This window comes from Meles meles, chromosome 5, assembly GCF_922984935.1.
Source record: "Meles meles chromosome 5, mMelMel3.1 paternal haplotype, whole genome shotgun sequence".
Taxonomy (NCBI): domain Eukaryota; kingdom Metazoa; phylum Chordata; class Mammalia; order Carnivora; family Mustelidae; genus Meles; species Meles meles.
Genome location: NC_060070.1, coordinates 125413028 through 125551706, shown reverse-complemented (window position 1 = coordinate 125551706; position 138679 = coordinate 125413028). Strand labels below are relative to the sequence as shown.

The window sequence follows — 138679 nt, the reverse complement described above, 5'->3', positions numbered from 1 at the left end:
CCAGATGGACACCACAGATATATTCAGAACATTTCATCCCAAAGCAACAGAATACACATTCTTCTCTAGTGCACATGGAACCTTCTCCAGAATAGATCACATCCTGGGTCACAAATCAGGTCTCAACCGGTATCAAAAGATTAGGATTATTCCCTGCATATTTTCAGACCACAATGCTCTGAAGCTAGAACTCAATCACAAGAAGAAAGCTGGAAACAACCCAAATACATGGAGACTAAACAGCATCCTTCTAAAGAATGAATGGGTTAACCAGGAAATTAAAGAAGAATTGAAAAAATTCATGGAAACAAATGATAATGAAAACACAACAGTTCAAAATCTGTGGGACACAGCAAAGGCAGTCCTGAGAGGAAAATATATAGCGGTACAAGCCTTTCTCAAGAAACAAGAAAGGTCTCAAGTACACAACCTAACCCTACGCGTAAAGGAGCTGGAGAAAGAACAAGAAAGAAACCCTAAACCCAGCAGGAGAAGAGAAATCATAAAGATCAGAGCAGAAATCAACGAAATAGAAACCAAAAAAACAACAGAAAAAATCAATGAAACTAGGAGCTGGTTCTTTGAAAGAATCAATAAGATTGATAAACCCCTGGCCAGACTCATCAAAAAGAAAAGAGAAAGGACCCAAATCAATAAAATCATGAATGAAAGAGGAGAGATCACAACTAACACCAAAGAAATACAGACAATTATAAGAACATACTATGAGCAACTCTACGCCAACAAATTGGACAATCTGGAAGAAATGGATGCATTCCTAGAGACATATAAACTACCACAACTGAACCAGGAAGAAATAGAAAACCTGAACAGGCCCATAACCAGTAAGGAGATTGAAACAGTCATCAAAAATCTCCAAACAAACAAAAGCCCAGGGCCAGATGGCTTCCCAGGGGAATTCTACCAAACATTTAAAGAAGAACTAATTCCTATTCTCCTGAAACTGTTCCAAAAAATAGAAATGGAAGGAAAACTTCCAAACTCATTTTATGAGGCCAGCATCACCTTGATCCCAAAACCAGACAAGGATCCCACCAAAAAAGAGAACTACAGACCAATATCCTTGATGAACACAGACGCAAAAATTCTCGCCAAAATACTAGCCAATAGGATTCAACAGTACATTAAAAGGATTATTCACCACGATCAAGTGGGATTTATTCCAGGGCTGCAGGGTTGGTTCAACATCCGCAAATCAATCAATGTGATAGAACACATTAATAAAAGAAAGAACAAGAACCATATGATTCTCTCAATAGATGCTGAAAAAGCATTTGACAAAGTACAGCATCCCTTCCTGATCAAAACTCTTCAAAGTGTGGGGATAGAGGGCACATACCTCAATATTATCAAAGCCATCTATGAAAAACCCACCGCAAATATCATTCTCAATGGAGAAAAACTGAAAGCTTTTCCGTTAAGGTCAGGAACACGGCAGGGATGTCCATTATCACCACTGCTATTTAACATAGTACTAGAAGTCCTAGCCTCAGCAATCAGACAACAAAAAGAAATTAAAGGCATCCAAATTGGTAAAGAAGAAGTCAAACTATCACTCTTCGCAGATGATATGATACTATATGTGGAAAACCCAAAAGACTCCACTCCAAAACTGCTAGAACTTGTACAGGAATTCAGTAAAGTGTCAGGATATAAAATCAATGCACAGAAATCAGTTGCATTTCTGTACACCAACAACAAGACTGAAGAAAGAGAAATTAAGGAGTCAATCCCATTTACAATTGTACCCAAAACTATAAGATATCTAGGAATAAACCTAACCAAAGAGACTAAGAATCTATACACAGAAAATTATAAAGTACTCATGAAAGAAATTGAGGAAGACACAAAAAAATGGAAAAATGTTCCATGCTCCTGGATTGGAAGAATAAATATTGTGAAAATGTCTATGCTACCTAAAGCAATCTACACATTTAATGCAATCCCTATCAAAATACCATCCATTTTTTTCAAAGAAATGGAACAAATAATCCTAAAATTTATATGGAACCAGAAAAGACCTCGAATAGCCAAAGGAATATTGAAGAACAAAGCCAAAGTTGGTGGCATCACAATTCCGGACTTCAAGCTCTATTACAAAGCTGTCATCATCAAGACAGCATGGTACTGGCACAAAAACAGACACATAGATCAGTGGAACAGAATAGAGAGCCCAGAAATCGACCCTCAACTCTATGGTCAACTAATCTTCGACAAAGCAGGAAAGAATGTCCAATGGAAAAAAGACAGCCTCTTCAATAAATGGTGCTGGGAAAATTGGACAGCCACATGCAGAAAAATGAAATTGGACCACTTCCTTACACCACACACGAAAATAGACTCCAAATGGATGAAGGACCTCAATGTGAGAAAGGAATCCATCTAAATCCTTGAGGAGAATGCAGGCAGCAACCTCTTCGACCTCAGCTGTAGCAACATCTTCCTAGGAACAACGGCAAAGGCAAGGGAAGCAAGGGCAAAAATGAACTATTGGGATTTCATCAAGATCAAAAGCTTTTGCACAGCAAAGGAAACAGTTAACAAAACCAAAAGACAACTGACAGAATGGGAGAAGATATTTGCAAACGACATATCAGATAAAGGGCTAGTATCCAAAATCTATAAGGAACTTAGCAAACTCAACACCCAAAGAACAAACAATCCAATCAAGAAATGGGCAGAGGACATGAACAGACATTTCTGCAAAGAAGACATCCAGATGGCCAACAGACACATGAAAAAGTGCTCCACGTCACTCGGCATCAGGGAAATACAAATCAAAACCACAATGAGATATCACCTCACACCAGTCAGAATGGCTAAAATTAACAAGTCAGGAAATGACAGATGCTGGAGAGGATGTGGAGAAAGGGGAACCCTCCTCCACTGTTGGTGGGAATGCAAGCTGGTGCAACCACTCTGGAAAACAGCATGGAGGTTCCTCAAAATGTTGAAAATAGAACTACCCTATGACCCAGCAATTGCACTACTGGGTATTTACCCTAAAGATACAAACATAGTGATCCGAAGGGGCACGTGTACCCGAATGTTTATAGCAACAATGTCTACAATAGCCAGACTATGGAAAGAACCTAGATGTCCATCAACAGATGAATGGATAAAGAAGATGTGGTATATATACACAATGGAATACTATGCAGCCATCAAAAGAAATGAAATCTTGCCATTTGCGACGACGTGGATGGAACTAGAGCGTATCATGCTTAGTGAAATAAGTCAATCGGAGAAAGACAACTATCATATGATCTCCCTGATATGAGGACATGGAGAAGCAACATGGGGGGGTAGGGGGATAGGAGAAGAATAAATGAAACAAGATGGGATTGGGAGGGAGACAAACCATAAATGACTCTTAATCTCACAAAACAAACTGGGGTTTGCTGGGGGGAGGTGGGATTGGGAGAGGGGGAGCAGGCTATGGACATTGGGGAGGGGAGGCGAACCATAAGAGACTATGGACTCTGAAAAACAACCTGAGGGTTTTGAAGGGTCAGGGGTGGGAGGTTGGGGGAACAGGTGGTGGGTAATGGGGAGGGCACGTTTTGCATGGAGCACTGGGTGTTGTGCAAAAAGAATGAATACTGTTACGCTGAAAAAATAAATAAAATTGGAAAAAAAATAATAAAAAAAAAACCACAATGAGATATCACCTCACACCAGTCAGAATGGCTAAAATTAACAAGTCAGGAAAGGACAGATGCTGGCGAGGATGCGGAGAAAGGGGAACCCTCTTACACTGTTGGTGGGAATGCAAGCTGGTGCAACCACTCTGGGAAACAGCATGGAGGTTCCTCAAAATGTTGAAAATAGAACTATCCTATGACCCAGCAATTGCACTACTGGGTATTTACCATAAAGATACAAATGTAGTGATCTGAAGGGGCATGTGCACCCGAATGTTTATAGCAGCAATGTCTACAATAGCCATACTATGGAAAGAACCTAGATGTCCATCAACAGATGAATGGATAAAGAAGATGTGGTATATATACACAATAGAATACTATGCAGCCATCAAAAGAAATGAAATCTTGCCATTTGCGATGACGTGGATGGAACTAGAGCGTATCATACTTAGTGAAATAAGTGAATCGGAGAAAGACAACTATCATATGATCTCCCTGATATGAGGACGTGGAGATGCAACATGGGGGGTTAGGGGGATAGGAGAAGAATAAATGAAACGAGATGGGATTGGAAGGGAGACAAACTATAAGTGACTCTTAATCTCACAAAACTAACTGGGGGTTGCTGGGGGGAGGTGGGGTTGGGAGAGGGGGAGGGGGTTATGGACATTGGGGAGGGTATGTGCTATGGTGAGTACTGTGAAGTGTGTAAACCTGGCGATTCACAGACCTGTACCCCTGGGGATAAAAATACATTATATGTTTATAAAAAAAAAAAAAAGAAAAGAAAGGATGAATACCCAACTTTTGTAGCAACATCGACGGGACTGGAAGTGATTATGCTGAGTGAAATAAGTACAGAGAGTCAAGTATCATATGGTTTCACTTATTTGTGGAGCATAACAAATGACATGGAGGACATTGGGAGATGGAGAAGAGAAGGAAGTTGAGGGAAATTGGAAGGGGAGGCAAACCATAAGAGACTATGGACTCTGAAAGACAGGTTTTGAGGGGGCGGGGGGTGGGAGGTTGGGGGAACCAGATGGTGGGGAATAGGGAGGGCAGGTATTGCATGGAGTACTGGGTGTTTTGCAAAAACAATGAATACTGTTACGCTGGAAAAATAAATAAATAAATAAATTTTTAAATGAATAAAAAAGATTTTATATATTTATTTGAGAGAAAGAGTGTGCTAGTGGGGAAGAGGGACAAGCAGACTCTGTGCTGAATGTGGAGACTGTTGGGGGGCTTGATCTCAGGACCCTGAGATCATAACCCCAAATGAGATCAAGAGTTGGATGCCCCAGGGAAATACAAATCAAAACCATAATGAGATACCCCCTCACACCAGTCAGAATGGCTAAATTAACAAGTGAGGAAACAACAGGTGTTGGCAAGGATGCGGAGAAAGGGGAACCCTCCTACACTGTTGGTGGGAATGCAAGCTGGTGCAGCCACTCTGGAAAACAATATGAAGGTTCCTCAAAAAGTCGGAAATAGTGGGGCAGTGGGTGGCTCAGTTAAGCATCTGCCTTTGGCTCAGGCCATGATCCCAGAGTCTGGGATTGGGCCCCACATCAGGCTCCCTGGCTCAGTGGGAAACCTGCTTCTCCCTCTCCCACTCCCCCTGCTGTGTTCCCTCTCTTGCTGTGTCTCTCTGTGTCAAATAAATAAATATAATCTTTAAAAAAAAAAGTTGAAAATAGAGCTACCCTATATCCCAGCAATTGCACTACTGGGTATTTACCCCAAAGATACAAATGTAGTAACCTGAAGGGCCACGTGCACCCCAGTGTTTATAGCAACAATGTCCGTAATAGCCAACTAAGGAAAGTCTTTCTCTGCCTGCCTCTCTGCCTACTTGTGTGTGATCTCTCTGTCAAATAAATAAATAAATAAATAATCTTTTTTTTTTTTTTAATTGAAATCTTGCCATTTACAATGATGTGGATGGAACTAGAGGGTATTATGGTAAGTGAAATAAGCCAATCAGAGAAAAATGATTACATATGATCCCACTGTTTGGTATTTGAGAAACAAAGCAGAGGATCATCAGGGAAGAGAGGAAAAAATGAAACAAGACAAACCCAAAGAGGGAGACAAACCGTAAGAGACTCTTAATCTCAGGAAACAAACTGAAGCTTGCTAGAGTGGAGGGGAGTGGGAGGCATGGGGTAGCTAGGTGGTGGGTATGTGTTGTGGGGAGCCCTCTGTATTGTATATGACTAATGAATCACAGACCTGTACCCCTGAAACAAATTACATTATATGTTAGTTGTTGGGTCGCTGGGCTCCGGGAGTGCAGGAAGAACAATAGAAAGGACCGCAGGGGGGCGCCTGGGTGGCTCAGTGGGTTAAAGCCTCTGCCTTCGGCTCAGGTCATGATCCCAGTGTCCTGGGATCGAGCCCCGCATCGGGCTCTCTGCTCAGCAGGGAGCCTGCTTCCTCCTCTCTCTCTGCCTACTTGTAATTTCTGTCTTTCAAATAAATGAATAAAATCTTAAAAAAAAAAAAAAAAAAAGAACGGACCGCAAGGTCCTGCCATCTTCCAGCCTCCTCCTCCACCCCCTTTCCTCTCCATAGGTAACCCAATACCTATGCAGGAAACAGATAAAGACCCCCCCCCAACTCCCTCCCGGTCCGACTTCCCCCACTCTGCTTTCCAGAGTCGTGGAACCGGGAACCTCAGAACCTTGGAACCTCACCTAGGGTGCCCACCTCCTCCCAGGCACAACTTTCCTGGCTCCCCTTCTCCTGAGCCCTGAAACTTCACCTGAGAGTGCCGTTAATAAATATTGCCTTGCGCCCACTTCGCCTGGTTTCGGTGTTTATCTCGCCTATAAAACTTCTTTATATTTGGTGCCCGAAGCCCGGGAGGAGATTGAGCCCCCACCCTGGTGGGGAGGCTCTCTCCTCTCCCTAGCCGGACCTGGACCTGCCTTTCTGAATGCCACTTCCAAAGCCGTGGTGAGTTTCCCCCAATTCCGAGCCCCCCTCCGGAAAGCCCTGCCCTAATCGCAGCCGCGTCAGGGCGGGCCCGCCGGTCACCAGGTGACCTCCGTGACTCCGAGAGGCTGGGAGACATCCTAACCTCTATGGCAGTCGACACAGTTTTTCCGCAACCCAGTGGTGGACGAGGGGACGCCTTCCTCCAGCCCTCGGGTTGCCCGGCAACGAATCGTGGGGACCTCCCAATCCAAATTCGACCCTAAAACATCTCGGGGGTGTTTTAGGCCTATTGACCAATCTTAAAACCCTGGAACTGGACCAGGACCTGCAAAAACGATGTTACTGTACTGTCGCTTGGCCACAATACCAATTAGACAATCAGTCCCAGTGGCCTCCGGAAGGCACGTTTAATTATCATATTTTCATGGACCTAAATAATCTCAGCAGGCACCAAGGCAGATGGGCCAAGGTCCTTATGTTCCCATATCCCGGCACCTTGTAGGCCCTTTGAGCGTATGAAAGCTCCGTTGAAACACCCCTTTCCTTCACCTTCCCCCAACCGCAGGGTGCATAACCTGCCATCCCTCACAACCCCAGGCAGCAGCTCTTCCTGCCCATGGGTCCTTTCCCAGTGCTTTAATAAACCACCAAAGATTTTGCACCAAAGATGTCTCAAGAATTCTTTCTTGGTCATCGGCTCTGGACCTCACCCCAGTGAACCTCATCTAGGTTCTAGAACTTCATCACAAGCACCTCAAAAATGAAATTAATTTTTTTGAAATTAATTTTGAAAGAAAAGTCAGTCTAATATTGGAAACTAAAGCAAATAAAACCTATTTATTTAGCAAATTTTAAGGTAACTATTAGAGAAAATAATTATTTCTGGTGACTTTTGAATATAGAACTCTGTACATTCTTTATGGTAAATAAGGAGTAAGAGAACAACAAATTAATATTAAATTTCATTTAGCAATTTTATTTTTAGGAGCAGTAATTGTTGCAGTTTTAAAGCTATTTTATGTATATTTTATGTATATATGTTTTATGTATATTTTAAGATAAAGCTAATAGGTAAATATGTCCAGGTTATTAGGAACCAAGATCTTCAATTTCCCTGGTAAAAGATATAGAATACAGAATTGAGTCCAAGATGGTGGAGGAGGAAGAGAACTTAATTTCGTCTGATCCCAGGAATTCAGCTAGATAGCTATGAAACCACACTGAATACCTGCAAACTCAGCCTGAGATCTAAGAAAAGAACAGCTGCAACTCTACGAATAGAAAAGCCACCACTTCCTGCAAGGTAGGAGGTTTGTAGGAGAGAATCAGAGGCAATGCTGTGGTTTTGGAATATAGGTGAGGTTCAGATGGGATCCAGAGCTGACAACCAAGAAAGAACTCTTGAGATGTCTTTGGTGCAAAAAGATGGTTTTATTAAAGCACAGGACTGGTTGGCTGAAAGAGCTGCACTGGGGTTATGAGCAGCAATTGATCATATACAATGGGGTTGGGGGAAGTAAGGAAAAAGGGAGGTTTCAAAAGGATTTTCACATGTTGAAGAAGACCCCCAGGATACTGGAAGTCTAGCCCATTCTCAAGCTAAGGTTGTTTTTCCCTCTGGTAAAATATTAACATTAAGATAGTTGGGAGGGGCACTGAGAGGCTCAGTTGTTAAGCATCTGCCTTCTGCTCAGGTCCTGGGATGGAGCCCCACATCAGACTCCCTTCTAGGCAAGAAGCCTGCTTCTCCCTCTCCCACTCCCCCTGCTTATGTTGCCACTCTCACTGTCTCTCTCTCTCTCTCTCTCTGTCAAATAAGTAAAATCTTAAAAAAAATAATAAGATAGTTGGGAGCTTCCTGGAAGAAGGTCCCACATTTGGGTGGGTGGTGTCACAGGACATCAGCTTGTGCTTTGTTTCAGCTAGGCTTCTGCTCCCTCATCAGCAATATATGAGTGGGGGGAGGGGCGGCAGGGGTTCCATCAACCAGCTATCAGCAAGTGATAGAGCAGTGGGGAATAAAATCAGAACTTTTAGAAGTCTGCCCTGCTGGAGTGGAACCCTCCCTGGGATAGTGTGGTCACAGAACCCTCAGGGTCACAGAAAGAAGGAGGGGGTGACTGAGCATGGCAGAGCTCCCAGATATCAGAGTGGGGAAGCCAGCTACAAAGATGGAGCCCAGGAGTGGGCTCTCAGCTCGGTGTTGCCATAAACTGTGCTCCATAGCACAGTCTGGCCCCTGCTCTGCAGGGACCCAACAAGCAGGAGAACTGGGGAGACTCCCCTTCCTTCCCCAGGAGAAGCATCACAGGAGCATGCCATAGGAATCTGCTGGGTTTGAAGACTCATAACAGGGCCATGTTCTGGGAAGAGAAATGCCCTGTCGCAGGCCAGGTGAGCACCAAGTGCGGCCAGAGACCAGGGAGACAGGAGTGACTGACTGCTTTTCTCCAAGTGTGCACTTGATGTGGGAAACAGAGGCAGAAGAAAAGTTATTAAATTTCCTTACCCACTGACAAACCCCCGAAACAGGCAGAGTGACATTCCTCTAGGGAGTCAACTGCCTCCACCTTAATAGTTTGCTAAGGGGCAAAAGGCAATCCTAGCCTGACCAACCCACCCCAACCAGGATCCTGTGGGTCTACTTTAACATATAAAAATTCCTTTGGAAACTTCTTTTATCTCTAAACCTTCCAAGATATGGGTTGGCAATCATCCCCAAGCGTGTGGCTCACCAATATTGTTCTGAAGGGTCTCATGACTAAGGTTTTATTAAATAGTAATGATGAAGGAGCAGAAGGCTGGCCGAGGACAAAGCAAAAGCTGGCACCTTACACCCCCTCTCCCTCCCAACCTCGGTGACATGTGTGACATTCATCAGGCACTCCTGGCTGCCCTAAAAAGAAAACAAATAGTTAACTTGTAGAGATCACAATCCTACAAGACAGGAGTCTAACTCAGTTTACAAATGTCCTAGTGATTTACAACAAAGAAGATATCTTATCAATAGCCTAACTTCCAGAGACAAGTAACTCAGTTCCTAAAGCCCTAACATTGCCCTCCCCTCCATAAAACTGAAGGAGGCTGAGGCAGAAGGAAATGTAAATAAAGTTAAATTTCTTCTAAACCTAAAGCTCATTGACAAGGATGTGTGATAGGAGGAATGTGACATTCCACCAGGAAACTCCCAACTGTCTTCATGTTAGTGCCTCATTAGAGGGAAAAACAGCCTTGGCTTGACAATAACCAGGCCTCCAGTATCGTGACAGTCTTCTTTACTGTGACAGCCCTTCTGAACACCCACTTTGTCCTCACCTACCCAACTCCTGTGTATATAATCAGCCACTCTGTGTATATAATCATTCACTCCTTGAATAGAGCCCCACATCGGGCTCTCTGCTCAGAGGGGAGCCTGCTTCCCTCTCTCTCTCTGCCTGCCTCTCTGCCTACTTGTAATCTCTGTCAAATAAATAAATAAAATCTTTTAAAAAACAAAACTCTAGCTCTAGGGGGAATACAGCACATAAAATTCATGGCTTTTTTACCCCAAGATTCTTTAGTCTCTCAACTTTACTTTTTTAATTTCCTTTTTCAAACAATTTCTTATTTTATCAACTCTTTTTAAATTTTTTAAAGATTTTATTTATTTATTTGAGAGTGAAAGAATGAGTGAGAAAGAGAACAAGCAAGGGGAATGGCAGAGGGAGAGGGAGAAGCTGGTTCCCCCAGAGCAAGGGAGCCTGATGCAGGGCTCAATCCCAGGACCCTGGGATCATGACCTGAGCCAAAGGCAGACACTGAACCAACTGAGCCACCCAGATGCTCCTTATCAACTCCTTTTTTAAATCATCTTTAATTTTCACTTTTACATTATGTTCTATCCCTTCATTGTATATAATCTTATTTTTGTGTGTGTGTGTATATATATATATATATTTTCTTTCTTTCTTTACAATTTTGGGATGCAGTTTCTTCTAGCAGACCAAAATACCTCCAAAATCTAGTGTATGGTTCTGTTCTATCAACCTGTCTGATCATATTCAATTTTTTTTCTTCTTTTTGTTTTTCTTCTTGCTTTATTTTGTTAAAGTCTTTTAAAATTTTCATGTTTACAATTACATTCCATCCTTTCATTGTTTTTAATTTTATTTTTGTATATGTAACTTTTTCTTTATTTTTTATTTTTTAACTTTTCTTTATTTACAATTTTAAGATGTAGTTTCTTCTAACAAACTGACCAAAATACACTTGGGAAATAGTGTATTGTTAGTTTTTTTCACCTGTTTGTATCCTTTCCTTTCTTGTTGTTGTGGCTTTTCTCTCATTCATTTTTTCTTTCTTTTAATTTACATTTTATTTTATACATTTAATTAATTAATTAATACATTTAATTTTATAGTTACATTCTATCCTTTCATTGTATTTAATTTTATTTTTGTACATATATAAGTTTTTCTTTCTTTATAATTTGGAATCTAATTTTCTAAAAAACAGAACAAAATACAAAGAGAATCCAGTATTTTGCTCTATTCTGCTCACCTGTCTGATTATATTCTCTTTTTCTTTCTCTCTCTCTCTTTTTTTACCCTGGTGTCAGGTCTCTACTGATTTGTTTAGTGTATATTAATCTGGAGTCATTGTTGCCATTTTAGTATTTTGTTCTTTCATTCATCTATTCTTCCCTGGACAGAATGACAAGACAGAGTACTCACCTCAAAAAAGAGAACAAGAAGAAGTACTGACTGCCAGGGACCTAATCAGTATGGGCATAAGTAAGACTTCAGAACTAGACTTCAAAATAATGATTATAAATATATTAGCTGGGCTTGAAAAAACCAAAGATGCCAGAAAATCCCTTTCCAGAGAAATAAAAGAACTAAAATGTAACCAAGTTGAAATAAAAAAGGCTATTAATGAGATGCAATAAAAAATGGAGGCTCTAACTGCTAGGATAAATGAGGCAGAAGAAAGAATTAGTAATATAGAAGATCAAATGATAGAAAATAAAGAAGCTGAGAAAAAGAGAGATAAACAACTACTGGATCACAAGGGGAGAATTCAAGAGATAAGTGATACCATAAAATGAAACAATATTAGAATAACTGTATCCCAGAAGAAAAGGAGAGAAAAGAAGGGCAGTAAGGTATATTGGAGCAAATTATAGCAGAGAACTTCCATAATCTGGGAAATGAAGCAGGCATCAAAATCTAGGCGGCACAGAGAACCCCCCTCAAAATCAATAAAAATAGGTCAACACCCTGACATATAATAATGAAATTTATGAATCTTAGAGGCACAGAGAAAATCCTGAAAGCAGCTCAGGACAAGAGGTCTGTAACCTACAATACAAGGCTAGAAACATTAGATTAGCAAGAGACCTATCCACAGAGACCCAGCAGGCCAGAAAGGACTGGTAGAATATATTCAGGGTGCTAAACAAGAAAAATATGCAGCCAAGAATATTTTACCCAGCTAGGATGTCATTCAAAATAGAAGGAGTGATAAAAAGTGACCAGGACCAAAAAAAAGTAAAAGAATTTGTGATTACCAAACAAGCCCTACAATAAATATTAAAAGGGGTCCTCTAAACAAAGAGAGAGCCAAAATAACACAGACCAGAAAGGAACAGAAACAATATACAGAAAGTCACTGTAATTTGCAGGCAATACGATGGCACTGAATTCATATCTTTCAATAGTTACTCAGAATGTATGGGATAAATGCCCGAATCAAAAGACACAGGGTATCAGATTGGATAAAAAAGCAAGACCCATCCAAATGCTGTCTGCAAGAGACTCATTTTAGACCCAAAAACACCTCCAGATTTAAAGTGAGGGGGTAGACCAATGTTCATAGCAGCAATGTCCACAAGCCAAGCTGTGGTAGGTCCAAGATACCTTCAACAAATGAATGGATAAAGATGTGGTTCATATATACGATGGAATATTACTCAGCCATCAGAAAGGATTACCATCTACCATTTATTTGCATTGACATGGATGGAAGTGGAGGGGATTACACTAAGGGGAATAAGTCAAGCAGAGAAAGACAATTATCATACAGTTTCACTCATATGTGGAATATAAGGAATAGCACAGAGGACCACAGGGGAAGGGAGGGAAAACTGAATGGGAAGAAATCAGAGAAGGAGACACACCATGAGAGACTCAGAACTCTGAGAAACAATCTATGGGTTGCAGAAGGGAGGAGGTAGGGGATGGTATCACTGGGTAATGGGCATTAAGGAGGGCACATGATCTGATGAGCCCTGGGTGTTTGTTTGTTTTTCATTTAATTTTATTTTTTCAGGGGAACCTGGGTGGCTCAGTGGGTTAAAGCCTATGCTTTCAGCTTGGGTCATCCCAGGGTCCTGGGACCGAGCCCCACATTGGGCTCTCTGCTCAGCAGGGAGCCTACTTCCTCCTCTCTCTCTCTCTCTGCCTGCCTCTCTGCCTACTTGTGATCACTATTTGTCAAATAAATAAAGTCTTTTTAAAAAATTTTATTTTGGGGGCGCCTGGGTGGCTCAGTGGTTTAAAGCCTCTGCCTTTCGCTCGGGTCATGATCCCAGGGTCCTGGGATCGAGCCCCGCATCGGGCTCTCTGCTTGGCAGGGAGCCTGCTTCCTCCTCTCTCTCTCTCTCTCTCTGCCTGCCTCTCTGCCTACTTGTGATCTCTCTCTGTCAAATAGATGAATAAAATCTTTAAAAAAAAAATTTATTTTGGGGCGCCTGGGTGGCTCAGTGGGTTAAAGCCTCTGCCTTCGGCCCAGGTCATGGTCTCAGGTTCCTGGGATCGAGCCCCACATTGGGCTCTCTGCTTAGCAGAGAACCTGCTTCCTCCTCTCTCTCTGCCTGCCTCTCTGACTACTTGTAATCTCTGTCTATCAAATAAATAAATAAAATCTTTAAAGAAATAAAATAAAATGGCTTCTGCTTTAAAAAAAAAAAATTATTTTTTCAGTGTTCCGAGATTCATTGTTTATGCACCACACAAGCCCTGGGTGTTATATGCAACTAATGAATCACTGAACACTACATTAAAAACTAATGATGTAATCACTAGCCATTAGGGAGATTCAAATTAAAACCACATTGAGATACCACCTGACACCAGTTAGAATGGCCAAAATTAGCAAGACAGGAAACAACATGTGTTGGAGAGGTTGTGGAGAAAGGGGAACCCTCTTACACTGTTGGTGGGAATGCAAATTGGTGCAGCCATTCTGGAGAAAGGTGTGGAGATTCCTCAAGAAATTAAAAATAGAGCTTCCCTATGACCCTGCAATTGCACTGCTGGGTATTTACCCCAAAGATACAGATGGAGTGAAAAGAAGAGCCATCTGTACCCCAATGTTTATTGCAGCAATGGCCACGGTCGCCAAACTGTGGAAAGAACCAAGATGCCCTTCAACGGACGAATGGATAAGGAAGATGTGGTCCATATACATGATGGAGTATTATGCCTCCATCAAAAAGGATGAATACCCAACTTTTGTAGCAACATGGATGGGACTGGAAGAGATTATGCTGAGTGAAATAAGTCAAGCAGAGACAGTCAAGTATCACATGGTTTTACTTATTTGTGGAGCATAACAAAGAACATGGAGGATATGGGGAGATGGAGAGGAGAAGGGAGTTGTGGGAAATTGGAAGGGGAGATGAACCATGAGAGACTATGGACTCTGAAAAACAACCTGAGGGTTTTGAAGGGGTGGGGGGCGGGAGGTTGGGGAACCAGGTGGAGGGTAATAGAGAGGGCACGTATTGCATGGAGCACTGGGTGTGGTGCAAAAACAATGAGTACTGTTATGCTGAAAATAAATAAATTAATTTAAAAAAACGATGTAGCATATGTTGGCTAATTGAATTTAAATTTAAAAATTAAAAACAAAATAAAGAGGGGATGGAAAACTATTTATCATACTAATGGACATCAAAAGAAAGCTGGGGTAGAAATCCGTATAGCAGACAAACTAGATTCTAAACCAAAGACTGTAATAGGAAATAAGGAAAGACATTACATCATAATTAAAGGATCTATCCAACAAGAAGATCTAACAATTGTAAATATTTATGCCCTCAACATGGAAGCAGCCAATTATATTGACCAATTAATAACAAAATCAAAGAAACACATCAACAATAATACAATAATAGTAGGAGACATTAACACCCCCCTCACAGCAATGGACAGGTCATCTAAGCAGAAGATCAACAAGGAAAAAAGGGCTTTGAATGAAACACTGGACCAGATGGACTTCACAGATATATTCGGAACATTCCATCCTAAAGCAACAGAATACACATTCTTCTCGAGTGCACATAGAACAGTCTCCAGAATAGATCATATCCTGGGTCACAAATCAGGTCTCAACCAGTACCAAAAGATTGGGATCATTCCCTGCATATTTTCAAACCACAATGCTCTGAAGCTAGAACTCAATCACAAGAGGAAATTTGGAAGGAACTCAAATACATGGAGGCTAACGAGCATTCTATAAAGAATGAGTTTGTTAACCAGGAAATTAAAGACAAATTTAAAAAACAAATTCATGGAAACAAATGAAAGTGAAAACACAACTGTTCAAAATCTTTGGGACACAACAAAGGTGGTATTAAGAGGGAAGTATATAGCAATACAAGCCTTTCTCAAGGAACAAGAAAGGTCTCAAATATACCTAACCCTACACATAAAGCAGCTGGAGAAAGAACACAAAGAAAGCCTGAGCCCAGCAGGAGAAGAGAAGTAATAAATATCAGAGCAGAAATCAAGGAAATAGAAACCAAAGAATAGTAGAACAGATCAATGAAACTAGGAGCTGGTTCTTTGAAGGAATTAATAAAATTGATTAACCCCTAGCCAGACCTATCAGAAAGAAAAGAGAAAGGACCCAAATAAATAAAATCATGAATGAAAGAGGAGAGATCACAACCAACACTGAAGAAATACAAACTAGTATAAAAACATATTATGAACAACTATATGCCAACAAATTAGGCAATCTGGAAGGAATGGATGCATTCTTAGAGATGTATAAACTACCAAAATGAATCACAAAGAAATAGAAAACCCAAACACACCCATAACCAGCAAGGAAATCGAATCAGTGATCAAAAAATCTCCCAACAAAAAGAGCCTAGGGCCAGATGACTTCCCAGGGGAATTCTACCAAACATTTTTTTAAAGATTTTATTTATTTATTTGACAGACAGAGATCACAAGTAGGCAGAGAGTCAGGCAGAGAGAGAGGAGGAAGCAGGCTTCCCATTGAGCAGAAAGCCCAATGCAGGGCTCAATCCAGGACCCTGGGATCATGACCTGAGCTGAAGGCAGAGGCTTTAACCCACTGAGCCACCAGGCACCCCAATACCAAACATTTAAAGAAGAATTAATACATATTCTTCTGAAGCTCTTTCAAAAAATAGAAATGGGGGCAACTGGGTGGCTCAGTCATTAAGTGCCTTCATTCAGCTCAGGTCATGATCCCAGGGTCCTGGGATCAAGCCCTGCATTACGCTCGCTCCCTGCTCAGTGGGAAGCCTGCTTCTCCCTCTCCCACTCCCCCTGCTTCTGTTCCCTCTCGCTGTATCTCTCTGTCAAATAAATAAATAAAATCTTTTTTTAAAAAATAGAAATAGAAGGGAAATTTCCAAACTCTTTCCAGGAGGCCAGCATTACATTTATCCCCAAAACAAAGACCCCACAAAAAGAAGAATTACAGACCAATATCCCTGTTGAACTTGGACGCAAAAATTCTCACCAAGATACTAGTTAATAGGATCCAACAGCACATTAAAAGCATTATTCACCAGGACTAAGTGGGATTTATTCCTGGGCTGCAAGGTGGATTAAACATCTGCAAATCAATCAGTGTGATACAATACATAAATAAAAGAAAGGACAAGTCATATGATCCTCTCAATAGATGCAGAAAAAGCGTATGACTAAGTACAGCATCCTGTCTTGATTAAACACAGTGTAGGGATAGAGGCTACAAGTATGGAACCTGACTGGATCTTTTTTTTTTTTTTCTTAATTAATGCTATGAAAGATACTTAACAGGGGAAAGTTTGAATATGGATTAATATTAGATGACATTAGGAATTTGAATATGGATTCATGTTAGATGATAGTGGGAATTATTAATTCATCATATAATTCCACTGTGGTTATGTAAGATACATACCAAAGATTTAGGGATGAATGATTATGGTGTCTGTAACTTGCTTTCAGATAGGTTTAGGAAAAGAAAGATAAGTATACAAACAGATGAAAAGATACAGTTACGGTAAGTATGGCCAAATATTAAGATTGTTGTATCCTTGTATGTATGTGTGTATGTATTTTTGGTGCAAAAAAAGGTGATTCTGTTAAAGCACAGGGACAGGACCTGTGGGTAGAAGAGCTGTTGCTGAACCCTTGCAGTTGGTTTTTGGGTGTTTATCATCCCTTTTTACTCAGTTTTTCTGTATGTTAAACAGTTTTCAAAATAAAACTGGGTGGCTCAGTCAGTTAAGTATTGCCTTCAGCTCAGATCATGACTGGGGTCCTGGGATCAAGCCCAGAGACTAACACCCCGCTCAGCAGGGAGTCTGTTTCTCCCTCTCCCTCCAGCTCTCCCCTCTGCTTGTGCTCTGTCAAATGAATAATTTAAAAATCTTTTTAAAAATTTAAAAGAGGGGAGGCAAAGAAGAAGTCAAACTATCACTCTTTGCAGATGATATGATACATTATGTGGAAAACCCAAAAGACTCCACTCCAAATCTGCTAGAACTTGTACAGGAATTCAGTAAAGTGTCAGGATATAAAATCAGTGCACAGAAATCAGTTGCATTTCTATACACCAACAAGAAGACAGAAGAAAGAGAAATTAAGGAGTCGATCCCATTTACAATTGCACCCAAAACCATAAGATACCTAGGAATAAACCTAACCAAAGAGGCAAAGAATCTGTACTCAGAAAACTATAAAGTACTCATGAAAGAAATTGAGGAAGTCACAAAGAAATGGAAAAATGTTCCATGCTCATGGATTGGAAGAATAAATATTGTGAAAATGCCTATGCTACCTAAAGCAATCTACACATTTAATGCAGTCCCTATCAAAATACCATCCATTTTTTTTCAAAGAAATGGAACAAATAATCCTAAAATTTATATGGAACCAGAAAAGACCTCGAATAGCCAGAGGAATGTTGAAAAAGAAAGCTAACGTTGGTGGGATCACAATCCAGACTTCAAGCTCTATTACAAAGCTGTCATCATCAAGACAGTATGGTATTGGCAAAAAAACAGACATGTAGATCAATGGAACAGAATAGAAAGCCCAGAAATAGACCATCAACCCTATGGTCAACTAATCTTCGACAAAGCAGGAAAAAATTTTCAATGGAAAAAAGACAGTCTCTTCAACAAATGGTGTTGGGAAAATTAGAGAGCCACATGCAGAAAAATGAAACTGGACCATTTCCTTACACCACACATGAAAATAGACTCAAAATGGATGAAGGACCTCAATGTGAGAAAGGAATCCATCAAAATCCTTAAGAAGAATACAGGCAGCAACCTCTTCGACCTCAGCCTCAGCAACTTCTTCCTAGGAACATTGCCAAAGGCAAGGGAAGCAAGGGCAAAAATGAACTTATTGGGACTTCATCAAAATCAAAAGCTTCTGCACAGCAAAGGAAACAGTTAACAAAACCAAAAGACAACTGACAGAATGGGAAAAGATATTTGCAAAAGACATATCAGATAAAGGGCTAGTATCCAAAATCTATAAAGAATTTCTCAAACTCAACACCCAAAGAACAAATAACCCAATCAAGAAATAGGCTGAGGACATGAACAGACATTTCTGCAAAGAAGACATCCAGATGGCCAACAGACACATGAAAAAGTGCTCCACGTCACTCAGCATCAGGGAAATACAAATCAAAACCACAATGAGATACCTCCTCACACCAGTCAGAATGGCTAAAATTAACAAGTCAGGAAAGGACAGATGCTGGCGAGGATGCAGAGAAAGGGGAACCCTCCTACACTGTTGGTGGGAATGCAAACTGGTGCAACCACTCTGGAAAACAGCATGGAGGTTCCTCAAATGTTGAAAATAGAGCTATCCTATGACCCAGCAATCGCACTACTGGGTATTTACCATAAAGATACAAATGTAGTGATCTGAAGGGGCATGTGCACCCGAATGTTTATGGCAGCAATGTCCACAATAGCCAAACTATGGAAAGAACCTAGATGTCCATCAACAGATGAGTGGATAAAGAAGATATGGTATATATATACAATGGAATACTATGCAACCATCAAAAGAAATGAAATCTTGCCATTTGCGACGACATAGATGGAACTATAAGTCAATCAGAGAAAGACAATTATCATATGATCTCCCTGATATGAGGAAGTTGAGAGGCAATGTGGGGAGGTTGGGGGGTAGGAAGGGACTAAATGAAACAAGACGGGATCGGGAGGGAGACAAACCATAATAGACTCTCTTTTTTTTTTTTTTTTCTCATTTTATTATTTTTTCAGCGTAACAGTATTCATTCTTTTTGCACAACACCCAGTGCTCCATGCAAAACGTGCCTTCTCCATTACCCACCACCTGTTCCCCCAACCTCCCACCCCTGACCCTTCAAAACCCTCAGGTTGTTTTTCAGAGTCCATAGTCTCTTATGGTTCGCTTCCCCTCCCCAATGTCCATAGCCCGCTCCCCCTCCCCCAATCCCACCTCCTCGCAGCAACCCCCAGTTTGTTTTGTGAGATTAAGAGTCATTTATGGTTTGTCTCCCTCCCAATCCCATCTTGTTTCATTTATTCTTCTCCTATCTCCTACCCCCCCATGTTGCTTCTCCATGTCCTCATATCAGGGAGATCATATGATAGTTGTCTTTCTCCGATTGACTTATTTCACTAAGCATGATACGCTCTAGTTCCATCCACGTTGTCGCAAATGGCAAGATTTCATTTCTTTTGATGGCTGCATAGTATTCCATTGTGTATATATACCACATCTTCTTTATCCATTCATCTGTTGATGGACATCTAGGTTCTTTCCATAGTCTGGCTATTGTAGACATTGCTGCTATAAACATTCGGGTACACGTGCCCCTTCGGATCACTATGTTTGTATCTTTAGGGTAAATACCCAGTAGTGCAATTGCTGGGTCATAGGGTAGTTCTATTTTCAACATTTTGAGGAACCTCCATGCTGTTTTCCAGAGTGGTTGCACCAGCTTGCATTCCCACCAACAGTGGAGGAGGGTTCCCCTTTCTCCACATCCTCGCCAGCATCTGTCATTTCCTGACTTGTTCATTTTAGCCATTCTGACTGGTGTGAGGTGATATCTCATTGTGGTTTTGATTTGTATTTCCCTGATGCCGAGTGACGTGGAGCACTTTTTCATGTGTCTGTTGGCCATCTGGATGTCTTCTTTGCAGAGATGTCTGTTCATGTCCTCTGCCCATTTCTTGATTGGATTGTTTGTTCTTTGGGTGTTGAGTTTGCTAAGTTCCTTATAGATTTTGGATACTAGCCCTTTATCTGATATGTCGTTTGCAAATATCTTCTCCCATTCTGTCAGTTGTCTTTTGGTTTTGTTAACTGTTTCCTTTGCTGTGCAAAAGCTTTTGATCTTGATGAAATCCCAACAGTTCATTTTTGCCCTTGCTTCCCTTGCCTTTGCTGTTGTTCCTAGGAAGATGTTGCTACGGCTGAGGTCGAAGAGGTTGCTGCCTGCATTCTCCTCAAGGATTTTGATGGATTCCTTTCTCACATTGAGGTCCTTCATCCATTTGGAGTCTATTTTCGTGTGTGGTGTAAGAAAGTGGTCCAATTTCATTTTTCTGCATGTGGCTGTCCAATTTTCCCAGCACCATTTATTGAAGAGGCTGTCTTTTTTCCATTGGACATTCTTTCCTGCTTTGTCGAAGATTAGTTGACCATAGAGTTGAGGGTCGATTTCTGGGCTCTCTATTCTGTTCCACTGATCTATGTGTCTGTTTTTGTGCCAGTACCATGCTGTCTTGATGATGACAGCTTTGTAATAGAGCTTAAAGTCCGGAATTGTAATGCCACCAACTTTGGCTTTGTTCTTCAATATTCCTTTGGCTATTTGAGGTCTTTTCTGGTTCCATATAAATTTTAGGATTATTTGTTCCATTTCTTTGAAAAAAATGGATGGTATTTTGATAGGGATTGCATTAAATGTGTAGATTGCTTTAGGTAGCATAGACATTTTCACAATATTTATTCTTCCAATCCAGGAGCATGGAACATTTTTCCATTTTTTGGTGTCTTCCTCAATTTCTTTCATGAGTACTTTATAATTTTCTGTGTATAGATTCTTAGTCTCTTTGGTTAGGTTTATTCCTAGGTATCTTATAGTTTTGGGTACAATTGTAAATGGGATTGACTCCTTAATTTCTCTTTCTTCAGTCTTGTTGTTGGTGTACAGAAATGCACCTGATTTCTGTGCATTGATTTTATATCCTGACACTTTACTGAATTCCTGAACAAGTTCTAGCAGTTTTGGAGTGGAGTCTTTTGGGTTTTCCACATATAGTATCATATCATCTGCGAAGAGTGATAGTTTGACTTCTTCTTTACCAATTTGGATGCCTTTAATTTCTTTTTGTTGTCTGATTGCTGAGGCTAGGACTTCTAGTACTATGTTGAATAGCAGTGGTGATAATGGACATCCCTGCCGTGTTCCTGACCTTAACGGAAAAGCTTTCAGTTTTTCTCCATTGAGAATGATATTTGCGGTGGGTTTTTCATAGATGGCTTTGATAATATTGAGGTATGTGCCCTCTATCCCTACACTTTGAAGAGTTTTGATCAGGAAGGGATGCTGTACTTTGTCAAATGCTTTTTCAGCATCTATTGAGAGTATCATATGGTTCTTGTTCTTTCTTTTATTAATGTGTTCTATCACATTGATTGATTTGCGGATGTTGAACCAACCCTGCAGCCCTGGAATAAATCCCACTTGATCGTGGTGAATAATCCTTTTAATGTACTGTTGAATCCTATTGGCTAGTATTTTGGCGAGAATTTTTGCGTCTGTGTTCATCAAGGATATTGGTCTGTAGTTCTCTTTTTTGGTGGGATCCTTGTCTGGTTTTGGGATCAAGGTGATGCTGGCCTCATAAAATGAGTTTGGAAGTTTTCCTTCCATTTCTATTTTTTGGAACAGTTTCAGGAGAATAGGAATGAGTTCTTCTTTAAATGTTTGGTAGAATTCCCCTGGGAAGCCGTCTGGCCCTGGGCTTTTGTTTGTTTGGAGATTTTTTTTTTTTTTTTTTTTTTTTTTTTATTTACTTATTTGACAGAGAGAGATCACAAGTAGGCAGAGAGGCAGGCAGAGAGAGAGGGAAGCAGGCCTGCTGCTGAGCAGAGAGCCCGATGCGGGACTCGATCCCAGGACCCTGAGATCATGACCCGAGCCGAAGGCAGCGGCCTTAACCACTGAGCCACCCAGGCGCCCCTGTTTGGAGATTTTTGATGACTGTTTCAATCTCCTTACTGGTTATGGGCCTGTTCAGGTTTTCTATTTCTTCCTGGTTCAGTTGTGGTAGTTTATATGTCTCTAGGAATGCATCCATTTCTTCCAGATTGTCCAATTTGTTGGCGTAGAGTTGCTCATAGTATGTTCTTATAATTGTCTGTATTTCTTTGGTGTTAGTTGTGATCTCTCCTCTTTCATTCATGATTTTATTGATTTGGGTCCTTTCTCTTTTCTTTTTGATGAGTCTGGCCAGGGGTTTATCAATCTTATTGATTCTTTCAAAGAACCAGCTCCTAGTTTCATTGATTTTTTTCTATTGTTTTTTTGGTTTCTATTTCATTGATTTCTGCTCTGATCTTTATGATTTCTCTTCTCCTGCTGGGTTTAGGGTTTCTTTCTTGTTCTTTCTCCAGCTCCTTTACGTGTAGGGTTAGGTTGTGTACTTGAGACCTTTCTTGTTTCTTGAGAAAGGCTTGTACCGCTATATATTTTCCTTTCAGGACTGCCTTTGCTGTGTCCCACAGATTTTGAACTGTTGTGTTTTCATTATCATTTGTTTCCATGAATTTTTTCAATTCTTCTTTAATTTCCTGGTTAACCCATTCATTCTTTAGAAGGATGCTGTTTAGTCTCCATGTATTTGGGTTCTTTCCAGCTTTCCTCTTGTGATTGAGTTCTAGCTTCAGAGCATTGTGGTCTGAAAATATGCAGGGAATGATCCTAATCTTTTGATACCGGTTGAGACCTGATTTGTGACCCAGGATGTGATCTATTCTGGAGAAGGTTCCATGTGCACTAGAGAAGAATGTGTATTCTGTTGCTTTGGGATGAAATGTTCTGAATATATCTGTGATGTCCATCTGGTCCAGTGTGTCATTTAAGGCCTTTATTTCCTTGTTGATCTTTTGCTTGGATGATCTGTCCATTTCAGTGAGGGGAGTGTTCAAGTCCCCTACTATTATTGTATTATTATTGATGTGTTTCTTTGATTTTGTTATTAATTGGTTGATATAGTTGGCTGCTCCCACGTTAGGGGCATAGATATTTAAAATGGTTAGATCTTCTTGTTGGACAGACCCTTTGAGTAGGATATAGTGTCCTTCCTCATCTCTTATTATAGTCTTTGGCTTAAAATCTAATTGATCTGATATAAGGATTGCCACTCCAGCTTTCTTCTGATGCCCATTAGCATGGTAAATTGTTTTCCACCCCCTCACTTTAAATCTGGAGGTGTCTTCACGTCTAAAATGAGTTTCTTGTAGGCAACATACTGATGGGTTTTGTTTTTTTATCCATTCTGATACCCTGTGTCTTTTGATTGGGGCATTTAGCCCATTATCATTCAGGGTAACTATTGAGAGATATGAATTTAGTGCCATTATTAGCCTGTAAGGTGACTGTTACTGTATATTGTCTCTGTACCTTTCTGATCTACTACTTTTAGGCTCTCTCTTTGCTTAGAGGACCCCTTTCAATATTTCCTGTAGAGCTGGTTTGGTGTTTGCAAATTCTTTCAGTTTTTGTTTGTCCTGGAAGCTTTTGATCTCTCCTTCTATTTTCAATGATAGCCTAGCTGGATAGAGTATTCTTGGCTGCATGTTTTTCTCGTTGAGTGCTCTGAATATATCATGCCAGCTCTTTCTGGCCTGCCAGGTCTCTGTGGATAAGTCTGCCGCCAATCTAATATTTTTACCATTGTATGTTACAGACTTCTTTTCTCGGGCTGCTTTCAGGATTTTCTCTTTGTCACTAAGACTTCTAAATTTTACTATTAGGTGACGGGGTGTGGACCTATTCTTGTTGACTTTGAGGGGGGTTCTCTGCATCTCCTGGATTTTGATGCTTGTTCCCTTTGCCATATTAGGGAAATTCTCTCCAATGATTCTCTCCAATAGACCTTCTGCTCCCCTCTCTGTTTCTTCTTCTTCTGGAATCCCAATTATTCTAATGTTGTTTCGTCTTATGGTGTCACTTATCTCTCGAATCCTCCCCTCATGGTCCAGTAGCTGTTTGTCCCTCTTTTGCTCGGCTTCCTTATTCTCTGTCATTTGGTCTTCTATATCACTAATTCTTTCTTCTGCCTCATTTATCCTAGCAGTGAGAGCCTCCATTTTTGATTGCACCTCATTAATAGCTTTTTTGATTTCAACTTGGTTAGATTTTAGTTCTTTAATTTCTCCAGAAAGGGCTTTAATATCTCCAGAGAGGGTTTCTCTAATATCTTCCATGCCTTTTTCGAGCCCGGCTAGAATGTTCAGAATCGTCATTCTGAACTCTTGATCTGACATATTACCCATGTCTGTGTTGATTAGGTCCCTAGCCTTCGGTACTGTCTCTTGTTCTTTTGTTTGTGGTGATTTTTTCCGCCTTGTCATTTTGTCCAGATAAGAGGATATGAAGGAGCAAATAAACTACTAAAAGGGTGGCAAAGACCCCGGAAAAATGCGCTGTAACCAAATGAGAAGAGACCCCAAATTGTGGGGGGGAGAAAGGGGATAAAACAGCTTCTGAAAAAAAAAGGGGAAAAAAAAAAAGAAAGAAAAAAATTTAAAAAATAAAACAAATAAAAAAATACAAAAAAGAAAGAAAAAATATATATATTTAGATGAACTAGTCAAAAAATGTTAAAAAAGAAAAGGGTAAAAGTTTTAAAAAATTTAGCAGAAGAAGAAAAAAGAAAAAAGAAAAAAAAATTGAAAAAAGAAAAAAAAATTGAAAAAAGAAAAAAAAATTGAAGTAGCCGCAAGACTAAAGAATCATGGGGAGAAAGCCATGAGTTCCGTGCTTTGCTTTCTCCTCCTCTGGAATTGCTCTGCTGTCTTAGGAATTGAATCTGCTTTCTCCTTGATAGATGAACTTTGTCCTGGCTGGATATTTTGTTGATCTTCTGGGGGAGGGGCCTGTTGTAGTGACTCTCAAGTGTCTTTGCCCGAGGCGGGATTGCACCGCCCTTACCGGCGGCCGGACTAAGTAATAGGCTCGGGTTCGCTTTTGGGAGCTTCTGTTCCCTGAACGCTTTCCGTAGAGTTCCGGAGGACGGGAATGAAAATGGCGGCCTCCCAGTCTCCGGCCCGGAGGAGCCGAGAGCCTGGGGCCCCACTCCTCAGTGCGCCCCCAGAGGACAGCACCCAATCACTCCCGTATCCCCAGCCTCTAGCCGCGCTCGGAGCTCACCCAGCCCGCGACCAGTTCAAGGTAACCCCGAGCTGAGAGTTCAGTCCTCGGCTCTGTCTTGGCAGCCGGCTTCTCCGTTCTAATAGCTGCGAGCTCTCCGACACTCCGACACCCCCGATCCTTCTGTGACCCTGCGGGGCCTGGGGCCACGCTGGCCCCGCGTGGGCTTCACCCCGGTTTAGCCCCTGGAGCAATGTCCCTCAGTGGAACAGACTTTTAAAAGTCCTGATTTTGTGCTCCATTCCTCCGCCGCTTGCCGGGAGCCGGCCCCTCCCCCCGCGGTCTATCTTCCCGTCATTTTAGATTCACTTCTCCGCCAGTCCTACCTTTCAGAAAGTGGTTGATTTTCTGTTTCTAGAGTTGCTGTTCTTCTTCTCTTCGCTCTCCCGTTGGATTTGTAGGTGTTTGCAATGTTTAGATAAGCTATCGAGCTGATCTCCTGCTACCTGATGTAGTCTCAGGCTGCTACTTCTCCGCCATCTTGACTCCTCCCCCCATAATAGACTCTTAATCTCACAAAACAAACTGAGGGTTGTGAGGGGGTGGGGGTAGGGAGAGGGTGGTGGGGTTATGGACATTGGAGAAGCTATGTGCTATGGAGTGCTGTGAAGTGTGTAAACCTGGCAATTCACAGACCTGTACCCCTGAGGATAATAATACATTATATGTTAATGTAAAAAATAAAAAAAAAAAATTAAAAGAGGGGAGCCTGGGTAGCACAGTTGTTAAGTGCCTCAGGTCATGGTCCTGGGGTCCTGAGATCAAGCCCTGCATCGGGCTCCCTGCTCAGTGGGAAGCCTGCTTCTCCCTCTCCCACTTCCCCTGCTTGTGTTTCCTCTCTCACTGTCTCTGTCTTTCAAATTAATTGATTAATTAATTAAAAGAAATTAAAAGTTGGAAATAATTTTCATATTAACTTTGTAAAAGTAATAATGGAAAAATAAAATTATATATATATACATATAGAGAGAGAGAAAAAAATAATGGAAGATATTCCAGGATATATCCCATTAATATTGCTTATTTTTTTGTTCTCCTCAGCAATCAAGCGATTCTCACTTTGATCATTCAAAAGACACATTAAGAAACATATCCAAGGGACGCCTGGGTGGCTCAGTGGGTTAAAGCCTCTGCCTTCGGCTCAGGTCATGATCCCAGGGTCCTGGGATCGAGTCCCGCATGGAGCCCCGCATGGAGCCCCGCATTGAGCCCCGCATCGAGCCCCGCATCGGGCTCTCTGCTCCGCAGGGAGCCTGCTTCCTCCTCTCTCTCTGCCTGCCTCTCTGCCTAGTTGTGATTTCTCTCTGTCAAATAAATAAAATATTAAAAAAAAAGAAACATATCCAAACTTTGCTGTCTCTTTACCCAAGTTTGATTTTAGTATTTTATTAAAAATTCTTGAATTTGTAAATATTAAAACACTGCAACTTAATTACACAAGAATGACAATGTACTAGCAATAAAATCAAAATAGAAGCTAAACTATTTAGAAGCAGTAGCAACTCCTTACTTCAAAGATAATTTTAAAAGGCAATTTTAAAGAATGCTTCATATGTATTCAAAGCAGCTCTCAGCCTGCAGTGATGCCACCGCACCAACAGAGGACACTGCTAAGCATCTTAGGTGCAGCTGGAAAACCTTTAATCAGTGCTGTTGCAATCTCTTAATTAGCTTGAATTGATGAGTTCATAGAATTTATTTTGCTAATTATGTTTACTGCTTACTGTACTTACTCTTATACTACACACTAACTGGTACAGAAGTGTTCTAACAACTGGTTGAGCCATACCAGTGCAGACCAGCTGATAGTGCTTTCTTCTATTAAGACAGAAGCCATTGGGCTCCTGCAGGAGGGTATTCTGCACGAGGACTCTCAGTACCACCATCTTCCACTCTCCGGGGCTTGTTCCATTCTAATCCCTACTTTCCTGCATTTCCTCCTCACTTGATCCTCCTCCTCCTCCGCCACCCCACCTCCTCCTCCCCCTCCTCCTCCTCCTTCTTTTTGATCCTTCTTAACAGCATATGAAAACACTCAAAACTTTACAAAAAAGAAAAAAAGTTTCCTCAATTCTATATACTCTGCTCCCTCAATTTTTCTTTCCTTGCAAATATGGCCAAATTTATTTAAAATTGTATCCTTTCCTCCACTGCCTCCATTTCTTTCCTCCAAATTATTCCTCCATGGCCTGATATCTGGGGCTTCTGATCTCAGATCAAAACTGCTCACACCAAGATCACCAAAGCTCCTTGTTGCCAAATCCAGTGGCCACTCCTCATTCTTGGTGTCATCACTCCTCAAGAGCATCCTACACTTTACCCTTCCTTCTTACCTGGGCTTTTACCACAACACTTTCCAGATTTCATTTTGTCTGCTGGCTTCTCTTCCCCTGCTGTCCCTTTGGTGTATGTTCTTCACTTTTTTCCTTAGCTCTCTTCTCTCCTCATGCTACACATTTTCTGAGGCCTATCTCCATTACTCTCCTCCCCCTGTGTGTTGATGCCACCCATTAAATCCATCTGCAGCCATGACCCCCCTTCCTCCAAGTTCCACTGGAATAAACCTTGTTGCAGAAAATGGTGTCACCCACCCAGTTGTCAAGGAAGAAACAAGGTACGCAATCTTGACTTGTCCCTTTCCCTCCCCCACACTGCAAAATGATTCCCCAGACATTAACTTTACCTCCTAAGCACCCCATAAAACTATTCCTCTTCTTTCCATCAGCCATTACCTTAATTCTAGTTTCCATTCTCTTCCCCTGGGATCACTGCAGAAGCTCCTTGCTCAGCAGGAGCCTGCTTCTCCCTCTGCCTTCCACTCTCCCTGTTTGTGATCTCTCTCTGACAAATAAGTCTCCACGCTGCAGTGATCTAAGTCACAAATCTCTCCCTGTTCTCAGGCTTAAAGCTCTTCACTATTCCTCTGGATAAAGCCTCCATCTTGTCATGGCTGACAAGGCCCAGTAAGAGCTGGCCCAAGCCTCCCTCTCCAGCCTCACCTTTCCCCACCTCTCCCTTGCACCATAAGCCCCTAAGTCATGGGGAACATATTGGTCTTCCCAGTTTGTTTTGTGCTTGTTCCTTGACCTTTGATGTCCCCTCTAGAATACTCTTGTCTTCTCAATGCCTGGCTAACTCCTCTAATCAGTCTTCAGTCTTCAGGCCTCAGCTTGGACCTCTGTTCCTATAGGCTTCCTCTGAGTCACCATGACTGGCTTAGCTGCCCCTGTTGACTATTGTCACAGCAACTGTTTACCATAGACTACTGATTTTTTCAATCTTACATAACCTGCTATACAAACACGGCTTCCAGACCTGTCCACCGCTCCTTCCTGATTAGCATCCCAAGACCCCCTCCTGAGCTGCCACTAACCTAGGCAATCCTGTATGACCCTTCTCACAGCATTTATTACACTTTTTTTGTAACTGTATATTTGTTTCCACTCTCCAATAAATCATGAGTCCCACAAAGGACCACTTCTCTATCAGTTACCACTTAGCAATTGCCAGTTATTGCTCAACAAATGTTCAGTGGGTGAATGAATCCTTCTGTGATTATAGTTCAAGCCACCTTAGTTATGAAGTTCAAGGGATACATGTAATTAATTTACATAGTGCTATAGAATTATTGTATTAGTATCTAGCTGTTTTACTCCCTGAGGGTACAGTCTATGCCTTATTCAATGTCTTTGCTCCAGAAAACTCAGCATGCCTGGCATATACTCTTTTCAACCAACTTTTGTTGATTGTATCAGTGATCCAAAAAATTAAGAAACAGAGGCCCAGGTGATTGAACCCTAGACTGCACATAGCTACCTTGTCCCAGAAGCAGTATTAGAACTCAGTCTGATGGGGCGCTTGGGTGACTCAGTTAACATGTCTGCCTTTGGCTCAGATCATGATCCCAGGATCCTGGAATCAAGCCCCTTCTCAGGCTCCCTGCTCAGTGAGGAGTCTGTTTCTCCCTCTCCCTCTGTCTGGCCCCTACCATCCCCATTCCACTGGTGCTGTCTCAAATAAATAAAATCTTAAAAAACAAACAAACACAAAAACCCTCAGTCTGAAAAAAGGGATGCTGGGAAGGAAGCTCCTTGATGTCTAAATAGAATGTCAGCACAAATGAGAGAAGTACTGAGTTCTCTCCATCAAGAGACTGACCAGAGAGGTGCCTAGCTGGCTTAGTTGGGAGAACACGTGGCTCTTAATCTCAGGGTCATGAGTTTGAGTCCCACATTGGGTGCAGAGATAGCATAAGTAAACTCTGAGAGAGAAAGACACTGGCCAGTAGCAATGGGAACTGCTACAGTCAAATATCCTCATAGTAGATATGACTTAGGCCAAGAGGTGTGAGGACAGGAGTTTTGGGTATTTCAGCATGGAAGAGAGATTGGACCCCTGGTTTCTCTTGACCCTTTTAGTCAGTTTCAACCCTCAACCCCACGTACTGGTATTGGGGTATTATTTGTTCTTCTCTGGAATCTGTTTGCTCCTAAGATAGTTCTTTTCCCAGTCTTTCTTTGCTACAGTGAGTCACTGACAGGGGCCTGGGAGAATCATTTATAGTATAGCCCATGGTGGATGTTACCTCTTTCTAGGTGTTTAACATACCCCTCCCCCAGCACCCACCTTGGGTGCCTGGGTGGTTCAGTCAGTAAAGCCTCTGCCTTCTGCTCAGGTCATGACCCCAGGGTCCTGGGATCAAGTCCCGCATTGGGCTCCTTGCTCAGCAGAAGCCTCCTTCTCCCTCTGCCTGCCACTCCCCCTGCTTGTGATCTCTCTCTCTCTGAAACAAATACACACATACATACGTACATACATACATACATACATACATACATACATAAATGTTAAAAATAAGTAAGTAAAATCTTTAAAAAAAAAAATCTCTCCTCTTCAGCTTCCTCTCCAGCTCCAGGTCTCACTTTTCATCCCCACACCGACTCTCCCAAAAACTCTGGTGAAATTCATGAGACAGCCAAGAGATAAAAGTGAAGAGAGGCAGCACTGCCGAAGAGGTGGGGAGGGAACAGGAAGAAATCTGATTTTCTCCCTTTCCTCCATTTCTTGAGAACACTCCCATGTCCCTACCTCTAGAAGCAGATAAATCCCCTGCTTTCCTAAACATCATGAACCTTTAGAGGAAGCTGAGCCTGAGCTCCTTTCTTCCATCATAAGAGTCAGTCTTGAGGCTAAAGAGCCCAAGATGGGAGATAGGTGGGCTTTTCTCTAATTGGGACTTTTTCTCTTTTACCGCACATTTTGAGTAACCTTCAAGCACATTCACACACTGACAGTATTTTACCTTTGCACTGGACTTGAAATTCCAGGACTTACCTCTTTACTGGCACCAATACACTGTGAGCTTGGTGGAATGTTGACCAGGACTCAAAAGCCAAACATATCAGCCTCTCGTAAATATACTTCATTTCCTTCACTCCTGGACTGACTGGGTTTCTACTGGCATAACAGAAAACTGCCCAGTGACCCAGATTCTGCAGGGGATGCTTTAAGAGTGAAGAGAAGGAATCTGTTACTCCATCTTCTCCTCATCCTTGCACCTAACAGTATATGTTTGTCAGCCCATTAAAAATACTTTTTGCTAATACTTAACTCAGACAACACTGTGGCAGTCAACAAATCCCATTCTCCCTTTTTCCAATAATTAAGTCTAGGAGTCTGGCTGCTTGCTTAACAAAGGAGTACAAGAAGTCTTCAGATGCCCTGACACACAGGATGGCTGACTACTGCTGAGATGCACAGGACTCTGTAAGACAGCTCTGGCTACCTGCTGAGTTCTAGCACAGACCCTGCAGTGATCATCTTTTCTCTAGCCCCAGACCAGGCTAAATAGGATTCAAAACACTGTCTCTGTGCCCTCTATCAATCTCATAGACCTTTAGCGCATATGGGCCTTAAAATAATAAAGCTTAACACGGTACTTAAAGGGCTGGTCTGCTTAAATCATGAATGTGCACATTACTTTTTTGCAGTAATTAAGACGCTACTTGTTCACATTTAATCACCATCTTCACAAACATTGTCTTAACTAAAAACTTCTATCAACAGGAAGTCCTAGAATGATAGCGTATGAGCCGCAAAGATTTGGAAAACATCACACACCCTTTTTCATCTAAAAACTTGGGTGCCTGAGAATGGGGTCTTAATCATGGCCAGGCTGCACATTTAGGTCAGGCCCTATCTACACATTTTTATATGCTCAGTGCTTAGCAGAGATCCAGACACACAGCTGGCCCTTGATAAGTATTTGTTGAATTTCAATAAATCCTATAAAAAGCTCACATGGCGACATCAGCTTGTCACATCTCTTACCACTTCTGTTCCCAAAAGTAGTACTACTAGTAGAACCTAATAGACCCAGGTCTAGCAGCAGGGGGCACACACAGCCGCTGCTCAAATCTGAGAAGGAATGGCACAAACTCCAAAAGAGGGTTGGATTTAGACCTGGCCTCAAAACCTGAAGTGACTTCCCCTTCCCATGTTGATACTGGGATTCATAAGGTGCAGAGTGGAAGAGTGAGCAAAGACAGTGGATTTCAGGACCTTACAACCCAGTGAATTAACCCCTAAGAGAACTCTTCCTTCCCAAAGAGGGGATAGAAAGGAGAATAGGAGAGAGACTTCCCACAGCTGTTGGCTAAAACAGCCGCTCTCACCTCAGTCCATTCGGGGAAGGGGTTACAAAGCAGACAATCTTTATTCACAATTGCGGCAGCAGAGGGAAGGTACCCCCAGGTCAGTTCAAAAGCAGAGATACTGGGTGGAGCAGATGGTGCAGGGTAGGGACTCAGCACTCGTCCTCTCCCAGTAGGGCATAAGGGTTTCGGGCAGCCAGGCTGGACCCTGGAGCTGAAGTTGGGGTGTCCTCATCCCCTTCCCCCTCCTCATCTGCATCCCGGTCCTCCTCTCCCTCCTCCTCACAGGAGCTGCTCAGCTCTTCTTCTTCCTCCTCCTCCTCGTCACCTGCTGGCCCCACCCTGCCCTGCAAAACCACCAGCTCTGTGGTCTCCGGATGGGACTCCCAGGTGCCTGGGGAACCAAAACAAGAAGAGAACAGAGGAAAGTTTTAAGCGAGGAACTAAAGCCAAAGAAAGATGGGGAAAAGGCAAAGACTAAGAGTAACAATCGGTTTTGTAGCTGCTGGCATTCATTCATTCAAATTCCCATATGCTGGGCACTGAACAGAAGCTCTGCATATATTAACTCTACTCTCTACCACCACCTTGCCAGAGGACAACTATCATCCAGGTTTTGCAGATCAGGAAACTGTCTCAAAGACACTTAGTAACATAGAGCTGACCGACAGGTAGAGAATCCAGGTCTAACCCTCACTCTGTGTAGCCACAGACCCCCCACCTTTTTGCCTACATTATAGCACAAGAACAGTGGCTGTCTGACCTTTCTGTTCATTGTAGCCGGGGGGATGAAAACACAGGCTGAGGCGGCCGTCCAGTGCCAGCCGTAGGAGGCTATTGGCTGCTCTGTACACATCGTTCCGGGCTGCCTTAGCTGTCTTATAACCACGCTTCTCTGCCCAGGCTGGAGAGAGAAAAGAAGAGTAGGGAGGGAAGCCATTAACTGGGCCCAGTTACCATCACCCCATTCTTATAACACAGTCCTTCCAGTTTTCTCCAGATCATCCCAGACCACTGATCTTGCTGGCCCCACAACAGAAATCCAGGCATGCGCAGCCAGGTGCTTCATCAATGGCAGAACCTCTAAGGACAGGTGAGGAGATAGGACAGGGTTCAGGGTAAGGGGAGAAGAAACCAGGAACATGGAGCCCACCTTCACAGATGTCCCAGGCACACCAGGGGTGTTCCGCTGAGGGATCCTTGGCCTCTGGGTGGCGCAGGTGGAGCAGGACCTGCACAGGAATTCGAGAGGCCAGGTAGCCCACGGCGGTGTATGGCTCCTGGATTTGGGCAATGGGGTAGATCCCTGCCAGAACCTGAGGGCAAACAAGAATGCTCAGTCTGTTCCTGACCCCCTGCCTCCTCTCCTTTCCTGCCACCCTGCCCTCGTACCTGTAACTGCCTGGGCAGAAGGGATGGGAATATGAGGCCGGGGCAGTCACAGAGCTTCACAGAGGGGGTGAGGAAGTAGGTCTGAAAGTATCGGGTGTGGCCAGGGGTTCTGGAGACACTCACAACCTTCCTGCCTACCAGACCGTTGATCAGCGAGGACTTGCCCACATTGGGGAAACCTAAGAAAGGCAAGAAAAATTAACATTAGACAGTTCCCTACTCTGCAATAGGCAGGATGTAGTGCTATAACTATAAATAAGAAAGAAAGTAAGGCACAGAAATTAAAGAAGTGGGGGTGCCTGGGTGGTTCAGCCACTAAACATATGCCATGGGCTCAACTCATGGTCCCAGCATGCTGGGATCAAGCCCCATATAGGGCTTCCTGTTCAGCGAGAAGCCTGCTTCTCCCTCTCCCACTCCCCTTACTTGTGTTTCCTCTCCCACTAACTTCCTGTCAAATAAATAAATAAAATCTTATGAAGGAAGGAAGGATGGAAAGAAATTAAAGAAGTGGTACAACCTTGCAAGTTTCGAAGCAGACTCTGGGCTGCTAGGGTTGAATCCTGGCCTCTCCACTTATCAGCTTTATAACCTCAAGGCAATTTACTTCATTTTCTGAGCCTGTTTCCTCATCTTACAAGTACAGATACCTTCAAGCTCAAAGTGGTCAGGATTAAATACAACTGTGTGGTTCAGTGCCTGCAGTACACTAAATGCCCAACACAAGTAAGACATGCAGCTCATAATCATCGCAACTTCTCCAGGGAGAAGACGGGAAAACCTCGAGGCTCACTGCTCCTCTCTTCAGGACTACCTCTAACATTTTGGGTGACCTTTGTATCTGCACAGGTGGCCTGTTTAACACTCTGGCCTCTCAGTGCCAGCATCTATCTTCCAAAGGTCATTTCCTCAACTACCCACTGGCATAGTCATACTCTGGATCTGGTCAATTCACACTTCTAAAATCTCAACTGCAAGCACCACTCTCCCTGCCCCGATACCCTGTCATTCTAGCTCACTTACTCTGTTCCTCATTTCTAATAAAATTTTGACCCACTATTCCATACTGAACTCATGTCCTCGCTTCCCTTCTAACCCAACTGAGATACCATGACCCAGCTCTATACCCAGCCCCTTTTACAGACCGTGAACTCCCAAGTCCTGCCCCTCTCCTCCATCTTACTCATTCCCATGGCTCCCATCTCCCAGTGCTCCAACACTGGCTTGTCCCATAATCACCAAGCTTGCTCCCACATCTAGATCTTTTCATTTACTAATCCCTTGGTCTAGAAGACCCTTTTCCCGTGTCTCCAAATGGTTACTTCCTCTCAACATGCTGGGCTCTTCTCAAAGGGGACTTTCCATGAGAGCCCTTCTTTCTGGATCACTCTCTATCCCCTTTCATTGTCCCTAAATAATATGGTTTTAAGTCATGAATCTATTTATTTCCAAGGCAATAAGCTCTGTGAGAGTAGGGACCTTTCTGGTTCATGGCAGCATTATCTGCTCCTGGAACAGCACGCGGCACTTAGCAAAACATCTGTCGACAACTAGAAGTAAATCCAAGCTCAGGACTGCCTGTGCCACAGAAAATGCTCTCTCTTACATCACTCTGATATAAGCTACTGCACATAAGGTATTGCAGAGTCTTGAAGAGTGGACACCCCAACCCCCCTACCCTTGCCAGGGAGAAGCAGGGGGAAATGACTGAAGAGAGTGTCATCTGTCAGCAATCAGATAGGTTGTTCCCAGGACAAAAAGGAGACTAACTCAGCAATGTTTCCAAGGAGCCCAACTAACTACTCTGCTTTCCTTAATTTGATTCCCCTATCACCTCAATGCCACAACTTTGCCCAAGTCACTTCTTACTGCTCCCATCAACAAAGGGAAGGGGCCCTGGGTCCTAATCATACATTCCTTTCTTCCCCACCAAGAGTGGAGACAAAGCTCTTAATTCACGGAAATTCTCCTTGACAACAGACTTAAAGGGATAAGACTTAGAAAGATATGACTGCTAACTAACCTCCTACTAGGACTTAGTGATTTCCCTACTACAGATTGATTATGACTATGGCAACAGTTAAGATATATATCATTTAGAACAATGCTTGGTACCTGGTAAGCACTACGTAAAGGTTAAAGTTTAACAATCGTGACTATTGGGGTGCCTGGGTGGCTCAGTAGGTTAAAGCCTCTGCCTTCAGCTCGGGTCATGATCCCAGGGTCCTGGGATCGAGCCCTGCATTGGGCTCTCTGCGCAGCAGGGAGCCTGCTTTCTCCTCTCTCTCTGCCTGTCTCTCTGCCTACTTGTGATCTCTGTCTGTCAAATAAATAAATAAAATCTTTAAAAAAACAAACAAACAAAAAAAACAATCGTGATTATTACTAATAACACTATTTGTCAGTCATCCTTAGGCTCTGCCTATGCTATTCTCTTCATTCCTCACATCCGTTCTTCTAATTGGGTATCAGCATCTTCATTCTAAAAACCAAAATAGGGGCGCCTGGGTGGCTCAGTGGGTTAAAGCCTCTGCCTTCAGCTCAGGTCATGATCCCAGGGTCCTGGGATGGAGCCCTAAACCTTGGATTTACATAGGGCTCTCTGCTCGGTGGGGAGCCTGCTTCCTTCTCTCTCTCTTCCCGCCTCTCTGCCTACTTGTGATCTGTCAGATAAATAAATAAAAAATATTAAAAATAATAATAATAAATAAATAAAAACCAAAATAACTAAGACTCGTAAAGGGTAAATACCTTGCTCAAGATTAGTAAGAGCTAAGCCTGAATTTAACTCAAAGGCACCAGGACCTTTCCACTATTGCTGACACCTTCCTTTTCTGAAACTCTGTACCTCGGGGTAGGCCGCCATGCATGGGCCACCACTTCCTTACCCACACAGCCAATGGTCACCACCCCATCTTTGTAGCGCTCCCGGGTTGGGCCAGTTGGCTCCATCGCTGAGTCAGTCTGCTGCTCCACCAGGACTGCAGGTCCATCCTCTTCTTCCTCCTCCTCTCCAGAGCCATTTCCCCAGGTGGCCCCAGTCACATCTCGGGCAATCTTCTCCCGCCAGCTGCTCAAGTCCACTGTTCAGGGAAGAAGATGATAAAGGTTCTCCCCAGGGCCACCAGAGATGATTGCACAGACTATGTACTGCACAACTCCCTCTGGAGTTGGAGAGTGCCAACCCACGTGACAGATTCTTCCTGGCCTGTGTTGAGTTTCAGAAAAATACGGGGAAGACTGAAGGCAACAGAGCACTGGGGTTCCTGCCTACCTGCTACCTTTGTTGCCACCTTGTGTGCTCCCTCTTCCATCCTTCCCTGGCTGCTCAACTACATCCATAATAGAAGGGACTAACTTCAGGGAAGGGAAGCAAAATGACTTTAGGTCTTGGGTTTCCCCCATATCCTTCCACAGCTCCCCTCTAAGAGCTATATACCTTTTCCTGCAGTGATGGCTTCACAGGCTCTCAGCAACTGCTCTGGCCCCAGGGCCCGAGTCCATCCTCTCCCCCGCCTCCGACTCTTCTTCAAAACTGAGATCAAAGGGCACAAGTGTTAAAACATGGGCTTATACACCCCAACTCGCCCACCACCCTTAGGCCCAAGATCAGGTACTCCGTCAACAAACTTCTCTATTCTCCCTGTTGTCCCCTGCCACCCCATCTCTCTCATGCTGCCTTTCTCATTGTCCACTCACCACTACTAGGATCCTGTGGGGTACAGGGGTCCCGAGGGAAAGAGGTAAAAAGGACTATGTGGAGCTGGGGATAGTGTTGGTGAAAATAATGCTTCCAGGCAACCACGAGAGCCGGTGGGGCTAGATCCACCTTGTTCAGGACCAAGACCAAGGCCAACCCAAGTTCTCCAGTCACGTACTCGTAAAGTGCTGGTGGGAAATTCACAACCTGGAACAGGGTTGGCGAGAGGAGAGAGCAATGAGAAGTCAACCCAGAGTTCTCTGCCTCTAGTTCCCCACTCACCAGGCACCACTCAGAGACAAGACTCGGGGGGTAGCAGATTCTAGGGGCAAAAGGGTAAATTAGCAAAACTGAACTAGAAAAATAAAGTAGCAGTAAGCAATACCTGTGCATTTGTCTCTGGGGGACTTCTTACAGGTCCCTATTAGGGATGGAAATGAGCCAAAAACAAGACAAGGAAATAGTGATACCTAGCACACTGGTGTAAAGACTGGGGTCAGGAATAAGAGTAGGGTTGGGATAAAACTCATAATACCTGTTTTTGTGTGCACACAACTATCTACATGTATTTAGATGCATGTATGCACATGCACATGTCTGTAGATTTGTGATGAGCATGTGTGGCTGTGTGAGTGCATGTGAGTACACACATTTGTATGTGTAGGAGTGTGTGTATACGTGCCATTAAGGACTTCCAAGCTAAATGTCCCCACAGACCTCCCTTTCTCCCACTAGAGGACAGCAATGGAGTGGCAGAGCTGGGTTAACACAAAGGTTTTCCAGCAGCCAAGTTTAGAGCCTTAACTACTATCCTAGTCTTCCACGTAAGGCTGAGTTCTATAGTGACTGATGTGGTGGGGCAGGGAGGAGCCCCAGGCTGCCTTCACAGAATCCCCCGGAGCTCCACACTAAAACATCCTATTGGTCTAGCTATGGTGGAATGAAAACAGGATACATAGTTTTTCATCAAAGGAATAAAGAGAGTCAGTTAACCAGAGGAGGAGTGATAAGCTGTGACACTGATGAACAAAGGACTGAGTTCTTGACTGCAGACATCACTATGAGGTAGGAAAGACCTCTCCATCTCCCAACTCCTGCCTCTGCCCTTTACCCCACAAGAATATTCCTCCCCATCCTCCTTGTCACCCTCACCCCCAGTACTCACTGGGTGTCGGATATCAGTGATAAGTAGGACAATGTCAGACATCTCTAACACACGCCACAGCTGCCTCCATGTCTGAAAAAACAAGATCACTGGAAGAGTACCTAAGCCCAGAATTCCTCTCCTGCCTGACCCCAGACCAATCTGACCAACAGTCACTATGCCCCACTCCTGTCCCCACTCCATTCTCACCTCCAGATTATGCTCAAAGTAGCTGAGTTTCTCAGAGGTGTAAGCCCCATGAATCTTCCCAAGGTACTCCTGGAAGCTCCGTTCCTCCTGGCTCATTAGCTGCTCTTTGGACATCTCATAGCTCCAAGGAGGACGTCGGGGAAAGTCCAGAACTGGGAAGTTAAGAAAAAGTCCAAGTAAGTCAGAATAGTTTCAGGGCTCAAGAATGGATCCCAGACCTCTCATCCCTCACAGTCAAATCTTCCTCTTCCAAGTTCCTTCCCCCAGTCCACTGCCTCTTCCAAACACCCAGATGTTGAGCTCTCACCTGAGCCAGGCTGATAGACCTCCCGAATGTCCAGCTCCAGCAGCTCAGCACTGACAGGCTGTAGCACTTGCTCGCGGGCTGCCCTCTTTCTCCTTTCCACCTCCTCCCGGCTGTCTCGCTCAAAATGCAGCCGGTATCTAATGGGACAGGGACCGCAGCATCTCTTGCAATCCCGTGGCCACAAACTCCCCTCCTGGGCAGACATCTTCATAGAGCTTTCTCTCCAAAGTTGTCCAAGTCCTTCTCCCGCAATATTCCACCTTCCTCTAAACCTCGCCCTTTTAAAAGCCAAGAACTCTCTCCAGCCGCCCCCGCCCCGTTAGGAGGATTGTGGCCCGCTCCCGTGAGCCCAGCTGCCTGCGAAGAGACGGACAGCATCCCAGACCCACCTCCACACCAGCAGCGGGCTTACCCCACCAGCAACACTCTCACTTCCGGGTAGGCGGGGATGCCCTGCCCAGCGCCCCCCGCCTGCTCTCACCGATTTGGGTCATAGCCTCGAGGACCTAGCCCCTGGGAAGGCTGCTGATTGAGCCTGCGAATATGATGGGTCACAGATTCCCCGTCCGAGGTGTCGGTCTGCTCCTCCCGCCGCTCCCGGCTCCCGCTGCGGCTGTTGGAACTGGATCGCAGCCCATCTTGGAGCCCTGCGGGGAGGAGGCGGTGACGCTAATACTGGACGGCTCTAAGGGGCGGTAAGACCCCCCTCCCCGGTCTGTGTGGCTTCCCCTCACACCACTCCACTTCTTTTGAGGCCCGATCCTCCCAGCATCCTGCCCAAGACCCTACCGGATGTGCGTGGGGGGAGTCATTCCTCCTCCAGGGACCTGCGGGGATGGCGCCCCGTTCGAGCTGGAGGGATTCCCCTCCCCCAATTCCCCATCCTTTCCCACTCATTCCAGGGAGACTGGGGTGAGAGAATCCCAATCGTCTGCGCGTGGCCACCACCCACTCCCACGCCCCGCAGGGGTGCGGCGGGCACACCCCTCCTTCCAGAGGTGCGGGAGCCCGAGCCCCGCCCCCTCCCCTCGCTCCCGCACTGACCTCGCTTCCGCTCCCGCTTGTCCTGCAACTGCTTCTTCTTTTGCTTCACGCTGAAGGGCTTCTTTCTCGGCATGGCCTGGACCAGTCCCCTGGCCCACCCTCCGCCGAGCTCCCGCCGCCTCAACTGACTCCCCCCCACCCCCCCGGGCAACCCCCGCCGCAAGGGCCTGGGACCCTAGAGGGGGCGGGGCTATGAGGTGACGTCAGCGGGCGGGCCTGGCCGATTTGCCCCCACCCCCCTAACCGTGGCCTGGGTGGAAAGCGAAATACAGCCACTTCTTTATGGGAGCGAGGCGAGAGGAGGATGCGGGGTGCGCTACTGCACGTGAGAGTCAGTGGCACCGAGAGGGCGCAGCGGCGGCGAGGAAGGAGGCGCGCGTGGGAGGATCAGGCTAACTTCGTCACGGACGCTACCAACTCGCGTTCGGAGGAGGGGGGACGTGTGTCATCACTACCTTGCGCTCTGGGGGGAAGCTACCACTCACCTGGAGGGGGCGGTGGAGCGGAGGGCGGGTCCTACCACCTGGGAGAAAGAGGAGCGTGGATGCGCTGAAGCTACTTCTCAGCCTCCCACCCCCCGGGCTTGACCTTAGTGGAAAGACTGGACTGCGCGTCCCAGGAATGGAGTGGAGTTGCTCTTCTACACTGGGGGCGGGGCCAGACGTCTTGAGGGGCGGGTAGCGGTCTCAAGAGCCCTGGGACCCAAATTCCTTGTCAAGGGAGCGATAAATAGCAGGTTTACAGATCATAAGGGCAAGCGCAGGCTAGGAAGGAAACCCAGGTGGGACAAGGATTTTTGGAGAGAGGTCAGAGGGCACGAAGTTGTGCCTGCAGCTGTTACCATAGTAACCGGGTCCGGATGTGGCGATCTCAAGGTGCGACAGCTCTCTCAGGCCTTCTGGCCCGAGAGCCTGTCGACTCTATGGCACACAGTGAGCAGCCAGTCGTGGGTTCTTTGCGAGGGGAGAAGAGAGAGATTTTTAAAAGCATATAGAGGAACGCAATAAAAAGTAGCCTTGAGACTGCTTCTGTGCCTGGCAGAGGCCGAGGGAGGCGTTTTATGATAGAATTTGACGCACAAAAGCTCCTCGGAGCTTCCCGGAAGTTAAATGGCGGGAGCATCAGCCTCTCCATGCACTCACCGGAAACGGAAATAGGATCCCCGCGTGCCCCTTCCTCACTGCCCTCCAAATCCCGCTGCAGCCATTGCCGCAATCACGATGCCCAAACGAAAGAAGCAGAATCAGCAGCAGCCGCCGCCACTGCAGCAGCCCCCTCTGCCAGAGCGGGAGGAGGCTGGAGAGGAGGAGGATGGGAGTCCCATCGGTGAGGAGCCCGGGAGGGGTGTGCACATGCCTGTCAGCTGGTCGAGGCGAGGGGTTAGGGTCTGAAAAGATGCGGGGGAGGGGGCTCTTAACGTTAGGAGGAAGGGCGCAAGCACTGGGGCGCGGATAGGATCCTGTCCAGTGTGGAGTCCTGAGTGAGTTCTCTTCCTTGACCCCTCAACTTCGATCCGGCCTCTAACCTTTCTGAAGAGGGCAGGGGAGAAGATAAAGAGCTCGTGTGCGCAGTCGCAGAACAGCAAGGGAGAGGGGGCCCTAGAGAGGTTGCAGATTGCGTAGACTAGGATAACAGTTTACCATCAGACTTGCATAGGGAAGCAAGATAGAAGTGCTGCCTTCTCTGAACTACTCCGGGGGCGGGGAGGGGGGGGATCGTTCTGATTGGCCAACAGTTGAAGGGAGGATTGGATTACATCTGGAATCACCCGGGATGTTTTGGGTAGCAACTAGGTTAAGGGAAAGAGAAAGCTGTAAGATAGCCTTCCTGCATTATACTCCTTGACTGAGTCTCCACTTTTTTTTTTTTTTTCTTCAAACTGGAAACTCTTTTTTGAGGAAAGGGCAGGTGGATTTACCTGAGAACATGTAACACTACTGAGAATGTATCTGGCTTTACAGATTGAATTAAGAAATAAGTAGTAGAAAAACATGAGACAGGATCATTATAACTTTAGTCCATTCTGATAACTATTTTTCATGTCTGCTCTTAGGACCACCCAGCCTTCTAGGCCCTCCTCCCATGGCCAATGGAAAGCCTGGTGACCCCAAGTCAGGTGAGGATGAGGGGACTCAGATTCTTTGATTAGTCCTGGAGAAGGGGGCAAGGGAGGGACTAAAACCCAGAAGAACTTAAAACTGAAAGATCAGGGATTCTGTTCAAAAATGAATGGAGAGATGTATATTCACAGATTGGAAAACTCAGTGTTGTAAAAATGTCGCTTATTCCCAAATTGATCTGTAGATTCAGTGGATTCCTGGTTACAATCCCTATCAATCCCTAACATGGAAATAAGCATTCTGTGTTATTACATGGAAATGCAAAAGCTGCAAATACAATCTTGAAGTTGGAGGACTTACCTGAATGTCACAATTTACTGTAAAGCTGTAGTAGTTATGGTGTGGTGTTGGCACAACAACAGACCTAAAAGTCAATAGCCTGGTACAAAAAGCACAGTAACAGGCCTGCACATATGTAGACACCTCATTTATGATGAAGTTGGAGCTGAAATAGTGGTCATTTCATAAATGATGCTGGATTAATTGGGTATTCTTGAGGGGGATGAAATCTGACCTATTCATATGGTATGTAAACGCCAACTGAAGTGTAGATCTAAGTATTAAAAGTAAAGAAAAATATTTTCATGGCCGTGGAGGAGATAACAGTTCTTAAACAGATAATAAACATTATAAAGATTGATAAACTGAACTACATTAAACTTTTATTAATCAAATCATACCATTAAGAAATTAATAGGAAGTCATAGATAGAGGATACTTGCAACAAATACAACCAATGAAGAGTTTGAATCTAGAATATACACAGGCCTCTTTTAGACAACCTGTTAGAAAAAATGGGCAATGTACCAGAACAGCTCTCTCTGAAAAACAGATCTAAATGACCAAGAACATGTGAACAAGAGCTCAATATCATTAGTTGTTAAATAATTGCAAGATGAAAACATAACACTTCAAGTTAAGACCCTTGTGCACTGTTGGTGAGATTGTAAAATGGTGCAGTTCTATGGAAAACACTATGGAGTTTCCTCAGAAAAAGTTAGAAATAGAAATACCACATGATCCAGCATTCCCACTTCTGGGTATATATCCAAAAGAATGGAAAGCAGGATCTTGAAGAGAGATTTGCACACTCCTATTCATAGCAGCATTATTTACAACAGCCAAGAGCTGGAGGAACTCTAAATGCCCATTGACAGAAGAATAAACAAAATATGGTATCTTCTTACAGTGGAATATTATTCAGCCCCAGAGAGGAAGGGAACACTGTTGCATGCTACAGCATGGAAGACTCTTCAGGCCATCTTGCTAAATAAAACAAGCCAGTCAAAAAAAGACAAATGTATAATTCCACTTATGAGGTATTTAAAGTAGTCAAATTCATAGAAGCAAAGTAGAATGGTGGTTAGTAGGAGCTGATTGGAGGAGGAAAAGGAGAGTTGTTCAGTACCTATAGAGTTTCAGTTTTGCAAGATGGAAAATTTCTAAAGAGATCTGTTTCACAACAATGAGAATTTACTTAACACTACTAAAACATGCACTTGAAAATAGTTAAATGGCAAATCTTAGGCACCTGGCTGGCTCAGTCAAATAGAGCATGTGACTCTTGATCTCAGAGTTGTGAGATCGAGCCCCACGTTGGGCAGAGTTTAAAAAAAAAGACAGCAAATTTTATGTTACATATTCCACCACAATTAAAAAGCAAAACAAAACAAAAACACTCCCCAGAATGGCAAAGTGAAAAAAATTGACAATACCAAGTATTGTCCAAGACTATGGAACAGTTGCCAGTGGGAGTGTAAATTGGTACAGTCACTTTAAAAAAGAAAGTTTGACTTCATTAAACTTTAGCATACATATACCCTAGGACCCAACAATACCTCTACTACGTTTATACTCAACAGAAATGCATACATATGTGTAACAAAGACATGTATAAAAATGTTCATAGCAGCATTTTTCGTTATAGCCCCAAACTGGAATCCACCCACATGTCCACCATCAGTAGAATGGATAAATAAGTTGTTGTGTGTGCATGCAATGGGATACTACACTGCAATGAAAATGAACGAACTCCTGCTACAGGCAACCTGGATGAATCTCACAAACACGATGTTGAGCGAAAGGAGCCAGACAGAAAAGAATGCAGACTGTATGATTCCATTTATGCGAAGTTCAAAAACAGGCAAAAACTAACCTATGGTGCTAGAAGTCAGGATAGTGGTTACCTTTGGGGAGGAGGGTGGAATCTGGGGGGGAGGGGCACAAAGGGGGGAGGATTTGCGAGTGCTAAGAAGGCTCTATCCCTTCACCTGGGTGGTAAAATCACAGGTGTGTTTACTTTGATGGCAGTTGAGTTGTCTACTTAAAATTGGTGTATTTTTCTGTATGTATATTATACTTCAATAAAAAGTAAAACAACAAAAACACAGGGCTGCTTTATCAGAATTAAGCTGGCCACTGATCACCTTTCCATGTCTTTCTCTCTTATTCTTCAGCTCTTCACAGAGGTCCTCCAGGATCAAGAGGACCAATGATTCCACCACTCCTGAGTCTCCCACCTCCTCCCCGGGGTAGAGGCCCAATTCGGGGAGGCCTAGGCCCCAGATGTGGCCCATATGGTCGTGGTTGGTGGGGGGCCAATACTGAACCTCCTTTTCCTGGACCAGGCCATGGGGGTCCTTCCAGGGGAGGCTTTCACAAAGAGCAGAGAAATCCTCGAAGGCTCAAAAGTTGGTCTCTTATCAAAAATACCTGCCCGCCCAAGGATGGCCCTCAAGTTATGGAAGGTAAGGTCCATTTTTCTTATGCCTATAACATTTAATGCCCATCACTCCCCAAATGCCTGTGACTCTTCTTTTGGGTTGTCCTTTGTCCTTCTGAAGTAAAAGTAGCCCTGAATGTGTTTTTCTCCCAGGAAAATGACTACCATTCTAAAATGTCTGGAAGTGGTAGGGAGTAGAAAATCTGACTGCCCTCTCTTTCTCTGCTTTTTGTTACATTTTTCCTTTCTTTTATTTTAAACTGCTCAATTTTGACTTGTTTACAGACAAATCCAACCGCCCCGTTTGCCGACACTTTGCCAAAAAGGGTCACTGTCGATATGAAGACCTCTGTGCCTTCTACCACCCAGGCGTCAATGGACCTCCTCTGTGAGACTGTGCCTTCCTATCCAGGCTGGAAGGAGCCCTCTGACCTAGCGGCCATATATTTCCCTGTGGCCCTGTGATGGCTACTGTGAGGCTGTTCCACCCACCACCCTCAGTCAGTGACACCCACCCCTCTCCACAGCCTTCCAGTTTGGGGTCCAGAGCTGTGTTTCATCACTGGTGCCCAGTGTGTGGGCTTTCTTCTGATCCAGCCTCCAGAGACTCGCCTTCAGGACCCCATCTTTGCTCCCTTCAACTGCCTCCTGGATCCTCTTCCCCGTTGCCAACTGACTGCTGAACAGGAAACTTCTTTGGTGCTGTTTCTTGTGCATCTGTCCACCCATCCCCCGGTACTGCCTTCGATTCCTGAGAGCCCTGGAGCAGTTTCCTACCATTCCCTTCTTCTAGCTGCTTGTTTTAAGTCCTTTTTATGTGACAGCCCCTACCCCCAAAGTTGCCAGTTGCTCTGTGAAACTCACCAGGTTGACCTGGGGTCAAATATGGATGACTGGTACAGAGTTACTCCCTGAAAGGCCACTCTCCCTGCTTTTGGATTTTGTAGTTTCTTCGTCAGTAGCATGATCCCCACCGCTCTGGTCTGTGATCACTGTGCTTTGTGAAATTGTGCATCCCCTCGTACGTAGCCTTTCTCAGTGTCCGTGGCATCTTTGTGACTTCCCAACACTAGAGTAAGTTTTTCTGCCAAAATGAGTGAGGCTCTTGGTGCCCTCTAGACTTTCCACACCTCCCAACATGGGAGAATTTGAAACTTTCCACAAGACTGCCTCTCTGGTCTCCCCATTCTCCTGGTGTTGGTTTTTCTGGGTTTAACATAAGCCCATGAGATGTCCTCTGAAGCCTCTGATGGGCCACCCTATTTCCTCTCCAGCCCACTTTAGTTAGAGTACGTCATTGTGAGGCCACCAGCCCTTTTGTCTGAATTCTGTGAATCTCCACCTGGCCTACCTTTGGGTGGAACCTGGACAGTACTGTCGCCCTCATCTAACCTTCTTCCCTATATCCCTGGTACTGGTTGTTTTCTGTGAAAACGGCAGTGAACAGGTTTGGTTTTGAACTGGCCCAGAGGAAATGGGTCAGGAGTTGTGTGGGCAAGAAGGAAGGATGAGAGCCGTTGGAGACCTGAGAATGATTTTTTTTTTCTTTTTAACATTTTTTATATTAGTAATAAATGCAGTGGAAACAAGCGTTTTCTTCAATCCCTGTGTTCCAGTCATCTCTGGAGGTGCAGATAAGGGTGTTCTTTTTGGAGTCACTTTATTCTTCCATTTGTTCATATGCAGTGGTGTTGGAGAAGGAAAAAGCTTGAGTTTTTTTTTTCAGTCTGAAGGAACTAGTGAGGTCCCATAACCTATAAGCATCAGACACACCAGGCTGCATTACGTTCAAGAGTAAGGCCTTAGAGGGGAAAGGAGAGGCCAAGTATCCACAGAGTAATTTTTTAATGTTCTACCCATGTTTGTAGGTTTGATGATTATGGAGTTGTGATGACAAAACAGTCTTTAAACAAATATTTATGGAGTAACTATGGGACTGACAGTATACTAGGCACTAGAAATAACTAAAACCAATGTTTAAATCTACAGGGGAGACACGTTTATCAAACAATCATGAATATGTGTAAGGCCACACCTGTCAAAAGTGAGACATAATGCAAAGAGTATGTAATAAAGGGAGACTGGGAAGGTGACATCTGAGACAAGCTCTGAAGGACAAGTTGTGGAAGAGCAAAGTCTAAGCAAAGGTGTTCACCAAGAGATGGGAAGAGTAGGAGATGAGGCAGAAGGAAGAAGAACTAGACCACTAAGGACCTTGCAGAACACACAGCCTTGGGTCTTTTCATTAATCCTTTGAACAGTTTTTAGGCAGGTTGGCATGGATTAGATTCATTTTTCAACCAGATCATATGGGTGTATGGATGTTTGGAGCCGACCAGGCTTGGAAATGCCTTCAAAAGTAACTTCAGTAGTCCAGGTGAGTTATACAGACTTGGGTAGTAGACCAGAGAAAAGCAGACATTTTATTTTATTTTTTTAAAGATTTTATTTATTCATTTGACAGAGTAGGCAGAGGCAGGCAGAGAGAGAGGAGCTCCCTGCTGAGCAGAGAGCCCAATGTGGGGCTTGATCCCAGGACCCTGAGATACGACTTGAGCCGAGGGCAGAGGCTTCAACCCACTGAGCCACCAAGACGCCCTGAAAAGTAGACATTTTAAAATAAGAGATCGAAATGAAAGTATCAGTTTTCTCCGGGTAGTTCTGGGTTGCATAACTACCATTTAAAAAGAAAGATACAGGGATAATGCTAGGAATTCAAAATGAGTCTGAGCTGTCTTTTTAAGACATATGAGAAGAGAGAAAATAAGTGAGTATACAGGTTTGTATTCATATTAAAACTAGTGACATCTTTTGCATATCTAAGTTTTATAGTATAAGTGGTAGTTAAACCATAAGCATGGAAACATTCACTAAATATTAAGTACCTACTATGGCCCAGTTTATTAGCTTTTAAGCACAGTTTTAACAGAAACCAAAGTTAGTCCTAAAGTAAAATAGAAGTTAATTTCTCAAAATTCAAGAGGTAGACAGCCAAAGGCAGGCCACCACCTCAGGTACTCAGAACCCCTTCCCCCAGGTTTCAGCTCCACAACTACCAGGGTCAGATACTCCTATTTGTGGTTTGGGAAACAAAGCTAGCTTATCCATGTTCCAATTCTCAAGATGGACCATGAAGGGCAGAGGACACCAGCTTTCTTGAAGGAAATTTCCTTAAAGCTAACACAGCTCTTCAACTTTCTGCCACTGACCATAATAACTAGTCTTCCTAGCTGTCACCGAAGCTTTGAAAAATTATTTTTATTCAAGCAGCTATGTGCTAAGCAAAATACTGGATTTTCAGAATGAATATCCTCTATTAGCCCCTCTGCTAAAATTTTGGGATGCAGTAGAGAATAAGACGAAGTGTTAATGCCCTCCAGCCAAAGACCACCAGGAACACACCCATCAAAGAACGGGATTTATTAATTCTGCAGAGGTTATCTCACTAATGGAGGTTTAGGAATGACAGGACTAGCACCTGTACCAGGGATGTGAAATTGTTCTGGGTTGGATACTATCAGGAAGTGAGGGCAATTATGATTGCGCATTTTTTTAAGATTTTATTTATTCATTTGAGAGAACAAGCAGGGGGAACAGCAGAGGGAGAGGAAGAAGCAGAATTCCTTCTGAGCAGGAAGCCCAACACAGGACTCCATCCCAGAAAGCTGACCTCAGCCGAAAGCAGATGCTTAAGTGATTGAGCCACCCAGGAACCCCATACAATTGTACGTCTTAATAAATCTCATCTAGAAGGAAGGAGGAATGAAACATGGCTAAAAGTAGCTGGTCAAATGGCCATCATTTTAGCCTAGAGGGGGCTGTTTAATATTTATGGTGTTTGCACAATGACCTTGTCTTTGTGCTTAGAGAAGATTATGAACTTTGTCTTAAATTCATGACAGTCACAGTAACCTTTTCTGACATTGGTGTTCTGTGAGGTTATGTTCAACCTCAGCACCATGGCCTATCTCTTAGGATCAGGCCAATTCCCAGTTGTCAGGAGCTCTTTTTCTTGAACGTGAACACATGAATAATTACAGATTGTGATTAATGATATAAAGGAAATAATAAATAAGGTACTGTGTAGAAAATAATGGTTGGGGGCTACTCAAGATGTGGTGGTTGGGATAGAACTCTGAGGAATCTGTTGCTGAAGTCACCTGAGAGGAGAATGTCAAGTGGGAAGAAGAGAGTGCACAGGACAGCCTTGAGGAGGGCTGACATTTGGTGGCCAAGTAAGAATGAGGATGAAACCAACAAGGAGATGGAGGAGGGTTGGCTAGAGGGGGTTGTGGAGATATCTTGGAGTGTAGTGTCTTCTCTTTGTTTAATAAATATATATATATTTAAATATTTTATTTATTTATTTGACATCAGAGATCACAAGTAGGCAGAGAGGCAGGCAGAGAGAGAGGGGGAAGCAGGCTCTCTGCTGAGCAGAGAGCCCGATGTGGGACTCGATCCCAGGACCCTGAGATCATGACCTGAGCCGAAGGCAGAAGCTTAACCTCCTGAGCCACCCAGGTGCTCTAATAAATATATTTTTTGAATAAATGAAGTAGACATGGCTTGCTGCTGAGGGGGAAATGGAAGAGAATTGCCTTTCAGTTTGGGCCCGGGTAACTGAGAGGTGGTGTGATTTCTTTTTTTTTTTTAATAAATATGTTATTCTTTTTTTTTTAAGATTACTTATTTATTTATTTGACTGACAGAGATCACAAGTAGGCAGTGAGGCAGGCAGAGAGAGAGAGGAGGAAGCAGGTTCCTGGCTGAGCAGAGAGCCCGACGTGGGGCTCGATCCCAGAAACCTGGGATCATGACCTGAGCCGAAGGCAGAGGCTTTAACCCACTGAGCCACCCAGGCGCCCCGGTGGTGTGATTTCTTGATGGGAAACGTGGCAGAGACACGGGGTTAAGGAGTAAAAACAAGAGCTCAGTTTTGCACGTAATAATTGATATTTATTAGAGATCTCAGAGAGGAAGTCCAAAAAGCAGTTGGATTTGTGAGCCTCGTGCTTACGGCAGAAGTTGGGGTCAAAAAGAGATATTTGGGAGATGTTCATCAGTTATGGATGGCATTTAAAGTCATGAGACATAGGTGATAAGTCTAGATAAGAACGTCAAAGAATGTGCCTCAATACATTTAGACTTAAAGAAGAGAAAGAGAGCAGCCACTGAAATGGAAGGGAAACCTGCAGAGAGCACAGTCCCTGAAAAAAGCAAAGGAAGTGGGAGCTATCCTGTGTCAAATGCTGCTGGGAGAGTAAGATAAGGACAGAGAATTGGCCCCCAGTCTGTTGGCCTTGGCAAGAATAGACTCAGATAATGGTATAGAGACAAGAGCATGATTATAATTGTTTAAGAGAAGAACAGGAGCTGAAAGAGTTATGGGAGCATCTTACTCCCACCGTCTATTGAGTGGTACAGTTAGAAGCAAGCCCAAATCTTGACTGTGGTGGTGGTTTAAATGGTTGTATATATGCCAAAACTTTGATCCAAGTGTACATTTTGCAGTTTATTCCCTGTCAATTTATTGTATGTGCAGTTTATGTGTATCAATGGTACCTCAGAAAAAATGTTGGTCCCCCCCGAATCCCAACAAAAATGAACCCAAGCTTCACCACTCTGTTAGGCGCCGATTCGTCGTTTACAACTCTACATTTGAGATCTTTGTACCACGCCTCTTTCTAAGTAGACGGACTGAGTCTTTCTGCTCCTAACCACTTAAAGAACAAAAACAAAGAAAAAAAGGATGCCTCTGTTCCTCCGTACTAGTCCGAAATTACTATGTTCAGTACGTAATCACGCAGCGTTGTGGAGTCACTAGCTCAGGATTCCCGCACAGCCATCAGTGCTTTGTTGACGTTATGGGACGTCTGCCCCGCCCCGTCGCCGCAGGCTCGCCCCCCGAGATGACAGCGAGGCGCGCACGTGCACTGCCGAAGTACAGGGTGGCAGCGGAGAGCCCGCCCCCTTCCGGGCCCCACGCGCCGGAAGCGGAAATAGCACCCGGCGTCTCCAGAGTAGCTGTAACTGCCACCGCGATGCCGAAGGGACCCAAGCAGCAGCCGCTGGAACCCGAGTGGATCGGGGACGGAGAGAGTACGAGCCCCACAGGTGAGGCTGATGGGCAGAGAACCAGCGAGAGAGGAAAGGGGAGAAGAGAGTGCGCGTGTTTTAGGAAGGGGTCACGGGGTGTAAGCCTGATGGGCCGTGAGGGAGGCCACTGCGCATGCGTTTAATGGGGCTAGAAAGCTTTTACCCAGGCCTGAGCGAATTGGGTGGGAGCGAAAGAAAAAGTGCTGGGCTGTCGCACACGAGTTTCAGTGGAACTGGGCAAAAGACAAGGAAAAGCATATGGTGCCGCGGGAGAGATGGGGAGAAATAAGAAACTCCTCCTTTCCTTTTGAACACTTTCCCCACCATACTGTATTCTGCATTCTGCAGGAATCTGTAAGCAGTGCCCCGATACCCCTGCCGTAGCGCGATCGTGCATGCACGCACACAGATCACGCCAAGCACCCATACCCCCTCGGGAGCGAGAGGATGACTCCCTCTTGAGCTCTTGCGTAATACACAACAGGCTCATCTGGAGCAAGAGCGTGGTGTAGCTACTGGGTGTTGGAATGAGAGTTAAGGTTTACTTAAAAACCCAGACTGTTTGTTGAGCAGCTGCTTTTTATCACCGTATACACTGTGCTGAGGGGAGGGAGAAAAAAATATGAAGACATCCTCTCAAATTTGAAGGCACTTCAAGGAGAGAGAAAATGGATAAAAATAATTACATTTGGTACACAGTGTGACTAATTTTACAAGCATTCACTGGTTGCTTCTTGTATACCTAGTACTGAGGCGAGAACTGGAAATGTAGAGATAAAAGATAAGAGTTGCCCCAGAGGGGCACCCAGTTTAATAGAAGGGAAAGCATTAATCAGAAAATAGTTGACAGAGTGATGAATGTGCTTGAGAATGCTAAGAGACTAGAATGCTAAGAGACTAGAGCAGAGAGGAGAAGCATCTATTCAGACAGATAGGGTAGGAATGTCAGCAAAGCCTCTCAGGATTATGTGGTAGCTGAGTTGATTCTGGAAGGATGAGTATGAGTTAGCCAGAGGAGGAGAATTTCAAGCAGAGAAAGAAATTTGTGCAAAGGTAAAGACAGGTGAGGATGCCTGGTTCCCAGTATTGGGTGACTAATGTGATGGGGCTGGAAAGATGTTCAGGAGACAAATAATGGAAGATTTCATACACTATTCCAAAGACTTCAATCCTGAGGACATTAGGGATGACTCATGGAAGTGCTTAAGGAGTAATCTGATCAGCTTATCCTGACAACACTGAGCAGTGGAGAATGGGTTGAATAGGTCAAGATTGGAGAAAGGATGACCATGTAAGAGGCTCTAGCAGTGATCTAGGTGAGAAGCAATAAGAAAGTGAGCCAAGGCAGTGAAGACTAAAGAGTTACTGAGGAGATGGCGTGGAGCAGGTCTGAGAACTGACTGAAGGAAGAAGGATTAAGAATGACACTCAGGTAACTCAGTGGGTAGACTATTGCTTGAAATCAGGAATGCGCTGTAGGATTGGGAGTGGGAAGAGGTAAGGTCAACTTTTGAATGCCAAGTTGGGGATTTCTGGGAATCTCCCCCCCCCCCCCCCCGCACCCCCCCCGGGAATCTTTTAAGAGCAGATGGCAGGAAGAGAGATCTTGGGCTAGAAATAAAGACACAGGCATGTTGTTGAAAGGCTGGATGCAGAAAAGTCTGCTAGGGAGAGTATGCAGATTAAAGCCAAAAGAGGACAGAAGGTAGGAGCCCAAGAGAACCTCAGCAGTTAAGGGAAGTAAGGGAAGGAGGCAGAAGAGATGAGACTGAAAAAGGTGAGCCATCAGAGAAACTGAAGGCAAACCAGAAGCAACAAGCCCTGAAATTAAGTAATGACAGGAGGGAAGTAAAAGGTTGAGGAGATGGTAGCATGGAATGTTGCAGAGAAATCATTGCAAAATCAGGACTAAAAATACACTTTTTGGGTTGAGCACCTAAGGGGACAGTGGCAACTTTGGCAAAGGGTAGTATTCCTTAGGAGATGATATCCAAACTGGATTTGAAGTATGTTAAAAAAGGAGTGGGAAATGAGGAAGCAGAGCTAGTGTGGACTACACTTTGGAGACTCAGTAAGGACAAGGGTAGCAAATGGTAATTGGGTGCGGAGATGTTGAGGTTAAGGAAAGTGTTGTATTAGGCTTTGGAGTTAGGAGCAGCTGAAGTGGTGTACTGAAGCTGTTAAGAGGAGGAGAGATGGAAGATACAGCATCATTTTAGCCATACTTAGCTCTGTTCTGTTCCTTGGCGATCATGCTTTTTCAGGAGGTTCAAAGTGAAGTTCTAAATTCAAAGGATTTTTTTTTAAAGATTTTATTTATTTATTTGACAGAGAGAGAGATCACAAGTAAGCAGAGAGAGAGAGAGAGAGAGAGAGAGAGAGGAGGAAGCAGGCTCCCTGCTGAGCAGAGCCCCATGCGGGGCTCGATCCCAGGATCCTGGGATCATGACCTGAGCTGAAGGCAGAGGCTTTAACCCACTGAGCCACCCAGGAGCCCCTCAAAGGATTTTTCTAAAAAGATTTTATGTATTTATTTGACAGACAGAGATCACAAGTAGGCAGAGAGGCAGGCGGGGAGTGGGGGGAAGCAGGCTTCCTGCTGAGCAGAGAGCCCGATGTGGGGCTCAATCCCAGGACCCTGAGATCATGACCAGAGCCAAAGGCAGAGGCTTAACCTACTGAGCCAGACACCCCTAAAATTCAAAAGAGATTTAAAGGAAGGAGAAATGATGTGGTTGTATTAGTCCTTGGGGAGAAATTAGTATTTGGGACAAGACTCCTTAGTGTTATCAAGGTGAGCTGATCCTGCCATTCCCTCTTCTGTACTGCAGTGGGTCCTCAGTCTTAATATTTTTAGGATTGGGGCGCCTGGGTGGAGCAGTTGGTTAGGTGTCAGACTCTTGGTTTTGGCTCAAGTCATGATCTTAGGGTCCTAGGACTTTGGCTCAAGTCAGGGCGTCTGGGTGGTTCACTTGGGTAAGCATCTGCCTTTAGCTCAGGTCATGATCTTAGGGTCCTGAGATTGAGCCCCGTATAGGGCTCCCTGATCAGCAGGAGTCTGCTTCTCCCTCTCCCTCTGCCTGCTGCTCCCCCTACTTGTGCTGTCTCTCTCTCAAATCAATAAATAAAATCTTTAAAAAAAAAAAAAAAGACTTTTCCTCTTTTTCCCTTTCTCTGTGCCCCTCGCCCTGCACTCTCTTTTTCTCAGATGAGTAAATAAAATCTTTAAAAGTAACAACAGAAAAATGTCTTAAGAGATTAAATTCTTTGGAATAGCATATAAAACCTTTCATTATTTCTTCTGCATATCTTTTCAACTCAGTCACATTACTCACCTGATGTGGGGATCAAATTTTAAAATATGTTTTGGATGGAAAACACAGATTAAGCAAAGTCAGACTACGTATGCCTGGGGCTTAATCAGGGAGCAAGGAGAAGTTAATGTCCAGAACCTAGATGTGGGTAGGGAAACGGATATAACAGAAAAGATAGGATAGGACCCTTTTAGTTTGCCAAGCCTTAAATTACTGAGATTATCCTTGGATAATTCCAGTTTTAAGCATATAGATATTCAGTAAAACTTCCCTGAATAATTGATTACTATGGACTATGTGGAATTTTAGCCTAAAAATATCTAATGTGGGAACCCCTGGTTGTCTCAGTTAGTAGAGAATGTGACTGTTGACCTCAGGATCATGAGGTCAAGCCCCACATTGGGCATGGAATCTACCTTTAAAAAAAAAAAAGAGAGAGAGAGGGGCACCTGGGTGGCTCAGTCGTTAAGTGTTTGCCTTCAGCTCAGGGCATGATTCCAGATCCTGGGATTGAGCCCCGCATCTGGCTCCCTGTTCAGCAGGAAGCCTGCTTCTCCCTCTCTCACTCCCCCTGCTTGTGTTCCCACTCTTGTTATGCTTCTCTCTGTCAAATAAATAAAATCTTTAAAAAAAGAAAGAAAAATACTTAATGTGGTAGGTAGCAGAAAGCCATTTATTTATTTGTTTGTTTGTTTGTTTATTTTAAGCTAACAATCCAGGAGTGCTTCTGGATAGAATTGGATAGCAGTGGATGGATGAATTGATTTAGAGGGGAACACATGATGGTGGGTAGGCCTGGACAGGAAGAGAAATTCTAAGGCTGCTGGATGCATCCCAGTCTGATAGGGCAGGGAGAGGAAGTTCGTTAGCCTTCAGGGAATCAGGATTGGATAGAAAGCAGGAGCTGGAATTTGTTCAGTCAGTCAGGTTTTATATAGGACATCCCACTTTGTTCTGGGGGAACTCAAGCCAAACAGTCTGTCACGTGCTCTCTGGGATGAAAGACTGATGTACAAACAGTTAAATATAACGCAGTGTGATTTGAGCTAGAATGTTATGTGAGCAGAGCAGGTGGGGCATAGACCCAGATACTCGTTTACTTACCAGAGAGCTCTGTTTACACAGTCTGTGCTTTTCCTTTCTTTCTTTTTCCTTTTTTTAAAGATTTTATTTATTTATTTGACAGACAGAGATCACAAGCAGGCAGAGAGGCAGGCAGAGAGAGAGGAAGGGAAGGCTGAGCACAAAGCCCCATGTGGGGCTCGATCCCAGGATCCTGGGATCATGACCTGAGCCGAAGGCAGAGGCTTTAACCCACTGAGCCACCCATGCGCCCCCAGCCTGAGCTTTTCACAAATGATATATGGGAAACTGAATTTATCATATTTTTGTCCTACTTTCCCCCTCATGGGTGACAAGGGTAGGGAGAAGGGACTTTCTCTTCCAGTATATCCTGAGGTAATAAATGGTACCACTAGTGCAACTAATTTTCCAAGTAACAATACAGGAGTCATTGGGGTACCTGGCTGGCTCAGTTGGTATAGGACTCTTGATCTCGGGGTTGTGTCTTTTTTTTTTTTTTTTTTTTTTTTAAAGATTTTATTTATTTATTTGACAGAGAGAGATCACAAGCAGGCAGAGAGGCAGGCATAGAGAGAGAGAGGGAAGCAGGCTCCCCGCTGAGCAGAGAGCCCGATGCGGGACTCGATCCCAGGACCCTGAGATCATGACCTGAGCCGAAGGCAGCGGCTTAACCCACTGAGCCACTCAGGCGCCCCTCGGGGTTGTGTCTTAAGCCCCATGTTGGGTATAGAGATTAAAGAAAATCTTTAAAAAACAAAAAATACAGGGGCGCCTGGGTGGCTCAGTGGGTTAAAGCCTCTGCCTTCGGCTCAGGTCATGATCTCAGGGTCCTGGGATCGAGCCCCTCATCGGGCTCTCTGCTAACCAGGGAGCCTGCTTCTTCCTCTCTCTATGCCTGCCTCTCTGACTGCTCGTGATCTCTGTCTGTCAAATAAATAAAATCTTTAAAAACAAAAACAAAAATAAAAAAAAATATAGTCATCTCTGAATATTGTAACTACTTACACAGCTGGGAGCTCTGTCGTTACTATATGAATTCTACTTCTCCCTTCCACTGCCACTATGGCACCATTGTCTTTTGTGGGACAGTGCAAATGCCTAGGGAATGATAGAAAATAGTAAAATAGGGTGGAGCCAATGAGAGCTTTGCAGGGAAGGTCATGCTGCTTTGGAATTTGTAGATAAGAATTCACAATGTCTGCTTAACCTTCTAGACAAAGTGGTGAAGAAGGGGAAGAAGGACAAAAAGACCAAAAAGACGGTGAGGAAATGAGGGTTGTTGGTGAGAAATGACCATGGGTGTTTCCAATCAAAATACAGCCACGTGGGCCACCTGGGTGGCTGAGTCAGTTAAGTGTCTGCTTTCCGCTTGGGTTACGATCTCAGGGTCCTGGGGTCAAGCTCCACATCGGGATCCCTGCTCAACGGCGAATCTGCTTCTCCCTCTCCTTCTGTGATCTCTCTCACTTCCATTCTCTCAAATAAATAAAATCTTTTAAAAAAGAAAAATATGGCCATGTGTAGGAGGTGGGGGGTTCAAGGGAGGAGGAAAGATGTTGTCAAGAGAGGAAGGAAGGTAAGGGTGGATTGGAGGGTCATTGGGCCTGTGTGTGGCGGAGAAGGGCTTGCTTGGTTGGTCTCTGAGACACATTAACCTATATCTTAACTACCTTTACAGTTCTTTGAGGAACTGGCTGTAGAAGATAAACAGGCTGGGGAAGAAGAGAAAGTGCTCAAGGAGAAGGAGCAGCAGCAACAGCAGCAGCAGCAGGTTCAAGTATCGGGGGTCCATCCACCAACCCTTGTCCAGCCCATATTGGTTCACTCAGCTCATGGAAGATGCAGCAGGGGCCAGGGCTTCATTGTCTTACACCCGTTTTCCTTTCAGCAGCCGAAAAAGAAACGAGACACCCGAAAAGGCCGGCGAAAGAAGAATGTGGATGATGATGGAGAAGAGAAAGAGCTCATGGAGCGTCTTAAGAAGCTCTCAGTGCCAGCCAGTGATGAGGAAGATGAAGGTAAATGACCTGAGGGGAAATGGGTACCCCAGAATCCCTTAGTTATGAATACTAAATGATAATAGTAAAGTGCCTCATTCCTTGATCTTTGAGTTGGATTAGACTGGGGAACCAGACATTGTAATTGTTTCCTACCTCATCCTCTCCCCTTGTCATTTCAGTCCCTGCCCCCATACCCCGAGGAGGGAAGAAAACTAAGGTAAGCCATCTGTGTGGTAAGCCATCGGTGTCCCAGGGGTACCTTGACCATCCCATTGACTTCTCCCGCCCTTTCGTTCTCTAGGCTGGTAATGTTTTTGCAGCCCTGATTCAAGATCAGAGTGAGGATGAGGAGGAAGAAGAAAAACATCCTCCTAAGCCTGCCAAGCTGGAAAAGAATCGGATCAATAAGGTGAAAGTGGCAGCTCTGTTGGTCACTCCCACCCCATGGAGCGCCTTCTGGCCATGGTGTGGTAATTCCCTTGCTTTTTTCCCTGTTTTTATTTATTTAAATTTTTTTTTTTTTAAGATTTTATTTTTTTAGGGACGCCTGCGTGGCTCAGTGGGTTAAGCCTCTGCCTTCGGCTCAGGTCATGATCTCAGGGTCCTGGGATCAAGCCCCACATCGGGCTCTCTGCTCAGCAGGGAGTCTGCTTCCCTTCCTCTCTCTGCCTGCCTCTCCGCCTACCTGTGATATCTGTCAAATAAATAAATAAAATCTTAAAAAAAATTTATTTTAATTTTTATTTATTTTTTTAATAGTTTTTTTTTATTAAGATTTTATTTATTTGATCTTTACATCCAATTTGGGGCTCAGACTTAGACCACAAGATCAAGAGTTGCATGCTCTACTGACTGAGCCAGCCAGGTGCCCTTGAAGCCTTTCTTAGTTTTTTATGCTTTGTCTTCCCTTTTCTTTAGAATGCCTTTTCCAAACTCACATCCATTATCTCCTCTTAAGACTTGCCCTCTTAGGGGCACCTGGGTGGCTCAGTGGGTTAAGCCTCTACCTTCAGCTGAGATCAAGATCTCAGGGTTCTGGGATTGAGCCGCACATCGGGCTCTCAGCTCAGCTGGGAGCCTGCTTCCCCCTCTATCTGCCTGCCTCTGTGCCTACTTGTGATCTCTTTCTGTCAAATAAATAAATATAATCTTAAAAAAAAAAAAAAAAAATTTGCCGTCTCAGAGCCCTCCAGTATTAGTGCCACCCCATCCACATTGCTCACTTTCCTGATTCCCAGTCCCTTAGCTTTACTAGCGTCATCTAGTTAGCCTTCCACTTTCATCTCATGAGGGAAGCTAGTGTTTTCCTTGATCTCATTTTCTCTTCAGCAGCAATAGTTAATTCCCAGTTCTAGACTCCTTAGAAATGCTTAGTAAACAACAAGGTAGTAAATTAATTTTCTGTGTGCATGTTCTCCAGGCTGTATCTGAGGAACAACAGCCTGGGTTGAAGGGCAGAAAGGGAAAGGAAGAGAAGTCAAAGGGAAAGGCCAAGGTGAGGAGGTATTGGCAGGAGGAGGGTCCCCTGCTGTTTGTCAGGCATTAGAACATTTCATCAGACCTATTGTCTTCACTGTTAGTCTCACAATAAGTCTGCTACTCCGGACAATGAAGAAGAGGAGGATGAAGAAGAAGAAATAACAAAAGAAAAGGAACCACCCAGACAAGGGAAGGAGAAGGCCAAGAAGGCAGAGCCGGTATGTATTTTGGTGTTGGGAGAAGATGGGCTGAGGTACTAGCACTCTGTGGCCCTTGGTTTGGGGAGGGGAGCAGAATCTGGGGGTGGTGTTAACTACTACAGTTGACAAGCTTCTGTAAAGGGCCACAAAGTAAATATTTTTGACTTTACGGACTACATACAATCTCTGGTGCACATTCTTTTTTTTTTTTTTAATGATTTTAATTATTTATTTGACAGAGATCACAAGTAGGCAGAGAGGCAGGAGGCAGAGAGAGAGGAGGAAGCAGGCTCCCTGCAGAGCAGAGAGCCCGATGTCGGGCTCGATCCCAGGACTCTGGGATCATGACCTGAGCTGAAGGCAGAGGCTTTAACCCACTGAGGCACCCAGGTGCCCTGCATATTCTTTTTTAAAAAATAACTTTTTGAAAATGTAAAACCATTCTTAGCTTGTGGGCCATATTAATATAGGTATCAGGCAGGATTTGGCCTGTGGCCCATTCAGCTCCTGATTGAGAGAGGAAAGGACCCTGGTGTTACCTTCAGATGATCTGGTTTTCTGGCTCTGGCAGTCACCAGCTGTGTGACTTTTCCACCTCAAGGGGGCTCGGTTATCTGTGTGATCTAGTGATTTCCGAGGTCCCTACACTTGTAGGACTTTCTGATTCTGGATCCACTTAAAATATCTCAGTGCTGGGGCACTTGGATGGCTCAGTCATTAGGCGTTAGGCGTTTGCCTTCGGCTCAGGTAATGATCCTAGGGTTCTGGGATCAAGCCCCACGTCGGGCTCTCTGCTCGGCGGGAAGCCTGCTTCTCCCTCTTCCGCTTGTGTTTCCTTTCTTGCTGTGTCTGTCTCAGTCAAATAAATAAAATCTTTAAAAAAAAAAAAAAAAGATTTCTCAGTGCTGTATGTTAGGGTTTCTGGGCTTTTTTTTTTTTTTTTGCTTGTTAGCCTGTAAGACAGAACAGCTCATTTGACAGGTGAAGAAAAGAACCTGTTTCGTTTATTCCTCTCCCACCCCGCAGTGGTATGTGTAGTTATATCTGTGGGTTTGTAGAATTGTTATATTTGGGTCCCTGGGTGGCTCAGTCATTAAGTTTCTGTCTTTGGCTCAGGTCATGATCCCGGGATCCTGGGGTCGAGCCCCATATCAGGCTGCCTGCTCGGCAGGAAGCGTGATTCTTCCTCTCCCTCTGCTGCTCCCCTGCTTGTGTTCCCTTTCTCGCTGTGTCTCTGTTAAGTAAATAAAATCTTAAAAAAGAAAAGGAATTGTTATATTTTATACATTCATGTTCATACCACTTGTCTTATACAATTCCTGGAAGCAGAAGTGGCTAAAGGACTCCAGGTAGCCCAGGGGTGTGTATGAGAGAGTGATAGGACTCACCAAGATATTTCAGGACTCTGGGTGAAGAAGGAATGAATTGACTGTGGGACTGGGTAAATGACAGGAAATCTGAGTTCAGGAAGGAGTCTCTTGTTTTTTCATCACCCCCTGGTTCTCACAGGGTTCAGAGGAAGAAGGAGAGGAAGAAGAGGAAGGGGAATCTAAGGCTGATGATCCTTATGTGCACCTTAGCAAAAAGGAGAAGAAAAAGCTAAAGAAACAGGTAAGACCTTGGTCGAAGTTAGGAGCATTTGATTTTTTTTAATATTTCAGTGAGCGGGGCCGTGCACCTGGCTGGCTCAGTTTTTAGAGCATGTGACTCTTGATCTTGGGGTTGTAACTTCAACTCCCACACTGGGCACAGAGATTACTTGAAACCTTTAAAAAACTATTTTCAAATAGGGGACATCTGAATTAGGAGGGCAGGAAAAGAGAGCTTTGGGGGTTATTGCAGGAAAAATGGAGTCAGGAACAAAGTGGATACTGTTAGCTTTTTTTTTTTTTTTTTTTTTGGTGTCTGATGACGTGGCTGTGTTGTGACAGGTAACTGGCATTCAGTGGCCTCATACCTGGTTTTTCCTTCCTTCTCAGATGGATTATGAGCGCCAGGTGGCTTCATTAAAAGCAGCCAATGCTGCTGAAAATGATTTCTCCGTGTCCCAAGCAGAGGTGTCCTCCCGCCAAGCCATGTTAGAAAATGCATCTGACATTAAGGTATGGTCTGAGGGGACCCTCAGACCATTTTGCTCAGGGAAGTGCCACCTTTCCCTGAGCAGTCATGGCAGCCAAGGAAGTAAGGTATGAGTGGCTTAGTCCACTGGAAGAAAACTTGGAGGCGTGTTATATCCCTTGAGTTCTGCTAACTTCAGCAAGAAAATAGGAAAACCAACAGAAGCAGAGGAGTCCACCCTTGGGGGCGAAGTAAGGTGGGGTGGGGTAGACTGGCTTAGAATTTGGGAGACTCCTGTTCAAAGTAGTGGGCAGTTCAGCTCAGGTCATGATCCCAGGGTCCTGGGATCCAGCCCCGCATCGGGCTCCATGCTTGGCGGGGAGCCTGCTTCCCCCTCTCTCTCTGCCTGCCTCTCTGCCTGCTCGTCATCTCTGTCTGTCAAATAAATAAATTAAAAAAAAAAACTTTCTCAAAGTAGTGGGCAGGAAGGAGACCAGTGTGAGAAGAGGGTCATGCTGGAGTTGTCTGTCAGAGACTTCCTAGCAGGGAGAAGGTTGCAGCTGCTGTGGGAGAGGGGGGACTCTCATATACCTATTATTTCTTCTGCCACTGTTTTCCTGATAACTGCAGCTGGAGAAGTTCAGCATCTCGGCCCATGGCAAGGAGTTATTTGTCAACGCAGACCTATACATTGTAGCTGGTCGCCGCTACGGGCTAGTAGGACCGAATGGGTGAGGAGAGGGGCTGAAGTTGTAAAGGGGAAGGGGCTGGAAGGAAAAAGATTTTTCAGGGGTGGCCTGGTTCCAATAGTTCTCATTTCCCAGCAAGGGCAAGACCACTCTCCTTAAGCACATCGCCAACCGGGCCTTGAGCATCCCTCCCAACATCGACGTGCTGCTGTGTGAGCAGGGTGAGGCCAGTGGTGGAATGGGCTTGTGGGGAGATGAAACAGGTCTAAGGTGGGGTGGGCAGTTAGGGTAGAAGAGTCAACCACAAATAGAAGAAATTATAGTTATGGAGTGGGAAATATTGTGGGGGAGAGTGGGGACAGGGAGATGGATGCTAAGGAGAGGAGAGACTAGAGAATATTTTATTTGAAACAAGTATAAAGTGTTGAGCAAGGTCAGGCCAACCAGAAATAGAGCTGATGGGAAAAAGGAATGGGAGTCTTGGCTCTCCTGGCGACCTGTCTGTTCTCGCCCCTGCCCAGAGGTGGTAGCAGATGAGACACCAGCCGTGCAGGCTGTTCTTCGAGCTGACACCAAGCGATTGAAGCTGCTGGAAGAGGAGCGACGGCTCCAGGGACAGCTGGAGCAGGGAGACGACACAGCTGCTGAGAGGCTAGAGAAGGTAGAGGAGATGGCGCAAGGGACACGGGCTAAGCCTTGGAGGATTCTGGAACCTTCGGACATGTGTCCTCTTCTCCGTCCAGGTTTATGAGGAATTACGGGCGACCGGGGCGGCAGCTGCAGAGGCCAAAGCCCGGCGGATCCTGGCTGGTCTGGGCTTCGACCCTGAAATGCAGAATCGGCCCACACAGAAATTCTCAGGGGGCTGGCGCATGCGTGTCTCCCTGGCCAGGTGGGCCACCCAGATCACTACCCTCCCTCTTCCAGCCTCCATCCATCTTGTTCTATGGCCAGTAGGGAGTTTAAGGCTTCCTGCTTCCTCCCATATCGTCTGTATTGTCAGACTGAAGATTCTTTTCTCCCTACCTGGTGGTACATTTTCATTGACATCTCCTGCACAGGAGCTTCTCTGACAAGAGATTGGAAAGTAGTATTCACCTATCAGAGGCTTCTGTGGGGTTTTCTGAGCAAAGATCTACTCCTGATCCTACATTCTGCCACCCTACCCTCTAGGGCGCTGTTCATGGAGCCTACACTGCTGATGTTGGATGAGCCCACTAACCACCTGGACCTCAATGCTGTCATCTGGCTCAATAAGTGCGTCACCCACCATTACAGTCTTTGCATCATTGATTCCCATTATGTCCTTATTTCTAGCTGTTCACACACTGTCTTTACAGCCTAGCACTTCCTCTTTTCCTCCCTTTTTTCATGGTCTGTCTGCTTCCCCTGACTTAACCCTAGCCTGATCATTGTGACATGTCCATACTCTTTTCTAAAACTCAGCTACCTCCAGGGCTGGCGGAAGACATTGCTCATCGTCTCCCATGACCAGGGCTTCCTGGATGATGTCTGCACTGATATTATCCATCTCGATGCCCAGCGGCTCCATTACTATCGGGGCAATTACAGTAAGTAGGATCATTTGTAAGGGGAGGAAAGAGATGAGGCCTCAAGAAAAGGCCTCAGAGCAAGGACCCAGTAGCTAAATCTTCAGAGTGCAGACAGTGATGCCCACTAACTGGTCCTGCTTGTCCCTCTGCTGGGGAAAAAGACAACCATTAATGCCCGTCCTCCTGTTCTGCTGCAGTGACCTTCAAGAAGATGTATCAGCAGAAGCAGAAAGAACTACTGAAGCAGTATGAGAAGCAGGAGAAAAAGCTGAAGGAGCTAAAGGCAGGTGGCAAGTCCACCAAGCAGGCGGTGAGCACCTGGGGATCTCCCTGGCCTGGGAGGCGCTTCTCTCCGTACAGAGAAAGAGGGGGCTCTAGGACACTGCCCTTCATTTCAGGGACTGCTATGAAGGGTGTGGCTTTCTCCTTTTCCCTTTCTCTGCAGGAGAAGCAAACAAAGGAAGCCCTGACTCGAAAGCAGCAGAAATGCCGGAGGAAAAACCAGGATGAGGAATCCCAAGAGGCTCCAGAGCTCCTGAAGCGCCCCAAAGAGTACACCGTGCGCTTCACTTTCCCTAACCCCCCGCCTCTCAGCCCTCCTGTGCTGGGTCTGCACGGTGAGCGGTGGCAGACCCCGGCAGCACAGGGCAGAAGCATGTGCACCCCACGTCCTCCACCCGGCATGGGATCCATTGGCCAGGACAGGACCTTTAGGGTGACTCTGAAAAGGAAGTAAATCACTTCTTTTCCTGGTTCTCAGGTGTCACGTTTGGTTATGAGGGGCAGAAACCACTCTTCAAGAATCTGGATTTTGGCATTGACATGGACTCAAGGAGTGAGTTGGTGTCAAGTGCTTGGGGATGGGGAGCTGGACTGTGAGGGAAAGTTCCTGGGGACCTCTTTAACTACCTGTCTTTGTCCTTACAGTCTGCATTGTGGGCCCTAACGGAGTGGGGAAGAGCACCCTGCTCCTGCTGCTGACGGGCAAGCTCACACCAGTAAGTCCTGGAGCCAGGACAGGGGAACATGACAAGGGTGGCAAGACAGCTCTTCACCAGATGCTAGAATCAAGGAGTCCTTTTCTGTGCTGGCAATTTTAATATGGAACTCGTCATAGATGACTCATTGTCATAAGAGGTGCTCAAGAAAGTAGAAGTAGAGGAGAACACTGTAGACAAGTTTGGGGAGGAGAGCCAGGAGAAGAGGGGTTAGACTGGGGGTACTGTTCCCCTCTCTGTGTTTTGGTTATACAAGAAATGTAAGTTCATTGTATAAATTGCATAAGTCAGAGAAAAATCTAGAGATTCCTGGTATTAATTTTGATGGATTGCTTTTTCTTTTTTCTCTGCAAATGTGCGTATGTTTTTTTTTTTTTTTTTTTTTTAATTTGACAGAGAGAAATCACAACTAGGCAGAGAGGCAGGCAGAGAGGAGGAAGCAGGCTCCCCGCGGAGCGGAGAGCCTGATGTGGGGCTCGATCCCAGGACCCTGAGATCATGACCTGAGCCGAAGGCAGAGGCTTTAACCCACTGAGCCACCCAGGCGCCCCTGATTTTTTTTTTTTTTTTTTTTTTTTTGACAAAAATGGCTCTCGGATTAAGTGTTTTTACAGCTAGTTCTTTCAGATAATGTACATCAAGCATTTTTTCCATGCCAGTAATCTGTGTCTTTTATGGGTTTACTATGATTTATTTGATGCCCGTCACTTTGATCATTTCTGGTTTTTCACTGGAGGTCAGCTGTATAGTAAACATTCTTACTGTACGTGTTCCTGAATGCAGCGTTTTTTTAGGATGTGTTCCTAAGAATTGCTTTTAGGACTTTTACAACACTGCCATACAGTGCTATAGATTGGTTGTAGCCCTCTTTACTCCCTCCAGGAAAGTGTTGAGAAGGGCCCTTTTCTTCACACCACCACAAGGTGTTTTTATTTTTTATTTTCTTCTTAAAGATTTTATTTATTTATTTGACAAAGAGAGATCACAAGTAGGCAGAGAGGCAGGCGGGGGGTGGGGGGGAGCAGGGTCCCTGCCGAGCAGGAGCCTGATGTGGGACTCAATCCCAGAACCCTGAGATCATGACCCAAGCCAAAGGCAGAGGCCCAACCCACTGAGCCACCCAGGCATCCGGTGTTTTTAGATCCTCTCACAAACTGTCTCTTAACCCCCATCTGAGGCTGAAAAAGGTGCCATTGGTGGGTATTGCTGGGTGGGAAGGGGGTGTTCTTTGGTTGTGGTCAGTCCCCTCCTGGTTCTGAATCTGTGCTTTGTGTCTCCCTTTATTCTCCTTTCACTCCCCTTTGACTCTGTACTCTTTACTTTCCCAGGTGTGCTGTTGTCACATTAGGGAGAACATTCAGGTTCCCTTTCCTGCATGGACTTATTCCTAGCCCAATTCTGGTATCTGTCTCCCCTACAGAAAAGTTGAAATATGGAGTGGCAGCACCTCTCCCTTTTCCCTTATCTTCCCACTTGTGTTTTCCTTGCAGACTCGTGGAGAAATGAGAAAGAACCATCGGCTGGTAAGTTGACTTTGGGAATTTGGATATGAAGAGTCTGATAGAGGAAGCATGATTTTCACAGACCACCTCTTTCTCTTGGGCAGAAAATTGGCTTCTTCAACCAGCAGTATGCAGAGCAGCTGCGCATGGAGGAGACGCCCACTGAATACCTACAGCGGGGCTTCAACCTGCCTTACCAGGATGCCCGGAAGTGCCTGGGCCGCTTTGGCCTTGAGAGTCACGCCCACACCATCCAGATCTGCAAACTCTCTGGTACCACTGTGGGGGGTTGGGAAGGTGTCCTCTTCCATTTTCACACTTCCTGACTGTATTTTGAGTCAGAAGAGAAGAGGGGCTAGGACTTCAGGAATCTGTGCATGCACACATTCAGCTTACATTCAGAGACATAAAGCAGTGAAGTGTCATGGTTCTCCTCTTTCCTTTGCTATAGGTGGGCAAAAAGCCCGAGTTGTGTTTGCTGAGCTGGCTTGTCGGGAGCCTGATGTCCTCATCCTGGTGAGTGGAAGTGGACTGTGGGAGGGGCCAAAGGTGGCAGTAATGAAAGGAATTGTAACGCTTGGTCATGGAACGTCTCCTCCATAGGACGAACCGACCAATAACTTGGACATCGAGTCTATTGATGCTCTTGGGGAAGCCATCAATGAATACAAAGGCGGTAAGTTGGCTCAGGGTGCGCCCTCCTCCTTTCCTTGGGGACCAGGCTATAGTGTCCCTTGGCCAGGGCTCTTTTTTCAGGTTCTAAGTCTGCTCTGCCCCCTTCCTCCCTGCCTTCCACTCCCTCATCTTTTTTCAAAGCTGTGATTGTCGTCAGCCACGATGCCCGACTCATCACGGAAACCAACTGCCAGCTGTGGGTGGTGGAGGAGCAGAGTGTTAGCCAGATCGATGGTGACTTCGAGGACTATAAACGGGAAGTGTTGGAGGCCCTGGGTGAAGTCATGGTCAACAGACCTCGAGAGTGAGTTTTCCTTCCTGGAAGTCTCCTGAAAGACAAGCTTGCGTGGCCTAGAAGTCTCCTGTTGTCCTCCTCTCTCCACTTGGGCACCTCCCTCTGGTCTGCAGCTGACCCAGCAGCTACTCAAGCATGGGAAGGCAGACCATGACCTTGACGTGACCAGGGTACCACTTTGATTGGCTTCTTTTCTCTGAAAGACCAGTCTGTTTCAGTTTTCTTCAGAGAACTAAGCTGGCCTTATCCTTGACATCCCTCCATATACACAGAGGTGACCGTCATTGTTGTGGGCTCCATCCAGCCAAGCTTAAGTGGCCAGACTCTTATCATTAAGAACCCGGCCTCTGGTCTATCTGAAAGCTTCAGGCCCAGCTGGTCTCCTGGTCTTTGAGTGGTGCTGCTAATTTCTGGTGGATTTAATGATGACTTACTGATATAAGCAGCTGTTGCAACTCAGTGCTAGAGGCAAGTTCTAAGGCCTATACTATTACCCAGCCCGGGGTCCGGTACCTGCAGTCACTTGTTGAGTTGGGGACTTGAGGGCAGGAAAGAATTGACACTCAACTTGAATCTCCCTTTACAAGGGGAAGAAATAAAGGAAAGGAGTTGTTGCCACCAAATCACTGTTTGGAGATGTTTGGGAGTTGGGACCGTTCTCAGTTTTTATTTGCTTTTTTCCATTTGCTAGCAGTAATAAGTATCCACTCTTCTTCACTAATACCGATGGCTGTAACTTGCAGTCTTAATGCATTTTAGATGGTACTTGCTGTTTGAAGGGCCTCCCTGCCTTCCTCCAGCCCTTCAGACAGGAAGGAAAAGGTTCATCCCTTCCATCTGGGACTCTTGGTTGGGCCTGTCACTGTCCAAGCTCTGCCCTATGGCAGAGTAACGATCCTCTCAAAAGTTCCTAAGTCAGCCATCATGTGCAGCACTGTGGGGTATAAAAAAGGAAAAGACAGGGTCTACCTCCATCAATAGTCTAGCTGCAGAAGACTTAGAAATGAGATTTGAGCATAAACGTGATTTGGTTAATTGCCAAATGTATGGTACTCTAGATTCTGTGCTTTGCCATATGCTCATAGAAGGGGAAGATTATCCAGAGCTTGATGATTTGACTGAGAGATCACTTCAGGGTGGGCCTTTTAAAAAAGAAGAATTGAATAATGAGAGAATAGGGAGCCATGTTTGGACTCTATAAAGAGCACACCGGAGGCCTACAAAGACGAAAAAACTATTTTGGGAGTTAATGAGAAAGCATGGCTTGTGTGGCCATTTTTCTTACTAGAGTTATATTGGGGAGGTAGATTTGGGAAGCAACCAGTGGCGAGTGGTTGGTGGTTCAGGTGGTGGTATGACTGTAGAAGCATGTGGAGTGGAGCCCATAACTTGTTGCAAGTGTGGTAACTAAGTGCTTAAGTAGGGTATGGGAGGGATGGGTTGGGAAGGAAAAGGAAGGAAAAGGAAGAGGTGTGGGAGTTGGGGAGAATTCTAGAAGAGAATGATCTGATGTGTCCAGTTCCAGAGGGAACATAAGGAGCTGTTTGGTTAAGACTTACCAGTGTGGGGACGCCTGGGTGGCTCAGTTGGTTAAGCGACTGCCTTCAGCTCAGGTCATGATCCTGGAGTCCCGTGATCGAGTCCCATATCGGGCTCCCTGCCGGGCAGGGAGTCTGCTTCTCCCTCTGACCTCCCACTTCTCATGCTCGTTCTCTCTCTCACACTCTCTCTCTCAAATAAATAAAATCTTAAAAAAAAAAAAAACTAGATTAAGACTTACCAGTGTGGACACCTATTTTTGGGAAACTTTTTTTTTTTTAAAGATTTATTTATTTATTTGACAGATCACATGCAGGCAGAGAGGCAGGCAGAGAGAGAGAGGGGGAAGCCGGCTCCCCGCTGAGCAGAGAACCCGATGCAGGGCTCGATCCCAGGACCCTGAGACCATGACCCGAGCTGAAAGCAGAGGCTTTAACCCACTGAACCACCCAGGCGCCCCGGGAAACTATTCTTTGACCAAGTGAATAAATAACAGTTGGTGTGAAGTACAGATTTTATACTGGAGGTACAGATTTGGTGTGGAGATAGTGTTGTTAGGAAATATCTCAAATTAGGAAACCATCCCCCATATGGAATTTGAGGGGAAAAAGATCAGGGTCTTCAACCAAGCACCTGAGTAAGATGTTTCATGTAAAGTAAATTTCCACAATTCTGTGAAGTAAATATGTCACAGAAAGTGGGAGTGAGGGTTCAAACTAATGGCATGATGTTGGGACAGGATACTTCACCTCTGGGTACCTGTTTCCTCATCTATAAAATGAAGATGATAAAAAATACCTACCTCATAGGTTGTGAAGGGAGTAGATACATAATTATTTTGTAAAGTGCTTTAAATTTTTGCTTTTGTTACATGTGTTTCATGCTACACTCTACCTTAATATTTTCAGTTCTCTAGATGGTATGTAAAATATGTGGGAATGTTATTTATAAAGTGAATGCCAAAATTTTGCATTTCAATTTTTTTTAAAAGATTTTATTTATTTATTTGACAGAGATCACAAGTAGGCAGAGAGGCAGGCAGCGAGGGGAAAGCAGGGTCCCTGCTGAACAGACAGCCTGATGCGGGCCTCGATCCCAGGACCCAAAATCATGACCTGAGCCTAAGGCTGAGGCTTAACCCACTGAGCCACCCAGGCGCCCCTCAAGTTTTTTACCTAATTTCACTACAAGCACTTCACATGCTCCAAAACAGCTTCTGTCCGTGGACACAAATAGTACCTTTTCCTTCAATATACATACTTAATGGAATTATTAATAATGCACTTAAATATGGGTAAAAGGTTGCCCCTTCTCCAAAAGAAAAACAGCATAGAAATTAAATGCAAAAAGAAGGGGTGCCTGGGTGGCTCAGTTGTTAGGCGGCTGCCTTTGGCTCAGGTCATGATCCCAGGGTCCTGGGATCAAGCTCGCATCAGGCTCCCTGCTTGGTGGAAAGCCTGCTTCTCCCCCTCCCACCCCCCTACCCCGCTTGTGTTCCCTCTCTCGCTGTGTGTGTCTCTCTCAAGTAAATAAATGCAAAAAGAACAAAAAAGGGGTGCCTAGATGGCTTAGTCAGTTGAGTGTCCAGCTCTTGATTTTAGCTCAGGTTGTGATCTTAGGGTTGTGAGATTGAGCCCAGCATTGGGCTCCATGCTTAGCACAGTCGGCTTAGGATTCTTTCTTTCCCTCTTCCCATCCTCCTGCTTGTGTGTGCACACAAGAGTGTGCCTTCTCGTTCTCTCTTTCTCAAATCTTTTAAAAACACACAGTTTGGGGCGCCTGGGTGGCTCAGTGGGTTAAAGCTTCTGCCTTCGGCCCAGGTTATGATCTCAGGGTCTTGGGATTGAGTCCTGCATCGGGCTCTCTGCTCAGCGGGGAGCCTGCTTCCCTTTCTCTTTTCTCTGCCTGCCTCTCTGCCTTCTTGTGGTCTCTGTCAAATAAATAAATAAAATCTTTTAAAAAATAAAAAATAAAAACACACAGTTTACATGGTACAGTATATATGGGTAACCCAAAGCCTGGAAAATGGAATTTCATTAACAGAATTAAATTTTTTATTCTTAAGCAACTTTTGCTATCTTTAAATCATGGACTAAGGTACATAATAACCATAGAAATGTTTTTGAGGGGCACCTGGGTGGCTCAGTGGGTTAAAGCCTCTGCCTGGGTCCTGGGATTGAGCCCCGCATTGGGCTCTCTGCTCAGCGGGGATCCTGCTTTCCCCTCTCTCTCTGTCTGCCTCTCTGCCTACTTGTGATCTAAAAAAAAAGAAAAGAAATGTTTTTGAAAAGCAGAGACTCTTCTGCACACCTTTCTAATGAAGACTCAGGACAGTGACCTGCCCACAGTGACCCACCCTCAACAGAGAGGGTGTTGCTGATATGATGGCCCTTGTTTTGTTTTGTTTTTATGATGGTCCTTGTTTATCTGTCTCCAGTGTGCTGGAACTTTTCCCTTTGTGTAAAATGTGGACAGGGTGACCAAAGCATGAGTCCTGGAGGGGCTTGAGAGCCACAATAGCACTTTGTTTTAGGAACACACAGGGTTCTAGGAAATAGTACTACAACTGGAAAAGTGAAAACTAGTAGAGAGTCCTATAACCATACAGCACTCAAAGGAGGCCTGAGAGTGTCTGAAATTGCCATTGTGCAGCCAGTACTAAATGCAACAACAGAGACGCTTGAACTAGCTGTTCTGGGATAGTGGCTTTCAAAGTGTCCCAGGCTAGCAGCATGAGCATCACCTGGGAGTCTGTTAGTGCAGATAGGAACTATGGTGCCTTTAGAGCATGCCAAAGGAAACATGGCGCTAGGAAAGTAGGGGGTCATCTTTAAATCACGTGAATAAGGAAGATGTTTCAGGGAGTAACACTATAAAGCCAAGCCTTGAAGGTGGTGAAGGAACTAAGTGAGTGGGGAAAGAAGAGCCCTAGGGAAGAAACCATAGTGTGCAGAGCCCCTGAACCTGGGAAGAGCTTGACATAGGCAAGATACGTGGCTCGAACTTAAGTAGGGACCAGGACACTCTTGGCCTGTAAACCTTGATGGGGATGGGATACAGTTTGAAGAGCAATGCGAGGCCATTTCTCACAGTGGTGAGAATTGATCTGTTTTCATTTTTACAGAGTTGTTCTGGTTGCTGGGTGGAGGATACAGGAGATGAGAGAAGGCTTGGGCCTTGGAAAAGGACTACTCTTCTCTAAGAAAGATAATGTAGACTCAGATATTTTTAGGTGAAGGGGAAGTGGTGTTTACATTGATGGGGCTCACTCAGGAGTTTGGGTGCCAGTCAAGATTTAGGAATTGCCAAGCAGCAGTAAGTGTTGAGTTGGTACTAGCAATTTGTACTGAGCCAAGATGGTAGGATTTCATATTTTTGCAACATTAGGTTTACTGCCCAAGATAGGAATGTGAAAACTAGAACAATGGTGATCTGGAATTGGAGATGGAACTGGTGTGTCTGGAGAGGAATTGACAGAATGTTTATAGCAGAAAGGGTATTTGGGGGGCAAGGAGGATGGGAGCAGAACAGACCAGCTGAAATGGAGAGAAGTGCCTATGGGGACTTGGTGAAGGTGTGGAAGTGGGTCAGTGGCTGAAATGTAGATGATCAGCCTTGTCCAAAAAAAAGGTAACTGGTTACTTTGGATTTTCATGGAGAATTTGAAAAAAAGTGGCTGAACTCATTTTTAAATTAAAATAGAAAAAACTTCGAGTTGTCTTTAAAGGTCTTGTGGCCTGATGCCAGAGATAGAAACTAAGTCAGAAAATGACCCAGGGGTGCCTGGGTGGCTCAGTGGGTTAAAGCCTCTGCCTTTGGCTTGGTCATGATCCCAGGGTTCTGGGATTGAGCCCCGCATTGGGCTCTCTGCTCTGTGGACAGCCTGCTTCCTCCTCTCTCTCTCTGCCTGCCTCTCTGCCTACTTGTGATCTCTGTCTGTCAAATAAATAAAATCTTTAAAAAAAAAAAAAAGAAAACAAAATGACCCATTAGGTCGTGACATGTTCATTTTTTCTCCTTGAACTGGGTACTACCTATTTTTTAAAAACTTTTCTTAAACTTTAAGTAATCTCTACCCCTACAGTGGGGCTCCAGCTCACAACCCCAAGCTCCAGAGACACACCTTCCACTGACAGAGCCAGACACTACTTCATTCATACTTTACCTCTTAGTTTGGCCCATATGTTAGGGGCTCTTCTCAGGTCCTAAGTGCACAGAGCTGCTATAGGCAGACTGAGCATAGTCTGGGTGGACTGGGCAAAGGGAACATAAAAATAGCTCCATTGTCCTTGCTAAATGTAAATGAGACCTATGAAATTTAGGAGGTTATGGCCCTCCTGTGGCCGCTCCTGGAAAGAGCAGCCAAGAAACTTGGGTTCTAGGGTAATATGTTTTCAGTGTTTTCCAGATCAGCAGCAACACGTGGGAACTTCTTAGAAATGCCGAATCTCAGGATCCATCCCAACTACTGAATCAGAAAATTTGCTGGACGCCATTCCTTATGTCTTTTAAGAAGCCCCTCAGATGATTCTGATGTTAGGTTGAAAACTTTTTAAATTTTTTTTGATTTTCTTTGAGAGAGTGCGAAAAAGCATGAGAGGGGAGGTCAGAGGGAGCAACAGACTCCTTGTGGAGCTGGGAACCCAATGCGGGACTCAGTCCCAGGACTCTAGGATCATGATCTGAACCAAAGACAGTTGCTTAACCAAACTGAGCCACCCAGGCACCCTAATGTTTTTAAGTAGGCCCAACATAGGGCTCCAACTCATGACCCTGAGATCAGGAGTCTCACATGCTCTACCAAGACTGCCAGGTGTCCCAAAATGAGCTGTTTGTAGTTTTTTTTTCCTAGTCTCTACACCCAACATGGGGCTCAAAACTCTGAGCTAGCCAAGTGCCCCTGAAGACCACTTTTTTTTTTTTTTAATTTATTTATCTGACAGAGATGACAAGCAGGCAGAGAGGCAGGCAGAGAGAGGGGGAAGCAGGCTCCCCGCTGAGCACGGAGCCTGATGTGGGGCTCGATCCCAGGACCCTGGGACCATGACCTGAGCTGAAGGCAGAGGCTTCACTGAGCTTCCACTGAGCCACTCAGGCGCCCCAAGACCACTCTTCTTAATCCATGCCCCTATAGCCCCATCTTCCCAAAAATGCACTATCCTAATTTCTAGTTTCAAGAATAGCAGAAATTCCTATTTGAAGTTAATCCTATCCATGTCCTGATTTCCAAAACCTGTCCCCAAGACCTTACTCCATCAACGAAACCCTCAATACCTGTTCTTAAGAATTTAACATCACCAGGCGGTAGGCCTACTGACATCTGCTTTGCAGAGCCACTTTTGGGGGGAAGAGCAGCTTACACTATTCTGCTGCTTTATCCACTGAAACTGCCCTTTTTTTTTTTTAATATTTTATTTATTTGACAGAAATCACAACTAGGCAGAGAGAGAGGAGGAAGCAGGCTCCCTGCGGAGCAGAGAGCCTGATGTGGGGCTCGATCCCAGGACCCTGGGATCACGACCCGAGCCGAAGGCAGAGGCTTTAACCCACTGAGCCACCCAGGTGCCCCCCACTGAAACTGCTCTTAAAGGGAGCCACCAGTTTTTCCTTCTCCCAGAAACTGCTCTTGGGAGTTTTCCTCCTCCCATTCTCCCTGCTGCTTCCACCCACCCACACTTAACTCCTTCCCTAGGCAACTCCATAGGATGGTAGGTTCAATTAGAGGTGAAGTGAATGTCCACGCACACCGTCAGCAGCTCCAGCAATGTGAAAAGCTGTTTGCCTAGGTCCCAAGGCTTGCTCAAAGAATGTTGACCCATGAGATTTACTTTGTACCTGTGGTCTTTTATGTTCACAATATTCTTTCAGGGGCGCCTGGGTGACTCAGTGGGTTAAAGCCTCTGCCTTCGGCTCGGGTCATGACCCCAGGGTTCTGGGATCGAGCCCCACATCGGGCTCTCTGCTCAGCAGGGAGCCTGCTTCCTCCTCTCTCTCTGCCTACTTGTGATCTGTCAAATAAAAGTAAAATCTTTAAAAAAAAATTATTTCACCAGTATTTCACTCAGTACCCACACCGACCTCACAGCAGAACCAGTGTTAGCTCCTCAAAGGGACAGAAGCCACAGAGCTTTGTACTAATGTACTTAAGACAGCAGGCAGTGGTGGGTGTTGTTTTTTTTAACAGAGAGCCAAACACACTACGGGTTAAATAAGCTGCTTCTCTTTCCACTGTTTATTATTAATGTACAAAATATACAAAACCAAAAGAAAAAAAATACTCATCCCTCAAATCCATTGTGGCTCTAACCCAAGACCCTGCACAAAAGCCAACCAATCCACTGTTTTCATAGAAAACAACTGATGCCGAGACCTGGGAAGGAGAGGGCTGGGGAAAGGTGCGTCAGCTTTGCGGCACCCACCCAGGAAGGCACCTGGTGGGACTCAGAGGTGGCTGACAGGGCAAGGGAGCCAGAGGCTTCACACCAACAAGGTTCCAGGTGGGGGCAGAGTGCGCCAACTCCTGAAGGCAGTGCATGTAGTGTAACTGTCAGGCCCAGAGTGCTGGGCAAGTTGATGAAAAGCTGGTCTCACTGAAGTGTCAAGTTTCCAGAATGAACTACAGGCAAGGGTGAGCCAACACCACCAGCCTTGCCTATGCCAGCTACAACTTCCACTGGATGCAGACGTGAATTGACCATCACTGAACCTAGCAGACCCATGATGCAGACTTGGGTGTTCACAGAAAGTTGCGAAGTCTTACTTGAGAAAGGACTCAATGGAAAGCTTGTGTCAAGGTGGAAGTGGGGATAATGTATTCCAGAACTCAAATCCAGCCTGATTGAGCCCCTCTCAGTGCAGTGGGGTATATAATACCCCTTTTATCATCTCCCCACCCCATGAGAAGAATGAACTTGGCTGGGATGATTTCGTAAGTGCAGCTGATCCCGTGTCAGTTCTGTGTGCATGTGGAGGACCCACAATAGGAGAGTAGAGGTGTTCTCCAGGATAACCAGCTTTAGGTTCTCAGGCATAAAGGGTAATACTGGAAAGGGGTTTGGGGTTTGGGCAAATCTCAAAAAGTGAAGCCAACTGGGTGTTCTCTTCAGCAGTCCAGGGTACAGAATGTATCCAGTCTCTCTCCTCCCCAGACTGGAGGAAAATATGTACATCAATGCGCACCAGTGATCAGAAAACCCCCAGAAACCCAAGCAGGTGGGAACTGAGGGGGCCGGCTCCTCATCAGCTGGGGACAGGGGAATGTGGGCCTCACAGAAGCCATAAGAGGGTGGAAGGAGCAAGGCTGCAGTCCACAGGGGTGTGTGTGGGTGGGGCAGAGGAGGTGGTCCCTAGGGCAGGGGGGGCCCATTGACACCCGGGTGGTAGAAGGCACAGTTGTTCTCATAGCGGCAGTTGCCCTTCATCATGAAATGTCGGCAAACAGGGCGGTTGGACATGTCTGTGGGAATGATGGTGGAATCATTAGATAGAACATGGCTAAGAGGTCAAAGCCACCCTCGCACCCCATCCCCACCTTGTCCATAGCATCCCGAAAACTATCGTTCAGGGAGACATGGAATCTTATGGATTTGAGGGAAGACCAAAAGGTAACAACTACCAGACATACAGAAAATAGGGTGATTTCATGTCTGGCCTAGCATATCCAGCATACTGATGCTCCCCCAAAACTTGCATGGGACACCAAAAGCCATATAGTGAGCAGGAACCATTCTCACCTCCTCCATGGCTGTGGCCTCCATCGTGCCCTCGGTGGCCCCCTCCTCCATGGCCAGGGCCATCATGGCCACGGTGCTCATGAGGTGGTGGCCCTCGATGGTCATGGCCTCGGTGACCAGGGACATCATGAGGCCGGTGGCCATGGGGCCCACCATGTCCAGGACCTTCATGGGGGCGATGTCCACCACTTCCACCCATGCTCCCACCAGGGCCTTCATGGGGGCGATGTCCACTTCCAGCACCCATTCCTCCACCAGGGCCTTCATGGGGGCGATGTGCACTGCCTCCACCCATGCCACTGCCAGGGCCTTCATGAGGACGATGGCCGGTGCCACTGCCCATGCCACCACCAGGACCTTCATGGGGACGATGCCCCCCACCTCCACCCATGCTACCGCCAGGGCCTTCGTGGGGACGGTGCCCACCACCCATGCCACTGCCAGGGCCTTCATGGGGACGATGTCCACTGCTGCTGCTCATGCCCCCACCAGGGCCTTCATGTGGACGATGCCCACCACCTCCAACCATGCCCCCACCAGGGCCCCCTCGTCCATTTGGGGGTCCTCCTCCAGAGCGACCTCCTCTGGCCCCCCGGAAGGGAGGAGGAGGAGGAGGTTCATTTCCTCCTCGGCCACCACGGCCTCTATGGTATGGTCCAGGACCTGGTCCCGGCCCACCCCGCATTGGGCCTCCCCGCATGGGGTCACCTGGGCCATCCCAGAAGGGATCACCCCCTCGTGGAGGGGGTGGGGGACCCAAGAGACGTGGACCCACTGGCCCACCAGGGCCTCCATGAGGACCTGTTAGGGAAAAAAAAAGTATCAGCTATGTGTTACACTCAGGGAGGTCCTCTCCCAGCCTAAAGCACCTCCCACCTTTGGGTCAAACCTACCCTATTACCAGGCCAAAATTAAGCAAGTAAACCCATTCCAACCTCTCACTATCACCTACCTGGCATAGGTCCCCCAGGCCCAGGAGGGAAGTGCTGCATGGCCTTGGGGCCCCCAGGGCCTCCTGGTGGGAAACCATTGGCAATTGGACCAGGGCCTAATAGTCCATGTGGCACTATTAAAAAAGAAAAAGAGTAGAACAAGAGGATGCTAGAAGAGTGGCATGACTTCCTAATTAGGTGCGCCTTTCTGGCCCTCTCAGACCAACTTGGCAAAGCAATGCTCTGTCCAGTCTTGCCCTCCCCGCCGGCAGTAATACCCCTGCTCACCACTGTCTGTAAACCCTGCTCCCTGCTTGCCCTCAACTCCGCAGTAGGCTTCCTCCCCCAGACTCCAGGACTGGCCCTGGTGATTACCGAGCATCTGCTTGATCTTGTCTGAATAGTCTGGTTGCTTTAGCAGTTCCTCTGAGGGATGACTATTTGGGCTACCCTGTAAGGTAAGATGAATAAAGAACAAGGTCAACAGAGTGCAAGGGTAACAACTGCAAAGAAAAGAGCCAGATGAGGAACCAAGTGAGAAGATGAGTACTGGGATAAAAAGAGAGATTCCAGAGAAACTGGAAAAGAGGAAGGTGGGCTCATACCATGATGGAGGTTAGGATCTCTTGGACATTGATGCCTCCTCCTCCAGGACCCTGGGGGCTCTTCCCAGCACCCATGCTTCCCATGAGATTAGCCAGGACAGGGGGCAACTTGGAGCCACCTGCCCCATCAGGTGAGCCACCAGCTCCCCCAGGCTCCAGAGTCTCAATATATGGGGTCTCATCCATGGAACATTCCTGCAAGACAGGAGAATAATCAGGACTAACTTTGAAAGAATGAAGACACATTCCATTTGAAATGGAAATGAATTGTCAAAAGACACATTAAAATGGATCACACCTTCCATCACCACATAGCATGTGCTCACCTCATCTAGGGGGATGAGCTTCGGGGGTACAGGTTCATAGGGCTCAGGATCAGGTTCATGAGGACTATTAGGAACGCCACAGGAGATGGGGAAAAAAAGTGACAAATTATTTATTCAACCCTTCACATACCCTCCTAGCCCCCACCCACCTCTGAATTACTCCAGGGAATGTTCCCCTCAGGAGTCCAAGCATTTAACAAGACCATGGTTCATGCCCACACTCTTGCTCACCTTTCCTTGTTCAAGAAGAGCTCCTGAAGGATTCCTTTCTCCCGCTCAGCCTGGATGTATCGCTCCTGGCTGTTGCTTCCAGGGGTGACAAGGGGTGAGGGAAGAACCAGGGGCCGCGGGCACACCCATGGCACCTTCTCCTCCATGTTGTCATGGCTCAGACGCCGGGCCGTCTCAAATGCATGTCGGTCTGACAGTATCTCTCGCTTAGCTGCCTCACCAAAGTCCTTGATCTTATTCACATTTACTATTGGCAAGAAGAAAAAAAAAAAAGTAAACACAACCCAGTCCTTTTTAAACTCCCTATGCCCACTTACTACACAAAAATCTTGACCGCTCACCTCGTTCAGTTTCATCCAGTTCAAAATAGAAATATTCTCTCAGTTTGCCCTCCTCAGGCCACGTCACAGTTTTCCTCTTCCTGCCTTTCCGGGTCAGCTGGCTAGGATCTCCAGGACTCTCCACTGGCTTTGCATCCAGTGCTCCTGGCTCCAAAGAGGCTGTAAGCAAGAGAGGTTTCAGACCAAGGTCCGTCCTTTTAGAAAACCCCCAAACCTGAACCAATTTCTAGACTCACCTGTATCCATGAGCTCTGGGACTTCGACAGGGGGAACTGGGGTGCCTGGGCGGTCTGTGTCCATAGCCTCACAAGGAGGTGCTGGTTCTGGGGAAGAAGGTTTGGCTGTGCTTGGTTCTGTGCTCGTTTTCCCTTCAAATGGGCTTGGCTATTGTGAAAGAAAAAGTTCATGAGCTGATGAAGGTTAATGTAAGGCAATTAGTCCAGGGTCTTAGGATCCCCATGAGTTCCTATAAAGGAAGACTCCGTCATACTGCCGACCCTGCACCACCTCCACCACAGTCCACATCTTGTTGTCATCCCCAACCACTGCCAGGTGCTGAGCCCTTCCTTCTACTTTACTTCTGATACCCTGTCACTCATACCTACGGCCTAGGGCTCATACCTTGGCAGCTGTAGGTGACAGCACCTTCTTCTTCTTCTTAATTTTGATGCCTGGAACAGGGGCTGAATTGAGTGCATCCAGAAAGCCCAGGCCCTCCATGGCTACAAAAGGAAAAAGCATAAAATGGAATCGTCAGACCTCTTTCACAATCCTATTCCTATAGACAAAGTCTGGGCAGGAAATGGGCCAATGGAGATCCTGCCACGACTGAGGACATAGTAAGTTCAAGGTAACCAGGAAGCATATGCTGGATTCACATAAGAAATTCTTATTCTTTTTTTTTTTTTTAATTTTGTTTTTAAGTAATCTCTACAACCAGCGTGGGTCTTGAACTCCCAACCTGGAGATAAAGAGCTGCATGCTCCTCCACCTGGGCCAGCCAGGCGCGCTTTCTTTTAAAAATTTTAAAGGCAAGCAACCGACCCTTTGAGTATGAATTAGAGTTCAGGTAATTGAAGAAGGCAGCCCCCATGGACAAGACAGAATATCCCGAAAGTGAAAAAAAAAAAAAAAAACACAAGTGAAATAAAAAAAAAAAAAAAAAAAAAGACAGAATATCCCAAAGCTGGGTATCCCTAATCAGTCACTGAACAGCACACCTCTAAGACTCATCTCTAAAATTACTTTTAAGTAATCCTATGAAAGGAAACCTCCAGAGGTGCAAAAATTAAGTCACCAAGAAATCCATCTCCTACCCACCCCTCAACATTCATTCCCATTAAGAGTTTGCTCCCAAAGTGCATTCTTCTTCTTTAGACTCACGCTGTGGTGGGATGATCTTCACTTTGATCTCTTTGGTGGCATTTGGTGTGGTATTCAGTGGCTTGTATTTCTTCTCTGCAGGGGGTGCAGCATCTCCTGGAGCAACTGTGGTGCTGTAAGAAGAGAACTGTCAACAACATCTCTGACTCACTCTGACTTGCCCCTTCTTCTCCCTCATGTCCACAGACCTAACCCATGCAGAAACTCAGGATGTGGTCCATACCTCTGACGCTTGAGGGGAATGGGTTTAAGGTTGTACTTGTCAGAAACCACCACTGCACTGGCGTTCTTCTTCACAGGCACCAAAGATGGAGTCTCCAGCTCTAGCCCTGTGGGAAGAAACATGCTGTTGGGGTTGAACTCCCTCCCACTCTCTTAATTCTTCCTCCCTGGTCCAACCCTAAATCTTCATCCAACCCAAGCCTCACCCACTAATCTTCCTTCTTCCATATGTGTGCCCTACCATAAATCTGCTATTCCACTACAAAGTCCTAGGTGTACATCTGCCCACAGACCTTCCCAAGACCAGCCAACAGCCCTACCAGTGGAACGGAATTTGGCGTGACTTGGTGCCGTGGTTCGGAGAGACTTGGGCTTCTCTTTCTTCTTCTCTGGGGCCTCTTCGGCCCGGGTCTCAGCCTTCACCTCAGTCAAGGGTCGCTCAGGAGGAGTGGTTCGACTCCTCCCTTCTTCTTTACGTTTTTTCTTATCTTTCTCTGTTATAAAAATACAAAGCATTAAAGGATTTTACTTAAAGAGAAACACTGTAAAAGGTGAAGCAGGCTAAAGGCACTGAAGGCCATGTCCCAGTGGGAAAGAAATACGAGGGATAAAAGACTAAGGAGCTTACCAGCAGGCTGGGTACTGCTCTGGGAGCGGATGACAGCCATCCAGTCACTGACAAGGACTGAAGCCAATTTCCGGAGCTCTGCAGGTGAGAGTGTAAGGGGAAGTGCCTAAGTAGCTAAAAATATTTTCTTCCAATAACAGAAAAAAGGGATGTTTAAAGATATACTATGAAAATCTGTATAACAGAAAAAGTAACAGAATTTTAACAACAACATGAGATAGGCTCAAAAACCAAACTCTTCAAAATGGAACAATGAGGGGCGCCTGGGTGGCTTGGTGGGTTGAAGCCTCTGCCTTCGGCTCAGGTCCTGATCCTAGGTTCTGGTTCCAATTTTAGTATATGTGCTGCTGAAGCAAGCACTGATCCTAGGTTCTGGGATCGAGACCCACATCGGGCTCTCTGCTCAGCAGGGAGCCTGCTTCACCCTCTCTCCCTGCCTCTCTGACCACTTGTGATCTCTCTGTAAAATAAATAAATAAAATCTTAAAAAAAAAAAAAAAAGGAACAATGAATCACTAGGTAGTCTTCTATTCCAATCCAGTGGGGGGTTGGAGGGGAAGATGACACATTAATTACATACAAGGTACATTATAAAAACTACATCAGTTGTTTTACATGTATCTCATGCGGCTGTTTTAACTTGAAGATTTTTATCCCTCTTTCACAAACACACAGCAGCATAAAGATCAGAGTCAGAAAGCACCAGAATGAAGCCAGTGCCGATGCTCTTCTGCTAACCATATATTAAAAGAACAGAAACTAAAATCAGGAAACAGGCAGGGTTAAAGTATCTGAAAAACTAAGAACAGTATTACTCTACGTTGTCCTACCTAAAGGCGAACAAAGTTTCAAGGAGCAGATTTAGATCCATCTTATAAAAGATTTCCTAAGTCACCTTTTTTCCTAGAATGCTACTAGTGATTAATGGCTTTAAAAAAAATCAATTAAGTGTAACAAAGGTGAAGAGCTTAAAGCAGACCACTTTAGGGACGGGGAAGGCATTGTTTACTTAGAGAAAAAAGATGGACAGAGAATTTAGAGGACAAAAATGTGTTTCCAAATATACAGGGAAAAAAAAAAAAAAAACCCTACAGCTCTTGCGTTTTGTACTTGGCAAAGAATAGCTCTTACCTATGGCACCAGCCTCTTGCCAACATTTCCAATATAGACTTATTTGATAATGAGATTGTTGAAAACATTAAACCCTAACTTTTCAAATATACAACTAGCAATTTCTATATTTAAGGCAACATGAACTCCAGTGCATCCCCAATACAGGGATATCCTAAACCTTTTTGGACCAACTGATACTATGGTCTAGTGAGACTTTAAGGTCTATAAGGAATGTACAAATTTCAGTATTCAAAGGAAGTAACATAACAATTAAAGCTATATTCAAAGGTGGCAACACAACTGAGACAACGGGAAAACAAGGAACACTATACCTGAAAATGAAGAAATAAGAGATGAGCAATGATTTAAAAGGAAATTCTATAGTATGTGTTACATTACGAATTATTATTCAATATACTCTGTTACGTCACAAAAACAGAATCAGTATTTTAAAAAAAACTAAAACTGAGAATAAGAATGAATGGAAAGCTAGAGAACATTTTTCACTTAAACACTGTTAAACCCTTTATCTTGGTAAACGTTCCCAGTGTTTTCTTCTATAGCTAAGGAACTTCAGATAGGCTTACCCAGGCCTACATGCTCTTTCTATACCAAACTGCCAAAGCCTTTTTCCAAAAGGCCCTGGCACACCATTCCCTTCAGACAAATGAATGAGCCTATATTCTGATCAGGGATTAGTTCTGCTAGAATACTGTTCACTTGTGGGATACTAATGTCTTGTACTAGTGGTTTGTACCCTGGGTATAAACCCTTTTCTTCACTAAAGAAAAGGCTGTGAAGCCTTTTCTGGAGCCAGGCCCTGTCTTTATGCCAGAACCATATGATCCTTGCCAAGGGCTCCATACCCTTTGTCTTAACCTTTGTCTTAAGAAAAAGAAAGACTCTGTTGCTAACAAAGCTGTGATCTACTCCAGCAGTCAGGATTCTTTCTGCCCATGTCCTAAAGGAAGGTGTTTATTGGTAGAACTGTATGTCTATTACACACTGAAGGTCCCAGAATATGCTATATTTATTTAGAAAAATAAAAGGAAATGATGACAACACTCTCTAGGATGACACTATCTTCTCCAAAGAAGTTTAAGTATATACCTTTTACACCAAGAGATAGTAAGCATCAGTTTTTAAGTATGGGTCTTGTCTTACATTCAGTAGTAGAGAAATGGACAAATCCCATTCGGAATTCAGAACAGGAAAGGGAGAAAGGTTAGAGAGTCTCAATTTTTAAAAGAAAGAGAAAAGTATAGTGAGGTAGCAAGGAGTGACAGGACAATTCAAGGATAGGAGTAAGACACAAAAATAACAAAGGGGGGGGGGCGCCTGGGTGGCTCAGTGGGTTAAGCCTCTGCCTTCAGCTCGGGTCATGATCTGAGGGTCCTGGGATGGAGCCCCGCATCGGGCTCTCTGCTTGGTGGGGAGCCTGCTTCCCCCTCTTTCTCTGCCTGCCTCTCTGCCTACTTGTGATCTCGCTCTGTGTCAAATAAATAAATAAAATCTTAAAGAGAAAAGAAAAGAAAAGAAAAGAAAAGAAAATAACAAAGAGGCAGTCATGAGGAAGGGCTGGCCCCTACCTTCATCCTCACTTGACTTGCTCAGCTGTTTCACCAGTTTGGCTGTGTTGTTCTGTGAGAGATGGGGAGAAAGTTAAATACAAGGAGGAAAATGAGTCCTCTTGGAGCTAAGAACTGCACAAACTCACACACAATTTCTTTCTTGTGAGATTTTATTTTTAAAGTCATCTCTACACCCAAGCAGGAGCTCAAACCCACAACCCCAAGACCAACTGAGCCAGTTGGGCACCCTGCCCACAATTTCTTAACAGTCCCTAACTGCGACCACCACTACTCTTGTACTTTACCATTTATAGAACCTTTGTAGGCATACAAACTTAATCTTAAAACAACCAATGTAGGTAGGGGCCTTCATTCCCAATGAAAGACAAGAAAACTGAGGCTCAAATACCTGAACTACCCCAACCACAAACCTATTAATGGACATAAACCAAGTATTCTTATACTAAATTCCTATTTTTTCTACCACTCTCCTGCATAGGCCCAAGACTGCCACATCAGACTCATGTATTTTATCTACCAGGCTAAAGCAAAAAGGAAGCACTAGTGTTGTAGAGACTTAAGGTACCTGCTTGAGATGGTCCACAGTGAGCGGGAGGTGCTGCAAGGTCAGTAGAATTTGCTGTAAGAGGGGAATGTTGTTCGTTGTCTTTGAATAGGTCAGCCAATTGTTAAGAAGCTTGTAGCCACCAACATCAATAAACCTGCAGGCAGGTAGGAGAATCTGTAATGCCCCTTCCAGGTTTGGGAGTGCCACATCCCACACTCCTACTCCCCCATCAATGACCTAGGAACCCCCTGCACCCTCTCCCACCTTCTATGTACATCTTCCCAGCCCAGACACCCAGATCCCCACTTACTTGACCAGTATTTCTGGTGACTGGGTCTGCAGGAGAATGTTCAAGTAAGTGCATCGACTCACCATCTTTCGTGCTTCCTTCATCAGGCTGCAGGAGAGATATTAAGGTTAGAAATGGAGCAAGAGCCTCTTCTTTCAACAGAAACATCTCTGATCTGTGGGAGTGCCTAAAAATCCCTATGACTGGGACTCTGCCACAGAGCAGGAAAGTCACACAAGCCTCTGGGGGATGGGATGGATCCAGAGTGAAATGGAATCCCAGGAGAGGATGGAAGACAACTGAAGAGACACTGAGGTCTCTGATCTGGGGAGGTGAGCATCACTACTTTTCTAACTCACAGGACACACTTGATTCTGCTTCCCAGGTAAGAATGCTAGCACTAACAGCCACCCATTCATAGTCTGTTCAGGACTGGCTTGGTCTTTTGCCTTCCCCTGGGAAACTGCAGAATCCTTGAAGGAAAATGGCAGTCTGGGTATATGGAATGTGACCCAGAACAGAACCAAAAATTCTGTCACCTGGCTCTTCTGTTCCCTTCCTTCCAAAGCATGACTTCGAGACTGTGGACATCCAAATCCAGATTCCATTATGGTGAGGAACCCAGGGATCACCTTTTTCTATCATGTAGTCTAAAATTATTAGATACCGATCTTATTTCACTGACTCACTCTCTCCCCCTCCAAAAACGGTTATTCCTATTTACAGTCATATTACAACATAAAATATTCTCTACTCACAATGACTCCAAAAACAGGCAGACTCACCTGAAGATCTTGGAAATCCCATCCACACTCTTAACTTCCCCATCTCGGTTAAGGAAGCTATCCAGGCCCTTGAGAAGCTCTTTGGGATCTATGGGACCCGAACCCATGATCGAGGTTTCTAAGACAAGGACAAAATAAACCCACAGAATAAATGGGTGGCAAAGACAGTCCCACTATACCCTCTAATAAATTCCATTTGTAGAGTTGATAAAAATTTGTGACTAATTATTCAATCTATATTCAACTACACTCACCATTTTCCAGGTAAGAAAAAATCAAAACATCATTACCACAGAGAAAAAAAAGCCCTGGTAAGTTAAGCATGGACAGGACTGAACGGGAAGATAATTAAGACCGGAGGATTGGGCAGCACACCTTTCTCCCTCCTGGTTACATCCTTCCTAGATGGCTAAACTTCACTAAACTGTACTAGGACTGAGTCAAGTTTCCAAGGTATTCTTGCTTACTGTTAGGTCTTATTTCTTCTTAGCTGCTGATAAATCTGGCTTGAGGGGGAAAAAGTATAGCTTGTTAAGAACTGGTACAATTTCAGACACTTGGACTAAATATCTTCTAAGATTAGTCAGTTCCTTTTTATCTATTAAGAATCACAATGACCTCCAGCAGTAGAGTATGCTCTGCTTGCACCAGGAGACAATCAGGTGAGGTGGTGAGTGATAAAAACTTGAAAATATAATCTTTCCCTCAAGAGAGTTGTGGGTAGCTCCCAGAAATGGAGACAAATGGATATAAAGGAAATCAAGCAGGCACTCCTAAGCCTTGAACAGAACTGTCACTCATTAACCAAATATTGCACAAATTTTATTGTTTTAAAGTTAAGACTGGTTTGTGATTTCAAAAGCAAAGATGCGAATCTGATTACTACTCCCCTTCAAAATCACACAACCATCCAAGATCCCCAAAAGAAAGGCCTGAAATTAGAAACCAGAGAGCCAAAAAGAATGGAATAAAACTAGAAGCTGGGAAAATGCCATTAAATTTTAAATAGCTACTTTAGACCAGGTTAGAAAAAGAGCTCATTAAAAGCTAAACTGCTGTTATAGGATAAAGTGTGAAGCAATTTTTAGGCCAAAACCCAAGATAATTTAGAATCAACGTAGCTCTGTGATTTTTATGCCTCTAAACACGGGATTCTCAGAACCGAAAAAGAAAGCCACCTCGGTACTATCTGCGTTTCAAATGTAAGGTTACTTCTGGATAGAAAGGAATCAAGAATAAAACAATTTCTTGCCTCCTACTTATAGTACAGATAACAGACATGATCCCAGCAGAAAGGTGGGAATATCCGTGTTTTACAAGCTGTGTTTTGTGCAGATTTTTGTGCAGAAAAGAGAACAAATTTCTTATAAAATAACAAAAATTTGTTCTAAAGAGAAAAACAAGCATAACAATCTCAACCTTTTAGTCCTCCCAACAAAAACGCCAATAAATTTCTAGACAGGTCCTAACAACCTAGCGAAGCAGCAGCAGAAGCAGGGAAGAGGCTGGTTCTTGAGACCATAACCTGTGGGCTGAATACAGACACAGAGGTGAGGTAAAAAAAAAAAAAAAAAAAATGCTGAGGTGAGCAAATCTGGGTTAAGTGTGCTGTTGCTGCTGCTCTGGAACCTCCACAAGGACAGGTAGAACCTGTGGTCAGAAGAAAAACACTGAAGTAGAATATTGGGTAAGATTAGAAGCCCACGGGCCAAATCCACTGAAATGTGGTGATTCTTAGACACACACACAGGGAGAAAGGCATTCTTCCATGTAGTAAGACACCATAGAGTGGTATATGGACATTATAGCAAGAGACACATACATAAATACCACAAAAGGATAAAACAGATTTCCCATCTATTGGAAACTGGAAAAGCAGTGAGTGAATCCAAAGTAATACATAACAGCAACCACAACATACACAATTTGACAAAAAGACTTCAATTAAATTAACATCAATTCAAACCAGCACCACCACCCCCACCAGGCCAAATACTGCTGACCCGAATGATTCAAACTCAAATATACATCACCTTGCAGAACTACTTTTGCACATCCAAGTACGAGCTGAGCCAACACGATTATTACCCCTACTTTCTTCAGAAACTCAAAAGAAGTGTCACCTGAACTCAAATGTTCCTCTTCACATAAGTGGGTGGGAGAGAAGAAAGAATAACGATACCCAGAAAGAGACCAACAAGTACAAAGCTAAATTCTGCCCCAGTGCCTTCTGTTGGGAATGGGACCCAGGGACAACTTTTTCCCCATTCACAACAAGAATAGTCAGGGGAAGCTAGAAGACAAAGCAGAAATGCTAAATATTCATTTTCCACCAGTATTTTTCCTATTACTTGTATTTTGGAAATACAATTAACAAAACTAAGTTTCGTCTCACAAGTACCAATCGTGACAAAATGTAAATGGGTCTTCTCATGGCTTTTCTACAGGCAAATTAGTTTTAACTTATTTTAAACTAAGGACTATACCAAGTGTATTACAACCAAACTTCCTTACTTTAAAGTCAGTATATTTTGAAGGAAGCTACAAGGCACTCAACTGGAAAGGAATGAAGAGCCTAAATTCCTGGCACAGGCCTACAGTGGAAAACGCAGAGCTGACCAGGGAAGGAGGGACAGTAACCAAGTGTCATTTCCTAGTCCTTTCTGGAACCTGGAACGAATGCTTAAGGAAGCTTTCTGGAAACAAAAATAATCTCGGGCATATGTTTGCTTCTAATTTCCTTGAAGATAGAACATACAAAAGGGGCAGGGGGAGGTGAAGAACCCCAGCCTTATCTCCACCTCGTCCTAAGCTGTGCATTCCTTCTTATGGATTTTGCAGGCAGAGATGAGCACTACTGACTGACAACACAAGGCTCTGGGGAATTTTCTACCTTTCTTAACAGAGAGAAACGTAGAAGTTCTTAAGTGACACCAACTCCTGCCTCCAAAATGACTTTTGAGAGTTATTCAATTAACAGGGTGAAAAATACCTAGCTTGGCTAAAGTTATTCATAGCCATCACCAAAAAAAAAAAAAAAAAAAAGAATTGGTTCAGCACAAAATACCTATGCAAATCAGAGCCCTTTTAAAATCATAACCCTCTTATAACAAGAGGAAGGAGTCGGAATTTACCTTAACTTGGAAGTCTTAGCACTTCAGGAAATGAAAATGCTTTGTATCTGACCCCTGAAATTCCCCTTTTCTTGGTGTTTTGAGGTTATGTCCTAATACTCAGTGGACTGAAATTAGGTCTAAGTAATGCACAAGTTCTTACCTCTCCTAAGTAGTAGGCCCCTATCCCTCAAATTTATATTGAAAACCTGGTACAGTGATCTCCCCAAAATCTTATTTGCTTTTCAGTGAGGATGTAAAATCACCCAACCCCAGCAAAGGCTCTCAGAATATAACTGGCCACAAACTACAAGGATCAGGTTCTCCAAGGTTCTCTGGAAGGATGTGGTTTCCCTAGAAGACCTTGTTTCCCCATCTCCCATGTTAAGGAAGATCTTCTTTAAAAACCCCCTGTTCACTAGAGATCAGGAACCCCAATGGGTGGAATATTCAGCTCCCAAGGAAGGTATGCTGCAGAGACACATGGCAAACTGCTTAAAAGATAAAAAAAAACTTGTGGTCAATAGACATGTGGAAGAGTTCCTCCCACCCAATCCAGAAGTTTTAAGTACTAATTTGAGCATCTGTACCCAGCAGAAAATTAGCCCTGAGAGTCTAACCAAGTTACCACAGGACAGCTGTACAAAATGGCCTTCCAATTCTGCCTAGAACCTCCACGCTTCAAATCAGGAGTTTAAAAAATGAGAAGTATATGGAGAATTTGACAAAGATTTGACTTTGAAAAAGTTAGAGGAAGATAGAGAAGAGCAGGACACCCAATACCACCCTCAGATAGGGCATGGCTTTGAACATGCATCCATTGCGAAAGCACTGACAAGTTGAAAAATGAAGAAGACATTTTACTACCATTAATGGTTTTTAAGGAATTTCTTTCTAAAGGGAAGAAAAAAGAAATTCAAAAAAGGTGGCTCTTTGGAAAAAAGAAATGAAGGTTGTGAAATGTAATACCAGAAAGATTTTGCTTACCAGACACCGTAGCTCGCATCCCCCTGCCTTGAGTTTACAACTGCCGCCTCCTTTCCTATTCACTTCTCATCCTAGTACCAATGTACAGGAGCTACGCAACTGGAGAACGTGATAAAGCACTGAACACAAAGAGTTTATCCCCAAACCCAGAGGTGGGAATAAGGGTGATTTAAAAGGAAGTCTTGAAGTACCCACCCTCCCCCAGTCTCATTATACAAAGCGACCAAACGCAGGCCCAAGGACTGGTTCCTGAGCAGAAATGGCACAATTCAGTGTCATTAGGCCCCATTTGTCTATTCAAGTCACTTTCACAGTTCTCCTTTCCCCACTATTGCCCACCACACAAGATCTACATACACACAGCTCACACACACACACCACCACAAGGCTCCCAGTCTTAAAAGTATTGTTGGTATGACTGGTTTTCCACCCCTGGCAACTGAAGCAGGGAAAACTTCCAAGCAGTTGTGATGAGTGAAGGAAGGTGAAAATAAAAGCAACAGGCTCTGTTAAATATAAAAACTAGAGCTGCCCGGGAGATGGACAACTTCAAGACCTAATCCTTACAAGCTTTTCCAAGATTATAAAAGATATTCTAAAGTAAATGTCTTTTCCTGTCTAGCAGCAGCGTGCACAGGAGTCCAGAAAGCATCTGCTCAGGGGTGGAGTTTCAAGAGGGTGGAGAGAAGAAAGCTGATTACATCACCTTTCCATGCTGCTCCTCCCCCTTGACCAAGTTTCTAGGGCGGCCCTAAGCTCTGGGTGGCAAAAGGAGAAAAAAACAACAAAGAAGCAGGGACGACGCCATTTTGTAATGGAGAAGAGGAAAACTTAAAAAAGCTATCCCGGTGCTGCCAGCAGCTAGTTACACCAGAAAACACCCCTTTTCAGTAAAATACCCCAAACCAGCACCCATCCTGAATGGTCTTTGACGTAATTTGGTTAAGAAAGTTGTGAAAATAAAACCAATTAAAATATTCACAAGAACAATTTTCTGTGGGGAAGAACTGAATTTCCAATTGAGATTCAACCTGCTACCGTCGACCACCCCCATCCTCCCTATAAAGGGAAAGGGGGGAGGACTTGGACCCCTCTCAACAAATAGGGTTGAGGTGGGAGGACAGGAGAAAAATGGGCCAAGACACAACCTGCAACGCCGCTTGGAAGACAAAAGGACAAGGAAAAGTCGCCATATTGAAGCAGGGAAGAAAAAAATTCCTTTTAACGACACAAATCTTTTAGAAAGCTAGCATTCAATTGCACTAAATGGCTTTTAAAAATTATACTCCTGAATTGCACATTTCCCAACCTTTACACCCGCTATTAGACTGTATTCCCACCCACCAAAACGTTATCAAGTTAAAATGTTAATCATTTTTGCTTTTAAATAACCTATGCAACCTGCAACAATTACAAAACATTCTTTACCTCCCAATTATCTTGTATGTACTGGCACTAAGATTATATTTTGTACTGAATTAAGTGTCTTGCAATCTTTATTCCTAGATTGCCACCTATTTTAACCACACAAATATACCCCCAAACAAATTACATTAAAATTGAGAGGATTTAACAATCATTTTAAAAAGTCATAGCCAGCTATTACTTCTCTGCCCATCTCCTTACCCTGCAATCTTTATGTACAGATTGCTTATTAATCTGGCAAATTGAAAGGCGCCCTGCTTGTCTCACACACAAAGAAGTGGGACTTCTGGGCCACAAGATCCACCATCTTTTGTATGTGAGCTCATTAACCCTTTTGAAGACTGCTAACAAGAGGAAGTTAACCATTCCTCCTTATAAATAGCAACACTTATGGCTTTGGCAGTCTGGAATTGGCTGGATTACCAAGGGTTAACCGTCAAAATCCTCACTTGCTGGCCCTCCCTCCACCCTTTCCTTTCCTGCAGCAGGGCAGGAAGGTAGGTGGTAGGAGAGAGAGAACAAGACTGTTTAGACCAAAGGCCCTTTTTTAATGGAGATTAAGTGACCGGCTTGGTCCTTCTCCAGTTCTCTACTTTGTTCTATTGGCTCATTTCTTCCTCTCATTATTTTTGGTTTCACAACGGGAAACGTTGATTTCTTGTTGCAAGGCTGGTTTTGGAAAATTCGACACTTACTATCCAATTTTTTTGCGACGTCAGCACCTCGGGCTCAGGGGGGAGGGGGTTAAAATTTTGGAGAAAAAAAATAAAACCAACCAACCAGGACCCAAAACTCAATTATTTGGGGGGGCTCATTGGATCAAAAAGTCTCTTAAAAAAATGAAGGCCAACTCAGTATTCATTTTCCCCCCACCCAACTCCATTTAGGGAGGGGGGGTCGTAGAAAAAAAGTTCTGAGTGGATTCAAAAAAGTAAACGCTGGATGAGTGAATTTGGGTGGGTTTGGGAAGGGTGGGTGGTTGATTATTTTTGAAGTTATGTGGTGACGGTCCTTCGGCCACAGATTTCAAGTCCCATGCAGCGTGGGCTGGTGGGGAGGGCAAGATAAGTGGGAAGGGGCAGAAGACACAAGTGGTTGGGCTGGTGGCTGCTGTTTTCCCTTTCCCCCCTCTCAGGATCCTTTCAAGGGATTAGGTGGTGCTGCGGCTTGTTTCTTTTTTTCCTCGTGGCCGGCCTGTCTTTCTCCGAGAAAATTCAAACCTGGGATAGAAGGAACACAAGGGAGAAAGATGTAATCAATACGGGTTGCTTTAAACACCCAAAAGTACCTTATCTGTTGTCTCCAAACACCCCGATGTCCCATCCCGGACACAGCCGCCTTCTATAAACCACGGTCCTTAACAGAACTCGTACCTAACCGCCTTCCCAGTCCAACGATCTCAACAAAACTTGACCCACCAACCGACAAAACACCCAAACTTACCTCTAAACGAACCCCAGAATGGCGGCTGCCTGCTCGGGCGGAGTCTTTTATACCCGGACGCCGCCCAACGCGCCCAAACATGCTAGTGAAACGCCCTTGTCGCGAGACATTGTGCGCGAGGCGTGAACTCATTGGCCAACCCGAAAGACAACTCGCTAGCTGATTGGCTATCCTTCCTTCACCTTCGCTCAGCCCCTTCCCCGCCCGTTCCTTCTTCCGCCTCCTTCCTGGCCCCCCCGCTTACGAGCGCGTGACTGGCGAGCCTAGCACCTCCCTTTCCTCTGCTTCCACCACTTCCGTCCTCGAGAACACGTCTCACCCTGGTTGGTAGAACCGGGCCGGCGCATGCGCATTGAGAAGATGTCGGTCGAAATCCCCTTCAAAACTGCTTAAAATGCAAGCTCTAAGTATAAGATCTAGAAGTTGTAGTGATTGGATCGGGGAAAACGCAATTTTGAAGCCTAATTCGATTGTGACGCAGTTGAAATTGGCTTCTCCCCACAGCCCCCCATTTACGCTTCCGTTCTGACGCAAGTGCGCGGCCGCCTGGGGCACTGCGGGCTCGCCCTTGGCCCTACCCTAGTCAGTTTCTTGGAGCATGCGCAGTTGCTTTTCCGGCTCTTCCTGCCTTTGGCGTACGTCAACATGGCGGCTTCCGTTTTGCGTTCGTGGCTGAGGCTCCTTCCTAGCCTTTTGCCCTTCAGAGGTGCCTACGGAGTTCAGGTAGCTCCTTGGAGCACATTTTGTACAACCGCCACTTACTTATACTTTCTGTAGGTCGTCGCTCCATTGCTGGGAATTCAGGAGCGGAGACTCTCCCGAGTCTTTATTATGCCTTGGCTGTTTAGGCAGCGCTGCTTTCACCACTCTTCGCCTTCCCCTCACCCTTCTCAGTACTTCGCGGGTTTTTAATCCCCAGCCAAGGGAAAAGAGTTAGATATTCTTTTCGAAGGCACCAACTGGGCTAAAGAATTAGGTGAAAGATTGGGCCTCGTGGTCGTACACAACCAGCTCTTAAGCATGCATATAATGTCTAAATCTATCATGCCCTGGAGTGTCCTTGAGTTGAGGGACACTAATTTATGCCTGCTGAGCTATCTCCCAGTAAAGCCAGGATACGTTCTCACGACCTGAGGACCAGTTTCTTAGCTCTCTTTCTTTCGCTAAATTAGTTTTTTGTTTTGTTTTGTTTTTTAACCAGAGCATAAAAGATACTAGTCTTCTAGATTGAGGTTTCCCTCCAGCCTCATGTACTCACCGCACTGGAGGTTCTTGGTAGGGCAGGGTAGGTTCTTGGTGGGGCAGGGTGGGATAGGAAAGGTTGCACAGCTGCCACTCCCTAAGAGTGGTGACAGGGGTCACCACGGAGTTAATAACAGCCCTGGTAGCTTTAAAGCTAGCGTTAGGACTCAAGTTTGTTCTGACCTGTGGAATGTTGACCTTCAACTTCTGTAAGGCTGGGAAAATCAGTGATTCAGGTTGGATTTGGTTGGAGACTCACCTCTCCCCACTAAGCATCTTCCTTCCAAGAAGCTAGACATCCTCCCTTTTCCTTTCTTTTCCCTTTCCTCAGTACATCTTTGAAAGCACGAACACATCATGTGTGTCTTCTCAAATAAGACTGCTTCCCAATCACCTATCCTAGTTACCCTCTCATGTTATCTTCTTCAGGATCCAGTCAGAGACAGAAAGTGGTTGTTGATGACTTTAGTTTTACCCTAACAAAAATGCTATTTTCTAAATATATTTTTGCTTTATTCCATTAGTACGATGGGCATGTTTTCCTTGTCCCTAACATGGGCAGCGAAACTATCATGTCCTTTCCTTGAACTCATTTTCTCATTTATTGCCTTATTTATAGGTTCCTCTTCAGACTCTTTGCACCAGAGGCCGATCTGAGGAAGATTCTTTGTCCCCAGATCCCATAACACCTTATAAGAATGAACCCTGGAAATATCTGGACTCAGAAGGTACCTCTGAATGGGAAAGGGGAGGATCATGTGGGGTCTGCAATAAATGTACAGAGACACTTCTACTATCCCCACCAGGAATAACTTGTATGAGTTTTCATTTCAGAATACCAGAACCGCTATGGTTCTCGCCCCGTCTGGGCTGACTACCGTAGAAACCACAAAGGTGGAATACCCCCACAGCGGACTAGAAAGACATGTGTTGTGAGTTTCTGAAGGTGGTACGTGGATGGGATGTGGAGTGAGGGTGAATGCCATAGTGACAGTGGCAGTAGCACATTTTCTCACAGGACTTTGAACATCCTTCAACTACTAGTTTCTTTTCTCCACAGCGTAGAGATAAAGTTGCTGGGAATCCCTGTCCCATCTGCCGGGATCACAAGCTGCATGTCGACTTTAGGGTAAGAGCAGTCTTTTCTCTAGGATAAGGATTTGGAGCCTCTTTGTAGTGCTAAAGAGATTACCATGGGTGCCCCACTCTTCTTCATAACCTAAGCACCTCTACAGTTTATTTTGCATTGATTTTCTAGTAGTATTAAAAACATTCCTTTTTCCAGCTTTTTGTCCTCTACTGTGGCTTATACTAAAAACCTTCATCTCTTACCTATGAATTTACAGTCTAAATTGCAGGTCAGGAAAATGTTTATTTTTTTTTAAAGATTTTATTTATTTATTTGACAGAGAGATCACCAGTAGGCAGAGAGGCAGGCAGAGAGGAGTGGAAGCAGGCTCCCCGCCAAGCAGAGAATTGGATACGGGGCTCGATCCCAGGACCCTGAGATAATGACCTGAGTCGAACGCAGAGGCTTAACCTCTGAGCCACCCAGGCACCCCAAAGTGTCTATTTCTAATGGGAGAGCAATAGCCAAAGGTTCATTTATATCCATTGCAGTTATTATCAAGTAGATTGGGTTAGTTGTTTTGTTGTTGTTTTTTAGAGAGAGAGTGAGGGAGAAAGAGCACAAGCCGGAGAGTAGCAGGGGGAATGGGAGCAGACTCCCCACCAAGCAGGGAGCCCAGTGTGGGGCTCGATCCCAGGACCCCAGGATTATGACCCGAACTGAAGGCGGACACTTAACAGACTGAGCCACCCAGAGGCCCCTGAGGTTGTGTGGGATTTTTTTTTGTTTTTTGTTTGTTTGTTTTTGTTTTCTTTTTATAAGTTTGTTGTCATGTTGATGTTTGGTAACCTGCTGATACTTACCGCTGGAGGGCAAATGCATGAAGCAATATACAGAGTTCAATTATTTCTCAAAAAACAATTTATTGCAAGGACAGGACTTGCTCCTTAAAGAGTTCAAAAAGCATATAAAAATAATAATGGGGGGCACCTGGGAGGCTCAGTGGGTTAAGCCTCTGCCTTCGGCTCAGGTCATGATCTCAGGGTCCTGGGATCGAGCCCTGCATCGGGCTCTCTGCTCAGCAGGGAGTTTGCTTCCCCCTCTCTTTCTGCCTGCCTCTCTGCCTACTTGTGATCTCTATCCATCAAATAAATAAATTCTTAAAATAATAATAATAATGGGTAGGGGTGCCTGGGTGGCTCAGTGGGTTAAAGCCTCCGCCTTCGGCTCACGTCATGGTCCCAGGGTCCTGGGATCGAGCCCTGCATCGGGCTCTCTGCTCAGCAGGGAGCCTGCTTCCTCCTCTCTCTGCCTGCCTCTCTGCCTACTTATGATCTCTGTCTGTCAAATAAATAAATAAAATCTTTAAAAAAAAATAAATAATGGGTAAAATGCTCTTCTGAACTTGTGGTAAAGGTATTGGAGCAGAAGCTGAATGATTGGTCATCAGGGGAATTCGAAGGAATTCGTCTATCATTCAGTAGATAGGTGTCTGACTGCTTTCAGTCCCCTCCTGACACCACTGTAGGTAACTTCTCAATTTCTTTTTTTTTTTTTAAGATTTTATTTATTTACCAGACAGGGATCACAAGTAGGCAGAGAGGCAGGCAGGGAGAGAGGGGGAGGCAGGCTCCCCACTGAGCAGAGAGCCCGATGCAGGGCTCGATCCCAGGACCCTGGGATCATGACTTGTGCCGAAGACAGAGGCTTTAACCCACTGAGCCACCCAGGCATCCTGGTAACTTCTCAATTTCAACTATGTATGATTGGTTTAAAAGTAGAACAGTGGCACCTGGGTGGCTCAATTGGTTGAGTGTCTGACTCTTGATTTTGTCTCAGGTCATGATCTCAGGGTTGTGAGATTGAGCCCCTCATCAGGCTCCATGCTCAGCCAGAAGTCTGCCTGAGATTCTCTCCCTCTCCCTCTGCCCCTCCACTCTCTCACACACATGCACTCACTCTCTCAAATAAATAAATCTTTTTTAAAAAACCAGAATACATGGGGCGCCTGGGTGGCTCAGTGGATTAAGCCGCTGCCTTCGGCTCGGGTCATGGTCTCAGGGTCCTGGGATCGAGCCCCGCATCGGGCTCTCTGCTCCGCGGGGAGCCTGCTTCCTCCTCTCTCTCTGCCCGCCTCTCTGCCTACTTGTGATCTCTCTCTCTGTCAAATAAAAAAAAAAAAATCTTTAAAAAACCAGAATACAACCAGTTGTATACAGTTTAGAATCAATTACATAACCAAGGAAGAAAGATTACAAATTGAATAGTGCAGGTGATTCTGCTTGCTCTTCCACTCCACAAGCACATCTCCTTTTTTCCATGGGTGTTGTCTTCTGTGATTAACCTGCTGGCTGGCAGTCATTCTACAGAATTAGATGTATAAAATGGATGTCAATAATATATATGTTACATACAGGGCACCTGGGTGGCTCAGTGGGTTAAAGCCTCTGCCTTCGGCTCGGGTCATATCGAGCTCCACATCGGGCTCTCTGCTCCGCGGGGAGCCTGCTTCCTCCTCTCTTTCTGCTTGCCTCTCTGCCTAGTTGTGATTTCTCTCTGTCAAATTAATAAAATATTTAAAATATATATATATATGTTACATACAGCATGCTATCATAAACATTCAAAATTATACATGCACATTATAACACATAACATTTTTAAGTGATTTCAGGGATTGCCAACTGACCCCAATTTTTTGTGTGAGGGGCTGATTTTAGAACCTAACCCCTGTAGAAGATGGTTCTATGTGAGTCTCAGTGACAGAATATAGAGTGTGCATGAAATGGTTGCAAGGCCAAGAAATGGGAAATGTTTGCCGAGTCTTCAAGAATGTATTCAGCAAGGGGCATCTGGGTGGCTTAGTGGGTTAAAGCCTCTGCCTTCAGCGCAGGTCATGATCTCAGGGTCCTGGGATTGAGCCCCACATGGGGCTCTCTGCTCAGCAGGGAGCCTGCTTCCCTTCCTCTCTTTCTGCCTGCCTCTCTGCCTACTTGTGATCTCTGTCTGTCCAAAAAAAAAAGAATGTATTCAGCAAATTGATGGAGCTAAAACTGGGACATGAAGGAGGGTAGCATCTGGAGAGAGAGGAGTTAAGGGTGTCTATGTACATGTGTAGGGATTGTGCACTTCCAGTTTCTCAAAGTCTTGCTGTTCTCCCTGCTCTCTTATGTTTCCCTACCACTTTCCTCCACAGAACGTGAAGCTCTTGGAACAGTTTGTCTGCGTCCACACAGGTGTCATCTTCCATGCTCCATACACAGGTTAGCTTATCTTTGTCACCACCAAAATAGCTTTTCCTTAGAGCAATCCTCATTTATTCAGTCATACAACAGGTAACTTGGTGACCCTTAAATAAGGCATAAAAAGCATGAATGAACTTTTTTTTTTTTTGAAGATTTTATTTATTTATTTGACAGAGATATCAGGTAGGCAGAGAGGCAGGCAGAGAGAGAGGAGGAAGCAAGCTCCCTGCTGAGCAGAGAGCCCGATGTGGGGCTTGATCCCAGGACGCTGGGATCATGACCTGAGCCTAAGGCAGAGGCTTTTACCCACTGAGCCACCCAGGCACCCCATGAATGAACTTTTGTTGGAAATCTTGCCTTAATGGGTATATTCACATGTGGACAAAAGGTACAAGCAAGTACCAATGTAAGTAAGTTATCTAAGTGTAACTCTTAGAAGTGGTAATTACTCCTTTCTGTAGGATCTCTTTGCTTTTACAAAAGGCTTTCTAGCAAATTGACTGTCCTATAAATTCTTTTTGCTGCCAACAATCCAATTAGATCTTCCAAATTTGGAGTTACAATCCTAACAATTCAAGATTACATCTATTCTGGGGCACCTCGGTGGCTCAGTGGGTTAAGCCTCTGCCTTTGGCTCAGGTCATGATTTCAGGGGCCTGGTATTGAGCCCCGCATGGGGCTCTGCTCAGCAGGGGGCCTGTCCCCCCGACCTGCTTCTCTGTCTACTTGTGATTGCTCTCTCTGTCAAATAAATAAATCTTAAAAAAAAACTATGTCTATTCCTTAATGAAGGCCACAGGCCAAATCTGGCACACTGCCATATCTGTTTGTTTTCATATTGTTTATAACTGCTTCCAGGCTACAGTGACAGAGTTGAGTAGCTGAGACAGAAACTGTGGGACTTGCAGATCCTAAAATTTATGTGGCCCTACACAGAAAAAATTTTCAACCGCTGCTCTAAAGCATGATAAATTTGCAAAGAATAATCTGAATCCTCCATTTTGGGAATGGCAACATGATCAGTGGAGTTTGGTTTGTCAGGGAGTTTTACTTTTTATTTATTTATGTAACTATTTATTTATACTTTTTATTTATTTATTTAGTCAGGGGGTTTTAAAGACGAGCTTTATGGCCAGGATGCTTGGATGACTCAGGTCACGATCTCAGGGTTCTGGCCCTATGTCAGGCTTCCTGCTCAGTGGGGAGGCAGCTCCCCCTGCTTGTGCACTTTGTCCCTGACAAAATAAAACAAAAAAAACTGTAGTGAAGTTATAAAAAGCTGAAGGAACTATTTTGCTACTCTCTCAGATCACCTTCTCTAGATCGAGAGCCCTTTCTTCCTTTACTGAATCTTTCTCAATGGATTGTCCAAGCCAAACCTTTAATTAGCCACACTTGCCCTTTGAATTATTTTCTGCTCTTGGAGGTTTTATAGTTAAATAGCTTTTCTATAGTGGCTAGACCCACTAGTGTTAATCTCAGCTCTCAGAGAGGGGGGAGTCTTCCAGTTGGCTAGATGGGGAAACTGAGGCCAATCAGAGGGGTCAGGGAAGTAGGGTTATTAGGTAAGAGCAAATTATCCAAACCCAGCTCTTTATAACCATATAGAAGCAGTTGTATTCTCTATTTACCTTGCTTTCTAGAATGAGCACTCTTTTCTTTTTCTTCGTTCAGGGGTCTGTATGAAGCAACACAAGAAGTTGACCCAGGCCATCCAGAAAGCCAGAGATCATGGTGAGCATGAGAAGGGGCCCACTGCATTTTTCTTAGCCATAAAGAAGGTGATTTAGGGCTAGAGGGTGGATATAAATACTCATGTCTGTCTGAGGAGGTGGCACCCAGCATGTTCTTCCCAAGAATCTCTTTTCAGCACTCCATTGTCCCTTTTTCTCTCTCCTGTGTTTCTTACCTTGTCATTGCCCCGCTGTCTTAATCCTCTTTCCTTCTTCTTCCCTTATGTAACTATTGGTCCCAATGCCAAAGAGAGATCATAGGAGGTCTTTGTATACATTTCTGTCCTTGGGCTCTATGACACCTTTGCAGAAATTTAAAAAGATAAGCCTCTGTTAGGGCAGATGTGGCTTTACAGCCCTGGTGTAGGACTGCACAACTTGGCAGACAAGAGCCCCAGCAGTAAGTAGTCAGTCCCCGTTGCCCCCTTGGCCAGTTGCCTTTGTGCAATGTAGAATATGTATAAATATACTCAGTCCCTCTGACTGGTTCCTCCCTCCCTTTATATGTCATTTTACATGTTGTTTTAACCCCAACTACCCTTCCTTATTTTTCTTCCTTTTTTTCTTTAATCCCCTAGGTCTCCTCAGTTACCATATTCCTCAGGTTGAACCTCGGGACCTTGACTTCAGTACCTCTCATGGAGCTGTGAGTGCTACTCCGCCAGCGCCCTCCCTGGTTTCAGGTGACCCCTGGTATCCGTGGTACAGCTGGAAACAGCCATCAGAGAGAGAGTTGTCCCGCCTTCGACGGCTCTATCAGGGCCATCTCCGAGAAGAGAGTGGTCCCCCACCTGAATCAATGCCTGAGGTGCCCCTCACAACCCCAGCGGAAGCCTCCTCCACTGAGCAGAAGAGCCCCCAGAGTGCTCTGTAGGAGCTGTAGACTGGGAAGGAGTTAAGACATAGTGGCTAGGAATTACATGATGGGATTTCACTCTGGGGAGGCTCAGGGCCAGAGAGAAGAAATGATTGCTGTTGAATGGAATAAATGCTTCTGAGGCTTAGGGGAGGGCAGGACAGATGTGTATGGGAAACCCCAGACTCTGTATATTGTAAATAACAGGCTAAACGTTGTTACTTGCTTCAGATTTCTGTTAACTTGTCTTTTTCACAATAAAGCTGTATCTCCTGTTTCTTGGCTGAGTTTCAGATTAATGCCATTTGTGCTGGGGGTGGGGGGGTTGTTGGTGAATGGGTGCTGGCTGTGGGGAGAGGAGTTATAAGGCTTGAGCCAGACCAGCCAGTGATTCTTGGGACCAGAAATAATCATAAATGAACAGTTGGGCCATTATGTCATGGTCACCTTTCTGGCCTCCTGTGTCCTAAGCAGTGGCAGTGTTCCCACCATACCTAGCAGTTCCCTCGTTGTTTGTTGGGGCGTGGGGGGCGCTGTTGAAGGGGTTGGAGAATGGGACACTAGGCTAGGAAAAATGCATTGCTCTGACAGCCGCGGGGCGGGGCGGGGGGGGGGGGGGTCTGAAAGGGGATGGGCGGAGGATGGGTTGGGTCCTGAGCCCCTCCTTCATAGCCGCAGGGAATGAAAGGCATCCAGAGGTGCTTCCTCTCCCCCCACCTCCTCCCTTCAGGAAGGGGCGGAAGTGACGTAGTATGGGGCGGGGTCTGGCCACGCACAATGGGCCATGGAGTTCTCGTTCGACGTGGATGCGCTGCTCCCGGAGCGGATCACGGTGCTGGATCAGCACCTGCGACCCCCAGCCCGCCGACCCGGAACCACAACGACGGCCCGGTGACATCTCAAACCCGCCCCAAAGCCCTTCTCTCCTTGTTCTTCTGAAAACCTGGTCCAGGCACCACGCCCCCTTTTCACTGACTAGTGACCTCTCCTTTTGTTGCCCTGGCTCACCCGTACGGTGACTTTTGACCTTAGACTTAGTGGAATTGATGGGCGCTTGCATCTGTGACCTTTCGCTCCTTGGCCTGATTTGTTCTAACCAAAGGATGTGGTTGACCCGCCCTTCCTGCTTCCCTGCAGTAACCTCAGGGAGTAGGGAGTGTACTGTATTGAAAAGAGGTGTGGCAAAAGTTTAAGTTCCAGAAAGGTGGGGTAGAAAATCAGATTGGAGGTCTCCCAGGTAAAGTCGGAGAGTCTTAAGTGCTGAACCTGGGTTGAGGTTATGGCCAAGGTTCCCAGGATCCTCTAATTCAGTGAGTATCTGACTCTTTGTTTATCTTTTTTTTTCTGTAGTGTTGATCTGCAACAGCAAATTATGACCATTGTAGATGAACTGGGCAAGGCTTCTGCCAAGGTACTGGGAGTCTTTAGATGGAGAAAAGGGGAGGATCTTTCTGGGGCTTGTAGATAAGGAAAGCACAGGTCCTTTGAAATGGACTTACAGAAAGTCTGTCTTTATCTTACCTGCAGGCCCAGCATCTTCCTGCTCCCATCACCAGTGTATCAAGGATGCAGAGTAACCGTCATGTTATGTATGTGCTCAAAGACACTTCAGCGCGACCGTGAGTGCCAAATGCTCTTCCATCCCATACTTGATTCCTTCCTCCCCCAACTCCTCCTTCCTTTTTTGACTCTCCCTTACAAATAGCTGCTACTAGCTTGTTTCATTATTTTCCCCATCCTACAGGGCTGGAAAAGGAGCCATTATCGGCTTCCTTAAAGTTGGATACAAGAAACTCTTTGTACTGGTGAGTATTACTACAAGCTGAGAGTTCACATCCCTTGGCTTCTAAGAATAAAAGTTCTGGATGTTGGGAGGCAGCAACGATGTCTGGGTCCTAAAAGGTACTTGTTTTTCTTTCCCTCTTAGGATGATCGTGAGGCTCACAATGAGGTAGAACCACTTTGCATTCTGGACTTTTACATCCATGAGTCACTTCAGCGCCATGGCCATGGGCAAGAACTCTTCCACTATATGTTGCAGGTGTCACCTATTTCACCAGTCTATCCAAGACAGAGATCAAAGTCGCCTTTGCACTAACCCCTACCAGAGGCTCTGCCTTGTACCCTCCTGCTTGCCATGTTCCCGTATCCTCCTATTCCCTTTCCAGGCTCCTGGGTTCCTGTTGGCATGCTCTTCCCCAACCTTCTACCCTGAGTCTCCTGTTCCCTGCAGAAGGAGCGAGTTGAACCACACCAACTGGCCATTGACCGACCCTCACAGAAGCTGCTTAAGTTCCTGAATAAACATTACAACCTGGAGACCACAGTCCCACAGGTTAGAGGTTTCAGAGGGTAGATCCTTACTGGGCATTTGCATTGAATCTGTTTATTTGGGGCAAAGAAGTGGCATCTTCCAAGTGCTTCTTATTCCCCATTGTATAGGATTCATTTTATACAGCTAAGCTCTTCCTTCCTCCCACCTTTTTTGGGGTGGGTAACATCTCTCATTGTGCAGCTCTTTGCTGTCATCTATTTTAATTTTTCACTGTTCTGTATACCCAGTAGTATGTTTGTGCTCCAGATGTAGCCAGCTCATTTGCACCTCAGTGTTTATTAAGGCCCAGAAAAATATATTTTCCTTATCCTTTGGGAGCTTTGGTCTAATATGGAGAATGTGGTTTGTGTATAAGTAAATACAGAATAATGTTACTAATGCTATCCATTCATTTAGCAAATATTTATTGAGTACTTGACACTGTTCTAGACACTAGGAATACTTACTCGACAAAACAGATAAAAGTCTCTGCCCTTGTGGAGCTTATATTCTAGTTGGTTAGACAAACATAGCTATGACTATGTAGCATGGTTGATAAGTGTTCTGGAAAGATGAAAGCCACTAAGAGGGCTTGTGAGTACCACTGTGGGGATGGGTGTGCATGGGGTAGCAAGTTTAAGTGGGATAGTCAGGGAAGACCTCACTGAGAAAGTGCCATTTGAGCAATAATTTAAAGGAAGTAAGAATACAAGCCAGGTAATGGAGAGTATAGAGAGGGCATCCCAGGCAAAGGGAATGTCTAGTACAAACTCCATGAGTTAGGAATGTGCCTGAGCAAGTGAATTGGCTGGTATGGCTAGAGCAGCATGATTGAAGGGGAGTGTATAGATTAGAGCAGGCAGCAGTGGGGGAGGAATAATATTTCCAACCTTATAGGTTATTGTAAAGGCTTTAGTTTATGCTCTAAGTGGAAAGAGGAGAGTCATGGTAGGGGTTTGAGCAGGGGGATGATAATCTGATTTACTTTTAACCAGACTACTTTGGCCGTTAAGAATAGCAGTAGGCGAGAGGGGTGCCTGGGTGGCTCAGTGGGTTAAAGCCTCTGCCTTCGGCTCAGGTCATGATCTCTTAGGGTCTTGGGATCGAGCCCCACATCAGGCTCCCTGCTTAGCAGAGAGCCTCCTCCCTCCTCTCTCTCTCTATGCCTGCCTCTGCCTACTTGTGATGTCTGTCAAATAAATAAATAAATCTTAAAAAAAAAAAAAAGAATAGCAGTAGGCAGGTGCCTGGGTGGCTCAGATGGTTGAACGTCTGCCTTTGGCTCAGGTCATGATCCTGGGGTCCTGGGATCAAGTCCCACATTAGGCTCCCTGCTCCTTGGGGAGCCTGCTTCTCCTTCTGCCTCTACCTTTCTCATGAATAAAGAAATAAAATTTTTAAAAAAATAGCAGTAGTCGGGGGATGATTGGAGGCTCAGTCGGTTAAGTGTCTGCCTTCAGCTCAGGTCATGATCCTGGAAGCCTGGGATCGAGTCCTGCATCAGGCTCCTTGCATGGCACGGAGCCTGTTTCTCCCTCTGCCTGTCTGTCTGTCTCTCTCTTTCTCTCTGACGAATAAATAAAATCCTAAAAAAAAAAAAAAAAAGAAAAGAAAAGAAAGAATAGCAGTAGGGGAGCAAAGATAGAAGCAAGTAGACCAGTTAGGAAACAAGAATCCTGGGGTGCCTAGGTGGCTCAGTCTTTGGGCATCTGTCTTTAGCTCAGGTCATGATCCCATGATCCTAGGATCGAGCCCCACATCTGGCTCCCTGCCCAATAGGGAGCCTGCTTCTCCTTCTCCCTATATATCCACCCCCTTATGTTCTTGCTATCTCTCTCAAATAAATAAAATCTTTTTAAAAAATTTTATTTATCAGTTTGATAGAGGGACAGTGAGAGAGAGGGAGCACAGCAGGGGGAGTGGGAGTTTAGTTTATTATTTAGTTACCTGAGGCCACTGGTGATCCTAATCAGCCTTTTCCGTGCAGTGGTGGGTGGAAGACTGAATGGAGTGGGCTTTAGGAGATTGAGAAGCTAGGAAGTAGAGACAAGAATAGGCTAATCTTGGGACACCTGGGTGGCTCAGTTGGTTAAGCTGCTGCCTTCGGCTCAGATCATGATTTCAGGGTCCTGGGATCAAGCCCCGCATTGGGCTCTCTGCTCAGCGGGGAGCCTGCTTCCCCCCCCTTTCTCTGCCTACTTGTGATCTCTCTCTGTCAAATAAATAAAATCTTTAAAAAAAAAGAGAGAGAGTTGACTCTTTTCAGCTGGAAGAACCAACAGCATAAGAATGACTCAGTAGAAAGAAAATGTGATGATGTCAGAGAACGTGGAGAGAATTGCTGAAACAATGTCATGGGCAGGAGAGGTTGAGATTGGGTTGACAAGTTAGCCTTGGATTTGGAGCATGGACACTTATTCCACTGTAATATGATTTGATTGTGCTTACAGATGCTACCTTGGGGTGGGGATTGGGTAAAGGAAGGCTTGACACAAATTTAATCTTGAAAGGTGAATGTCATGGGGACAGCGGACAAGTAGGCAGGCTAAAGTGCATTTTATATATAGGAGCCAGCATGAGCAAAAGCGGGTAGGTATTCAATTATGTATGGCAGGCAGTTTGGTGTGGCAGGAATGCTGAGCATGTGCTTGTTCTGGAGGAGGTTGGGTGGGTAGACAGGGTCAAGGCAGGAAACAGGCAGGGTCTGTTTATATTTAGAATGTCTTCCCCTTGTACACTGTTCCATTAAGAGGCAGTGGAGAGGGGCGCCTGGGTGGCTCAGTGGGTTAAGCCGCTGCCTTCGGCTCAGGTCATGATCTCAGGGTCCTGGGATCGAGTCCCACATCAGGCTCTCTGCTCTCTACTTGGCAGGAGCCTGCTTCCCTCTCTCTCTCTGCCTGCCTCTCTGCCTACTTGTGATCTCTCTCTCTCTCGCTGTCAAATAAATAAAATCTTAAAAAAAAAAAAAAGAGGCAGTGGAGAGCAGTGAAAGGAGCACAGTATCAGGCAGACCCAAGTAACTATGAGACCAAAACATTATAGAGTATAAATCATGTAAACAATGATTCATGAGCTCTGTGCTATCTACATGGATCGTTTCAGTGGACCCTTGTACATCTCTTTGAAATGGGTACTTCTCTTGACTGCATTTAAGATTTATACAGTTTAGTGCCTTGACCAAGTTCCCATAGCTAATAAGTAGCAGATCAAGAATTTGAACCCATTGCCACTATTTTTTTAATGTTAAGCGCTTTGGTTTTTTTGTTTTTTTACTCTTTTTTAAATTTAAATTCAATTAATTAACCCATTGCCCATTCTTTTTTTTTTAAGATTTTATTTATTTCACAGACAGATCACAAGTAGGAAGAGAGGCAGGCAGAGAGAGGGGGCGGCAGGCTCCCCGCCAAGCAAAGAGCCGGATGCGGGGCTCGATCCCAGGACCCTGGGACCATTACCTGAGCCGAAGGCAGAGACTTTAACCCACTGAGCCACCCAGGCGCCCCCCATTGCCCATTCTTTTATTTATTTATTTATTTATTTATAAAAATATTTTATGTATTTGACAGAAATCACAACCAGGCAGAGAGGCAGGAAGAGAGAGAGGAGGAAGCGGGCTCCCTGCGGAGCAGACAGCCCGATGTGGGGCTCGATCCTAGGACCCCGGGATCATGACCTGAGCCGAAGGCAGAGGCTTTAACCCACTGAGCCACCCAGGTGCCCCCCCATTGCCCATTCTTGATGGGCAATGTATTCCTGGCTGAACTGCTACAGCTAGAATCAGGAGTCGGGGGCCTGAGGCCCACCTCTGTCACTTGTTAGCTACTTGGCTTGGGCAGGCCATGTCTCCAAGTCTTTACTCTTTAACATAGTGACTCCAAGGATTGTTGTGAAGGCCAAATTGAATATGATACTATAATGAAGTTACTCTAAGATAGTCAATTACTAGTTATCAAAGTGGCACCCTGTCCTCCAGCATGTCTTCCCTTGACAATTCCATCCATCTGAATGCTAGTTTTTCTCAGTATTTGTATATTTAAGCCATTTGGCCTGGTGTGTGTATGTACGTGTATATGTTTAAGCCTCTGTTTTGAAAGTTTTGGATGCCTCTTCTTCCCTGGTGTTTTGTGCAGTGTGTCTCCATTACCCTGGGTCCTGGGAGAACTAAAAAGTAGGGTACAGGTTTTTGAGTTTTGAGATAAAATGCACTCTTAACTATGTAAAATACACAGTTCAGTGGTTTTTAGTATATTCACAGTGTTGTCTGATTATTCCTGGTCTCTAATTCCAAAACCTTTCCATCACACAAAGAAAAAACCAGAATCATTAAGCAGTCACTTCCTGTATACACCTTTTCCCAGCCTTTGTCAGCCAGTAATCTGCTGTCAATTTGCTTATTCTGCACATTTTATATAAATAGAATCATACAATATGTGGCCTTTGTGTTTGCCTTTCACTTACCATAATATTTTCAGAGGGTTCATTCATATTGCAGCCTGTATCAGTACCACGTGCCTTTTTATGGGTGAATAATATTCATCATATGGATATACCACATTTTGTTTATCCATTTATCAGCTGATTCAGAATTGGTTGTTTCCATGTTTTGGCTCTTATGAGTAATACTGCTATGAACATTTGTGTGCAAGATTTTGTTTGCACATATCTTTTTAGTTTTTTTTTTTTTTTTAAGATTTTATTTATTTGGCAGAGAGAGAGAGAGATCACAAGTAGGCAGAGGGGCAGGCAGAGAGAGAGGGAGAAGCAGGCTTCCTGCTGAGCAGAGAGCCCTATGCGGGGCTTGATCCCAGGACCCTGAGATCATGACCTGAGCAGAAGGCAGAGGCTTAACCCACTGAGCCACCCAGGCATCCCTAGTTTTCTTGGGTATCTAAGAGTGGAATTGCTGGGTCATGTGGTAATCTTTAACTTTTTGAGGACTGACGCAGTGTTTTTCCACAACGACCAACATTTTACATCCTCTACCAGCAACATACAAGTATTCCAATTTCTCGACATCCTCACCAACATTTGTTATTTTTTTTTTTAAGATTTTAATTCATTGATTAGACAGAGAAAGCACAAGCAGGCAGAGGGAGAGGGAGAAGCAGGCTCCATCCCAGTACCTGGGATCACAATCTGAGCTGAAGTTAGAGGCTTAATCTTCTGAGCCACCCAGGTGGCCACCTTTTTTTTGTTGTTTGATTAGCTATGTTAGTGGGTGTATCACTGGGATCTCTTTGTAGTTTCAATTTGCATCTCCTTGTTGACTAATGATGTTCAGCATCTTTTCAAGTGCTGATTGGCCATTTGCATATCTTCTTAAGAGAAATGTTTATTCAAGTACTATGCCCACTTTTTTTTTTTTTTTTTTTAAGTAGATTCCACACCCAGCCGGGAGCCCAACATGGGGCTTGAACTCATGACCCTGATGAAATCAGGACCTGAAATGAGAGCAAGAGCCAGATACTTAACCAACTGAGCTACCCAGGCACCCTCCTTGTGCTTATTTTTAAAGTGTGTTCTCTATTCTTGACTTGTAATTGTTCTTTATATATTCTAGATATAATGCCCTTATCAGGTGTATGATTTGCAATTATTTTTTCCTATTCTGTGGGTTTTTTCATTTTTCTAAATAATTTTGTGTATTTCTTTTTTTAAAGATTTTACTTATTTATTTGAAAGAGAGAAAGACAGCAAGAGAGGGAACACAAAGAAGGGGAGTGGGAGAGGGAGGAGCAGGCTTCCCGCTGAGCTGGGAGCCCCATGCAGGACTCAGTCCCAGAACCCTGGAATCTTGACCTGAGCTGAAGGCAGGGGGCTAATGACTGAGCCACCTAGGGGCCCCGTTTTTTTTTATTTTCTTTTCAAAAGATTTTATTTATTATTTGACAGAGACACAGCGAGATAGAACACAAACGGGGAGTGGGAGAGGGAGAAGCAGGCCTCCCGTGGAACAGAGAGCCTGATGTGGGGGTTGATCCCAGGACTCTGGGATCATGACCTGAGCCAAAGGCAGATGCTTAATGACTGAGCCACCCAGGCGCCCCGTTTTTTCATTTTCTTGATTGTGTCTTTGGAAGTACAAAAGTTTTGCTTTTGGTGAAGTCCAGTTTGGTTTTTTTTTTTTTTTTCTTTTGTTACTTGTGCTTTGGTGTCATATTTAAGAAACAATTGCCTAATCCAGGTCATGAAGATTTCCCCGTTTGTTTGTTTGTTTGTTTGTTTGTTTTTAAGAGAGAGTGCACAAACAGGGTGGGGGCACAGAGGGAGAGAATCTTTTTTTTTTTTTTTTTAAAGATTTATTTATTTGTCATAGAGAGAGAGGGAGAACACAAGCAGGCAGAGCAGCAGGCAGAGGCAGAGAAGCAGGCTCCCACTGAGCAAGGAGCCCGATGTGGGACTTGATCCCAGGACCCTGGGATCATGACCTGAGCCGAAGGCAGCGGCTTAACCAACTGAGCCACCCAGGCGTCCCAAGGGAGAGAATCTTTTTTTTTTTTTTTTTAAAGATTTTATTTATTTATTTGACACAGAGAGACCACACAAGTAGGCAGAGAGGCGAGGGAAGCAGGCTCCCTGCGGAGCAGAGAGCCCAATGCGGGACTCGATCCCAGGACCCTGAGATCATGACCTGAGCCGAAGGCAGTGGCTTAAACCACTGAGCCACCCAGGCGCCCCGAGAATCTTAAGCAGACTCCTAGCTGAGCAGGGAACCTGATTCGGGAGTAGTCTCACAGCCCTGAGATATGACCTGAGCTGAAACCAAGAGTTAGATGCTCAACCAGCTGAGCCACTGAGACAATCCCCCTCCATGTTTCCTTCTTAGAGTTTCATAGTTTTAGCTCTTGACACTTAGATCTTTGGGGTGCCTGGCTGGCTCAGTCGGAAGAGCCTGTGACTCTTGATCCTCTAAGTTGTGAGTTTGAGCCCCACATTGAATGCAGAGATTACTTAAATAAACAAAAAAAATTTTAAACCCAAAACACTTAGGGTCTTTGACCCGGTTGAATTTGTTTTTGTCTGATGTGAGTTAGAGGTCCATGTTCATTATCTCACATGTGAATATTCAGTTGTCCAAGCACCATTTGTAAAAGGAAGCTGTTTTTCCCCCATTGAATCATATTGGCACATCCCTTGAAAATTGACTGTAGACACATGGGTTTTTTTCTGAACTCTATTCATGCTATTGGTCTGTATGTCTCTCTTTTGGCCTCTTCAATACCATTTTGATAACCATACCTTGTAGTAAGTTTTGAGATCAGGAAATCAGGGTCTGAGTTTTTAACTGAGTCTGTTAACAAGGACAGGAAGGCTGGCTTTTGTTCCTCCCACTGTGGTCTTTCTGGGACAAGGTTCTGTCCCCATGTAGTTGTGAATGGCTGAATGAACAACTATATTTTACTTGTTTTATCTTATAGGTCAACAACTTTGTGATCTTCGAAGGCTTCTTTGCCCATCAACATCGTAAGTTATGTCACCTTGTATATGTTGGCCAAGTAGTTGGGGTGAGGGGAAGGAAAGAGGTAGATTCTTGATCCCACTGGCCCCCTTACTGAGGGGCACCACCGCTTCCTTCCTCACAGGGCCCCCTGCTCCCTCCCTGAGGGCATCTCGACACTCTCGCGCTGCTGCAGTTGATTCTACACCCGCTGGTAAAGCTGCAGTGAATGGGTGGAACTGTAGGCCATGGTGGCTAGCTCCTCTGGAAGCCACAGGGAGCACAGTGCGATTATGGGCAATTTGGGAAAATTCTAAAGCAGCCCAAGTCCCAGCAGTTGTTACCCATCTGCTTTTGCCCTCATGAGCTTAGTACTTCTTAGGCTTGTCAGAACTTTTTTTTTTTTTTTTTTGACAGACAGATCACAAGTAGGCAGAGAGGCAGGCAAGGGGGTGGGGGGAGCAGGCTCCCTGCTGAGCAGAGAGCCTGATGCGGGGCTCGATCCCAGGACCCTGGGATCATGACCCGAGCCGAAGGCAGAGGCTTTAACCCACTGAGCCACCCAGGCGCCCCGGCTTGTCAGAACTTTTAACTGAGTGAGCTCATCAGGAGCCTGTTTGATGATTGATATTTATGGCGTCTCTTGCCGCTTCAGGTCCATCAAAGGCCAGGGTCACATTCCTTTGCAGACCCCTCAGGTTTCTGTCAGTTGAGGGATAGACAAGTGCGGCCACCCCTTCCATTTCCAGTTATAGAATAGTGACAAGAATGGTCCCAAGTTTAAATACTAATTTTAGAAAAGAACGCTCAGAATTTATGATATTTCCAACAAAATAATGAAATTGATCTGGAGAAAACAAATCTAGGAGGTATTGAAATGCTCCCCAGGCTCCCCATTCCATCCTCATACACACACACTCCCTGCCATTCTGAGCCCCACTCCTCCTTCCTCACTGCCTCCCATGGTAGAGATGCCCAGCTTGCACAGACATGTTGCCTTGCTGAGCTGGCCTTGTGGCTAGCTCTTACCTCCTCCATGGCCAGGAAAGGGAGTAACTACCACTCAAAGAACAATCTGTTATCATTTACTAGCTTTGACCAGTGTCAGGGAGGCAATTCATATCCATGACCCCCTTTGCTTGCCAAGGCTTCCCCCATCTAGCTCCTGCTGACTACAGGCTATGAGAGGGAGTGAGAGCCAACAAGGACAGTGAGGACCCAAGTCCACAGGGGAAGGGACCATGGATAAAGCCTCAGTGGATTTGCTGAGCAGTCTCTCATTTGCCACACACAATAGAGAACCTCTTGAGAGGGAAAGGGAGGGAGCAAATAGAAAAGCGAGGGGACGGGAAGCAGAGCTTTGCATAATATGTTAGCCTCCCATTTACTGTGCTAACTCCACTCCTCAAACTTTGTTTTTCCTAATAAAGCTTAAATCTTGCCCTGGAAGGAGAGGTTCTGCCCTACCCCAGCCTCCCCTGATCTCTCCAAAGCAATTCCTAATTAACCAAGGACTTTGTCCATCTCATCTAGAGGGACCTGGGGTCCTCGTTGGCCCGGCTGGGACCATTCCACTGCCCCAGAATCCCAGGGGGGCGTGACAGCACCCACTGACAGTAAGAGCTTGCCTCCCTTAGCCAACTTTCTCCTGCATCTCCCAAGTCCCAGAGTCTCCCCCTGGAACTTTCCCCCCCAACTCTGCATTTGGCCTGCTCCTTCTGGCTCCCCTCAAAAGTGCTCCAGCATTTCCCCTGAATTCCCTCTTGGTGTGAAGGGATTGCCACAGGGCTTCTGCGATGGAGCTGAATTGAATTCTCTCCTTCCCCAGGAGGAAATGTAGTGTCAGGGAGCAGAGGTTTGGGGTCAAGGGGTGGGTAGTGGCTGGGAGGAAGGGTGCAGAGTATGTCTTCTAATGCTTACCTTCTCTGTGTGCTCTCCACTGCCAGCTCCAGCAAGAAAGCTGCCACCCAAGAGAGCAGAGGGAGACATTAAGCCATATTCTTCTAGTGACCGAGAATGTAAGACTGGGGTAGGGTGGCTTGGCTTGGGGGCCTTAACCCAGAAGGATTAGTTCTCTCTAAAGGCTCTGATTTCTCTTTTTTTCTACCCAAATCTTTACTGTCATCACTCTCTTCTCCTTTTTCTTCTTTCTCCGTCTTGCTCTGTATTTTCCCTCTTGCCAGTTCTGAAGGTAGCTGTGGAGCCTCCTTGGCCCCTAAACAGGGCCCCTCGCCGTGCCACGCCTCCAGCCCACCCACCCCCCCGCTCCAGCAGCCTGGGAAACTCACCAGAACGGGGTCCCCTCCGCCCCTTTGTGCCAGAGCAGGAATTGCTGCGTTCCCTGCGCCTCTGCCCCCCACACCCTACCGCCCGCCTTCTGCTTGCTACCGACCCTGGGGGCAGCCCAGCCCAACGTCGGCGCACCAGGTAATAGGAGTTGGAGGATTAGGGAGCCTCAGAACTGTCAAAGAGGGTGTTAGCAATGGCAAAGGGGAGTTTGAATCTGCCAGAGATGTGAAGCAATAGGACAGGTGGATTGGAGAGTCCTGAAACCTTTTGAGAAGAATGTATTAGACCAGATTTATGGGAGCAGTCTGGAAGTAAGTTACATGAAGGAGTAGAATAGTACTTTATATGGACTCTAGGGACTCTAGTTTTTTGTTTTGTTTTGTTGTGTTTTGTTTTAAGATTTTATTTATTTATTTGATAGAGATCACAAGTAGACAGAGAGGCAGGCGGAGGGGGAGAGGGAGGCAGGGTCCCTGCTGAGCAGAGAGCCAAACGTGGGGCTCTATCCCAAGACCCTGAGATCATGACCTGAGCAGGGCAGAGGCTTAACCCACTGAGCCACCCAGGCTAGTTTAAAAACTAGGGACTCTAGTTTTTAAAGTGAGAGATGGGAGGAAGGATAGGAAGAACATATCCATTGGGTGGGGGGGACTGAGTCTCTCAGATTGGGGAAATCTTGGTTTCATGCTTACTGGGAAGATGCAATGTTTCTGACAGTTTGGGGAGCCACTGGCCTCATGTTACTGCTTTGTATAGCAGGAACCCATCCCAGCAAATGGAGTGGGTATCTCCTTGATTTCTCTCCCTAGCTTTCTCTTCACTTCTGACTTCTGTTTTTCTCTCTCCCCCACTTTCCCTTTCCCTTTCTCCTGTCCATAACACCCTTCCACAGTTCCCTTCCCCGCTCTGATGAGAGTCGATACTGACAGATAGTTACCCCCTTCCCTCCCTGGGAGACCTGGGGTAGGCAGAGCCCCCTCTCCCTGAGAACCCCACATCCACTCTTCCATTGTAGTCCCCAGGTTCCAGTGGAAACTGACAGAGCTTGTAGGATTCCCTCTCCCTCTTTCTTGGGCAAAGATGTTGTTAGGGTCCCAGATGGGCTAATACTTTGTAGCTTTTCTTAAGTAGAAAGCACGCCTTCTTTCCTAAGTGGGCTCTGAACACTCCCACAGATAGCCTGATTCACCGCCAGATCCCGTGGTTGGGTGGCTCATACTCATTACCCAGAGAAGCACATTCTTGCTTGCTCTTAGACTATGGAACGAACACCTTGGAAGGTGTAAGGGCCTCCTCAGCCAGGGAAACGTTTTTAAGGAGTCTTGTCCATGGAATAAATCCCATAGTCCTTCTACAGCATTACTGGTGACTCTAATACTGTTCTGTGCTACCTACCACACTTAACCTTCTCAGCCTGCTGAAGCCAACCGATGAGCTCTGCTTCAGAGCAGTTCAGTGATAAAGGACAGGGTCTTAAGACGACCAGGTCCCCAAAGGGATTCACTCAACATTGCCAAACTCTTAATCTCCCCACATTTTATATACATGTCCGGGAACCCCCAAACTGATGTCTGCTTTGAGGCTCTAAAGACTTCCCACACTTATAAAGATACTACCACTTTCCCTAGATCCAGATTCTGTGAGGGAATTGTTTCTTGGCAGTAGATCCCATTTAGTATACTGGGGTCACTCTTAGCCATGTTTCAGAACAAGCCCTGAGTCTCAAGTATCTGTTAGCTTCTGGGATCCCCCTCTTGCATACACCCTGCCCCAGTAGCTAGATGATGATATATTCCAGTCTTGTGAGATTTTCTTGAGGTGGTATGGGAACTCTTCCCCTGGCCTGCCTTCTTTTCCTCCATAGCAAGAACCTTCCCTGCTCCATACCCAGGGTATGGAACATCTTCACCCTCCCTACTCCCTGAATGTGTGGTAGATCAGATACCCCTACTGTGTTCCCCCATCCCAGTACTTGGGAGCAGGATCTCCCTCTCTCCCAACTCCTTTTCCTTCTCCTTTTCAGTGTTGTCTGAATGAAGTGTGCATTCTTTTGTGTTTTTTAAATGGACATTTTCAATGAAAAAAAAAAATCAAGAAAAACCCCAAACTTCAGGTCTCAGTCTCATTTGTGTGTCACCTGATTTTTTTCCTGGGATCCCTGGCCCTCTGATTCTCCCTACCTTTGTGATCTGCTGGATCTTATGCAGATTCTGTCTCCTGTAATGTAGTCGCTGGATCCCTCTGTATAGGCTGCTAGATGTACTCCCCCATTGCCTCCAGAAACCTCCAGCTCTCCGCAGTGATGTCTACCCTTTAGCCTAGACCAGCCATTGCTGAAATGTCAATATTAACCAACATCTCTGGGATCCACTCATTGCCTCCTGACTATTCCCTGGATTCCGCTTCCCATTCTGATTTCCTGCCCCCACCGCCACCATTGGACCTCTCTCAAGACAATTCCTTTTCCTCCTGAATTTGGCCTTGTCAATCCCTATTTCCCTCTGGTCTGACGTATCCTGTAATTGAAAGTAACCATGTTTTCTAAACCAAACACCAGGGCACTTGGTCCAACAAACTTTTTTACCTGAGTCTGGTTTTCTGGCATAACTTCGATAACATTTACCCTTACTTTTAACACATTAGAACTAATATCAACAAACCAGGACTACTCCAGAGAAATCTTGGGCTATGAAATGGGCTCCCTCCCCTTTTCTGAGGCACAGCTTAGTTTAAAACCCCATAGGAATGGTAATTACCCTTCTCTTTCTCCTGTATTATTCCTTTCATTCCTCTCCTCTGACTCCTTCATACCCACTCATCTTTCTTCCTATAGCCTCTTCCCCATCATCTCCCATTTCTTCTACAGGGGGGCTCCCCCAGGGCTGGTAGCCCAAAGCTGCTGCTACAGCCGCCATGGGGGGCTGAATTCCTCACTCCCCAATACAGGTAAGTATTCATCCCTCCTTACTCTCAAATCAGGCCATATTGACTATCTACTCCAGTCTTCCCATGCACATGCCTGGTGTTTTCATAGGCAACCAAGAATCGAAGCAGGGGGAACAGGACACAGAGAATAGGTGAGGTCTGAACCCCTCCCCTACCAGCCTCCTACCACCTCTGACTCCTTTTCCTAACATCACTCTCAGCTCCTTTCTCTTCTGAACACCAGCTCCTCCCACAGATTGTTCTACCTAACATCCTAATATTCTGAAACGCTCTTTCCCCATAGGTTCAACTGGTGCTTACCTTTGGTACTCTCTGAGGGGTTTCAAATTTGGACGTAGCCCTAATGGTTTCAGCCTCATATTCCCATCATATGTCCTGTTCTACATCAGGGCCAGAACTTGAAGAGTCTGGTCTTTTTTTTTTTTTTTTAAGATTTTATTTATTTACAGAGAGAGATCATAAGTAGGCAAAGAGGCAGGCAGAGAGAGTGAGAGGGAAGCAGGCTCCTTGCTGAGCAGAGAGCCGGACGTGGGACTCGATCCAGGACCCTGAGATCATGACCTGAGCTGAAGGCAGCGGCTTAAACCACTGAGCCACCCAGGCGCCCCGAAGAGTCTGGTCTTAAAATTGCCACTTTAGTATCCCTATAACCCATTCTCCATCTCCCTCCCACCTACCAGGTCTGCCAGCGAGGAGCAGGTCTTGTCACAGGCTGGGTCTGGGGAAGAACACATCCACACAGTTCCTCCACAGATACCAGCCCAGCCCTGGACAATGGGTGGGAACATATTCAACGCCAGGTTCATTCGAAACTTGCAGGACCTTCGCAGCACCAGGCCTTGGTGACCGCAACCCCCTCTTAAACCTTCAAAGTCAGTATTCTCACTATAGGAGGTAGCCAAAGCCCGCCCTCATAATGGATGTATTCATTCGTTCATTCATTCACTCAGCAGGCTTTATCAATGCCAAATCATTTGTATTTTATTTTTAGCCAGAGTAATAAAAGTACTTATTTTTATCACGAGAGCTGCTGGAAGTTGTCATTATTTTCAATACCACCCCTCGCTCTTCGTGTACCTGGTTCAGGCCCATTAGCCCCCAGCTTTTTGCGCAAGCGCTACAGGTAAGAGAGCCCTGTTCGCCGGGACCTAACTTACTGCGCAAGCGCGCTTAGACGGCCTCGTGAGCCGGCAAGCGCAAGCGCACTCACTGCAGACGAATGCCTCACCGCCTCCTTGGAACCCACTGCAGTGCGCAAGCGCGCAACATCTCCGTTTCCCTCTCTCCTGCCCCTTCACACACAGCCCCCCCCTCCCCCCCATTTCCCCTTCAAGAAACCGGCTCCGGGGCGCGCTCACCCCTGTGAGGAGGCCAGAGGCCGGACACTGGAGGCGCTGTCTCCGCTCCCGTTAGATCATGTACCAGCCCAGCCGGGGGGCGGCCCGGCGTCTCGGCCCCTGCCTCCGCACTTACCAGGCTCGCCCCCAGGTGAGAGCAGAGGGGAAACAGGAGGGGAGGAGAGGGAGCGGGGAGAGACCCTCCTCAGAGTCGGCGTGTGGGGCGGAGCGCGCGCCCAGTCCGCGCAGGCGCAATGCCGTCCTGCCGCCCTTCTCACCTGTGCAGGGCGGCGCGTGGAGGAGCGAGGGGTCGCTGGGGCCGGGAGGAGCGCACAGCCGGGTGTGGCGTGCACGCGATGTTGGTTCTCCCGGGTCTCGGGTGTGCAGGCGGCGTTGAAGCACGGACGGCGGGGCGCGGCCGCATTTCGCCGGCGTTTCCGCGGTTACCTGCGCATGGAGGTGATTTGAAGGACAAGGGACGGAGAGGTTCGCAGCCTGGCCGCGGAGCCGCCCCGGAATTCCCAGATCCCGAACAGACAGACTGTTCTGTCTGCGGGCCGCCCTGCTTAGCCCGCGTATCTTAACACCGGGATAGCAGTCCGGGCGGAAAGGCCAGCCTGGGTGGATCCGGTTCTAGCCCCTGCGCCCCGCAGGGCAAAATGGACACGCCCCCAGCGGAGACGGCGCCTTGGGGCTGGTAGTACCCCCGCACCGCCCGCCAGCCTTCCCGGAAGTGAGACAGCCCTGCAAGGGGTTCCTTGAGACCGAAGGTCTCGGGCGAGGCCTGACTTTGGGTGACCTCCCGCCCATCGCACTTCCAATGTCGGTAAACCAGGCGACTTGAAGCCCAGCCTTTAACGGTCTCCTCGGCTTGTTTGTGTCATTAGCGGAGCCCGAAATGATAGTAGCTTACATTTACATACTACTTTATAGATGACGAAGTTATATTTACATTTATTATGTCCGATAATTCTCATAACAGTTAAGTGTGTTTCATCGTCATTGTGTATAAAAGGACATTTATAAGAAATAGGCATAGGGAATGAGAGTGCCCAAGGTAATCAGAGCTCAGAGAAATGTCCCCTGCTTACAGCTGGATGTTTTCTTTCCATCACACACTTCATGGTGGAGTTGTGTTACTGGCCACGTCCTTTCATCCACATTTACACTAAAATCTGTTGCTCCATTCCTTTGTTCATTTTTCAAAATATTAGGATTTTTTTCTGTAAGAGAGGTGTAACTGCCCCCAAACAGTGTTATCTTAAACTAATGTTTTGGGGAAGTACCTGTACCTGTGTCACAGGAAACTTTCTATTTTCAGTAGAGATAAAGTTGAATTCATACCATTTTCCTCCTGTCAGGAGGAGCAGGTGGGATTGGAAGCATATTAATGAACAGAGTTTAGATGAGGGGGCATCAGTCAGCTAGATTCTTATCTTTTTCCTTTTATTATTCCTCCTTAGGACCATCTTTCTCCACGGACTCTACCATTCCCACCCCTGTTGCCCCCCTCCACAACAGCCACTTCTCCATCTTCTCTTCTCTGGTCTCCCCCACCCCCACCCCCTCCGATCTGGCTACTTCCCTGGGCTCCCCCACTACATCTCCCTGAGATCCAGGCCCTCAGCTCACCATGGGTGGTTCTCCCTCCAGGAAAGGGAGAGGAGGGACCAGGACCTGAGATGCATAGTGGCTGCCTGGATGGGCTTAGGAGCCTATTTGAGGGACCTCCCTGCCCCTGTCCTGGGGCTTTGATACCTTTCCAAGCCCCAGGGACCTCTCGCCCTTCCTCTGCCACTCCATCAGGAGATCCAAGTATGGAGGAGCACCTGGCTGTCATGTATGAGAGACTGAGACAAGAGGTAAGTCAGCTTGAAAGTGGCCTCCATCTGCAGTGAGAAGGGATGTAGATAGTACCTGGAAATAGAGGGCTAGTCGACTGGATTTCTTGGAATTATGAGACAGGCATATAAACATTTCCCAAGAAAAAGATATTTTTCAGTTTGGATTTAAGGGAAGTTAAATATGGGATGAGATGACTTTTTACTCAGAGGGAAGTAAATAAGCATCAAAGAGAAAACTGAGAAGTAGGATCATCTTTTCTTTCCTACTGGGCTGATGCCTTCTTCTTCCACCCAGCTTCCCAATCTCTTCCTTCACTCCCACGACTATACTCTCTACTCATCGGATGTGGAATTCATCAATGAGATCCTGAACATCCGTACCAAGTGAGAATCCAGGCATGGGTAGGGCCTTGGGGAGGAAAAGCACCATGTGCTTTCTACTTGATCTTTTTCATTTACCAGAGATGTCTTGCCACCTCTCATAACTGTTTCCCATTCCCCAGACATAGGCCAATTTGGTTTTCTGATTATGCCATCATGAGCGATCTTTCCCATCCCTTCTTCCCAGGGGCCGGACATGGTACATTCTGTCACTGACCCTCTGCCGCTTCCTGGCCTGGAACTATTTTGCACAGCTTCGGTTGGAGGTTCTACAGCTGACCCGCCACCCAGAGAATTGGACCCTTCAAGCCCGCTGGCGGCTTGTGGGGCTGCCCATCCACATGCTCTTTCTGCGTTTCTACAAGCGAGACAAGGAAGAGCTTTATCGGTAAGAGAAGTGAGAAAAGATCCAATCGGTTTCCTAATCCTACCTTTAGGACTCTGATCTAGTCTTCCAGACCATCCTTGATCTACTGTGACTTGACTGCAGCCTCCTTGAGAGCAGGGATTTTGTTTTCTCTACCAGGAATCAGGGACATTGAGTGTGTCAAGAAACCTCTAGACTCAGTTTTTTGGTGTACATTATGTGGCACATCATAGTCATTCAAGTATTTATTGAACAAATGAAAATTCCTAATAAGTTGAGCTTCATAATCTTAGGTATTTAGTAAATTTCTGGCATAGAACAGAATCCCAGGAAATTGTTAGGTTCGGCCCAAACCAGTGATTCTCAGGCTTTGCTGCAAAAATCATCTAAGGATCTTTAAAGTTTAAATACTGGTGCCAGACATTCAGATTTAAGTGGGACAGGGTACAACCTGGGCATCGGTTGTTTTTGAGTTCTCCTTGTCTACATCTACTGTGTAGTAAAATTTAGGAACTACTGGTTTAAACAAATGCTTGAATTAAACTTTGGGACTAGTCACCTCCCTCAGTAAGCCTCTCTTTTTCCCTTCACCAGGACCTATGATGCCTATTCCACCTTCTACCTGAATTCCAATGGCCTCATTTGTCGCCATCGCCTAGACAAAGTAAGTCCTTAGGCTGGATGGGGATGGGTGAAGGTGTAGAACATCCCACCAACTGGCCTTAACCTCTGTCCCTGCAGCTGATGCCTTCACACTCAGCCCCAACGCCTGTGAAGAAGCTGCTAGTGGGAGCCCTGGTGACTCTGGGACTGTCAGAGCCAGAACCCAACTTACACCTGTGTTCCAAGACCTGATCCAGGAACTGGGGTAGAGGCAGCACTGAAGACTTTGCTATATACGCACAAGAGGAAGGAGTAGAGGGGGCCTAGAATCTCAGGAGCCAGCTTCCTCCCCTCTTTACTCTCCTTTTTTGCCATCTCATGCTGTGTAAAGCTGTGGTGTAATTTAACTTGTAAATAATAAAGTCTAAGTGAATATATGAGAATTTCCGTGTCACTTTCTCTGCATCTCAAAAGTTCCCATACGCTTGGGACACCTGGCTGGCTCAGTCGGTAGAGCATAGGACCCTTGATCCTCGGGGTTGTGAGTTCAAGCCCCATGCTGAGCATGGAGCCTACTTAAAATAATAATTCTTTCAAATCTTTTTTTAAAAATAAAATATAAATCAATTAAGATTTAAAGTTCCCACAAGCTTTATTCCAAAAATGTACATTAAATAATGTTACAGAAGGAAAAGGAGGGGTGTTGGGTTCTGTTTGTGTCCTCTCCTCTTTACCCTAGCTCTTCCCGTGTCTTGCCTATTTTTTTTGGCATCTTCTTAGAATGGGGATCTTCTAGCTCCTTGGCCTTATAATAGTGAGGAGCCACCTCCAGAAGCCAACTGCTCTCAATTTCCAATACCTACAAGAGGAGAGAAAAAGTCAGTAGGGTTCCCCTTTTTCCTACACTCTAGTCAAAAAAGTTTCTTTCTTCCACCTTTGACTACAGGGCTGGGGCAAGGTGCCAGGCTCTAATACTATATACCCTAAGGGCAGACATAACCTTTACATGTCATTCAGAATCTCCAGTAAACTATCGCTAAAAAACCTAGTCATAAAGACTGTAAAGTACACTCAGGACAGAGACCACATCTGCTTTGTTCACCATTCTTCCCCAGCATCTGAAACACCAAGATACGAGGTATTCAAATATGCACTGAATGAATATGCAGTTCTTAGATCTTAGTAGATGCTGACATAGCTGTTGAGACAAGGCCTTTCTATTTTATCCTCCCTTAAACCAAAATGTTTTCCTATTTCTCTGCTGGTCTCAGCAAACTGAACCTGGGTTTTTAGCTTGTTAGGATCCTACCTCCCCCCACATCTGCACCATCCTGGGCAAGGGAAGTTCCCATCACCTGTCTCATGAACTCCTTGGTGGTCAAGACAAGCTCATGGTAGAGCAGCCAACGTGGCTGTTCATCAAACAGGGAGGAGTTGGGGTGAATGAACACTGTCTGCTGCTGTTTGACTGTGCGATAGCCGCTGCGAGTCAACCGGGCCGTGTGGTAAAAGTAACCAGCTGTGATGGCCTGAGGGAAGACAGGAAAGAAAGTCAACCAGAAAGCCACACATCCAGGGAACCTAAGCACTCACTACCTTTTTAGTTCAGGCTTTTGGAGAACTCAAAAGGTAAGGAATGCGTGAAGAACCCCCTGGGAACGACCCTTCAGGGGTCTGGGGAAGAAAGCACAGAAAAGCACGCCTTCCCCAGGGGAAGAGGGCACATCCTCAGGCTGGAGGGACTGCTGCAGGCCCCCAGAGCAGCTCACTCTGTAGATAGATGGAGAGGGTGTGGGGAACAGGGAGACTGAAAAAAAGCTGACCTTGCGTACACGGATATAGTCCCCCTGGCAAGAGCTGAGACCAACTTCCACGCGCTCCAAGAGCCCCTCCAGCTGTTCCCTCACATCCCGGGCTCGGCGCATTGATCTGAACTGCACAAAGTTCTCATAGCACCACTGGGAAGAGTAACCACTCTCAGCCCACTGTGAAGATGGTTAAAAAAAAGTGGGACTTAAGTATATAGCAGAACCAGAGTCCCCCATGTCTCCCTCAATCCCATCAGCCAAGCCCAGTGACCTGCGTATAAACGTTCAGCAGAACCAGGTGGTCTCCACCAGGGAGGAAAAAGTTGACACGGGCATTGTCGGCATGCACAACCTTGTCTTTGGGTCGGTAGAAGATGGAGTTGTTGACAGACAGCATGGCAGCCACTGTCAGGATCTCTTCTGAACAGCTGTACCTGGGGCAGGAAGGGCAAAGCATGAGGGTTCAAAGGAAGACACACAGGAACAGATACATGCACGGTAAGGGGAGAAGTGATCACTGTGTGCGGATGTGTCCTCACATGGAGACTGCCATTAACGGCTACAATTCAGGGCGGACAGATTTTGGTGGTGGTGATGGCAGCACAGGTGTGGAGGAGGTGGGCTGTAGGTGAAACAATTGCAGGGAGGCTATCCATGGTGGGGGGAGGGGGTGGCAGGAAAGCGCTGAGGACTTCTGAGGGTAGGAAGGACTTCTGCAGGAGGAAGGGGTGTATTATGTGCCTCAGGAAAAGACAGCACTTCAAGTTCACATAATGACCGCTGACCTCTACTACAGCAGAGGAATGGCATTTGAAGGTGGTCCCTCCACAACTACATCTAAGTGTTACAGTCCAAAACCTCAGGAATGAGAAAGTCCCCAAACCAGTCCATACACAGCACTCCTCACAGCTGCTAAGTCTTCCACATCCATTCATGCCCCCAAATTTTCTGTCTGTCAATCTTACTCATTTGATTAGTGTCTTACTGCCCCTTGTGAGCCTCAAAAGGGGCAGTAAGAGTTATTTCTAATAACTTCTTTGTTAAAGAATAATACAGCAAGGAGAAAAAGAGGAAAAAGACCAAGGTAACAAAGAAGGCCCCAAGAGAGAAGGAAGCATAGTCAGTTTGTGTGCTGGGGGCCTGGCCAGAGTGGCAGGGGTGGGAGTGGGGTACGGCACTTACTTCTCAGAGGCCAGGATCATTTTAGATAACATGGGGTCCACTGGTAGCTCTGCCATCTTCCGACCAGACTAAGGAGAGGAAAAAGAGTTGAGGCCAGTCCTCCTTCGGGGGTCCCTCCACCACTCAAGAAGTCACCCCAACCCCCTCATCCTGCTCCAGCCCATGCTGCCCTCCCGCCTCACCGTGGTGAGCTCCCCGAGATGGTTGAGGGCTCCCAGAGCATACAGCTGCTCCAAAGCCAGCAGGAGGGTCTCATATGGTGGCGGATCCAGGAAATCAAAATGCATGAGGTCATGGATCCCTGAAGAAAGATGTGAGGGTGTAGAACAGCTTCTCTGCAGGGATCAGTGACTCCAGCCCCTCCTCCCTCCTCTCTCAGGAGGACTGGGGGACCCCAAATAACCTAAGCTCTTGAGCAGCAACACGACATTGCCCAGGCTGGTCCTCTGGATCTCTGGCACTGTGGTTTCCTCCAGCTCATGCTGATAGGCCCAGGCAGTATACAGGCGGAAGCACTTCCCAGCAGCCACCCGACCTGCCCGACCAGCCCGTTGATTGGCTGAGGCCTACAAAGAAAGGAGAGGGAGGCATGGCTGACATCTGGAGAGGGAAAAGAGAAGAAGCAATACTCATGCAAGAAATCTGAGAGGATGTAGGCTGCTTATTCCCTGTCCTCTAAGAAACTCCCACAGGCTTCAGAATTGAACCCTTCCATGGAGACATTGTTGGAGCCCAAGCAAGCTGACCTTGCTGCAGGGTGTGACAGTGAGGGATTCCATGCCTGTGCGAGGGTTGTAGCTCTTCTGCTTACAGAACCCTGGATCCAGCACGTAAATGATGCCTTCAATGGTGAGCGATGTCTCAGCGATGTTTGTTGCCACAACCACCTGAGTGACAGGATGTATAGTCACCTGGAGACCCCACCCACCAAATTACCTAGAAAAAGTATTCCTGGAAGATTCCAGTAGAGAAGCAGGTGCAGGTAAGGGACAGGAGCTGAAGGGATTAGGGTCTAAAGTCAGGAGAGGGGGACAAGCCAGGCAGGAGCAAGCGAGAGTAGGGATGAACAGGGACATAATGTGGAAAGGACATGGGAGCAGGGTTAGAACTGTTTTCAGAGATGGGAGAGGGGGTCCAGGTCCCTGGCTCCATCTTTCCCACCAGCACTTTCACATTCATCCTCAACCAGGACTTCCTGAAAGAGGCTTCTCATGTGTCTCCCTGCCTCTACTCCTGGCCCTGCTTACCACTCATCATTCTGGCATCCGGATGGCCCTTCAAAAACATCAACCTGTCACATCACTAACCCCAGCTGTCAATGGCTTCCCGTCCTACTTGAGAACTATATTCAAGCCCCTTAAAGCCCTGACTCCTCTAGCCCTGGCTACCTTTCTGACCTCTCCTCCGAGTACTATGGGCTCCCTCGCCTCCACTCCTCCACTCCTGCGGCTCCCTGGCTGGTCTGAGCACACTCCTCCCTCGGGTCCTTCCCACGAGCTGCTCCCTCCACTGGACACACTTAGCTCCAGGTATCAGCAAGGCTCCCTCCCTCACTGGGTTCCCTTTCACCTTACTGAAGAAGGAGAGATCTTCCCTACACCCTGAGGAAAACACCTTCTGCCATTCTTCACTCCCACTCCTCTGGAGTCAGTCTCCATCTCCCCATTTTGCATGGTATCTCTCCATAGCACTAGTCACGAATCAGCATTGTGTATTTACGTGTCCACTGTCTCCTAACTTACGTTAGACTATAAGCTCTGAGAGGCTAGGGAGTTTGTTCTGTTCTTTGTTGTATCTTCATTCCCTAGAACAGTACCTGGCACGTGGGAGGAGCTCATTAAATATTTGTTGAATGGAAGTTACATCTATGCTCAAAACCCTTTGATTGCCATCCAATCGTCTAAAGTTCAAATGCTTCCAACTGCTCTCAAAAACCCTCCCTAATCTCAGTCCAGAGTTGTTTTCACCATGTGAACCTTCCCCTTAATCTTCTAGATTACACTCTGACCTCAAACATACCTTAGGCCTTGCTTTGGAATTCCCTACCTTTTTTCTTAAAGATCCAGATAAAATCCCACCTTTCAGCACACCAAGGACTTCCCCTCTCCTCTGCACCTCCACGGTACTGACTTACCGGGTCACGTTATTTGGGTGTGTCTCAGTTCATGCTGAATTCATCCTCTCTCCAGCTCTGGAAGCAGGGGACCACTACTGAGCCTTGTGGCTGCAGCAGGCCCAGGACAGATCCTGCACAGGGCAGGCACATACTCTCTTTTTCACTACTAGTTGTGTGAACTATAGGGGTGAAAAATGTGGGTTTCTCCAACTGACCTTTCGCGCCCCAGGGGGTGTTGGCTGGAAGATACGAGCCTGTATGTCAGAAGGCAGGTTGGCATAAATGGGTAACACCAAGAGCTCCCGGATTTTGGAGCCCAGGCGGCGGCAGCGATCCTGGAGCATCTCACAGGCGGCCTCAATCTCCTCCTGAATTTGGGACGGAGACAGCAGTACAGATCCCAAAGTGACACAAGGCCCACCTGGCAGCTCTGTCTTCCCTTGGGATACATCACCACCACCACCCCCAACCTCGCGTCTCACACCTGTCCTGTCAGGAACACCAGGATATCCCCAGGGGGCTGGGTCACATGGATCTGCAGCACAGACACTACACAAGCTTCCAGGTAGTCAGCCTCTGGAGCCTAGGCAGAAGCAGGAGAGGGGTCACAGGAAGGCCATCTGTTTGGGAAACCTCTTCTCCCAACTCAATAACCAGTTTATCCTAGTGCCCTTTTGGACTCTCCATTTTCCCCTTCCCTCCCTGGGACAACCTTCTCCAAAGGCCCAGAGTTTGCTGCCTAGCACTTAAACCCACCCTCCCTGAGGGGAGTACCTTGGTATAGAAGATGTCAACTGGAAACCTGCGTCCAGGGATTCGGAAGACAGGGGCATCATCAAAGAAGGTGGAAAAACGGGCAGTGTCCAGTGTGGCTGAAGCCACCAAGACCTTCAGCTCAGGCCGGAAGCGAGCAACATCTTTGATTAACCCAAAGAGAATGTCTGTATGTAGGGTCCGTTCATGAGCCTCATCTACCATCACCACACTAGAGAAAGAACAGGGGAGCAGTGAGCCTGGAAAGCTGGCCAGGAGAAGACAAGAGGGTCCCATGGATGAGGGCAGAGGGAAGCAAAGAGCCCAAAGGTGGGATGTGGGAATGTGGGAGGATGGATCCAAAGAGAAGAGCCAATCACCCCAGCTAAGGAAGACCAACAGAAAGTTAAAGAAGGCCAAGACCCCACAGTCTGCAGCTTATCCCAGCCCGGGAAGACAACAGGTAAGATTTGGAGGCTGGAAGCCAAGGCCAAGACAAGTCAGACATCCTTTCTGGGTGAGAGTCATGGGTCTGTTAGAGTCAGCAGAAGTAAGAGTATCTGTTTTAAAGTGGAAAAAAAGTGAGAGCAGGGCCTCTTTGAATAAGGTCCCCAGGCTGGCTGGGAAGGAGCAGACTGACCTGGGCCACCATAATTCCAACACCCTGTGAGCTGTTAGCATCCCTGTTGGCCCTGCTGCATCCTTCTGCAGAGAGGACCTGGGTCAGCCTTTCTACCCCAACCTGAGAGAGCTCTCCAGAATTTTTGGTCTTCTCCTTAAATATCCAGGTGCTACATCTTCTTTATCCTCATTCAAATCTCTGGATTTCCAGGTGACAGGCAAGCCTGCAGCAGCTCACCCCTGACTATGCTGGTGAAGTCCCCATCTGTTCCACAAAGCAGGCTGGCTTGATGGGAAAACCCTATACCCAAACACTCTTGCACTGGCTAGCCTTCCTTGGGTTCTGAAATTTTTGCAAGGGATGTGAAGGCTCAAATCGTATTTGTCCTATTGCTCCATTTGTGATCTCCTAAGACCAGAACTTCACAGCCTCTGAGAGTTGAGAAAGCACATACTTCTTGGCAGGCCTGACCCCACCACCAGCCATGCACCATCCCTTCTCCTCTTAAACACATGTTCATCCAAGCCCTGCCTGGCCAACACCAGCACTGAGAACTCACTATTCACAGACCAAGCCACTCCAAGACCTGGGCCAGAGGCCCAAGAGTAAGCGCCCCAGCACACCTACAGCCCCTCCAGTCTCCACCACTCTGACTTCTTAGTATTGCCCTGAAATCTGTCTCCCTGTAACCTCTCCCATGGTTGTTAGTTGCACTCTCTAGACTCATGTGAAACAAGTCTGACTTCTTTGTCCATGTAACAGCCCTTCTTTTAGAGAGAACCAGGATGTCTCCCCTGAATTTCTCCACTCTAAGTTGAACATTCTAAGAATCTTCAAAGAGTCTTCATGTGGCTTTTTAAGTCTCCACAGCACCACTCTACCATCCTGGTGTTTTCAAAATTCTGGAAGCAACGGGCAGAGGACTTCTCTGCCTCTCTTCTACCCCATCTCCATGATACCTGCAGGTCAGTCCTAGGACTACCCACACCATAAAAGATTCAAGAACTGGTGGGCCAGTCAGAAGACAAAGGCCAAACTAGCTAGATGAGAAGAAAGAAGAGAAAGGCCAGAGAATAAAGGAGCAGCACCTGTAGGAAGGTGCTGAAGGGGAGGAACGCAGTAGACTGGGTGGAAGAGAGAGCAGTGGCTCTCTTGTGGGAGACGGGGACCCTTTGTGTACCTGTAACTTGCAAGGTCAGGTTCAGAGAGGAACTCCCTGAGGAGCATCCCATCTGTCATGTAGCGGAGGACAGTTCGCTCTGATGTGCAGTCCTCAAAGCGGATGCTGTAGCCAACCTGTCAAAAGGGCCATTAAGATTGGACTGACACTCCCTGAAGGGAGTGCAGGGCTAGGGGAGGAGGGATCCTCCTCCTCAGATCCAGTCAGGCACAGATCCAGTGCCTGGACCTGTGGTATGAAGCCCTGCACAGTGTGGGCTATGTCCCAGACCCTAGAGGCTCCCCTCCCCTCTCAGTCCCCGCAGATCTCACCTCATTCCCAAGCTTCACACCCATCTCCCGGGCCACCCGGGCAGCCACACTCATGGCTGCCACTCTCCGGGGCTGGGTGCAGGCAATCTTCATTCCCTTCCTTGTATAACCCTGAATGACAAGAGAAAAGGTTTTTCCTTGGCTAAATATGCTTCTGGGATTGGGGGGATGGGAAGGTGCACCTGGATGACTCAGTCAGTTAAGCATCTGCCTTTGGCTCAGGTCATGAACCCGGAGTCCTGGGATGAGCCCCACATGGGGCTCCCTTACTTCTCCCTCTCCCTTTGCTCCCCCCACACCTGCTCATGCTCTCTCAAATAAATAAAACCTTTAATAAATAAATATGCTCCTGGGGCCCAGGACAATTTAGAGAAAGAAAGTGTAAATGTACAACAGGGCAGGGGGAAAGAACGGAACAGACAGAAAGTGAAAACCAGACCACCAGGACAAACATATAGGAGGGCAGACCCTAGGGCCCTCAAGGGCGTCCTCACCCACCCCGAGAGTTCCAGCCTTTTGAGTAATCACATTCAGGCTCAGCTATACTTGAACTGGCAAAAGACCAGCTGGGACAGACCCAGAAACAAAGGGAACAAAAGAAGGTGAAAAAGCAGGAAACCAAGTCCTCTGACTCCTTGTTCTTGGCCCTTGCAGAGGAGTGATGGCTGAGCTGGTTGGTGTGGTGGTGTGGTGTGGTGTGGGAAGGTCCCAAGGCCACCATCTACCCGTCTACAGGTCTTTCCAACAGGAACGTTGGAACTAGGCACAGACACGGTGACAGAAGTGAGAAAAGAAACATGAAAAGGGTTTGTCCTTATTCTTAAGAAACTCACAATTTAGTGGAAAAGACTAAAGACGGAGAAGGTAGTAAGTACCCACTCAAATAACATGTAAAAGGAGGACTGACAGGACTGTGCTTGTCAAGGGTCAGGGCTCAGCAACTTGGAGGGCATGGATGACTGTACCTCCTCAAAGAGATACTGTGGAATCTGGGTGGTCTTCCCGGAGCCCGTCTCACCCTCGATGATGAGGACCTGATGATTAGCAATAGCAGCCAGGAGCTCCTCGCGGAAGGGGAACACTGGGAGGCTGCGGCGGACAGCCTGGATGGACTCCTTCTGCTGGGCCTGGGTTGGGGGTGGTGGGCTCGATGGCTCCTGAGGAGAAAGAGGGGCGTGAGTTTCAGGGCCAGCTTCCCAACCTCCTTAGAATATCCCAGAGTTCTCCTGCTCACCTCATCACCCTGGAGCTGAGTGGCCCGGACAAACTCGATGGTCTCCTCTTCCTCTAGCACCAGCTGATACTTGGGCTCCTGGGAGGCAGCATCTCGGGCCCCAAACTTTAGGGATGCTGCCCCCAGTCGGGCCTCCTCCCAGCGTCGCTGCTCCTCTCCAGGGGCGCCTGATTCCTCCTCCACTAGATCCACAGCTCGTGCTGGCTGAGGAAAGAAGGACATGTGAAGACAGAGGACGCCCTCTTCCCAGGCCTCACCTTCCCAGTCACTACCCCCACATGCAGGGAAAGGGAAGACAAGGAAGGGGCCAGCCAAGGCACTGACCAATGCTCTGAAGACTTCCCTCCCCTTGGCTTGGGGAGCAGGGCTGAAGTGGACTCTGCTCTGCCTCACCTGGCCTCGGGTCTCCTCCGGCATGTGGTAACGATTGGTGGCCTCCAGCTTCTCCTGCTCCCCAGCCGCCCGGTACTCTCGGGCCAGATCCCGAACTCGCCGCTTGTATTTGAGCTCCCGCTGTTCATGTCGGCTCAGCTCCACATCCCCAAAAAGGAACTCCTCATCAGCCAGCTCAGCCTCCAGGTCCTCAAGCTTCTCTCGCTCCCGCTTAGCCAAGTACTCTCGGCGGGATTTCTTCCGCAGCTCAGGGACCTGGGTTAGGACAGGGCAGCCAAATCTTCACCTCGAAACCCCTTTCCTTACCTATCCATAAGAGTGAAAAGTTCCCTGATAGGCCAGCAGCGTCCCTTGGCAATTTCCAACCTGACTAATGGTGTGCCCCAAGCTGGGCCTGTCTGAAAGCCATACACTGACACTACACACTATCTTCTAGCAGCACAATCCAGCTGGAAGGTCCTTCTGGACAGCCTCACCATCTTTGTCAACATAGATACACTAGAGCAATTATCTGAGTATTTTAGATTTTTACTATTTTATTCGACTTAGTGGAAAGAAGGAAAACAAAAGGGCTTAATACCAGCATTTAGAAGCACAGGTCTCAAACTGAAAACAAGTGAGACTATTAGAAACCACTGGTTGTGCCAACAGGAGGTCATCTTTAGTCTCAGTTAGATGTTCCCTGGTCTGAGATCAAATGACTACAGTTTGGGAAAAGAGGGAAAATACACTATATACAAAAATCTGGAAGTACAGCATCAGAGAGTGTTTCTGTAAGGCAAGATGTAATCAGAAATGTTTAGCCTCTGGGACTAACTTCTCCCTGCCTCATACAATGTATCATCTGGCTTCTACATGTTTCCTTTGACAGGAGCTTTTAAGGACACATTATGGATGACAGTAAAAGACTGGCCACAACCTTAAGGCCTTTCTCAGCTCTCACCATGAGCCCTCCCACTGTGGCAACACTGTCTTCTCTGTGATCAAAACAACCTCCTCTACTGTAGTGGCAAAATTTCATCAGGCCCTCTCCTTTGGCGCCTCAATTCTGTTTAATTGCTTGGCTTCTGTTTATTCCATGAAGTCATTTTTTTCTTTTTTTTTAAGATTTTATTTATTTATTTGACAGAGAAAGATCACAAATAGGCAGAGAGGCAGGAAGAGACAGAGAGAGGGGGAAGCAGACTCCCCACCAAGGAGAGAGCCCGATGCAGGGCTCCATCCCAGGACCCTGGGATCATGACCTGAGCCGAAAGCAGAGGCTTTAACCCAGTGAGCCACCCAGGCGCCCCTGAAGACTTTTAAGGATTTTATTTATTTGACAGAGAGAGACACAGCAAAAGAGAGAACACAAGCAGGGTGAGCGGAGAGGAAGAAGCAGGCTTCCCGCTGAGTGGGGAGCCCGATGTGGGGCCCGATCCCAGGACCCCAGGATCATGACCTGAGCCAAAGGCAGACACTTAACGACTGAGCCACCCAGGCGCCCCTGTTCTACGAAGACTTAAAAGGAGTTTAAGTTCATGATCTAATCTGAGTACCAAAATCAAATACTTTTACAACCTGATGGAGGAAGCAGATGGATGTTCTTTTAAAATACAGGCAAAAAACCCCACCAAAACCAAAAACGGGCAATTTGAGGGGCACCTGGCTGACTCAAAACAGCATACAACTCCTGATCTTGGGGTCTTGAGTTTGAGCACCACATTGGGTATAAAGATTACTAAAAAATAAATAAATAGGGGCGCCTGGGTGGCTCAGTTGGTTAAGCGACTGCCTTCACTCGGGTCATGATCCCAGAATCCTGGGATCGAGTCCCACATCGGGCTCCCTGCTCCTTGGAGAGTCTGCTTCTCCCTCTGACTTTCTCCCCTCTCATGCTCTCTCTCACTGTCTCTCTCTCAAATAAATGAAATCTTTAAAATAAGTAAGTAAATAAATAAATAAATAAATAAAATAACAACAACAACCAAAAAAACCCAACTCGGGCAATTCGAGTACGAAAAGAAAAATGATATCCAACTGTAAAATACTGAGAAATAAAAATGCATGAGTCCAATGTGACAAACATACACACACAAAAAAATGGGAATAAAAGATTTTGCTACCAGTGAGGTGACTGTTGCATCAAACTCCTTTCTCTCAAAATCAGTAATTAACATTGTCCCGCCTTCTTTTTTTAAAGATTTTTAAAAATTATTATTTATTATTTTTAGGGAGAAAGACAGCATGAGTAAGCAGGGACAGAGGGAGAGAATACCAAGCAGACTCTGCGCTGAGCTTAGAGCCCAACACAGGATTCAATCTCCCAACCCTGAGATCATGATATGAGCTGAAATCAAGTCAGATGCTTAACTGACTAAGCCACCCAGGTGCCCCATTTGTGCTGCCTTTTAAGAAGGAATTATAGCTTATTCATAGTTGTTGTTGTTGTTGTTGTTTTAAGACTTATTTATTGGGGTGCCTGGGGCCTCAGATGGTTAAGCATCTGCGTTCTGCTCGGGTCATGATCTCAGGTCCTGGGATTGAGCCCCACATCTGGCTCCCTGCTCTGTGGGAAGTCTGCTTCTCCCTCTCCCTGCCTCTCCCTCTGGTTGTGCTCTCTCACTCTCTCAAATGAATAAATAAAATCTTGGAAAAAAAAAAAAAGATTTGTTTATTTGAGAGAGAGAGAGCAACACAAGGAGGGGGAGGAAAGAAGACAACGAGAGAAGAGAAGCGGACTTCTCCCTGAGGGCAGAGCCCCATGTGGAGCTGAATCTCACCACCCTGAGATCATGACCTGAGCCAAAATCAGAGTCTGATGCTTAACTGACTGAGTCACCCAGGTGCCCTGCTCATTCCTAGTTAGGGAAAAGCTCTTCTTTACATAAAAAGGTCAGCCAATAAATGTAGAAGGAATGTCAGACTCCAAATCTCATCTTTTTGTAATCCCAAAAGTGAAACAGCAGACTTTGGAAAGGATTAGTAGTGGTTATACTAAAACCATTAGATGAAAGGCTGTTGGCAGGAACAATACCTGCACCAACAGGTACACAGTCAGTGTGTTCCCCTGATGTGGTGTAATGTGAAGGGCACATCGCCACCCAAGAAGTGCTCCTGTCACAACTTTTTAATCTGAGTTGAAGCAAGATTTAGACCCAACTTCCACTTTAAAGGAAGCACAGGGCATACAAGAATTCAACACAAGATAAGAGTCAGAAAAATCCAGAATGTGGGGCATGGTACAAGACGATAAAGAGAGAGAGAGAATAGGAAACAAATAAACATAAGAAACTGAACCACCAGATGCAATGCATGAAACCTGACTTCCCGTTTGGAAAGAACAGTTACTAAAAACATTTTGGGGAAATTTTATTGTGGACAGGTTCCTCACTGGTACATGAGAATGACTGTCCATCTTCTGGGGTATGACAATGGCACTGTGGTCTTAGAGGACAATGTCTTCATTCTTAGGAGATACACGCTGATGGGATAAAATGCCATGATGTCTAAACTCTTTAAAAAAAAAAAGAAAAAAAAAGTTTAGAAAGAAAAAGAAAGCCCACACTTATATAGCCATTGCAAATACTATACATAATATTAGCCATTTCTAAATCTGAATAGTTTATATGGGTGTTTATTATACTCCTCTCTTAACTTCCCTGTTTGTTTGGAAGTTTTCATGATTGAAAAGGAAAGAATAAATTCTGGCAAATAAAAATATTACACCCATATTGACAGATAGCTCAGAAGTCTCTGACCACAGCCATTTTGTGGGGTGGGTCATGAGATGGCTCAGTCAGGAGAGACCTGAGTTCCACTAGGCCATTTTTAGGACACCAGGAGTCTCAAAATTCTTTTGAGAATCTGAAGTATAACCTTACGTGGGAAGACCAGGCCTTTGGAAAACTGTCTACCCTACCAGAACTCACACCGTGACAAGTTCAGTTTAGGAATTACAAGGGCTATATTCCCATTCAGAGAGAAGAAACTCAGGAAACCAGAGGAAGATTATAAGACCATGTTTGGGATGGAGGGATTAGGTGGTAGGAAGGTTTTTGGAATTGGGTGTGCCCAAGCTGACTGGACAGCACAAACCTGGGCAGTGGGACAGCTGCCCTGCCCCTGCCCTCCAGCCATCCTCTTAGATGTTCCAGCTGACTTCTGATTACATCTCCTTAAGTCTCAGGGGAAGCCCACATCTCCCTCATGAACATAGTGTGATTCAGATCCTAAGGAGTAAGAAGGTTTGTGGGCAGCTTCTTTTCCTCTACAACTTAAGTTTGTCCTTGGCAGGCTCGTGTCAACAAAGACCTGACAACCCATCAGCATCCCGACTATACTTTGTGTCCTTTTTCCCCCACCCCAGGCCTTCTGATAGTTGGTTTCCTGGGCACTAGGACTCACCATGGCTTTCCGGTCTTCCTCAGCCATCTTGAGGCGCTTCTGAGCCTCTTCATAAGCCTAGGGAGAAGAAACCAAGGGTGGAGGGCTATGAGGTCAAAATCTCCCACAGCCATTCCTCCTCTCGAATCACAAGGCTCATTCAGATATACCACTGTATAAAGAAATGGCCCTTTTCAGTGAGGAATCTCTAGGGCTACAGGTTTGGCAGAAGGTTGCCATAGCCAGAGGACCCAGAAGGGTCCTCATACTATAGAGATGGACACCACCAGAGGCCATCCTGGTCTTCCCAGAGATCACTATCTCTCCAATCACACCAAACCTCAGATTGACCGAGGGGGTCTTCCCAGGGATTCATAAAACATGCTGCTCCTATGCACCTTCTTGTCTGACCGCTCCAGGACATTGCGAGTTCGATCCTTGTCCCGCTGCCGAACCCGCTCGGCGAAGGCATCACGTTCCTCCAAGTCCTGAAGGCGCTCTCGCTCAGTCCGCTCCCACTCATCCTCCGACTCTGGCTTCTCAGGCTGCTGTTTATTCCCCCTGCAGTCCAGCCCAAAGGATTACATAAGGCCTCCTAGGAAGCTTATCAAGCCCCCTCATCCTCTGTCCCATCCTTTCTCACCCTGCTTCTGACTTACCCTGTCTTTCGCTTCCCTTTCTCAGAAACCTTTTCTTCCTCTTCTTCTTCCTCCTCGTGACATTTCTTCCTGAGGTGTTTCCGTTTTTTATGCTTCTTCTGGACACTGCTCCCGGCTCTACCTACAGTCTCCTCACTGCTCTCCTCACTGTCTTCCAGCAATTTATAGGATCGGTTCTTCTCCAGCAGGGCTCGGGCCTCTCGCTCAGCCACCCGAGCTGGCTTCTCTACCACTGCCTTCCGTGGTACCTATCAGAAGGGAAGACAATGGGATATGATCAACTCCTGATCTCTGCCAACCCACTGTGCCCCATTCTGAATTTAAGGAATGACCTGATCTTGGGGAGCTTGGGTGGCTCAGTAGGTTAAGCCTCTGCCTTCGGCTCAGGTCATGGTTCTAGGGTCATGGGATCAAGCCCTGCATTGGGCTTTCTGGGAGCCTGCTTCCCCTCCTTTCTCTCTGCCTGCCTCACTGCCTACTTGTGATCTCTCGCTGTCAGTTAATAAATTTAAAAAATAATCTTAAAAAAAAAAAGAATAACCTGATCTTAAACCAGTCTTCACTGTCTCTTTTCCCCATGGCTTCACACCATGTTTATCAGCCTGAATTGGGCCTCTCAGCTTTGAACCTCCTTGCAGTCATTCACTTAGCAAACATTTACTGAATGACACCTTCAAAGCCAGTAATGCCTGATCAAGTCCTTCTGCTGCATTGCTCTGACACTGACTCTCCTGACCACTTTCAGTCATAAGAACCCACCAAATAACTCAGGATAATCTCCCCATCTCAAGATCCTTAACTTAATCACATCTGCAGGTTTTTTTGTTTTTTTTTTTTGTCACGTAAAAAATCTGTCTGATGCATCAGGTACCTACCTGCTAGGGACCAAGGACACAGGAATAAACAAAAGACAACAATCCCTCCCTTCATGGAGTTTATTTTACATTCTCAAAACCAGTTGTCAATTGTTCAGCCTCTGTGTTTCCCTATAACTAAGATATCCCTATACAAGAACTGATATGCTGTAAGGATTGGTTTGCAGAAGCCGGGCACTGTACCAGATTCCAGGATACATGCTAAACAGATTTACATGAAGTCTTATCCTCATACCACTTGGGTTCTAAACTCATCTCCCGCCAGGCACCATTTGTGACATATGTGCCAATTAAAGCAGGCTATATGCCATTCTATGAACATGCTGGACACTTTCACTCTTCCATATGCTTAAATAAGCACCTGTTCTGTGAGGCGCTGTCAGGTGAGAGAAATACAAAGACAAGAAATACAGATTCCTGTCCTCCAGGAGCTCATCTTTACAGCTTTATTCCTAACCCCTTCTCTAAAGGACAGATTTTGGGGAATCTTTGGGCTTCCTTCCCCTGAGCACTCCCCTACCTTCTCTGCCCTTCCACAGCACTTCTCACACATCTCTTCTACTGCCTCATTATTCAAAGTGTAGCCTGTAGACCATCGGATTCACCTGGAAACTAGTTAGAAATGCAAAAACTAAGATCCCATCCCAAAACTGCCTAATCGGAATCTACATTTTAATAAGGGTCCTGGATGAGTCGCATGCATATTAAAGTTCGAGAAACACTGCTCTGTAACACTTAACCTTCCTTGAACTTCTCCCCAGAACTGGACGTCCAGTACCTAGCACAGTACCCAGGCGACAGTGGACAAAAGTTAGGTGCTTGGGTACTGAGATCACTTAATTCTCGGAAGGACAGTTAGCCCAACCTCACCTGGACAAATAACCTGGGGCCCCTGCCCTGCTCCACCTCCTCCCCCGCCACTCCTACTCTAGGCCCCGCCCCACTCCGCCCCTCTTGACACCTTATTCCAGAGCCTCAGGGCGAAGTCCCGGGCTGGTCCGTTGAGGTCCAGGGTATCGGTGTCTCGAAGACGCTGCACAAACTCCTCGGCCGAGGCGCAGCGCTGCGCGGTACCAATTAGGAACTGCGCTACATGCCGCTCGCTCAGCCCCAGCACCGAGTGCAGCTCGTCCTGCACCCAGCGTTCTAGCCCAGCCGGCATCGCCATGGTGACCCACGCTGCCCCGTTCCTGGCCCTGAACTGTCTCCAGTAGTCACGCTGGCGGCTGAGCCCGTCCGAGGCCTGGAAGCCAGGAGCCCTGGGATGGAGTCTGAGTTCCGCGAAGGACCTGCCTTAGAACCTTGGGGTTCGGTTTCCGACAGCCCGGAAACGTCTTCCGGAACCGCGAAGACCGGAAATTGCCTGTCATTTCCGGCTTAAGCACTATGGTGACCGAGCGAGTTCAAACTTCACGGAACCGCACGTGAAGCTCGGGGCAAAACGTTTCATTTCCGTCTCCACTAAGTCTCTCTGTCGCCCTCTGATGGCTAGTCTGTGGATCCCTCGCTTACTCATTCATTCAACAAATGCTGTGTGCTAAGCACAATTTTAGTTGCTGAGGATATGGCAAAGAACTAATCAGACAAAAACCCCTTACTGGGGGCACCTGAGTGTCTCAGTGGGCTAAGCCTCTGCCTTCGGCTCAGGTCAATATCTCAGGATCCTGGGATCGAGCCCCACATCAGGCTCTCTGCTTAGCAGGGAGCCTGCTTCCCCCTCTCTCTGCCTGCTTCTCTGCCTACTTGTTAACTCTCTCTCTGTCAAATAAATAAATAAATAAAATATTTTTTAAAAACCCTTACTGAAGGCGGGGGCGTGGGGGAGGGAGACAAAATACATAATAAATAAAACCTGTAAGTCCTATGGAGCCAAATATAATGCAAGGTTTGTGTGTGTTGGTGGGAGATAATATCTCAAGTTGGAAGGTTAGGTCCATGCTGATGAAGGATTAGCCCATGCTGATTGGGAGTATCGGCACCTGGGGCAGGAATGAATACACGTTAGACGTAACCAAGGACCTCCAAGCGGGAAGAAACGGGATCTGGGGGGAAAAAACAAAGGTGCCCTCTTTTCTTGGTGCTCTCAGAAAGTTATCTTTTTAAAAAGATAGTATTCATTTATTAGAGAGAGTGAGCACGAGTGGGGTACAGGGCAGAGGGAGAAGCAGACTCCCCACCGAACAGGGAGCAGGGAGCCGGATGACCTGAGCCGACTGAAGCACCCAGGCGCCCCAGAAAGTTATTTTTAAAAACCTCCAAACTGGGAAGCCTGGGTGGCTCAGTCATTAAGCGTCTGCCTTCTGCTTGGGTCATAATCTCGGGGTCCTGGGATTGAGCCCCCGCATCAGGCTCCCTGCTCAGCGGGAAGCCTGCCTCTTCCACTCCCCCTACTTGCGTTCCCTCTCGCTGTGTCTCTGTCAAATAAATAAATAAAATCTGTGGGACGCCTGGGTGGCTAAGTTTGTTAAGCGGCTGCCTTGGGCTCGGGTCATGATCCCAGCTTCCTGGGATCGAGTTCCACATCCGGCTCCGTGCTCGGCGAGGCGCCTGCTTCTCTCTCTGTCTCTGCCTGCCACTCTGCCTGTGCTCGCGCTCTCTCTCTCTCTCTCTCTCTCTCTCTGACAAATAAATAAATATCGTTTAAAATAAATAAATAAATAAAATCTGTAAAGAAGAATAAGAAAAACCCCTCCAAACTAAGGAATGTGTAAACTATGCTCTGTGTTTTTGCTAACAGCTTGATTAATTCACTGTTGATGCTTATTCAAAAATAAGCAGAGCTTGTTACCTTACTCTCTGCTTATCTGATGTTGGTTTGACCCCGCTTCATACTTCTATGAGTAATCGGACTTACCAGACACTTACTGTTGGGAAATGAAATATTGCTATTCCAACAGCCATAGCATTGACTCCTTAGCATTTACTTCTTAGATGCATTGTTTTCTGTTTCTGAGATGGACTGTGGGCAGCCCTGGCATATCAGAGCTTTCTGCCTCTCTGGTTTCCTGGGTGGTAACTGATTAGGACCTTTACCTAATTCGCTACTAATGTAAGCATTATTTCCCTCCATACTCATACCCTCTCTAAACTGGCTCATTGTTTTAACACCTTCATTGTTCCTTTGCTAGTAAATTAAAGACTTCGGTATATGTTTAAGATCAATTTCTTACTTATTTTATATTTAGTAAAAGGGAGTCTCCTCTGACTAAGCTGAGAAAATTCCTGTAGTGGTAGGATTATAACTACTCAAACATGTCTTTACTACCCTAGCAAACTGGGAAAAAACAAAACAAACAAACAAACAAACAAAAACCTGATAAGTGAACTATAGATCTGCCACATTTGTAGAAGAAAGAAATTCTTTGAAATGGGAAAATCTCCCAGTGAACTATAGTTGGGCAACAAAACCGTGAATTATCAATGGTTCTTAATTAAACCTTGAGAAATATAAAACCCATGGTCTCTCAGAGACTGTTTTTCAGGAAACTGCCCTTCTCTACATATACTATATTTTGCAGCAGTTTTAGACTTATTATTTATGGTCCTGAGTCTTGGAGTAAATGCCCTAGATTAGCGATTGTTATGCACTAGTTAGTGTAAGCTGGCCGCTTCTAGCAGGCTTCTAAATACTAAAATCCTTCAATTCAGAGTGTCCTCTGCTTCCAGTATTTTAGCTTTTTTCATCTATTCATATATTTGTTCAGTCATTCATTCTAGTAATAACTCTGCAAGT

At 45.8% G+C, this 138679-nt stretch overlaps 8 protein-coding genes across 20 annotated transcripts; 5 read left to right on the top strand and 3 right to left on the bottom strand.

Annotated features, from left to right (window-relative positions):
• Positions 1 to 32005: 32005 nt before the first annotated feature.
• GNL1 (G protein nucleolar 1 (putative)) lies at positions 32006 to 40238 on the bottom strand. Its single transcript, XM_046005774.1, has 12 exons — positions 39764 to 40238; positions 39201 to 39366; positions 38720 to 38856; positions 38413 to 38564; positions 38224 to 38295; positions 37058 to 37265; positions 36798 to 36893; positions 36247 to 36441; positions 33359 to 33537; positions 33120 to 33282; positions 32730 to 32870; positions 32006 to 32360 (listed from the first exon to the last, which is right to left on the bottom strand). Exons 1-12 carry the CDS (start codon positions 39834 to 39836, stop codon positions 32119 to 32121), a joined length of 1824 nt encoding a protein of 607 aa, XP_045861730.1. The 5' UTR covers positions 39837 to 40238; the 3' UTR covers positions 32006 to 32118.
• A 371-nt stretch (positions 40239 to 40609) lies between these two features.
• Positions 40610 to 45813, top strand: PRR3 (proline rich 3). Of its 2 annotated transcripts, XM_046005775.1 has the most exons (5): positions 40610 to 41089; positions 41817 to 41879; positions 43811 to 43993; positions 44340 to 44630; positions 44891 to 45813. In XM_046005775.1, exons 1-5 carry the CDS (start codon positions 40984 to 40986, stop codon positions 44995 to 44997), a joined length of 750 nt encoding a protein of 249 aa, XP_045861731.1. In that variant the 5' UTR covers positions 40610 to 40983; the 3' UTR covers positions 44998 to 45813. The 2 variants fall into 2 exon arrangements, with proteins under 2 accessions (XP_045861731.1, XP_045861733.1); XM_046005777.1 differs by lacking the exon at positions 43811 to 43993 and having other exon boundaries at positions 40611 to 41089.
• A 4783-nt stretch (positions 45814 to 50596) lies between these two features.
• Positions 50597 to 67173, top strand: ABCF1 (ATP binding cassette subfamily F member 1). Of its 5 annotated transcripts, none has more exons than XM_046005916.1 (25): positions 50597 to 50722; positions 56316 to 56362; positions 56780 to 56872; positions 56993 to 57119; positions 57281 to 57318; positions 57403 to 57510; positions 58522 to 58596; positions 58682 to 58798; positions 60290 to 60391; positions 60760 to 60882; positions 61469 to 61569; positions 61663 to 61748; positions 62049 to 62188; positions 62271 to 62419; positions 62701 to 62784; positions 62974 to 63098; positions 63278 to 63390; positions 63526 to 63697; positions 63841 to 63915; positions 64008 to 64078; positions 65569 to 65601; positions 65685 to 65853; positions 66032 to 66096; positions 66184 to 66256; positions 66397 to 67173. In XM_046005916.1, exons 1-25 carry the CDS (start codon positions 50650 to 50652, stop codon positions 66561 to 66563), a joined length of 2526 nt encoding a protein of 841 aa, XP_045861872.1. In that variant the 5' UTR covers positions 50597 to 50649; the 3' UTR covers positions 66564 to 67173. The 5 variants fall into 5 exon arrangements, with proteins under 5 accessions (XP_045861872.1, XP_045861871.1, XP_045861870.1 ...); XM_046005915.1 differs by having other exon boundaries at positions 56990 to 57119; XM_046005914.1 differs by having other exon boundaries at positions 56987 to 57119.
• A 7120-nt stretch (positions 67174 to 74293) lies between these two features.
• Positions 74294 to 117687, bottom strand: PPP1R10 (protein phosphatase 1 regulatory subunit 10). 3 transcript variants are annotated; one of them, XM_046006331.1, is made up of 21 exons: positions 116532 to 117687; positions 91037 to 91561; positions 84817 to 84934; positions 84053 to 84139; positions 83761 to 83896; positions 83193 to 83244; positions 80491 to 80568; positions 80183 to 80356; positions 79864 to 79969; positions 79641 to 79753; positions 78879 to 78979; positions 78494 to 78641; positions 78258 to 78416; positions 77917 to 78163; positions 77686 to 77749; positions 77360 to 77554; positions 77130 to 77205; positions 76775 to 76888; positions 76084 to 76623; positions 75823 to 76035; positions 74294 to 75545 (listed from the first exon to the last, which is right to left on the bottom strand). In XM_046006331.1, the coding sequence occupies exons 3-21, from the start codon at positions 84921 to 84923 to the stop codon at positions 75436 to 75438; spliced, it is 2820 nt and encodes a 939-aa protein (XP_045862287.1). In that variant the 5' UTR covers positions 84924 to 84934; positions 91037 to 91561; positions 116532 to 117687; the 3' UTR covers positions 74294 to 75435. The 3 variants fall into 3 exon arrangements, with proteins under 3 accessions (XP_045862287.1, XP_045862285.1, XP_045862286.1); XM_046006329.1 differs by having other exon boundaries at positions 75823 to 76623; positions 116532 to 117686; XM_046006330.1 differs by lacking the exon at positions 116532 to 117687 and adding an exon at positions 91785 to 91912 and having other exon boundaries at positions 75823 to 76623.
• On the top strand, positions 92372 to 100206 carry MRPS18B (mitochondrial ribosomal protein S18B). Its single transcript, XM_046006340.1, has 7 exons — positions 92372 to 92507; positions 93646 to 93754; positions 93861 to 93958; positions 94087 to 94155; positions 97292 to 97358; positions 99015 to 99074; positions 99652 to 100206. Exons 1-7 carry the CDS (start codon positions 92430 to 92432, stop codon positions 99945 to 99947), a joined length of 777 nt encoding a protein of 258 aa, XP_045862296.1. The 5' UTR covers positions 92372 to 92429; the 3' UTR covers positions 99948 to 100206.
• On the top strand, positions 100586 to 115940 carry ATAT1 (alpha tubulin acetyltransferase 1). Of its 6 annotated transcripts, XM_046006332.1 has the most exons (13): positions 100586 to 100820; positions 101280 to 101340; positions 101457 to 101548; positions 101674 to 101734; positions 101857 to 101970; positions 102163 to 102264; positions 109662 to 109707; positions 109827 to 109895; positions 111628 to 111699; positions 111865 to 112108; positions 114837 to 114916; positions 115005 to 115047; positions 115597 to 115940. In XM_046006332.1, the coding sequence occupies exons 1-13, from the start codon at positions 100714 to 100716 to the stop codon at positions 115760 to 115762; spliced, it is 1257 nt and encodes a 418-aa protein (XP_045862288.1). In that variant the 5' UTR covers positions 100586 to 100713; the 3' UTR covers positions 115763 to 115940. The 6 variants fall into 6 exon arrangements, with proteins under 6 accessions (XP_045862288.1, XP_045862290.1, XP_045862291.1 ...); XM_046006334.1 differs by lacking the exon at positions 109827 to 109895; XM_046006336.1 differs by lacking the exons at positions 100586 to 100820; positions 101280 to 101340 and adding an exon at positions 100832 to 101239.
• C5H6orf136 (chromosome 5 C6orf136 homolog) lies at positions 115926 to 119891 on the top strand. The gene is made up of 6 exons (XM_046006339.1): positions 115926 to 116404; positions 117717 to 118115; positions 118393 to 118481; positions 118666 to 118866; positions 119440 to 119509; positions 119587 to 119891. The coding sequence occupies exons 1-6, from the start codon at positions 116333 to 116335 to the stop codon at positions 119698 to 119700; spliced, it is 945 nt and encodes a 314-aa protein (XP_045862295.1). The 5' UTR covers positions 115926 to 116332; the 3' UTR covers positions 119701 to 119891.
• A 190-nt stretch (positions 119892 to 120081) lies between these two features.
• Positions 120082 to 136394, bottom strand: DHX16 (DEAH-box helicase 16). The gene is made up of 20 exons (XM_046005786.1): positions 135908 to 136394; positions 134072 to 134319; positions 133811 to 133973; positions 133434 to 133490; positions 129048 to 129302; positions 128655 to 128858; positions 128386 to 128577; positions 127421 to 127531; positions 127110 to 127225; positions 125329 to 125539; positions 125039 to 125137; positions 124770 to 124922; positions 123185 to 123325; positions 122842 to 123004; positions 122621 to 122739; positions 122439 to 122506; positions 121528 to 121690; positions 121272 to 121433; positions 120804 to 120977; positions 120082 to 120307 (listed from the first exon to the last, which is right to left on the bottom strand). Exons 1-20 carry the CDS (start codon positions 136112 to 136114, stop codon positions 120179 to 120181), a joined length of 3135 nt encoding a protein of 1044 aa, XP_045861742.1. The 5' UTR covers positions 136115 to 136394; the 3' UTR covers positions 120082 to 120178.
• Positions 136395 to 138679: the final 2285 nt, after the last annotated feature.

Coding starts and splice junctions, on each gene's coding strand:
- GNL1 (XM_046005774.1), bottom strand. CDS start 39,836: ATGCCGAGAAAGAAGCCCTTCAGCGTGAAGCAAAAGAAGAAGCAGTTG. Junction 39,367..39,763: donor CAAGCGGGAGCGGAAGCGAG/GTCAGTGCGGGA, acceptor TCCTCCCCGCAG/GGCTCCAAGATGGGCTGCGA. Junction 37,266..38,223: donor TCACTGATATCCGACACCCA/GTGAGTACTGGG, acceptor ACCCTGTTCCAG/GTTGTGAATTTCCCACCAGC.
- PRR3 (XM_046005775.1), top strand. CDS start 40,984: ATGCCCAAACGAAAGAAGCAGAATCAGCAGCAGCCGCCGCCACTGCAG. Junction 41,880..43,810: donor GCCTGGTGACCCCAAGTCAG/GTGAGGATGAGG, acceptor TTTTCGTTATAG/CCCCAAACTGGAATCCACCC. Junction 43,994..44,339: donor GACAGAAAAGAATGCAGACT/GTATGATTCCAT, acceptor CTTATTCTTCAG/CTCTTCACAGAGGTCCTCCA.
- ABCF1 (XM_046005914.1), top strand. CDS start 50,650: ATGCCGAAGGGACCCAAGCAGCAGCCGCTGGAACCCGAGTGGATCGGG. Junction 57,319..57,402: donor GAGGAGGGAAGAAAACTAAG/GTAAGCCATCTG, acceptor TTCGTTCTCTAG/GCTGGTAATGTTTTTGCAGC. Junction 58,597..58,681: donor AGTCAAAGGGAAAGGCCAAG/GTGAGGAGGTAT, acceptor CTTCACTGTTAG/TCTCACAATAAGTCTGCTAC.
- PPP1R10 (XM_046006329.1), bottom strand. CDS start 84,923: ATGGGTTCGGGTCCCATAGATCCCAAAGAGCTTCTCAAGGGCCTGGAT. Junction 78,417..78,493: donor CCCAGAGCTCATGGATACAG/GTGAGTCTAGAA, acceptor TCTTGCTTACAG/CCTCTTTGGAGCCAGGAGCA. Junction 75,546..75,822: donor AGGCCACAGCCATGGAGGAG/GTGAGAATGGTT, acceptor TCATTCCCACAG/ACATGTCCAACCGCCCTGTT.
- MRPS18B (XM_046006340.1), top strand. CDS start 92,430: ATGGCGGCTTCCGTTTTGCGTTCGTGGCTGAGGCTCCTTCCTAGCCTT. Junction 93,755..93,860: donor GAAATATCTGGACTCAGAAG/GTACCTCTGAAT, acceptor TTTTCATTTCAG/AATACCAGAACCGCTATGGT. Junction 94,156..97,291: donor AGCTGCATGTCGACTTTAGG/GTAAGAGCAGTC, acceptor TTTCCTCCACAG/AACGTGAAGCTCTTGGAACA.
- ATAT1 (XM_046006332.1), top strand. CDS start 100,714: ATGGAGTTCTCGTTCGACGTGGATGCGCTGCTCCCGGAGCGGATCACG. Junction 109,708..109,826: donor CTTCTTTGCCCATCAACATC/GTAAGTTATGTC, acceptor CCTTCCTCACAG/GGCCCCCTGCTCCCTCCCTG. Junction 112,109..114,836: donor GCCCAACGTCGGCGCACCAG/GTAATAGGAGTT, acceptor TTTCTTCTACAG/GGGGGCTCCCCCAGGGCTGG.
- C5H6orf136 (XM_046006339.1), top strand. CDS start 116,333: ATGTACCAGCCCAGCCGGGGGGCGGCCCGGCGTCTCGGCCCCTGCCTC. Junction 118,867..119,439: donor GACAAGGAAGAGCTTTATCG/GTAAGAGAAGTG, acceptor TCCCTTCACCAG/GACCTATGATGCCTATTCCA. Junction 119,510..119,586: donor GTCGCCATCGCCTAGACAAA/GTAAGTCCTTAG, acceptor CTGTCCCTGCAG/CTGATGCCTTCACACTCAGC.
- DHX16 (XM_046005786.1), bottom strand. CDS start 136,114: ATGGCGATGCCGGCTGGGCTAGAACGCTGGGTGCAGGACGAGCTGCAC. Junction 123,326..124,769: donor CACCCCCTGGGGCGCGAAAG/GTCAGTTGGAGA, acceptor CCTGTCACTCAG/GTGGTTGTGGCAACAAACAT. Junction 122,507..122,620: donor ATCTCGGGGAGCTCACCACG/GTGAGGCGGGAG, acceptor TCCTCTCCTTAG/TCTGGTCGGAAGATGGCAGA.